A 106,473-nucleotide genomic window follows, 5' to 3' on the forward strand; every position below is an offset into this window, starting at 1 on the left:
GCTGGCTTTTGTGGGACTGGGCTGCATTCACAATTTCTTGTGGTCTTGGGCAGAGCAGTTGCCATTCCAACCTGTGATGCATAGGATGCTTTCTACGGTGCACCTATAAAAGTTGGTCAGAGTCATTGTTGCCATGTCACATTTCCTTCGCCTTCTGAGGAAGTAGAGCCATTGCTGTACCTTCTTGAATGTAGCATCAATGTGGATGGACCAGGACAGATTGTTGATGACATTTACTCCAAGGAACTTGAAGTTCCTGACCATGTCCGCCACAGCATCATTGATACAGACAGGAAAGCTTCTTCATTTCAGTTGGTCACAAGACAGGGTCTCCCATGATTTGGTAGGGATGTTTCACTTTTTCTGGGATGGTTTTGAGGGAATCATACTGCACTTTCACTGGCTTCCTTGGAGCCTGCTGTCATGAACAGAACCTTTGCTTTGGATGTCTGACATGTCCAAACTGACTGAGTGACTAGCAGCTCAATGTTGGGTATGTTCAGAGAGGATACGCATCCTTCTTGCCAATGAATGTGGAGGATCTTGTGGAAACACCACAGATGATACTTCTTCTGTGTTTTGAGGTGCCTGCTACATGACACTTAAACCTCCCAGTGAAGGGATCACTCTGGCTCATTAAACCATGACCTTAGCCTTTGGTTTGAGATCCCGGTTCTCAAATATTCTTTACCTCTGTTAGGGTTGGGTGGATGAGATGTTTGGAAGATTATTCATTCTCTCCATGCCTCAATTTTCACAACTGCATATTCCCAAGGCATCTCAATGTGTTGTTATCTTCCAGAATAACGGTTTGATTGATTTATTATGATTTGATTTATTTTTGTCACTTAACCAAAATATAGTGAAAAGTGTTCTTTTGTCTGATAACCAGACAAATCATACCTTACATAAATCTATCAGGATAATAGAACAGAGGGAGGTGATAATCAATAGTTATGAATGATCATCTTCTATATCTGGCTTCATGAAGAGAAGACTCCCTAGGTAAAGGGAGTCCATGCTTGTTGATTTTGACTATACTTAGGAAGTGAGACAAGTTGAAATGAAGTAACTACTGAGAACACTTTGTTGTCTGTCACAGAGAAGATCATCAAAAGGTTCTTCAACTGCCTCCACCCCAATAGACAGTGCTCTTTCCCAAGTTCTCATACAATTCTCAGGCATTGGGACTGACCACCTGCCAATACCTATGCTTGCGAAATACTGGTGCCCCTAGCTAAACTAATCCACTACAGCTTCAACACTGACATTACACAATAATATGGATATTTACCTATTTACTTCCTGTCAACAAATTGCAGTCCATTGGTAATTAAAGTGAAGAAAAATGTCTTCAACAATGTTACGAAGCAGTACTTAATCATCATTACTCTGCTCAGTGATGTATAATTTTGATTCTACTAGGATGACTTGGCTCCAAATTCTATTGCAGTCTTGACTGTTCTGGTCAGGAAGGGAACATTTGACCAACTGTGGAACTAAAAAGCCACAGGAACACTGAGGTCAAAAGAGAACAAGACCAAGTGCTCCACTAGCTGTAGTCATACGTCACACAAATATAAATGATTTTGATTACTTCAGCCTTGCCATTTCAGTCATCAAACATTATGAAAGGAAGTGCACAAGTCAGTGTTTTAGATCCAGTCATCTTCAGCTGCTTTATCAGTAACCTTCTCTCCATATTAAGTTCAGAACTGCAGAGATTTACTGAATACCATTTCTAATTCCTCAAACAATGAAGCAGTACCTGGACAAGTGCTAAAATACAAATGCCAGCAATTGTCATCTTCAATGAGACTTTGTAACTATCTCCCCCTGATATTCAATATTATCATCATTGAATTCTCCTAAGTCAACATTCCAGAGGTCACTATTGATCAGCCATTCAAATACTGTGACTACAAGAAAAGGTCAAAGGTTGTGTAAACTGTCGTGAGTGCCTCACCTGAATCTTCAAAGTTTTGTACAAGTCACAAGCCAGGCACATGTTCAATTTGTACACTGTGATGGAAATCCCGGATTTACAGAGTCTGAATTCTACTTTCCACTAGCCAGGTCTCCCTCGACCATTTTGAGAGACGTGAGAATTTATATTAATCTAAAACCTTTGCTCCACCATCTGAGAGACATTTTGCAAATGGAACTTCCCCAATAGGTGCAAACAATATTCATTTCTTACTTGGACTTTTGCCCAGAGCTTGAAATGTGTTCAAAGTCTGAATTAATGTTTCCATGGAAACTGATATAACTTCTGTTAAGGTCTCAGACATAAAATAAATTTCCATGTTACTTGAGATAACAGATTAAATTTCTTAATGAGGAAAGAAATAAACAAAACAAATTTATCCTTATTGCATTTTTAAAAATTTTTCTCTTTACTTTTTTAGACCATTCTCCTCTGTCACCATGCTTCCATTTGTTTTTATTTCTCCCTGGTATCCTGCCCTCTCAAAACCTTAGCATAGTCCTTCAGTATTCCTGAAATTTCCTACTCTCCAGTCATCATCCCATGTTGATACATTCAATATCAAAAGGTGTAGGTCTGGTGACAGCCATTGGCAGTGGCAGAGTTGGAATGAGTGATGGTGACATGAGTATGAACGAGCAAGAGAGAAAATGGTGACACTTGCCCTTGTTGGATACACTGCATTGACCCTGGGCACTACTTCAGGCCAGGCTGGGCTGAGTGTGGTATTCTGCTGTGTTAATCAGCTGGAAAAAGGATGGCCTTCTGCTCCACCAGCCCACCCAGCAGCACACTGTGATCCCTGTTGGCAAAGTGCAGGCTGAGCTTTCCTTTCTGGGCCATGACCTCAATAATAACAGTGGACCACCATTGTGTTTGAGGCAGTTCCTCAAGTGGTGTGCACTTGGGATTTAAACATGATGCAGCATCAGTATAAGTGTTACAAAATCTTGCCAATGCCTTGCACTAGAGTTCATGGATGTATCAATGGCTCTCACCCAATTCATCTTCCCATGCTACTAAACGTTCCTGCCCTCTGTGGTTTCTGCTCATTCAATGGTAACATTTCCCCAACTCTCCTGCCCCTGCATTACCACTAACGGCTCTTCCATTCACTCAATTGTCCTTTTGTCACATTGCAAGAAAAAACAAATCTCACAATTAGCCCAAGAGGGTGAAGATTTGGGAGGTGTGGAGATGGCAGACACTGGTTCCTTACCTTACAGGAAGAGAAAATGTTAGATTTGAATGAACAAGACTCCAGATCTGCAGCAATGTAGTTGATTTTTCACTGATCTCCCAGGGATGGACAGTAAAGATGGACTAGCCAGCGATGCCCACATCCCCTGAACGAATAAAAGACATGCTGCTGGAAATCAGGGTCCACGTTTACCTTTCCTCTACATGATTCTATGCAATGGGTGCAGTAGAGGCCAGTTGCATGATTAATGAGAGGAGGCATGGAAGGGTATGTGTGAAATGTTATATGGGCCTTTATTGACAGGGAACTATTATTATCATTCAAAAAAATCACTTTGCCAAAAAATGAGAAAATTCACACTGTGTTGATGCCTTGCAAGATAATTTGTAATCTCAGAATTACAGAATCCTTACAGTATGGAAGCTGGCCATTTGGCCCACTGAGTCCACACCAACCCTCCGAAGTGCACCCTAGCATCCCATCAAATCCCTGTAACTCTGCAGTTCCCATGGCTAGGCAGAAGCGGGTACTGCAGGTGCTGGAGATTAGAGTCAAGATTAGAATACTGCTGGAAAAGCACAGCAGGTCAGGCAGCATCTGGGGTGCAGGAGAATTGATGTTTCGGGCAAAAGCCCTTCATCAGGAATGAGGCTGTGAGCCTCAGGAGGTGGAGAGATAAATGGGAGGGGGTGGGGCTGGTGGGGGGAAGGTAGCTGCGAATGCAATAGGTGGATGGAGGTAGGAGTGAAGGTGATAGGTCAGAGATGAGGGTGGAGCGAATAGGGAAGGAAGATTGACAGGTAGGACAGGTCATGAGGATGGTGCTGAGTTGGAAGGTTGGAACTGGGGTAAGGTCGGGGAGGGGGAAATGAGGAAACTAGTGAAGTCCACATTGATGCCATGGGGTCGAAGGGTCCCAAGGCGGAAGATGAGGCGTGCTTCCTCCAGGCGTTGGTTGGTGAGGGAAGGGTGATGGAGGAGACCCAGGACCTGCATGTCCTCAGCACAGTGAGACAGGGAGTTGAAATTTTAACCCCTTGGCATCAATGTGGACTTCATCAGTTTCCTCATTTCCTTTCTCCCCACCTTATCCCAGTTCCAACCTTCCAGCTCAGCACCATCCTCATGACCTGTCCCACCTGTCAATCCTCCTTCCCATCGATCCGCTCCACCGTCCTCTCTGACCTATCACCTTTACCCCCACCTCCATCCACCTATTGCACTCTCAGCTACCTTCACCTCAGCCTCACCCTCCTCCCATTTATCCCAGCCTCATTCCTGATGAAGGGCTTTTGCCCAAAACGTCGATTTTCCTGCTTCTTAGATACTGCCTGACCTGCTGTGCCTTTCCTAGTTCCTATGGCTAATCCACCTAGCCTGGACATGATGGGCAATCTGGCATGGCCAATCTACCTGACTTGCACACCTTTGTGAAAACAAGTGCTTGACCAAGTGGGACTTGCCTGACCCATTTGTTCCCTACACCTCAATTCCCTGGGCAAAGAAGACAGATATAGATCAATACACATATGTGCTAAAGGAAGGGAAAATGGAATTTCCATTATGCTGCTCACCATCTATATAATCAAATGTTGCTGATTACAGGTTTCAATCTGTTACCAAACACAGACAGAAAATCTTTGCTAAAGGCCGATTCAATAGTGCTTTTAAAATGTTGTGATGCCATGTAATAGAATACAAACACCACTGGGTACCAGGATACTGTGCATTCTGTTCTAGATGGGCAAATGTTTCAATCTAAAACACTGAACTCCATCTCTTGAAGACAACTTGAAGGGATAATCTGAAGAAGTTTGAATTGGGTTTCTCTCCACAGATGCTGCTGGGCCCGCTGAGGTATTTCCAGGATTTATTTTTATTTCAACATCTGTTGTATTTTGCTCTTATACAAACGAAGCAATCAATGATTTGGCTAGCCATGGACAAAGGCAGAAATCTTGATGTTTATAATTCATCCCAAGTACTTGTGATCCAGTGGGATTTGTGTCTGTTGTATGGCAACTACAAACACTATGTTATCCAGTGCTTTTTTGGGGGTCTTCATGCAGGGCTTGCTCTTCAACGGGGCGGTGCTGTGGTTATCCTGCTGTCAGGCCAAGAGCTGGAGATGCACCATTATTTACCTGACCAACTTGCAGTAGCAGTCCTGCTCCGTGTCCTTTCTCTGCCCTTGCTGATTGTGAAGGTCAAATGGCCTTTCAGAGACTTCATCTGCAAACAAATGTGTGTCTGGTTATATGCCAGTCTGTACGGGAGCAAAATGTTCACTTGTAACAGGGTTGAATGCTGCATGGGCCTTGGTTTCCCTATGAAATCACTGAGGTGGAAAACTCAGAGACGAGGCATCATGACCAGCATCACCATCTGGTTTATACATGTGCTGGAAATGGTGCCCATGTGTACCTACAAACATGCTGGGACCCAGCCCAACCACACAGTCTGTTTGACCTGATAGCCCTGAGCAGTTCTTCATCTATTCCCCATAGGGTGACAATAACCGTGACAGGTTTTCCTATAACCTTCACCATAATAACTGCGTGCTACTTTAATCTGAAGACACTGCATACATGTGGGGACAACACACTAGTGGGGTAGCCAACAAGTAGATCGATCTGAACCATAGTGATGGGGCGTGCTCTGCCGGTGGCTTGCTTTGGCTGTTTTACACCACTCGCTTACTTTACCTCTTTGTTCAGGGACCTACATGGTTCAATACTGTGCCACACTGCAATCGGTCAGTGTACTTTACAAAGTGTGCCGAGTCATCCTCAGCTTCATCTGCAGCATCACCCCAGTTCTGTACTTCTCTGCCAGAGGGCCTACAACAGGGGGCTCGGCAACACTCAGGTCACTGCAGCTTCTCCAAGTCAATCTCCAGGGGCTCTGTGCTACCGAATGCCATTGAACAGAATCCCTGGTTAAAACTGGATCACTGTCAAGTCCATGTGGAAAGGACTGACAACTCACTGCTTCCATGAATGAAAAGATGACAAGAGTCGAGAGCTGCTGAAGCTGGTTACACAGGATGTAACTGAACCTGAGTACCTGGCAATACCACCTCATTAGCTTTTACATGGCACTGCCAAAATAATCTTTCGAGTGAATGGGAATTTATGGAAATCATGATTTTTGGCTGTTAAATGTAATAAATTTTCAAGTTTTCTATTAAGTATAATTTAATTATTAATTGATGCAAGAAAAAAGTGTAGACATTTTCATATTATAAATTCCAACAGAACACAGAGCAAGGCATTTTCTGAGACACTAATAATTATCTTACATCTGTCGTGATGATAGAAAAGTAACAGGAGCATAACTGCATTCCTGTTGCGGGTATTTCTGATGACTTGTGCACAACTCATACAGGAGCTAAATAAGAGCCGAAATAACTGTGGATGCTGTAGGTCTGAGACAAAAGTAGAAATTACTGGAAAAGCTCTGGGTTTGGCAGCGTCTGTGGAAAGAAGTCAGAGTTAACGTTTCATATTGATCGATCGAAGGATTTTCCAGCCATTTCTATTTTTATCTCACACAAGAGCTAGTCTGGTTTTGTGACTTCACACCGGTACAGAAGCCAGAGCTTCTGGCTGTTCTCTCCATGCTATTGTATGTCAATAACTCACATTTTGGACCATCCCATTATCCACTGTTTTAGTTGATAGTTGCCACACTACAGTCATCGCCAGGGCAAGAAAGAAAAAATGTAGCAGCACTTCTACACCTGATCACTCTCTGACTCCTGGTGAATATTAATTGTGTGGGGATGTCAAGCCTGAGTCAAGTTCCTAGTGCCACATTGGAAGGCTGACTATTTTGACAAACTGTGAAGGGTTCTGGAAAAGAATCAGTGCCTAGAGGACAAAAGGAATGAAGATTAAGGAACAATGGTCAGAGGAATGGTATCAAGAGCAGTAAGGTATTATTTAAGGGTTACAATAGAAGTTAATTGTAGTCAGGTATGCAGTAACACATTTTTAAAAAAGATTTTCCAGTACACAGAGGACACTTGTAGAAGTTGTTTGTTCAAGTTCTTTGAAAAAGCAGCAACTTTATTATACAAATGTTTTCTGAGTGCCTTTTTATGAGATAATTCAAAGACAGATACTGTCAATGTCTCCAATAATTTTCTGACTTACCAAAGATTCGATTCAAGAAAATGAATTATCAGTGATGAAAATTAATGTAATTTGTTTTACTCTTCTGCAAAATATCACACAAGATTTCCAGTTGCTCTGTCTAACTTTTCCAAAAGCTAAAAGACATAATTTTCATTCTCTATGCTAGTCTTCTGATGGGATAGGAAATTGATCTAAGTCTTGATGATTAAAAGTGCCTGCATAGTAAGTTTTCAGTATAACTGCAATGAACGCTGTTCATCAATATGCTTACACTAGTTTCAAATATCAATGCCACCACTTGCCCAAACTTGTAATTCGCCATTTCTCCAAACCACACTCCCACACCCCACATCTTCTGGCAGGTCAGCTGGGAATTGAAGCCAATTGCGATTGGTCAGAATGGGTGTATGTTTAAATGAGAAAGATGGAGACATTGAGGGTTCAAACGAGAGAACAGGTTATTATACAGGCATGCACACAGGACAGAATCTTGTGAGGAGGCTGTCCCCGATTGCATTTTGTTTCATGCATTTATACACATGTCCATCATATGTACAAACTAATCCATATTTCTATGTTGAATTCTCAGGCATTTAATTATTATATAATTACAAGTTACCCGAAACTATTATAATACTTTGGAACTCTGTGTGAAACTGAACAAGTCTCCTGTTCATTCATTGTAGAGTGATCATGCTCTCATAAGGTCAATCAGATCCTCAAAGTTGCCCATTCCATAATGATCATGCCTCTAGCCTTCAAAATAGTTCTCTATTTTGTTTACACTGATTATTACTTTCCAAGTTTTCAAACTTCCATCCTAAATGCATTAAAGCAATCAGGTCCACTTGTAATTTTAAACAGTTTTTGGTTTTGAGTCAAATGCATCTCAACACCTTTCAATGCCTGTAGCCATATGTCAAGCCTTCCATAAAGTTGGTTATCATCTGTATTTTTTATTTCAATCCCCCCATTTTGGCCTTTGATTGTGCTCAAAGAAGTAAAAAATGAGGTCTGCAGATGCTGGAGATCACAGCTGCAAATGTGTTGCTGGTCAAAGCACAGCAGGTTAGGCAGCATCTCAGGAATAGAGAATTCGACGTTTCGAGCATAAGCCCTTCATCAGGAATAAGAGAGAGAGAGCCAAGCCGGCTGAGATAAAAGGTAGGGAGGAGGGACTAGGGGGAGGGGCGATGGAGGTGGGATAGGTGGAAGGAGGTCAAGGTGAGGGTGATAGGCCGGAGTGGGGTGGGGGTGGAGAGGTCAGGAAGAGGATTGCAGGTTAGGAGGGCGGTGCTGAGTTGAGGGAACCGACTGAGACAAGGTGGGGGGAGGGGAAATGAGGAAGCTGGAGAAATCTGAATTCATACCTTGTGGTTGGAGGGTTCCCAGGCGGAAGATGAGGCGCTCCTCCTCCAGCCGTCGTGTAGTTGTGTTCTGCCGGTGGAGGAGTCCAAGGACCTGCATGTCCTCGGTGGAGTGGGAGGGGGAGTTAAAGTGTTGAGCCACGGGGTGATTGGGTTGGTTGGTTCGGGCGGCCCAGAGGTGTTCTCTGAAGCGTTCCGCAAGTAAGCGGCCTGTCTCACCAATATAGAGGAGGCCACATCGGGTGCAGCGGATGCAATAGATGATGTGTGTGGAGGTACAGGTGAACTTGTGGCGGATATGGAAGGATCCCTTGGGGCCTTGGAGGGAAGTGAGTGTGGAGGTGTGGGCGCAAGTTTTACATTTCCTGCGGTTGCAGGGGAAGGTGCCGGGGGTGGAGGTTGGGTTGGTGGGGGGTGTGGATCTGACAAGGGAGTCACGAAGGGAGTGGTCCTTGCGGAACGCTGATAGGGGAGGGGAGGGAAATATATCCTTGGTGGTGGGGTCCGTTTGGAGGTGGCGGAAATGGCGGCGGATAGTACGTTGTATGCGCAGGTTGGTGGGGTGGTAGGTGAGAACCAGTGGGGTTCTGTCTTGGTGGCGGTTGGAGGAGCGGGGCTCAAGGGCGGAGGAGCGGGAAGTGGAGGAGATGCGGTGGAGGGCATCGTCGATCACGTCTGGGGGGAATCTGCGGTCCTTGAAGAAGGAGGCCATCTGGGTTGTGCGGTGTTGGAATTGGTCCTCCTGGGAGCAGATGCGGCGGAGACGAAGGAATTGGGAATATGGGATGGCGTTTTTACAGGGGGCAGGGTGGGAGGAGGTGTAGTCCAGGTAGCTGTGGGAGTCAGTCGGTTTATAATAGATGTCTGTGTTGAGTCGGTCGCCCGAGATAGAAATGGAAAGGTCTAGGAAGGGGAGGGAGGAGTCTGAGACAGTCCAGGTGAATTTCAGGTCGGGATGGAAGGTGTTAGTAAAGTTGATGAACTGTTCAACCTCCTCGTGGGAGCACGAGGCAGCGCCGATACAGTCATCGATGTAGCGGAGGAAAAGGTGGGGGGTGGTGCCAGTGTAGTTGCGGAAGATGGACTGTTCCACATATCCTACAAAGAGGCAGGCATAGCTGGGGCCCATGCGGGTGCCCATGGCAACTCCTTTAGTTTGGAGGAAGTGGGAGGATTGAAAAGAGAAGTTATTCAGGGTGAGGACCAGTTCAGTCAGTGAAGCCAACACCATATGTGGCTCTCACATCAGATCAGAATAGCCTGTCAGTGGGTTAGATTCGCAAGTTCTAATCATTTCCGAGGGTAGTCAAGGAAGGGCAATTAATGTTGGCCAAGACAGCAACAGTCATACCTTGAGATTGAATATATATACTTTAAAAAGTCTCCATTGTTATGTCTCCCCAGAACCTTATGTCTATCTGCCCAGATCAAATGTTTTCACTAGTGAACATTTGATCATGAGCCAGACACAAACAATTAACTGCCCCACCACCAGTACCAGACAATCAACTCTAAGCCGGGGTGAATGTCCACTTTGATAATATTGCATAAAATCACCTCCCAAATTTGTGTATCTTCTAGTTCAGGTTCCACATCCTCCACAAGTTTCTTCGCTTCTTGGTGATTTCTCCAATATTGCCCCATTGTAGCCTTAGCTTCCTTCCTCACTCTTCCATAGACATTCTGGCTTGGTGATGAAATGTCTGAAAACGAACCTTCCAGCTCAGTGAGCAAATCTACGTCCAGAACCTCAGCCTGAGCTACAAACCTTCTGAAAACTTGCTAACATTCTGGCAGTTTTGGGATTCGCTTCATCTTAGGATGCTGGTATGATAACAAGTCTTCCATTAGATCGTTGGCCCACATGGATGGAGACACCAGATATCAGTTATCATCGACAGCCCAATTATTGTTTGGGCCTGAGGATGAAAGCAGAAACTCAAGTTACTTGCTGATATGGGATATTACTGTATAGGTATAGAGGTTTGCTGGTAGTTATAGTGTTCCCCATCTCCATGGTACAACACTTGCATTGGTTTGTTGCAGGCACTGGAAACTTCAAGGGTACAGTTGAAGGTGCTCCCAAAATCATATATAGCCCCTTTCCTTAACTCAACAGGATGTGGATACACATTATTTTCTGCACCCAACCACACAGTGCGCATACAGAGAAAATCCCTCTGGGTCATGTTTTTGGTCAGCGGAAGTCTTCTTGCTAATTGTTATTTTCCATTCTCACTGTATTTGAGTTTTTTTGCTATCATGTTCGTAATTAAACTTATTTTTTGTGTTTCCACGCTCTTTTGATCACTGCCCAGTGTTTCCATGAGCCTTTGCTTTACACACTCATGCATGGAAATTACCAGAACCTCATGAGGTCCTTTCCAGTAAAGCCCTAGGCCTGACTTTGCAAGTAGGACCCGATCATTCCCAGGCCCTTTACAATGATGCACCTGGAGAAAAATCAGTGAACAGTAGCTTTGCCTTCTGCAATGTCCTGTTGCCATGAGGTTCCAAATGATCATTTAACGCTGTACATGACCTCGTCCATGAAGTAAAGAAGTCATTGTAACCTTTAGATCATGTATATGTGAACTATACAAAAATATACCTACTGTCTGAGGGTATGTTGTTTCACTTTAGGGGCTTGGCTTGTGCTATAAATTTTGAGACCTGGCTTAAACCTATTTTTAAAATCACTTTTGGAGAACAAAAAATGTTCAGGGGTTATCAGTTTGGTTAAAGTGCACATTGCTTGTCCACACACAGTAACCGTTTCACATCAGGAGATCGTGTGTCTCAGGGATCCATGCGTTTGTGTTTCTTGGGAGCTGACCATTTCAAATTGCTTCTCTAACTTTGCCGCACAAAGGTTAGACTCCAAAAATGATCACCACAACTATGGGTGAAGCTTTAATGTGTTTTAATCTCAAAATTTCACTGTCATTCTTAAGCAGTAACTTGAATCGTTAAGTGTTAGTAACTTCCTGCAGCTTCATTGCAGGATTTCAGATTAATCCCCAAGTCCCCATAACTTCAGTTTTTTGGCCCTTTCATCACCTAAATGTTAATTCCGACTTTCCAATTAGCAACATCTGAAGTTAAAATAAACTCCCTCCGGTTTTTTGAGAACTGCAGCAGGAACCAGAATCCTCAAATCCTTAAACTCTGCAGCATGTTTTTAACCCATCCATCCAATCCCTCAGATTTCATTATTACTCCAAACATGTAAAATAAAATACAGACTCCTTTAATCCAAATCACAAGTTACAGTGCAAACACATCCATTAGGTGCACACTAACTGTTTCACAGTCAGAAGAGAATACACATGATCTTAATGGGAAAAAAAAACAATTATAAATAAGTACAATAGCAAGAAACAATCTCAAATCAGAAGATGCAGAATCTATACAAAAAGAGGTAATAAATAACAAGGGAAGATGACACTGGCAGTAGAAGTCCATAGCCATATGTTGGGACAGAGAACAATGAGGGCAAGTGACAAAGGCAGTACACTTATCATGGGTGACTTTAATCTTCATGTAGATTGGGATAGTCAGATTCGCAGCTGAATCCATGAAGAATAATTCATAAAATGAATTAGAGACAGTTGTGAATCCAAACAGGCATAAAACTATTTTGGATCCAACGTGTAATAAGGCAGCTTTAATAAATGATCAGAGTTAATGATCCCCTCAGAAAGAATGACCATATAGTAGAATTTAGTATTCCGTTTGAGAGGACCAGAAACCTGTGCTAATCTTAAATAAGGATAACTTCAAAGGGATGAGCGCAGTGCTGGCTCAAGTAGATTGGGACAGGAGTTCAGTAGCAAAGATAGTTGCGGAAAATGGCAGATGTTTCAGGGAAGTTTTGGCTTATACCCAAGACAAATTCCAGTGAAGGAGGAGGATTTCAGAAAGGAGATAAGAATCCAGGGTATAAAAATAAGAAGCTTCAAAGCAATCTGGACAAGCCAAAGGAACAAAACTGGAAATGTCATGCAGACATGGTAGATTGGTTAGCAAGGTTAGATAAAAGTGGATATTGCAGATGCTGGAGATTAGATTCAAGATTAGAGTGGTGCTGGAAAAGCAGAGTGAAGAGTCCCGAGGCAGAAGATCTTTCAACCCCATGGCATCAATGTGACTTCACCAGTTTCCTCATTTCCCCTCTCCTTCTCCCACCCTACCCCCTCCAACCTTACAGCTCAGTACTGTCCTCATGAACTGTCCCACCTGTCCATCTTCTGTCCCACCTATCCGCTCCACCCTCCTCTCTGACCTGCACCTTTACCCCCACCTCCATCCGCCTATTGCACTCTCAGCTACCTTCTCCCCAGCCCCACCACCATTTATCTCTCCACCCCGGAGGCTCCCAGCCTCATTCCTAATGAAGGACTTTTGCCTGAAATGTCGATTTACCTGCTGCTCAGATGCTGTTCAACCTGCTGTGCTTTTCCAGCACCATTCTAAGCTTGGTTAACAAGGAGAACTAACCATTTAGATATAAACTTGGCTTGAAGGTAGAAAACAAAAGTGGTGGAGAGTTGCTTTTAAGACTTGTGACCAGCTATGCACAAGGATCTGTGCTGGGTCCACTGCTGTTTATCATTTATACAAATGACTTGGATGCAAATATAAGGAGGTATGGTTAGTAAGTTTGCAGACGACACCAAAATAGGTATTGTAGTGGACAGTGAAAATTATCTCAGAGTACAAAGGAACCTGGATCAGATGGGCCAAGTGTTTGGTAAAATTTGCCTTTGTTGGTCAGTGTATTGAGTATAGGAGCTGGAAGATCATGTTGCAATTGTACAGGACATTGGTTAGGCCACTTTTGGAATTCTAAGTTCAATTCTGGTTTCCCGGTTATAGGAAAGATGTTGTGAAATTTCAAGGTGCTCAGAAAACATTGAAAAGGATGTTGCCAGGGCTGGAGGGCTTGAGCTATAGGGGCAGGCTGCATAGATTGGCACTCTTTTCCCTGAAGCATCAGAGGCTGAGGGGGTGACTTCACAGAAGTTGATGGAATCACGTGGGGCAAGGAAAGGTGAATAGTCAAGGTCTTCTCCCAGGGTAGGGGAGTCCAAAACTAGAGGCCACAGGTTTAAGGTGAGAGGGGTAAGGTAATAAAAGGGACCTAAGAGGCAACCTTTTCATGCAGAGGATAGTACATGTTTGGAATGAACTGCCAGAGGAAGTGGAGACTGGTACAATTATAACATTCAAGAGATTTTTTTATAATTAAGTGTCAAAAGATACATTCAAATAGTGTAAGCGAAGCGTCAGTAGGCTGAATGACAAGTCTTTGCTGGTGATCAAAAGTATCAGATGGTGTGAGTGTCAACAAAATAGGATGATGCTCGAAACAAACCATATGGCTGGAATAACACGATAGATGTAAGAGTCACATGTCAAGGGCCTAACCAAAGTAACAAGTAATCAAAACTGTACAAACCAATTAAGGTAGAGAGATAAGTTATCAAGGCAGGGTCAAAACAGAACAGTATAGAAGATTTTGCAAAGAACAGTATGGTGGAGTTACATGTACATGACATGAACTTAAAATCATGCTTGAGGCTGTCTTCATGAGTATCAGCTTCTGCTTGGTGATTCCACACTGTTGTGCAACTCAAAGTCAATTCTGTACCCGTGACACTCCACTCACTATTTGAAATTACTTTTTGATACTCTCAATTACCTGGAACTATCTTGCTACTATCTGTCTGCACATAATTCTGTTCCTGTCTGCTTCTCTCTACTTCACCTGACGAAGGAGGAGCACTCCAAAAGCTGGTGATTTCAAATAAATCTGTTGGACTATAACCTGGTGTTGTGACTTCTGACCTTGTCCACACCAGTCCAGCACTGGCACCTTCCCATAACATTTAAAAGGCATCAGGGTGGGTATATGATTAGAAAGCGTAGGGTTATGGGCCAAATACTGGCAAATGGGACAAGATTAATTTAGGTACCTGGTTGGCATGGACAAAAGGGTCTGTTTCCAGCTGTACATCTATGATTCTATAAACCAACCGCAGTTAACCAGGGAAGTTAAGGATAGTATCAGATTGAAAGAAAACAAACACAAATGTGGCAAACATCAATGGTAAACCAGAGGATTAGGAGAGTTTTTAAAACTAAACTCTAAAACAGAAAATAAAGTTTGATGGTAAGCTTGTCTGCAATATCAGGATGAACAGCAAAAGCTCCTTTAAAACATGTAGAAAGGAAGAAGGAAGCCAAAGTGAACACAGGCCCCTTAGTGAATGAGGCTGAGGAAATATAATGGAGAAATCAGAAAATGATAGGAAAGTTAATACTTCGCATCAGTCTTCATAGTAGAAGACATTAATAGCATCCCAAAATTACTAAATACAGTATTCAGGGGCAAAGGGAGGAGAGGAAATAATTACAAACTATTAGAGAAAAATGCTAGGGAAACCACTGTCAAAAGACCAATAATTCCCCTGGACCTGATGGGATGCATCCTCAGATATTAAAGGAACTAGTCACAGAGATAGTGGATGCACTGATCTTCCAGGAATCCTCAGAGTCTGAGCAAGTCCCAGAGGATGGTAAAACTGCTAAGTAACACTTTAAAAAAGGAACTAAAAGCAACTAATGAGAGGCAAGTTAGCTTAACAGCTATTACTAGGAAAACATTAGCATCTATTTTAAAGGATATAACATATCAAGCAGAGTCATCATGGCTTCATGAAGGGGACATGTCTGATAAATTGACTAGAATTCTTTGAGGTGACAACAAGGAGGATAAAGGGAAAAGCAGTGAATATAACGTAGTTGGATTTTCAGAAAGTGTTTGATAAAGTGCCATACATTAAGCTACTTCAGGTAAAAGCCATGGTGTTGGAGGTAGTGTACTAGCATGGATGGAAGATTGGTTAACTAATAGAAGACAGTTAGGACAAAGCAAATATTTTCAGAATGGCAACCTGTAACTAGTGGGTGTGCCATGGGAGTCAATGCAGGAGTCACAATTTTTTTAAAAATTGTAATGACTTGGATGGAGAAAGTGAATGAACCAGAGAATGCTCACTTGGCAGACACCAGGTATGGAGGGACACTCTAATGAGGAGAGGTTGAGTAAATTGGGCCGATAGTCAATGCAATTTAGGAGAATGAGGGGTGATCTTATTGAAACATACAAGATTATTTGCGAAAGTTATAAAGTAGATAAGGAAAGGTTGTTTCCCTTTGTATGAGTGTCTGGGATCAGAGGGTATAATCTCAGAATAATCACATTTAAGACAGAAATGTGGAATTTCTTCTGAGGTTGGTGAACCCACAGAATTCTTTACCAGAGGGGTGATGTGACTGGGTCATTAAATATATTCAAGACTGAGATAGAGTTTTAATTACTAAGGGAATCAAGGGTTATGGAGAAAAGGCAGGAAGCTGGAGTTGAGATTATCAGATCGGCTATGATCTCATTGAATGGTGGAGTAAATTCGATGAGCTGAATGGCCTTCTTCTGCTGTGTCATATGGTCACGTTACAATTATCTGCTTTGAAACTACATATAAACAGATCACGGTCTGTTTAAACCACTGAAGTTACAGAGACACCAGCCTGCAACCTACACAATTGCAGGAGCTGCTTGCCCACTGTGCTCTTCTCACTCCAGAAAGAAAAAAAAAGTTGTTTCAACACAGATTCATCAGCAGCCTTTCACAGTTGATCTTTGACAAGTACTCTGAACTAATTGATGTGTCCTCTCTGGAGACACCAATAGGCCATGATGCCCAGGTCTCTATTTCATCCCAAATCTAACTAACTGGCCACAGTTTTCATCCTCATGTTTGCCCTTAGTGTGAAGCCAACAGTCAGATTGCTTTCACCTGCCTGTCTTCAGCATCTGTCCTTCCAAAATTTGTACAATCCAGACAGATAGTACTAGCACGGAGAGTAGTAAGCCAATCAGTGAAGTCAGAGTAAGGGAGAAAGTACATCTGACCTACATGTAGGCTAATAATACCATGTCTACATCTCAACAACTCCTCTAAATCCCTTAATTTTTGTGCTGATAAATTGATTGTTTGATGTAGTCATCGATGAGTAATACCCTCTGCAAAGTGAATATCAGAAAGGTAAAGCCATAATCTTGCGATCTTACTCCCTCCCAAAGAATTCTGACACTTAAGCTGTCTGAAATTTAGAATTAAAAACTTAAATCCTCTCTTTGACCATGCCTATTTATCACGTTGCCATTTCTATAACAGGCTGTCTTGAATCCTACCACAACATGTCTACTAAATAGCTTAAAGCTCTACACTGTACTTAAATGCCATATTTGCTCCATCTTTCAAAAACTAGGTAAAGTCATCTTAGTCTCAGAGGACCTTAGGGGTGCTGTCATTAGAGAAATGGATGACTGGTAGTGTGTTTAACCAGAGGGTCACCATATCTCAGGCAAAGGGCAAGATTGAGAAGGTGGAATCTTCACGGTAATCTCAAGTGTGGCAATTGAGCAGCACTGTTGGCATTACTCTGCTATTACAAACCAGCTATTCAACCACCTGAGCAGACCAATCCCTCCAAAAACTACAACCTTGTCCAAAACTGACATCTGTATCCTGCCCCATACTTGGTCACGATCATATGCTTGCTGATTGACAAATGCAGCATTAAAATTTAAAATCCACAACTTTTGAGTCCCTTACTCCAGCATTCTATGGTTTGAGCTTGGAAGGTAAATGCATCTAATGTGCTCCATTGAGCTTCACAATTAATTACAAATAATCATCCCTAATCTAGCATTAAAGAAACCATGTTTAAAAGATTTAATTTTACAAAAACTTTATTCAATTAAAAACGGTCATTTACAATGAATGTGCAATTTCTGGGCATGTTGATAAAACACGCTGGAAGACTGAACAAAATTTGCATATTCGCTCAAAGAACTGAGTTCAACTGCAGTTTTAATGATAATTACAGTTCAAATTGTAAAGTGAAAATTTATGGGCAGTGTAAACTATCCAAAAACTTTGGAATTTTCCACACCTTCGAGTTTGTTGATACATGGACATTTTTGGTTGTTCAAATTTCTGAATTTCATGTTCGAATTCAAGTAAAACATTAGCATTTATACAGTTAAAATACAAATTTTAAATATTTTGAAACCTTGATCTTTACCCAAGTGAAAAACATGTACAAAATAAAATTTATGATAGTGTCAATGATTCTTCCAATATAAAAAGTACAGTAAGAGATTTGTTCCAGTTTCTTTTTATCAGCTTCATAACTCTGAAAATTTAAAATGGTAGTAATTTTCTGAGCGTATCATCCAAGTCATTTGAGTACACTCCTATATGCCAGTGCAGATACATGGACGCTGTAATTCTCTGGTAGCTGCAAGAGGAACAGAAGGAATATTTGGAATGATCCCTCTACATCATTCAAGCAACATACTGAATAGCAGCTTCACAACCAAAAAAAAATCTAGCTTTCAGCACTAGCATTGACAGCAAATCAGCAATAGTATGAAGCAAAACAGTATTCAACAGCAAGGCAGGGCATTGCCAATTCTGGATGTCAAATTCTTGCTCGGGGAACCAATTTATTCTAGGGTCAAAACTTTTCATTTCGCACTCATCAGAACTAGGTCATAAGAAGCTGAATGGTGACCTAGTCCTAATGATTACAAACTAAAAGGTTCAACATCTTGTCTCTTTTTATACATGTTTGAAGTTCTGTATTACATCCTTCATTTTTTACTCAGGGTACTAAGTCCCTAACTGCCAGTTTATTCATGAGTTTGTGGTAAATATTGAAGATACCACGATTGAAGATAATTATAATAAAGGTGAACATTGAGAAGCGTTCACTATTCCTTTACATTTGGTTTGATGTCAATGCTATTTTATAGAAGAGAACCTATTTTGCTTAGTTTATTTGATAGCACCATATGGTTCCCTTACTTGTGCACCAAGTCTGGAAAGGTATCTATTCCTTACTGCAAAAGAACTCATTGGTTGAATTTTAGCTAAGTCCTCCACTTGTTGTTGACGAATGCGTTCTGCTTTCTCAGCCCTGCGGGAAAAAAGCAAATTAAGAAAAACATTTTGGTTATTAGCGTGTTAGGTTTTGAACCAAACAAAAATGTCATGTATTTATCATTAAATGTATTAAGTGATCAGCTGAGATCACTAGTTCTTTGTATTTTCTTTTTACATGTTGTGCAGATACTAAGTACATATTTCCAACCCACATTTCCTAGGACCATAAGTGGTACCTAAAGTTCAGATAACTCTAGTCTATTTGCACTTATTTCTTTTTCAATGATCTAGCCTTTAAATTGTGTGCATGCACGTTTGAAAGATACTTCCTGTGCTCTTGATTAATTTGTAAATTAATCCAAGAGTTGCCCAATCCTCAAGATATATAATTTAATGAGAACGTGAATTAAAACTGATGCAATCCACAAAAATTTGGACACTCCTGTGTTAGGAATAAGTTTAAGGAAGAGACATGCAGTATTTTTAGCATATTTTTGTTTACAAAGGAAAAGAGATACAGGTAAACGAATACATATTTCCATTTATTTGAGAGAGAACTTAGTTAAGCATACAAAAGGTTTCACATGGACTTAAATACATCTGATTTTGATTTAAGTTTCATTTTCAGTTGAAAGAAAAATTCTTTAATGATCCAAAAATCAATTCTACTTGCATATCAAAATAATAAATTTGCAGTTAACAGTAAATATAAAAATGTACTGGCCAACAGTCTTGCATTAGTTCACTGGAATATGAGATTGTTTAAAACAACGTATCTCACACTCAACCATTCCAATTATTTCACAGACAGCATCTATTTTTTAAGAATAAAGTGTTATTCATTTGTTTTAGGAAACAATGCATGGTTTTAGTAGTAAGCATCAATCAGTTCCCAATATAAAATTCTACCTTCATCAGTATTAGCACACAAGCCTAAAATTATTGCTACACAAGGGGTTACACGTATGACATAGAAATCGAAAAACTTACCCACTCGTGGAATACTAGCTCAAAAAGAACTAGATATCACAGGATGTGCTCCAGATGTAACATTTCACAACTATTAAAATTATTCTAAATTTGAGCTCATAGTTCCCATTTAAATGTGAGAAAATACACTATAAACATTTGAATCCCAAAATATTGAAAATACATATTTTAATGCTGTCTTTGCTACCCATTTGGCAATGTTACAATTGATTACAAATAAATTAATTGAAGACCACTAATAAGTGCTTTCCACCCCCTCTTCCAAAATCTGAAAGTATATTTATATATTCTTCAAGATGATGTTTTGATGATAGGTTGTGTAGTTCTGGCCGAGAGCTGCTAGTCCTAATTCTCATCTGTAAAAAATTGTGGTGACAGTTATTGTTATGAATTCAGCAACATGGAATAATGAACACTAAAATGACCATTCATGGGTTTCCATTCCAGTGAAACTGCTTTTCTGTGCCACTAATCCTGTGCTACAACTGAATACAGCTAATCACAGTGTTAAACTTTGCTAAAGCAGTATAATTTATAGATCATTTTTATCTGAGTTTTGATTTGTTAAAAAGTTTGTATGCACACATCCAAAAGCCGTCCAACAAAAACAAGAGGTTGAAGAAATCACTGAAGGTGGTACGACATAACAGTCTCCTGTGCAGAGTGATTGATTCTGACTGGATTTGTAGTAAACATGCAGCAATATTTATCTTTGTGAAAGACAGAGGAGGAACTATTCAGTTTCAAAAGGGCTGACAAGTTTCTACAAAAACCACATTACATTGTGATCATGATTTAAAGACGGGTCTATTTAAAGTGATTGTAGGTATTAAAAATAGGTAGGTCTGGATGATTACACAGGTGATTATGCAGTCTTTCCACTTATGTTACAAGCCCAGTTCCAAATAAATGTATATCTACAACAGCAGTCAATTGCATCCATGAAGATGCAAAGTTTGGAGGTATTTAGAAAGAATGAAGGAATAGCATAGGAAAATACCATCACAGAAAATAAAAATGAAATCTACGAAGAAAAAATAACTTAAGATAATCTAGTTAAGAGACTGTATCCTAAGTCTTGATTATAAATATTAGAAATGTAGAGAGGTAAAACACCATATGGCAAGGAAAGAGAATTTCAACTTTGGCCACACTGTTTTGTGCCCACTAAATGGATGTTAGGTGTCCAAATTTCATGCTTCAATTTGTTGCAGCCAATCTCAACCAGAGAAGCACTCTGGGCAATCCCCAATCAGGGCGTCCAAATGAAGCAGGAGCATTCTTCAAAAGGCTGGCACAATAATTGCAGTTTCCTGTCTGAGTATTTGTCTGGATCCAATCTGCTGGCTAATTCTATCCAGGAGTCATTTGATATCTCAACTTTCAAATATACACCTGTGTGCCTACATCATATGCAGAGCAGAGCCTGTTGGTAGTATTTAAATGTATTAAGCCAAATTTGGTTCTGGCTCAGATTTGCACTAAACGGTAAATACAGCTGTCAGTCTGCCAACTTCAGAATCATTTTGGATTAAATTAATATCACAGCCAAAGTTTTTGTAGCTTATTATGAACTCAGGGGACACGGCAAAAAGAACCAAGAAATATCATAGGAAAGAGGGGAGACTGTTCTTTTCATGCATCCAAACCAGAGGTGCAAAATCAGACAGGCAGAAAAGTAGTATTTCTTTTTGAAAATCTTGAAAAAGAATGGTATCTCTCAAACTCCCAAGTCAAACTTTTTAACAACAAGTGGCAATGGAAAATAAAAATAGTGCCAAAAAGGTTGGTTGAAGCTAACCTGGAAATGGGACCAAACACCCTTGGCATATCCATCTTTACCAGTTCCATAAAGGAATTTGAAAACTCACTTTAAACTTTCCATGTTTCAGGAAGGGATTCATTAAACAAGCCACACATTGAAAGATTTATGGGGCTCAAGACTAGGTTATAAAAGATTTCAATTAAATCAGTTTAGTAGGACAATTACGGATTACCCCTAATGGGACAATTGTTGGCAAGTTTCACATGTAATTGAATTTTGTATTTTTATTTTTACCATTAGAACTGGCAGGCTTATAAAAGAATTGGTGGTTTCTCTTTCCTCTTGAAGGCAAAATCTGAGAACACTGAGGAGAAAGCTTTCCCTGCATCCAAATCACACTACAGACCAAGATCATCAACATTGAGGGGAAAAGGAGAAAAATAATAACATTGACATCACTCTTTAGAGGGGAAAATTTGAAAACTCAAATCTGATGTTTCCTTGCAAATCAGAAACTGAATAAACTATCAAATGGGAACCTTCAAACGCAGTAGAATCACCAATGATTTCCAAAGAGCACAAGCATCAACGTCAATTGAGTTCTAGAATACCTGCAACTATATCGGTTGTTAACTGACTGCTTGGTGTCATACCAAGTTAGTCAACAACACAAGAACACAATGAAGGGAGATGAATTGAAAACTGTCAAAAGGACAGAAAACAATAGGAATAAATAGGTCATTATCAGAATGGGATGTTGTAATTAGCTGGGGGAAAGTGAGGACTGCAAATGCTGAAGATCAGAGTTGAACAGTGCAGTGCCAGAAAGCAGTCGTCAGGCAGCGTCCGAGTAGGAGAATCGACGTTTCGAGCAACATGCAAGATCAGTGCTCGGGCCCCAGTTATTCATCATAACCACCCCCTGCAGACAAGATTTATGGATTTGAATGTGGGAAACAAGTGCAATATTTTCAAACTCATTAATGACGAAACTAGGTGAGAATATGTGGGCTGTGTAAAGAGGCTTCAAGCTGATTTAGAATATAGTGTGGATAAGTGTACGGTTATTTTTGTTTTAAGTTTTTTAAAAAAAGGCAATTGGGCCAACATTCTCTAATGAATGAGGAGGGAATCGCATTGAAACATGTTAACTTTAATAGGATTAACAGGGGAGATCCAGGAAGGAAGGTTCCCAAGGCATGGGATTGGTGGTCTCAAACCAGGTGACAGTCTCAAAATAGAGCTAAGTTTACAACAGAGATGAGGAGAAATTTCTTTAAACTCTTGGGCAATGAATCTCATACATTAAGCATATTTAAGACAGGTGAGATAGTTTGCTTGACACTGAATCCATGAAGGATATGGACATTATGCAGGAAACCTTAATGAAGCAGAACGTATGTCATGATACAGTTGAATTGTGGCACAGGCTCAAGGGACCAAGTGGCCTCCTTCCTGTTTGTCCTGAGTCTCTGTTCCATAATGAGGGACTGTTATAATTTGTAAATTCATTTTTTGTGGTCTCCAAGGCATGGCACTTGCCCAGCTCAAGAGGTTAAACTGATGGAAAAACCTATTCTATAGAGGGAAACTGCAGCTATTAAGGATGTTAACTTTATAACAGAGCAGAACTCTCAAAATTTAATAGTGACAAGCTAACAAATGTCACAATTTGAGGTGTGCATAATAAAATATCTGGACATTCAAATTTTCCACCTTTAATCTCTTTCATGAAAGAAACACTGTTTACTTTTAATGGCTCTTTTGCATTCTTCTGGTCTTTGGGACCCTCCATTACTTTACAAAGAAAACATATCTGAAGAAAGGCATAGTCTGACACGTATGAAATTAGGGCCCATAATCTGTGTAGTACCAAATACCTCTAATTGTTTCTTAACAATGGGAGTCAATCAAATTGGCTAATGACTGGGAAGTGAGGCTAAGAGCTCTGAATGAACCGGAGACAAATCTTCCACTTGACACTTCTAGCTGAAGATCGTTGTAAATGCTCTGGCCTGGTCTTTTGCACTGATGTGCTAGACTACCTCAGCAAGGATGGGGATATTTGAGGAGTTGTATAATTGTCCATTACAATTCACAACTGGATGTAGTACAACTGCAGAACTTAGATCTGATCCTTTGATTGTATAATATCTTAGCCTTGTCTATCACTTCTTGCTTTTACTGTTTGGCATGGAAGTAGTCCTAATTTGTACCTTCACCTGACTGATACCTCAGTTTACAGGTATGTCTGGTTCTGCTCCGAGCATTGCTATCCTTCAATCATTAAACCAGGATTGACCATCGAACAATGATCTCAGTCATCATTAAACTTTTAATTCCAGATTTTGCTGACTTTGAATCCCACCGTCTGGTGTGATATGATTCAAACTCAGGCCCCCAAAATATTACCCGGCTCTCCAGATTAATAGTTGTGACAGTACTCTTATGCCATTACCCCCTCAAATATATGAAATATAATTAGTAATGAAATATTTAAGAAGTGTAATCTGCTCATCGCAAGTGCTCCCTAGGTTGAGGGAGAGGACAATGGTGCAGGACAAAGGTTCCCATTTTGTCTCAAATGCCTTGAAGAGGAATAAACAAACTTCCCAAATGCTTCAATATTTGACTAGCTCCTTATCAGAAAGGAAAACAATTGTCTTATTTTATAGGATAGCATTAAAACTTGAGAAATTAATAACCTACATTACATTTGATGCAATTCCGTAAATTTATACTGTTGGTATTGTGTTTATTATTTTGCCTAAATTGACATGCTAATTGGCTATAATCATTTACAAGGAAGGGGATGACCGACTTTGTGCTGCTCAGCAACATCAGGACAACAACATCTTAATAAGAGTCATAACTGTCAAACAGCTCTACAACTCAGATTTTTTTCAACTGTTTACAAAGTCTGTTCAAACACGAACCAATTTCAGCAGATTAAGTTTCTGAACAGTCTTACAGAAAACCAGCTGCGGTGCGTCTAGACAGCTAAAAACAGCTGGAAGTTTTTCTGAAATCAAAGCACTCCGTCAAATGGTTTGGCTAGAGTGCAGTTTGGAAAAGCTGCATGATATCACAATCCAAAACCTGACCAGAATCAAGCAACTGCTTCAGACCTAAAGCAAAGAAAATCATCTCTGAACCAGGAGAATGATCCATAGCATTTGATTCCTTTCAACTAAATTAATTGCTAAGAATGATCAATTAGCTTTTATGCAGTAATCCTTGCATTCAGATGCAGAAGGAACTGGAGGAAAACACCAAGCAGAAAAAGCAATGCTTACCTATTTTTAAAAAAGCACCCGAGTGAAAAGTATGAGAAACAGTACATAAATAAGACTACTTGCCACTATTTCTCAGTGGCTAGCGCAGTCAATCTTCAAACTGTGGCCTCTGTTAAACAAGTCTAAACTTGTGTGGGTGTTGAGATACTTGGCACCACAGAGAAAAGCATATCAGCAGCTCCTATTTGCCATCCTACGTTGGGTTTATTTGCAGATTAATCACTTATTATACCTGTCAATTACTCCAAGTTTGAACAGGGATGGACTGGCAGCAGAAAGAATCTTAAAACAATTCATCAGATTATAGATCAAACATTCTTAGCCACTGGCATTTGAAGAGGAAAGGACCACACTATCAGCTCACAGTTGATCTATCAGATTGGATTCATGGTGGCTCAGTGGTTAGCACTGCTGTCTCAAAGCACCAGGGACCCAGGTTCGAATTCAGCCTCCAGCGACTATGTGGAATTTGCACATTCTTCCTGTGTCTACGTGGGTTTCCTCTGGGTGCTCCAGTTTCCTCCCACAATCCAAAGGTGTGCAGGTTAGGTGAATTGGCCATGCTAAACTGCCCATATAGTGTTAGGTGCATTGGACCGGGGTAAATATAGGGTAGAGGAATCGGTCTGGGGGAGTTACTCTTCAGAGGTTCGGTGTGGACTTGTTTCCATACACAGGGAAACAAATCTTAAAAAAAAAAGTAGAGGAAGAATACGTGGAAGCTCTAGCTAAATTTCTGTTCAGATATTGAACAAATCTTCTTAGATACATACTTCATTACTTTTTTTGTAATGAAAATTTCTAACCAAACCTATATCGCTGATTGAAGAACTACAACATTCTTTTACTCTCATTGCCAATATAGGGGTTCTCCCAGGCACTTTGCTGCAATCACAGGATTTATACAATTCAAAACAGGGTTGTGTGATAGAACAAATGTGCAGGTTAGGTGAATTGGCCATGCTAAACTGCCTGTAGTGTTAGGTGAAGGCGCAAATGTTGGGGAATGGGTCTGGGTGGATTGCTCTTCGGAGGGTCGGTGTGGACTTGTTGGGCCAAAGGGCCTGTTTCCACACTAAGTAATCTAATCTATACCTATTTGTTTCATTGCAGTAATACACAAATAGGAAGTAAATATTATGAACAGCCAATTCGCCTAAAAGAATAACATTCTTAATAGTCTTTCCCAATTCCAGTAACCACAGACTGCACCACTATTTAAAGAGTGGGATCAGTTAGCTCAGTTGGCCAGCGTGTGGTTCACAATAACTTTAATACAGCATGGATTTGGTCTCGTAGAGATAGGCTTGAGACGTACTTTTTGCCGTGCCTCAAAATGGAAGGCAATGGCAAATCGTCATTAAGGGCAGACAAGAAACAGGTTGTCAACAGATAATGGAACTAGGGACCTGCTTTGGGGCAGGGCGCACAAGTAATGCCATTGATGTGCAGCAGCCAGGATAGAAAAAAAGTCCAATATAAAACATTAGATTTAATCTAAACAGGTAACAAGCTCATTCAATTTTAGAAAAGCATTGGAAGCCAAGTTGACATAAATTAAATGCATACAATACATCCAGAGTATAGTAGTTTGCTACTTAATCTTTTAACCAGGACAGTTCAAGCAAAAAGCTTAACAAGATGGCATAGCTCAAGTTACACATAAGAACAGACAAAAAGTAAGCAAAGTTAATACTGCTTTCACAATGAAAATTAGTTTCTACAGAATGAGATTTTCAAATTTCTGCAGCATTTTTATTCTGACGTTTAAAGTTCTGAACATTTCACTCTGAAGAAAACAGAGGAAAATTGTTGTTCTGAGGATTGATACCGGTGAAATTCATTAATTTTGTTGCACAGAAATGAGGCCAATGTTTACGTGCAGTATCATTAAGAACAAATCATGAACCAACTTTCATGGATTTTAAATGAAAAACAAATCTTCATTGTAATTGTTTTGTGGTCTTGCAAAATCTTTGTGCTACTTCCACAGCAAGTTCAATGTTATAATACTGGATTGAATCCCATCAAGGAGGTCATTAAAATAATAAAAAATATGAAGAATCAAAACAAAGACATCTTCCCAAATTGTCAACATTGTATTTTTCACTATAAAAATATTTAAATATTAATTAACTAGTTCCCCAACAAAACAATATGGTAACCATATAATTTCAATGAACAATCTCCTTACATAAGTTATGTAACAGCATCAGAAGTAGTTCAGAAGAGGGTCATTCAACTGATTCCTGGGATAAGGGGTCATTGGAATATTAGAACAATTGAGCCTCCACAAATTGTAGTTTACAAGATTGAGGAGTGATCTTATTGAATGATACATGATCATAGGGAAAATTGACAGGATGCTGACAGCAGTTTCTCTTTTGTGTTCCCTTTTGAGGAATTCTAGAAATGGGAAAATATCTTAAAAATTAGGGGTCCATTTAAGATGCAGATAAGAATTCTTTCTCCCTTCCCCGCACAGAGGTCTGTGGAATTCTTTTCCTCAGAGTGCAGTTTAGGCAGGGCCATTGAATACTTTTTGGGCTGAGGTAGATAAGATCCTTAATTGAGAAGGGAGACAAAGGGTTTAGGAATTAGATAAGAAAATGAAATTGAAGCCATAATTAGATCAAATGACAAAGGAGGCTCAAACAGACAAATGGCCTACCCCTGTTTCTGTTGCACATATGTAAAACTTGAGAGTGGAATACTCTGAATAATAGACTTTCCCAAGATCATTGTTTATGTGGAACAACCAAAAGGGCCAATTTGATGAGTTGGAGATACCAATGTTGGGACTGAGGTGTACAAAGTTAAAAATTACAACACCAAGTTATAGTCCAACAGGTTTAATTGGAAGTACTAGCTTTCAGAGCTCAATTCCTTCATCAGGTGGTAGTGAAGGAGTGGACTATAACCTGGTGTTGTGAGATTTTCAATTTGATGAGTGCACACTACTATTGTGCGAGAATAGTACCCATCACCTTACTATACCGAGGATTTCAACAATAGTTTTTCCAAAAAAAATCATGCATTGTTCTAAACGGAATCAAAAGAGGTCATTAGTTGCCCCTTCCATTTCAGATATCCCTTTATATAGGCTTTTGGTTGCCAAAATTGACAAATATGGGAGAATTCACTTATACACAATAGAATTCAGATTTTCTAATGCATCAGCCTATAGCTGAGATTGCTACCATTGACATGAAGAAGTTTGAAACTGTAAAAAACTGAACTGCACATTTACAGCCAACAAGAATAGAGTACGAAGTGCAAAGTTCTCAATGGGTTACTGTTTCTTGTTGATTCTACCTACATTCATTTTTATGTGAGTAGTGACAACCAATAAAGTGAAACAATGATGCTAGCATTTTTCTTCATCCAAACATACCTGCTTGGTCTCTAATCATGTATTAAAATTTAAGGCTTTTTATAAAATCACAGCTTATGCAAATAAAGTTCTACATCCAATCTTGTTCACATTAAAAGTTATTAAACATATGCCAGAAGGATGACTGAGTAGTGACCACAGATTTGGTAACAGCCAAGATTTGATTTGGGAATAGTGTTTATTTTATCCCTACAAATCAAGATTTCCAACAACTACACTAATTACATTGGAAATTAGAAATTTCCATTCCACAGGCTTTTAAAATTAGATCACTGTTCAAAGCACTTCTTATAAATGCTACACAAACTGGTACTTCAGCAGCATTAGAATTATTTACATGTTGAGTTTCATTGGAATGAAGTTTAACTGAATGCCTTACTGAAGATTTCTCTGTTCAAAAAAAATCTAAGCTAAGAGCCACGATCCATCAGGTAGGGCAAAACAAAACTAATTCAGCATGTGGATAAGCAAATACAGAAAACTGTTTTCTTTACTGAATCTTACATTTTAAAAATTACTTTCATGAGATGTGGGTACCATCAGCAAGGTCAGTTTTGATTGCCCATCCCTGGTTTGCTGTTGAAATGAGCTGCTGCTAGACGACATTAAAAAGCATTTAAGCCTCCACTTAAGATGTGGATCTGAACTGTCATGTAGAAAAGACCAAGTAAAGATAACGGCTTTCTTTCCAAAAGATGATGATCAGTGTATTGGCTGAGATGTTACTGACTATGGTTTTCTCCTATGAGAAGAGATTTCATTTCCAGAATGTTTAATTTAAATTCCACCAGCTGTCATGATGGGATTCTTAACCCAGGATCCGAAGGAATAGCCTTCGCCTCTGGATTACGAAAACAGTGACATTACCGCTGTGTCACAGGTATCCCATGTTGAACACCATTTCCTGAATTAATAGGAAGCTTTGGATATTATGATTGATAAAAGATTGTATCAGTCTGCAATGATTTATTTTTCTTGCCTTCCTCCACATCACAAAAAAATATTTATCTTAGAATTCACAGTAGTTATGATCACTTAAAAAGTTAATTGAATCACAACTCCATTTGTAACATTCACTAAATTTCCTACTAATAAACTCCTGGTGTTATATGCCCAGATCTGATTTTTAAGACCTCATCCAAAATATGAGTACTTATTGTGGTTCTGCTCGCCGAGCTGGAAGTTTTTGCTGCAAACGTTTCGTTCCCTGGCTAGGGAACATCAGTGCTGTTGGAGCCTCGTGTGAAGCGCTGCTTTGATGTTTCTTCCGGTATTTATATTGGTTTGTTCTTGCCGCTTCCGGGTGTCAGTTTCAGCTGCAGTGATTTGTATGTGGGGTCCAGGTCGATGCGTCTGTTGATGGATGTTCTTGCCGTTTCCGGGTGTCAGTTTCAGCTGTAGTGGTTTGTATATGGTGTCCAGGTCAATGTGTCTGTTGATGGAGTTTGTGGATGAATGCCATGCTTCTAGGAATTCTCTGGCTGGCTTGTCCTATGATAGTGGTGTTTTCCCAGTCAAATTCATGTTGCTGGTTGTCTGAGTGTATGGCTACTAGAGATAGCTGGTCGTGTCGTTTTGTGGCTAGCTGATGTTCATGGATGCGGATTGTTAGCTGTCTTCCTGTTTGTCCTATATAGTGTTTTGTGCAGTCCTTGCATGGTATTTTGTAAACTACGTTAGTTTGGCTCATGCTGGGTATTGGGTCCTTTGTTCTAGTGAGTTGTTGTCTGAGCGTGGATGTTGGCTTGTGTGCTGTTGAGTCCTAAGGGTCGCAGTAGTCTGGCTGTCAGTTCTGAGACGCTCCTGACGTATGGTAGAGTGGCTAGTCCTTTTGGTTGTATAGGACAAACAGGAAGACAGCTAACAATCCGCATCCATGAACATCAGCTCTAGTAGCCATACACTCAGACAACCAGCAACATGAATTTGACTGGGAAAACACCACGATCATAGGACAAGCCAGACAGAGAACAGCCAGAGAATTCCTAGAAGCATGGCATTCATCCCCAAACTCCATCAGACACATTGACCCAGACACCATATACAAACCACTACAGCTGAAACTGACACCCGGAAACGGCAAGAACATCCATCAACAGACGCATCGACCTGGACCCCACACACAAATCACTGCAGCTGAAACTGACACCCGGAAGCGGCAAGAACAAACCAATATAAATACCGGAAGAAACATCAAAGCAGCGCTTCACACGAGGCTCCAACAGCACTGATGATGTTCCCTAGCCAGGGAACGAAACGTTTGCAGCAAAAACTTCCAGCTCGGCGAGCAGAACCACAACAACGGATACCCGAGCTACAAATCTTCAATCAGATTTTAAATATGAGTACTTACTCTGCTGCAGCAACAGCTTGGAGTTTTGAACGCTTCCATGCAGTCACATTGAGATCACCTTCTAAAAAGTTAAAAGCAAAGTGTATTATAAACAATTTTGGCAGCACTTTGAATTAGGAGGTAAAAAAAAAATTTATATTCATACCAGTCAATAAGTCCACAAAGTAGAGCATTACAACAGATATCAGTGCCCCTAGAAGATAAAAACAACCTATAATTAAAGACTGACAATTATGTGACAGCAAACTGAAATGAATCAAAACTAAAGGCAAATTTAGTTCAGGAATTCAACTTTCACTGCAGTGTGAAAAGAATAATTAGAATATAACATACTAATCTTGGTATAGGTGGAAATTAACGCAATGCATGAAATACCTTCTCAAAATACATTTTGCTTTGTTTTGTTAAAAAAAGCTACCATTTAACTACTTATGCAGGGTGGTGGAAGCAAGGTTGAAACAACTGTTCAAGCCATCATTCAAGGGGATTTAAGACACACAAGCACTGAAAAAGATGTAGTAATGTCTCAATAACACTAACAGTCTTGTCTTTGAACCTTCAAAATATAAGGAAATGAATTCAATTTGTATTAACTTGACATCAAGGACAATTTTCATAGTTTATGAAACAAAGTTCACTTTCAACAGACAAGTTGTTACAAGAATGAAATGATAAAATTTGAAATTTTAGGACTGTTATTACAATCAAGTCAGGGACCATTAGCCTTAAATAAAATAGACATCTTGGTTTAACCAACAGAATTACACAAGGTTTCACTTTTTTTTAAAGCAAACAAACTTTATCGCACAACCAAGACTTAAATACAACAAACAGAATTAACATAAAATTGTCCACAGCTATATATAATATGCACTCAACCCTCCTCCTTATTTCAAGGATTCTCTTATAATTTATTGTATCTTAAACATTTATTCGTGCTAGGACCAGCTTAAAAGTATGCAACAGTCCCCTGGGGAAATTTTACTCATTTCCAGTCACACTCAGTTGCAAGTTTTATTTACCATCCTTTGACTGTGCTTGTCTCAGTTCCTCATTCAGGTTACTTTTTTTCAGTACTTCCCAGCTAGTATTTTCTTTTCACTCGACTCTGTAAAGGACCACTGAAAACTGCCCAAGTAATTTTAAACGAGGCAGCCTTGCATCTTCTGCAACACTCAAACTGAGATTGAGCTTCACACCTTTTACTGTCATTAATCACACCCTTACATTTTTGCTGTTTAAGCATTTACTTAAGACTATTCCTTAGTGAGCTACAAACCACATGAGGTCAAATCTGCAACTGTGAAACCAGAATACCTTCCCCTAGGCTCCAACCATCTTTGTGGGGAAACTCTGGAATGCCCTCAAACTGATTTTAAAGGTTATTTACAAATTCCTCTTTGAGCTGAAGTTTACAATCATCCAGTTTTCATACACTTTTGAAGCTATTCAGCTCTAACATCCAGAACAAAATAATCTCAACAGACCGTCACACTATAAGGATTGTAAACATCTCATCTTCAGCTCTCCAGTTATGTGAGTCCACCTGATGTTAGATGAATTTACCTTTCTAACTGTTATCCTCAAGTCCCAAATATTTAAGTGGATGTAGTTCCAAGTTTGCTTTAACTGCATTTAACTATTTACAGTTAAGCTTTAACTCAAACTAAAAGCTATACTATAAAAATCCATAAACTCAGAGCTAGACATTCACAATACTATATTTATGGTGAAATGGAGAAAGAGATCATACCAACTTTTGAATTTTACCTGACAAGCAGCTTAGGATGAATGTTAAAGGGGTTCCTCTCCCAAGTTGTTTTACAAGGAAGGGAGGCACAAGATAATCAAATCAGTAAATAATGACGTGAACAATTACACTGGCAGCAGATAAACTATTAGACTCAAGTCCAAGGGAGCTTTTAGGAAGATCAAGCTTTGAAATTATAATAATCTAAATGTAGAGATGGGATCTGCAGGATAACTAATCAACATTTCTTAATAAAAGTGAACTGCAGATGCTGTAAATCAGAACAAAAACAAGCTGCTGTAAAAGCTCAGCTGGTCTGGCAGCATCTGTGAAGAGAAATCAGTTAACATTTTGGATCCGGTGATCCTACCTCAGGATTTTCCAGCAATTTGTTTTTGTTTGCAATTAATACTTTTACCTGGATGAAAAATGGGAAGCCTTCAGAAATGAGATAACATTTGGCGGCACGGTGGCACAGTGGTTAGCACTGCTGCCTCACAGCGCCAGAGACCCAGCTTCAATTCCCGCCTCAGGCAACTGTGTGTGGAGTTTGCACATTCTCCCCGTGTATGCATGGGTTTCCTCCCACCATCCAAAAATGTGCAGGTTAGGTGAATTGGCCATGCTAAATTGCCCATAGTGTTAGGTGAAGGGGTAAATGTAGGGGAATGGGTCTGGGTGGGTTGCACTTCGGCGGGTCAGTGTGGACTTGTTGGGCCGAAGGGCCTGTTTCCGCACTTAAAAAAAACAAGAATCCAGAGAAAGTATATTCCTGTCAGGGTGAAAGGGAAGGCTGGTAGGATAGGGAATGCTGGATAACTAAGGAAATTGAGGATTTGGTTAAGAAAAAGAAGGAAGCATATGTCAGGTATAGACAGGATAGATTGAGTGAATCCTTATTCTGGATTAGTGGTGCTGGAAAAGCACAGCAGTTCAGGCAGCATCCGAGGAGCAGTAAAATCAATGTTTCAGGCAAAAGCCCTTCATCAGGAATACAGGAATATTCTTGATGAAGGGCTTTTGTCCGAATTGTCGATTTTACTGCTCCTCGGATGCTGCCTGAACTGCAGTGCTTTTCCAGCACCACTAATCCAGAATCTGGTTTCCAGCATCTGCAGTCATTGTTTTTACCAAGTGAATCCTTAGAAGAGTATAAAGAAAGTAGGAGTAGACTTAAGAGGGAAATCAGGAGGGCAAAACGGGGACGTGAGATAGCTTTGGCAAATAGCATTAAGGAGAATCCAAAGGGTTTTTACAAATATTTTAGAGACAAAAGGGTAGCTAGGGAGAGAATAAGGCCCCTCAAAGATCAGCAAGGCAGCCTTTGTGTGGAGCCACAGAAAATGGGGGAAGACACTAAATGAATATTTTGCATCAGTATTTACTGTGGAAAAGGATATGGAAGATATAGACTGTAGGGAAATAGATGGTGACATCTTGCAAAATGTCCAGATTACAGAGGAGGAAGTGCTGGATGTCTTGAAACGGTTAAAGGTGGATAAATCCCCAGGATCTGATCAGGTGTACCAGATAACTCTGTGGGAAGCTAGAGAAGCGATTGCTGGATCTCCTGCTGAGATACTTGTATCATCAATAGTCACAGGTGAGGTGCCGGAAAACTGGAGGTTGGCAAATGTGGTGTCACTGTTTAAGAAGGGTGGTAAAGACAAGCCAGTTCGGAGGGACAGGATGCACATGTATTTAGAAAGGCAAGGACTGATTTGGGATAGTCAACATGGCTTTGAGAGTGGGAAATCATGTTTCACAAACTTGATTGAGTTTTTTGAAGAAATAACAAAGAATACTGATGAGGGCAGAGCAGTAGGTGTGATCTATATGGACTTCAGTAAGGCGTTCAACAAGGTTCCCCATGGGAGACTGATTAGCAAGGTTAGATCTCATGGAATACAAGGAGAACTAGCCATTTGGATACAAAACTGGCTCAAAGGTAGAAGACAGAGGGTGGTGGTGGAGGGCTGTTTTTCAGACTGGAGGCCTGTGACCAGTGGAGTGTCACAACGATTGGTGGTGGGTCCTGTACTTTTTGTCATTTACATAAATGATTTGGAAGCGAGCATAAGAGGTGCAGTTAGTAAGTTTGCAGATGACACCAAAATTGGAGGTGTAGTGGACAGCGAAGAGGGTTTCCTCAGATTACGACGGGATATGGACCAGATGGACCAATGGGCTGAGAAGTGGCAGATGGGAGTTTAACTCAAATGCGAGGTACTGCATTTTGGGAAAGCAAATCTTAGCAGGACTTATACACTTAATGGTAAGGTCCTAGGGAGTGTTGCTGAACAAAGAGACCTTGGAGTGCAGGTTCATAGCTCCTTGAAAGTGGAGTTGCAGGTAGATAGGATAGTGAAGGCGGCGTTTGGTATGCTTTATTGGTCAGAGTATTGAGTACAGGAGTTGGGAGGTCATCTTGCGGCTGTACAGGACATTGGTTAGGCCACTGTTGGAATATTGCGTGCAATTCTGGTTTCCTTCCTATCGGAAAGATGTTGTGAAGCTGGAACGGGTTCAGAAAAGATTTACAAGGCTGTTGCCAGGGTTGGAGGATCTGAGCTACAGGGAGAGGCTGAACAGGCTGGGGCTGTTTTCTCTAGAGCGTCAGAGGCTGAGGGGTGACCTTATAGAGGTTTACAAAATTATGAGGGGCATGAATAGGATAAATAGACAAAGTCTTTTCCCTGGGATGGGGGAGTCCAGAACTAGAGGGCATAAGTTTAGGGTGATAGGGGAAAGCTATAGGATAGACCTAAGGGGCAACTTTTTCCACAGAGGGTGGTACTGTATGGAATGAGCTGCCAGAGGATGTGGTGGAGGCTGGTACAATTGCAACATTTAAAAGGCATTTGGATGGGTACATGAATAGGAAGGGTTTGGAGAGATATGGGCTGGGTGCTGGCAGGTGGGACTAGATTGGGTTGGGATAACTGGTTGGCATGGACGGATTGGACCGAAGGGTCTGTTTCCATGCTGTAATCTCTATGACTCTGTAATCACACTGCCATTTGAGGGAGCAGGAGTCTAAAGGAAACCACTGCCATATATTGTCAGGTCGAAGGCTGTTCTGAACATATTCTGACACGAAACTGGAACAGGATGTTGATGGCTATTCTGGCTACTGTAACATGCCTGGCTTCTTTCACTGCTGACATCACAATGTATCATTTGAATGTCCATCACCCAATTCTCTTCCAACGCCCTCAAACCCTCAGTCTCACTTACCTTCTCTCCCCTTCTCAGTTTTTACCCAAGTTTCCCTCTGGAGCAATCAAATGCAGCAATAGACAAGCCAATAGATAGCAGGGCAGACAGCAAGACAGAGGAAGTGAGGGATTGGGAACAGATGGAGAGACATTGCAGACTGTGTTAGGAAACAGTGTAATTTTTGTTTTGCAAAAAACAAAAAAGTCATTTATTTTTGTCCTGCAGCACCATTTGTTTGCTGAAAAGAAAGCATTTTTAATTGAAAAGGGAACAGTGTGCCCAGTGAAGGTGATGGTCAACATGTGGGACCGCAGATCTAATTCAAGTGGAGCAATGAGCAAATGGAAATGTTAAATCACAATTGCAAATTCAGATTTTTATTTGGTGTTTTAGGATAAATATTCAATGAAAATTGCATTTCAAAAAACATTAATTCTGCCCTTCATAAACATAGTTCATTATGGATGGTCCTATTCTTTAATGCAGACATCTTCTGCGACATGCTGCCTGTGATTTCACAAACACTGCTACTGAAATGTCTGGTGAGTGTAACCTCTGAAGCTGTAGCAAACAGTCTTTCCGAATTAATACTGAACTTGACAGAAATAAATAGTCTGGGTTCGGTGGGGTGGAGGGGTGAAGCAGGGTGCAGAGAGAAGATTGGAGGGAGTGGTATGCAGAAATGCGGCAAGTGCACCCTCTGCAGGTGTAGCAAACACACAGTCTTTCTTAAATTGTTAATGAACCTGACAAAGATTGTCTGAAGGGAAAGGGGCATTGGGGGAGGGTGGGGGGGACACGGTTTAGGTGTGGAGAAGGGCAGAAGCACGGGTGTCGAGGAGGAGTGAAAGATGTGGAGATGATGAGTGAAAGTATGAGTGTCTCTCCATGTGTGGAAGCTTGAACTGAAGATATCAACTTTGAGGGGGCTTAGATTACACTGGAATACGTGCATGAAAGTTAATCTAGGGATTAAGACATGCTGTCTGAAAGCAGAAAGAAAATGGAAGCAAATCCTAATCAGCAGAGAGTCACTTTGGTATGGTTCCTACACAAGTATCTAAGGGACAATCTTAAATATAAATCATGGAAAGGAATTTTCAGTCATTTTTAAAAAGTTAACAGGAAAGGTTTCTGTAACTTAAAATACAAAGTTGCTGACTGAAATAGTGATTAGTCAAAGTAGTTTGGTTATTGCAGTAAAAATCTTAAAATATGGTTGCATGATCCTTTCAAATCAGAAGCTTGAATTCCATTTTTTAAAAAAAGCCATTGGTCTCTGGAGGAACGTTATAGAGGTCCTTTTCAACAGCTTTTATTTTTATAAAATCGCTCTTTCAAAGATAATATTAAATTCCATACATATTGATTATTATAAAAATTGAGGACTAATAGGGAACCCATATGCAAACTTTCGAAGCAATCAAAACTTAACCTTTCCGGATATCTGTTGGTTAGACTGGTCTGTGCACACTTTAGATATCTTTCACTAAAAGTCAACAGTACCAGGCATCCAACTGGTATATAAAATGATTTTTAAAACTGCTGAAATTACAATACTTACCACAGAGACAAGCACAGAAAAACACTTCAAGAAATAGATATCCTTTGGAATCCAATATGGAACCTGCAGCAATTGCAATCACTGCAAGACCCAAGTTCTGTATGGACTGCATGCTGAAACGACATTTGTAAACATTAAACTGGGGAAAATTGTAGGCTGCATTATTTATCTGTTGTAGACTTATGCTATGTAAAACAAAAGTATGTGTCTATATTAAATAAATTAAATATTCAGTTTCTCAAAACGTGAAACAGGAAAGTGCTCAAGGAAACATTCAATGAGAACAATGAGAGTGTGTGGTGCGATAAAAGCACAGGTCAGGAAGCATCTGACGAGCAGGAGAACTGACTTTTCAGGCATAAGCCCTTCTTAATGAAGGGCTTAAGCCCAAAATGTCGATTCTCTTGCCCCTCAGATGCTGCCTGACCTGCTGTGTTTTTCCAGCAGCACACTCTCGACTCGTTTCCAGCATCTGCAGTCCTCACTTTCTCAAAGAACGACAGTTAGGTAAATATATGAAATGCCTTCAACAAAACACGGACAATTTAAAGCCATTTAAAAAATGTGGTCACAGTAATGTATGAAATACAAAAGGAAATTTGTGGATAGTAATATACACATTTGTTTTAGTAATTTTTTTGGTTATACATGATTAAATCTAATGAGGCAATTATATTGCATACACTCATCTTACAGCATGGACATTTTTAGAGTGCAGTAAGCAGGCAACACACATTGAATTCTGGAATGATTTAAGAAAAGGTCATTCATGCTCATCCTTTGCAAAGCCTACTTCTCTTTTCACCCAGTCTCAAAATATTATTTTAGAATACATAATGAGGATTGTCCCAAACTTCGGTCATCACAAATTGGCCTGAAGTCAAAGATCCTAAGCATGCAAGTCTGGAGGAAGACACCACATTTTTCATTTTGCAAGACCTACAGTGAGAACGTTAAATAAATTCTTAAAGGAAGAGCCTCAGCTACTATATCTCTTATGCTCACTCAGTGCACAAATCCATGTGTGAATGCACAAGCTGAATTTGTCTCACTGGCATACCCAGTTCATCTCCCATTTTCCCTGTTAAGTCTTCCCTCATGTAATCCCCTTCAAGAGAAAACTAACAAAGGAACATGCTATTTTGAATCTAGTGTTGTGCAAAGAGAAAATTAATCAATAACTGTGTAATAAAAGAATCCCCATAGAAGAGTGACCATTGAGACAGAATTTAAAACTGATTAAGTTACATTAGATCCCACGGGTTTTAAATCCGAAGGCAAACTATTGAGATACTCCTTCCAGTTTGCATTCTTGAAGCATTCAAATGAAACTGACATAATTCTGCCAAGTGCCTTTCCTGGTTATGAGGTTTTTTTCTGACAACTGATTTAAGGATGCTTTGGAAATGAAAGCAAGATAGCAGAAAGGGTAATTAGAAAGTAACTGCAAGAATTAGGTTCCAGCCCATTGAGCTGAAAAACTCAGAAGTCTGCACAGGAGAAGGAGGCGGGGCTTTGTATGAAAAAAGGTCTGCGTTCGTGAGTGAAGTAATGTGCAAGCTAGGTAAAAGGGGCTAAAATAAGCAGAGTGAATAGTTCAGGCACACTAAAGAACTGAGTGTCTGTCCCAGAAGTGGCCAGATGATTACTAAAGGGGTTGCCACAGATAATGCACCCATTAATATTGAATGACTTAACAACTAAACTTGGTTTAATTTTTAAATCTGGCAAGTTGTCTTTGCTTGGATAGGATATTGCCTTGATAAATGAACCAATATTGGCACCTATTTTGTTCAGTTGAAACAGGAGTCATGCCTGTATGTGTTCTGTGTGAAAAGGACATGCAAAGTAATTCATGACCATACCCAATACATGTGTGCAAAACTCTGTCTAACATCAAATGTGATATTCTATTGAACAACAATTGCTGAATAATCTTGAATGTGCCAGGAATTACACTAGAACCAATTTAGATTTGTCAGTCAGGCTTGTAGCCTATGCACATGCATGTACAAGAAGCAATGTTAATTCACAGGGCCCAATTCCTTGCAAGCTCAACCAAATAGTTGACAAAACTGGCAAAGTCCTAATCAAAGTTTTAGATTAGATTACTTAGTGTGGAAACAGGCCTTTCGGCCCAACAGTCCACACCAACCCACCAAAGCGCATCCCACCCAGACCCATTCCCCTACATTTATCCCTTCATTTAACACTACGGGCAATTTAGCATGGCCAATTCACCTAGCCTGCACAGTTTTGGACTGAGGGAGGAGACCAGTGCTCCCGGAAGAAACAGATGCTGACACGGGGAGAATGTGCAAACTCCACAGAGTCAGTCACCTGAGGCAGGAATTGAACCCGGGTCTCTTGCGTGGTGAGACAGCAGTGCTAACCACTGTGCCACCTGCCTGATTTAACATTTAAGTCGAGCTATTATGCTTTCCAACCCACTGGAAATCAAGCACTGGTATCCCTAAGCTCAAAACGAAATCCTTTTTCATAAAAGTTTGCAGAATTCCCTAATTTACCTGTGTATTTAGACCCAGGTTGACAAATATGGACCTGGTTTCTGTAGTCAACAAGAATGATGATATATTACAAGTAATATTACAATCCTATAGCTCAGCGAGCAAACCTACACCCGAAACCTCAACCTGAGCTACAAACCTTGCAAAAATTCCAAGTAACAATTTCTGGCTGCAGATAAACAATTATGAACCATCATCGTAACTCCAATGGTTAAAACTAACTTCTTCGCCACGCACACACAGACAGACACAAAAATTGGATATTACGGGCACAGGGAAAGACTGGGAAGGCAGTTCAATAGCTCCTGTGTCCAGGATTTACTGGGGTGATTATTTGGCCTGTCAGGACTTTGTTCCCTGATCTGCTTTCTCTAGGTGCTTTCATTTGTCGCAGACTCAGTGCACACTTACAAATTTTTTTCTCTCATTGGTTGAAGCCCAGAGCTGAGGTGAAGTAACAGAACTTCTTTAGGCTTGAGGTTTTTTAAACTGCAGAGATTAGGTCAGTAACTTCCTTTCCAGAGATCCAATAACATTTGGCAAAACTCGAGTTATTCAGTGAATCTCAGTTGTTGGCAGGCAGAAGGTGTTTCTCCCTGATAATTAGTCATGACTCGGCTACTTGTTGTCAGCCACATTTCACTTTTTACCATGCTCCAACCTGACAGTTCCCCATGCACCACAATTATATGGAAAACAAGGAAAGGTTCATTTTATCAATGAAGAAGCCACAACTCTTCATTTGAAGGTAAAGTGCATTACCAACTAGAACACATAACATAACATTTTTCCAAACATCACGGACACTACACTATTTTCCTTCCTTCCACGGTAACCAAAAAGTATGGTGCCATCTTGCAGTAATCATACAAAATCTGCAATTGCATTCAAGTAATTTTGAAGCACTATTACTTACAAGCCATAAGCTGTGCCCAGCTGGTGTTCAGGAACAACAAAGGCCACCATAGGCCACAATGCACAGGCAAGTAAAGAATAAGACACTCCCAACAGACACTGAAATTTAAAATGTTTATATTAAAATACCCTCTTGAACACAAAATCTTTATTCATTTTGAGGCCAATACTTTAAAAAGGCAAGGAAATTACAATTATGTAAGAAAACAAGTGTAGCATAAATCATTAGAGAAAAATACAGTAAATTTATGTTAAAAGATAAACAAAAATTTGAAGGTTTAAAGTCTTAATTTTACACGGAAAGCAGTAGCTTCCCAATTTCCACAACACACTAATTCTATAATTCTAATCAAAGCTTTAGAGCCTTCAAGTATCAATGCAATTCCAAAAGATTTCATGGACAAGTGATACATTTATATTGAACTTGATGCAAAAGGGAATTGTGTAGAAACAGGACCAATCCATCTCAGAATTGAATTGGATTCCAGTTCAGAGTGATGAAATAAACCACTCATTCACTAACTTTGATTTCAATGCAAAATGAATTAAACAGTCAATTAAACAGCTCTTGCTGAATGATAGTTGAAGTCATAATTGATTGCAGTTTATTACACTTCTTCTCAATCTATTTAAAGTTTTATTACCATAGCAATCCAAGGGTTCCAGAAGGTGAATGCCAACATCATATGAGCAGCCAATGTGATTAGCACAGCAGACATAACCCAAAATACATTCTTTCCTACTTTATCCACCAGAAATCCTAATACTGGTGAAGCTGGAGCAGAGATAATATACACAATGCTGGAAAGAAAAACAACTATGAGACAAATATTCAACATCATATTAGCATTCAAATGTTTTGTCAGTCCAAGCTGTCAGGATTCCTGGGGTGACTGAAAAATAAATCTCAATTCTGAGTGCCCATATTCAAGACATTGCACAAGATTTCAAGTTTTAATATTGTTACCGAACAAGCTACAAGCAACATTAATATTTTAATGCAACCAAAAATCTCTGTCTATTCTTCAATTTATGCCTTTTGCACATGTTCACCTCATCATTCCATAGTAATTCTTAGCACAAGGGCCTGATTTCTTTGTTTTTTCCAGTCAGATAATTTCAAGTCCCAAATTGTCTTTAATGTTGAGTATTACCTTGATGATCCCTCCCTCTTGCCAAAGCTAGATAAATCTTCCAATGTTGTTTTAGGTTTACACAAAGAAAGGTATTTGAAATCAATGCAAGCTTCCACCTGTTTTGAGTTGAACCACAAAAACATGGCGCCTTGCTCGCGCTCTCTCTCTCTGCATGCTCTCTATGTTACAGATGGACTCTGATGTTTTTAGGAAAACCTATAACCAAATCTTACAATTGCTTGTGTCTCGGTAGAAATACAAATTGATCTAACCAATAGACCCTCAACTTGATTTTGTCCTGAAATTAGCTAGATAGATTAAAGTATATCCATTTACAAATCCTGTCAAGCCCAACAGTTCCCTGAGACTTGGAGATTAAAATGTAAATACAAAACAGCTGCTCAGACTATTCTCTTACAGGTGTAAATATCTTGCCCTTTATTCCCAATAAAACAACCTGGAAGCCTGAATATTCAACAACCAAGCAACTCAGACATGTTGGTGGAGAATTCAGAATAGGTCACAAAACTCCCTTCAGGTCCTCCATTTCACCCAATTTAAAGCAAGAATCTTGCAAATCTCATTTCTAACCAAACAGTATTTCTGATTTGCAAGTATCTCCAAAGTTAGTTCTGAACATATCCTACTAAATCCCTGCAGCTTGAAAAGCAGTCCAGATGTGCAGCATATAACCTCATTAGATACCACACATCATGAATCTATTCAAATGCTGACAAAACTCTTTAAACAAATTGTTTCAGAAGGTAGCAACTTAAGAGTGTGTTTGGTGGCAGAATTATCAAAAAATAATGCAATTTGCAGAGCAATAGGATATCTGCTTCCCTCATAATTGCCTGTGTTGTTCCCAAACAGAAACAGAAACAGAACATACAAGAGCAGCCAAACATTTACTCAAAGGCAGAATAAACCAAAGCAGCTTTTTTCATCAAGTATTCATATGCTTTCAAGGGTGAAGTTTCAGAATAACATGAACAACGATCCAAGAACATCTAAACAACCATTGTGATCCACACAGAACAAATCCAAAATGTATTCATTTTACTTCATCCACCAAAATTCCCAGAACTGGTAAATCTCAAGCAAAGAAACTCTACATGATACACAGAGCCAGAGTTGTACAGCATGGAAATATATCCTTCAGTCCAACTCGTCCATGCTTACCATGTTCCCAGAATAAATTAGCCCCACCTACCTATGTTTGGCTCCAAACCTTTCCTATTATGTATTTATCCAAATTTTTTTTTTCAAAAGATCATAGCTATCTGCATCCACCACTTCATCTGGTATAGAACAGAGAGTGTCTGAAATGAACTATGTAAAAGAAACTGCCCCTCATGTCCTTTTTAAATCTTTCTATTTGCACCATAATAATATAGCTTTGAACACCACACCTTAGGGAAAAGACTGTTGCTTTTAACCTTATCCGACCCCCTCACGATTTTACATACTTGTGAGGTCACCTCTCAACCCCCTACATTCCAGTGGTATTTTTATAACTCAAACTCTCTATTCCTGGCAACATCATGGTAAATCTTTTCTGAACCTTGTCCAGTTTAATAGTATCCTTCTTAGCAGGATGACAGAACTGCACCTAGTACTGCCTCTCAAATGTCTTGTACAACCTCAAAAACACACTAACTCCAATACTCAAGTGTCTGAGCAATGAAGGCAAGCACGCTAAACACCATAAAGCACTGTCTACCTGTGATGCAAATTTCAAATAATTACATATCTGAACCCCAGGGCCCTATCATTAATTGTAATACCTCAAAATTTATCCAAATTAGAGACTGCCACTCAGCCAATTGATCAATTTGACCAAGATTTCTTTGTGATCTTAGACTATCGTCTTCACTGTCCACTATACCAGCAATTTTAGTCATGTGCAAAAAACTTGCTAACCATGCCTCCTACATCGTAATTTATTTAAGTGATCTAGATGAGAAACAGAAGTGGACCTAGTACCAATCCCTGTGGAACATTGCAGATCATAGGCCTCCAGGCCACAAAATAACCCCCCACCATCACCCTGTCTCTCTGACCACAAAGCCAATTTTGTATTCAATTAGCAACGAAGTGTATAAAAAGTCTCAAATATCATGAATCTGATAGCTGGATCATAGATGTTTTGGGTAGGATTTAAGAAAAATTAGGAAATTAAACAGATGCAGAGGATCTTGGTTTCCAGGTTTCTTAAAAGCATATTTCCGAAATTAGCCCTCATCTTCTATGCCTCCTATTACATGGGTACTGAATATATTCACAATCTCAAGTGTTTATAAATGACACAACATAGCATCACCTGCTCTCCAAACTAGTACTGTGATATATTGCCATTCTGGATTAGTGGTGCTGGAAGAGCACAGCAGTTCAGGCAGCATCCAAAGTGCAGCGAAATCGACGTTTCGGGCAAAAGCCCTTCATCAGGAATAAAGGCAGTAAGCCTGAAATGTGGAGAGATAAGCTAGAGGAGGGTGGGGGTGGGGAGAAAGTAGCATAGAGTACAATGGGTGAGTGGGGGAGGGGACGAATGTAATAGGTCAGGGAGGAGAGGGTGGAGTGGATAGGTGGAAAAGAAGATAGGCAGGTAGGACAAGTCTGGACAAGTCATGGGGACAGTGCTGAGCTGGAAGTTTGGAACGAGGGTGAGGTGGGGGAAGGGGAAATGAGGAAACTGTTGAAGTCCACATTGATGCCCTGGGGTTGAAGTGTTCCGAGGTGGAAGATGAGGTGTTCTTCCTCCAGGCGCCTGGTGGTGAGGGAGCGGCGGTGAAGGAGGCCCAGGACCTCCATGTCCTCGGTAGAGTGGGAGGGGGAATTGAAATGTTGGGCCACAGGGCGGTGGGGTTGACTGGTGCCGGTGTCCCAGAGATGTTCCCTAAAGCGCCCTGCTAGGAGATGCCCAGTCTCCCCTATGTAGAGGAGACCGCATCAGGAGCAACAGATACAATAAATGATATTAGTGGATGTGCAGGTAAAACTTTGATGGATGTGGAAGGCTCCTTTAGGGCCTTGGATAGAGGTGAGGGAGGTGGTGTGGGCACAGGTTTTACAGTTCCTGCAGTGGTAGGGGAAAGTGCCAGGATGGGAGGGTGGGTTGTGGGGGGTGGGGGCGGGGGGCGGCGTGGACCTGACCAGGTAGTCATGGAGCGAACGGTCTTTGCGGAAGGCGGAAAGGGAAATATATCCCTGGTGATGGGTAGGTTTGTAGGGTGGAAGGTGAGCACCAGGGGCGTTCTGTCCTTGCTACGGTTGGAGGGGTGGGGTCTGAGGGCAGAGGTGCGGGATGTGGACGAGATGAGTCTTCACCATGGATATCCAATCCCTCTACACCTCCACCCGCCATGATCAGGACCTCCAAGCCCTCCGTTTTTTCCTCTCCAGGCGTCCCCAACAGTACCCTTCCACTGACACACTCATTCGTTTGGCCGAACTGGTCCTCACCCTTAATTTCTCCTTTGAATCCTTCCACTTCCTCCAGACTAAAGGGGTAGCCATGGGCACATGTATGGGCCCCAGCTATGCCTGTCTGTTTGTTGGCTACGTAGCAGTTGATCTTCCGTAATTACACCGGCATCACTCCACATCTCCGTTGCTTCCATTGTGGTGTCCTCTACATTGGGGAGACTGGGTGTCTCCTAGCAGAGCACTTTAGGGAACATCTCCGGGACGGCCGCGCCAATCAACCACACCACCCTGTGGCCCAACATTTCAACTCCCTCTCCCACTCTGCTGAGGACATGGAGGTCCTGGGCCTCCTTCACCGCCGCTCCCTCACCACCAGACGCCTGGAGGAAGAACATCTCATCCCCAGGGCATCAATGTGGACTTCAACAGTTTCCTCATTTCCCCTTCCCCCACCTCACCCTAGTTCCAAACTTCCAGCTCAGCACTGTCCCCATGACTTGTCCTACCTATCATCTTTTCCACCTATCCACTCCACCCTCTCCTCCCTGACCTATCACATTCATCCCCTCCCCCACTCACCCATTGTACTCTATGCTACTTTCTCCCCACCCCCACCCTCCTCTAGCTTATCTCTCCTTGCTTCAGGCTCACTGCCTTTATTCCTGATGAAGGGCTTTTGCCCGAAACGTCGATTTCGCTGCTCATTGGATGCTGCCTGAACTGCTGTGCTCTTCCAGCACCATTAATCCAGAATCTGGTTTCCAGCATCTGCAGTCGTTGGCAATATGAGGTAAAAACATTCCCCTATCCTTTCCCCATAACCCTGCACATTATTTCCATTTAAGCAATCATCTATTTCCCTCCTATATGCCTTCCTTAAACCTGCCTCCAATAAACAGTGCATTCCCAAGCAAACTATTCACTGAAAAAGGTTTTTTCTCAAGTGACATGAAATTTTTCAAGTCACTTTAAATCCCTGCTCTCTCTGGATCCTTTATAAGCAGAGATATTTTCTTACTGGCTACTTTGGCCAGTGTACTTGTGATTTTGAAAACATTAAAATTTTCACTTTGCTTTCTCCTCTTCAAGGAACATAGCCCCAACTTCTCAAATCTATTACGAAAATTTATATTTTTCATTCCTGGAACCCTTCTCAAACATTTTCTGCATTCTCTCCATTGCATGCCCATCTTTCCTAAACTGTGTAACTAAGTACACCTTACTCCATCTCTCGCTCTCTGAAGTCTAATTAACATCTCAAACAGGTTCAGCAATTACCGCCCTGTTCTTGTATTGTATCATTTATGAAGCTCGTCCTATACATATCCTGCCACCTTTAGTGACGTATGCACAGATACAGCCAGGTCTTTCTATTCCGGTACATTCTTTACAACAGCATTGTTTTATACTGTCTATGTTCCTTCTACCAAAATGGATCACCTCAAACCTTTCTACATTAGACTTCTTCATTTACCTACCTACCCACTCCACCAACTTGCCTACCTTTTTGTTAACTGAAAAAGAGGAATTTCAAAACTGCCAAGTTTTATATCACCTGCAAACTCAAATTATTCTCTGCGTGCCAAAATCTAGATCCAAAGTTCAAATCTAGGAAAGTAAGGGCAACTAGGGAGCTCCAATGTAAACGTCCTCCAGCTTCCAGTTGTAAAAGTAATCATTTTTTTGAAAGGAAAATCTTAATTTGTGTGTAATGTTTATGGGAAAGCAAACACTCCTTGCTAAGACAAGAATATGCTGAAAAATCCATTCTAATAAACAGCAAGACATATTTTTACAATTATTGACTTCTGATTTTTTAACAAAAGACTTATTTAAGTGCTTTACACACCATGAACTTTCACAATCTTCAGAATAGCTTTTAAAGACAAGCAAATCAGGTTCAGCTGCTGGATTTAGTTACCTGTTGATTAAACTGGCTTGTTTCAGAGAAAATTTGAATTTTTCTATGAAGAACACCCTGTATGAGTAAAGAGAACAACTTGGTCAAATATTTGGCTTAAGAACAGTAGACAAATTGTCGACACACAAATTAATTCTAATATTAAACTTTTAGTTTTATACCAGATGGTAAACAATTTCATGCAGAGTTCCAATTTTTTCTTTGGGATGGGTGATAGGAAGGGAACAAAGTAGGAGGATATGTCAAACAAATTCGATAAATTTGGTCAATAACAGTATAGAATCACTACAGCGTGGTAGCAGACCATTCAGTCCACACCAATCCTGTAGATAACATCCCACCCAGACATCTTTCCTGCCCTGTCCCTGTAACCCTGTATTTCCCATGGCTAATCCACCTAGCTGACACATCCCTGGACACTACAGGCAATTTCACAGTCAATCCACTTAACCTAACATCTCTGGGCTGTGGGAGGAAACCTATGCAGACAGGGAGAATGTGCACAGTCTTCTGAGGCTGCAATTGAACCCCGGTCTCTGGCTGTGAGGCAGAAGCGCCAACCACTGAGCCATCCCAGTAGATGTGCGTTCAGCTTATGGACCAGAGCAAATGCTGAGTTCAGAGAAGCTTTATAAAACAATAAAGTTACAAGTAGTTTAAAGTCAATACAATAATTCGCAAATATCACATAGATCAAACACTCTTCAAATAAAGAATAATGCCCTGGGCAAACCATGTTCAGTTAGAATACAATGATAACATTGCATACCACTCTAATGAGCGTTATCAGTAGCTTGGAACACAGACACTGTCAGGGTAATCCAACATTAAAATATGATTTAAAAACAAAGCAGGAGGTTTTTTAAAACCATTACCTTTAACAACACAAAAACCAGGTGGTCCAAGTGTACACTTTCTATTCCATGGAATTGGAATGAATTTCCTCAGTTGTGAGCAAACATTAGCTTGTAACTACATTAAAATATTGCATTTTGCTTAGTTTAAAATTTTTCCTAAATAAACCAACTGACATTTAATGAACAAGTGGCAGCAGCAAACAAAATATTCATATTAAATACTGTCTTGTTAAGGACAAAGTTAAAAATTACTGCACATTGCTATTTCTACTCATGTATGGAAATATGGTTAAGATAATCAGAACAAACAAGCACTGGTCATGAAAGTCACAATGGCATGGCATTGTGTAGTGATTGCCATTAGATGGAAAGCCTCAATAGTTTTTGCTAATATTAGAAAGGGGAGGTTTGGTCCTAGGTTGTCAAAACCATCAGATGTAAATTTAATAGTTTTTTGGCAGCTAAGTGCTTGGTTTAAATTGATTGGCTAAACTTAGAAAGACTTGTTGTCTCAGTAAAAACGCTGCTTCACTGTTCAATACAAAATGTTTCAAATTGGGCTCTCTCTGTGCACCTGTACTTTAAGACTACTGTTCAATATCCATTTTAACTTTAAGCACCATCTTTAAAAGGGACCACACAAAATATTCATATTAAATACGGTTTGGTAAGGACAAAGTTAAAAATTACTTCACATTGCTATTTCTACTCATGTATGGAAATATTTTAAAAGGGACCACACAATGCTTTCCCCATTTTACAGTTTTACACACACCAACTTCACAACAGTAATTTACCACCCCTTAGTACAGCTTGAGGAGCTCATGATTTGAGAATTTCTTCAACAACTAAGACTACTGAGTGATGATTCCAAGTTTTAAAAAAGCAGTTTGCTTCCAATAAATTGTGACCATACTGTCTGGGAAACAAACAATAGAGGATACAAGATCTGCATGTTAATTATAGGGTATTTAGCTTTCTGGGAGCATTCCTGTTAAAACAGCCTGTTCGGCCAAACAGACTGCAGTGGATAAAATTTCCTCCTCAGACGGAGTTCAGTTGAAAGCTTGAGACAACGAGAAAGATACATAGGGAGGGCTGGGCCTCCAGGCGGGGGTGACCAGACTTGACTGATAGGTCGGGTCAGGGGGAAAGAGGCAGACAGACACAGGGGGAAGGACAGGGAGAAGACGAAATAGGAGAACCAGTAGAGTTTTGACCAAAGATAGTTACAATTAAGGCCTCGAATGGAAGTTTATCATCTCAATCATCCATATTTGTAAAAAAAATGTTGCCTCAACTAAATGGAAGGCCAAAGAAACTCACCTTTTATATGAATCCTTGAAGCAGTATTTGGTTCATTTTCCAATTTTTTGAAGTATAAACATTTGCATTAAGTTTTGGGGGCATTAAGCCAAATGGGCATGCAAGGCAAGTATGGAATAGTTGGCTTGGCTCATAAGTAACAGTTCATAGCATTTTTAATATCCTTTATGCAACTGACCATGTAAAATAAGAATTTTGTTATTCAGATTCATATACTTTGATTTTGGTCACGGTAAAGTACTTTTGATTTAAATCCTGAACTTTCTATCCTCATTTATTTAGTCAATACTTGGACATCCAAATTCTGAAAGAAAGCTAGGCATGTCACTGGTCTCTACTAAAATTACTGCTGGAAAACCTATGGTCAAGTTAAAGCATCTTTTGAAATGTTGCAATTAGGCTAACTAATTTTTGCTACTCCTGCAATGATCTAGCTATCACTGACATTCCAGGATATAGATACAACATCTTTATCAAGTCATCCAGAACTTTTTTACATTCTGGTTAAATTGCGAGCACTGTTTTTAATACTGTAATGGTTGAGCTTTCATGTCCTTTCCTTGATTTGCAAAGTTCTCTCATTTCAGAACTGATTTCTCAATCTGAGAGAAAAAGTGAGGGCTGCAGATGCTGGAGCTAAGAATTAAAAAGAAGTGTGTCACTGGAAAAGCACAGCCAGTCAGGCAACATCCAAGGAGCAGGAGTGTTGACGTTTTGAGCATAGGCTCTTCAGCATTTCTGATGCTCAAAACGTCGACTTTCCTGCATCTTGGATGATGCCTGACTGGCTATGCTTATCCAGCAACACACTTTTTGCCTCCGATTCTAAATCTGCACTGGGGTAAGGCATTCAAACCTTTGCAATGAACGACTAAAATATACATTGCTGAAGGTTCTCGCTTTTCAGGTTATTCTTCAATTTAAAAGCATGTTTACAGCTTCAATAATCAGATTCTTACACTTCAGCAGCTGCACTCTTGTGGCCTGACTTTCTAACAATCCAATTCAGTTCTGCTCTGTCAACTGCACAGCAGAACTAAGTATCACCTCTTTTATGCTGAAAAAAAGACTTGGTGATACAACTCATTGCAAAGAGAATCAGATTTCAATTTCACATCCTCAACTTTATGATTCTAAATATAATTGTGAATGGAAACAATGAGTTCCACACCAAGGTCAATTCTGAAACTTAATGTCATCTGAGCCCCTATCTTTAAACAGTCACTTTAGTTGCCCATTGAACTCAAATAAATAACAGCACAAGTTCGTTTTTAAATATTGTGATCATTGTTAATACAGCAACAATCTCTGCTTCAAAAGTGAGGTATTTTAACTTGACAACTTTTTCCAGAGGTAAATTCGTAGATATTAAAGTCAATTTTTATTTTTCCTTTACCTCTTTTCTTTCTCCTTGCAATCTAATTTTATTTGGCTTTCACTGCTTTGACTAATTCAACATCCTTTTTAGCCAGTGTCTTGTTGCTTTCACAATCTTTAAAGCTCACTGGATCAGGAGATATACAGTACTTCCAATATTCACGAGACTCACACATCCTGTTGCCCTCACTATCTCACCAATACACTCAAAGTTATCACTCAAAATATCTGAGCTGAAGCATGCAAGTGGTTGGGTATACATACCACAATGTGCTCCGTTCCAGCAATGATGCCCTCCTATCTAACATGATCAATCTTTCTTGTGTTGGGGTTGGCTTTAGCAGTTGAAATTTTGGGCACTCCTCTTCCTGGCCATTACAATGAGACACAGTCGAAGGGATCTTTACACTTACTGTCGATCTTTATGCTTGGACAACAAAACTACTGTTGTGATAGCTTTTGTTTACATTGGGCAATGATCACTTGGTCTCTTCGTAAAATCAGCATTCTTTTGTTCATCAGTCAGTACAGCAGCACTTCACAGGAGGCTCCATCGCATTAAAAACGTCAGCTAGAAAGGGGACGAAACGTATGCAAACCAACTTGCCAGCTCGGCGAAAATGCCCACAACAACTGCAACTGGCACCCGAGCTACAAGTCTTTACACAACCCTCGAGCTAGATACTGTATTGTATAATAAGACATGATGCCACTGTATGGGTTCTTGGTCTGAGGTTAGAGATAGTTCAAAGGTTCACTGGGCTGATACCTCGACTAAGTGGGTTTTCTTGGGTGATAAATTGTTGACTGGGCTTGATTTCACGGAATTTTAAGCGGAGAGGGATGAAATTTACTGTGGAAAAGAATATGGAAGATATAGAAAGTAGCAAAATAGATGGTGACAAGTTGCAAAATGTCCAGATTACAGAGGAGGAAGTGCTAGATGTCTTGAAACGGTTAAAGGTGGATAAATCCCCAGGACCTGATCAGGTGTACCCTAGCACTTTGTGGGAAGCTAGGGAAGTGATTGCTGGGCCTCTTGCTGAGATATTTGTATCATCGATAGTCACAGGTGAGGCGCCGGAAGACTGGAGGCTGGCTAACGTGGTGCTACTGTTTAAGAAGGGTGGTAAGGACAAGCCAGGGAACTATAGACCGGCGAGTCTGATGTTGATGGTGGGCAAGTTGTTGGAGGGAATCCTGAGGGACAGGATGTATATGTATTTGAAAAGACAAGGACTGATTCGGGATAGTCAACATGGCTTGGTGTGTAGGAAATCATGTCTCACAAACTTGACTGAGTTTTTTGATGAAGTAACAAAGATGATTGATGAGGGCAGAGCAGTAGATGTGATCTATGCAGACTTAGACTGCATTCGACAAGATTCCCCATGGGAGACTGGTTAGCAAGGTTAGATCTTACAGAATAAAGGGAGAACCAGCCATTTGGATACAAAACTGGCTCAAGGCTCAAAGGTAGAAGACAGAGGGTGGTGGTGGAGGGTTGTTTTTCAACAACCTGTGACCAGTGGAGTGCCACAAGGATTGGTGCTGGGTCCTCTACTTTTCATCATTTACATAAATGATTTGGATATGAGCACAAGAGGCACAGTTAGCAAGTTTGCAGATGATATCAAAATTGGAAGTACAGTGGACAGCGAGGAGGGTTACCTCAGATTACAACAGGATCTTGATCAGATGGGCCAGTGGCCCAAGATGTGGCAGATGGGAGTTTGATTTAGATAAATGTGAGGTGCTGCATTTTGGGAAAGCAAATCTTAGCAGGACTTGTACACTTAATGGTAAGGTCCTAGGGAGTGTTGCTGAACAAAAAGACCTTGGAGTGCAGGTTCATAGCTCCTTGAAAGTGGAGTCATAGGTAGATAGTATAGTGAAGGCGGCGTCTGGTATGCTTTTGTTCATTTGTCAGCATATTGAGTACAGGAGTTGGGAGGTCATGTTGCAGCTGTACTGGACATTGGTTAGGCCACTGTTGGAATATTCCGCGCAATTCTGATCTCCTTCCTATCGGAAGGACGTTGCGAAACTTGAAGGGGTTCAGAAAAAATCTAAAGGATATTGCCAGAGTTGGAGGATGTGAGCTATGGGGAGAGGCTGAACAGGCTGGAACTGTTTTCCCTGGAGCGTCAGAGGCTGAGGGGTGACCTTATAGAAGTTTACAAAATTATGAAGGGCATGGACAGGATAAATAGACAAAGTCTTTTTCCTGGGATGGGGGAGTCCAGAACAAGAGGGCATAGGTTTAGGGTGAGAGGGGAAAGATATAAAAGGGACCTAAGGGGCAACTTTTTCATGCAGAGGGTGGTACGTGTATGGATGAGTTGCTGGAGGAAGTGGTGGAGGCTGGTACAATTGCAACATTTAAAAGGCATTTGGATGGGTATATGAATAGGAAGGGTTTGGAGGGATATGGGCCAGGTGCTGGCAGGTGGGACTAGATTGAGCTGGGACATCTGGTTGGCATGGACAGGTTGGACTGAAGGGTCTGTTTCCATGCTGGACATCATTATGACTCTATGACATCCTGAATGGTCTTTAAAAGATGTGTAAGGATGCTTCCTTCTAGAGTCATAGAGATGTACAGCATGGAAACAGACCCTTCTGCCCAGTGGGCAAGTCTAGAGCTGGACACTTCATTTTAAAATTAGGGACTGACCTTTTAAGACAGATGACTATTTTTCACTCTGGGTTATGTGGTTTTGGAATCCAGCTTCAGAAGGCAATGGAAACAGGGTTAGTACATGTTTGTTAATAAAGACATATATGGATCCTTGTTAAAAAAGGAATCAAAGGTTAATAGGCGCATATGGAATTCAAAACACAGATCAGTCATGATCTTACTGAAACGTGGAGCAGCTTGAGGGGCCGAATGACCTCTGTTCTTAATTCATATGCTCATTTGTACCTTTCAAGTGTGTTCTCAAGCTTAGTTTAAGGTTTATAATGGGTTTACCACACATATCAATGTATAACAGGCTGCATTATGTGCACTTTATCTGCATAACGCCATTAATTAACAATACCAAATTAATTTAATTGCTGCAAAGCCTATAAATACAAAGTGGCATGGATTACAGTTTAGGTTGAAGAATAACCATATACTCACTTTCCAAGTCCGATAAATGGGAAAATGGCCACATAATAACAAACACAGATGATGAATATCAGCCAGAGGGATAAAGGGAAATCTTTTACATCTGTTAGTTTCACAACATCACCTGGAAAGATTTTTGAAAAATCTGATGTTATACAGTAATTTACCATGTCAATTTTAAAACAGTCCTGTTAACTTTAAGGTGATGTGCAGTCAGTTATCATGTTACAGACTCTGACAAGATTGCTGAAAGAGCAATTTTTCAAGCCTATCTTCATATTGTTACAAGATTAATCATTTGGTGGTGTTGTGTCTTAACTGAGTACCAGTTTGTTCCATATATTTCAGTGAACAGCAGATACCTCAGTGCAGTCAGGCAGCTGGGATGGCATATTTGAATAGGCACTGGGACCCAGTCTGGTCAACCCTGCCGAATTCAATCTCAGTAAATGTAATTGAATGGCTGGGTGGCCAGCAGGTGGGATCCTGTTGCTTGACATTTCATTGCAGGCAGAAGGAAGAGGACCTCAAAGCAGAGTTGTAGCTGCTGAAGGGCAAACGCCTTACAAACTAGGAGATAAAGTTTCACATGTGGTAGACATGTGAATTAACAAACAATGTAAATGCATTAGAGACAGTTCAAAGGTTTACTGGACTGATACTTGGACTAAGTGGGTTTTTTATGGGGATAAATTATCGACTGGGCTTGCTTTCATTGGAGTTTTAAGAAGTGAGGGATGACACGATTGGAGTCGGAGATTCTGACTGGTCTTTAAAAGACTTGTAAAGGATGCTTCGCCTTGTGGGCAAGTTTAGAACTAGCTTCATTTTAGAATTAGGGACGGACTTTTTAAAGGCAATGACATGTTTTTAACTCTAAGTTATGTGGCTTTGGAATCCAGTCTCAGAAGGCAAAGGAACCAGGACTTTGAGTTCGTGTCACACTACAGGTGACCCCACTATACACACACCGATAGACCCCCTCTCATACGCTCACACAACTTGCCACACTCTCCCGCACCCCTCTCACAGACTTATACCCCTTTACACACTCTCACAGACACTCATAACATCCCCCAACACAAACACACCTACATGCATGCATGCAGGTATAAGTGCGTGCGGTGAATTTGTACTTGCAGAACTACATTTTATTTTGCTCAAAAGCTGCATGAATCCATGTAAGATTCTGTAAATCTGTTTTTTAGACTAGAATCAGTCTGACCAAATAAACCTGTTGGACAATAACCTGTTGTTGTGTAATTTTTAAACTTTGTGCAACCCATAAAAGTGAATTGTTTTAAAACGGTGTTTACAAAAACAGTACAGATAGAAATCCAAATTCAATATGCAAAAAAACTGAGCACTTTATTATTCACGCAACATTTAAATAAACATACACTGTGGGATAAGGCATGCTAAAAGAAGAACATGCTAAAAGCCTTGGTCAAGTATTTCGATATTGCAAATTCTACTGCATATGCCTACTAACGAACTGGAAGATAGAACCTGAGTTTAGACTTCAACTTCAAAAGTAACTTCCAACCTTGTTGGAAGACTATTTTTCTTCCCTGTAAAAATTCCAATAAAAAAGGAAAAACCTACTAATGAGCAGTTACTGCAGGCCACAAAAAGCTAAGTTACATTATGGATCTAATTCTCTTGAATGCGATGCCAGCACTCGAAAAACAGCAGTAGTATTCTATAGAAGAATGATATTTTATTCACACAGCACTAAGTGTTGGGTCAAAGTGCAAAGCATTGTCTGAATACTGCTTTATCAATTTATCAAAGAAATATTGGGAATATTTTTAGACATGTTGTCTACAATTAAATGCTCAGATATCTCCGTTCTGGTTAATAAGGGGGCACTATCAAGTTCAACTGTGGATTTTCTGAATATTTAAAATGAGCAGCTTTTCAGTTATTAAACAGTCAACACAACAATAGTAACACGATTACTTTATCAAAATTAGAATATCATTGATAGCTGTAAAGTATAAAAAGGTCCAAAGATGTGCAGATTAGATAAATTGGCTGTGCAAAATTGCCCATAGCGTTAGGTGCATTCTTCAGAGGGAAATGTGTCTGGGTGGGTTACTCTTCAGTGGGTCAGCATGGACTTGTTGGGCCAAATGGCCTGTTTCCATACTGTGGGGAATCTAATCTAATGAATTATATTTCACTATCATTGCTATTGTTGACTTTTAACTATGTTCTGATGTCAATTTCAGTTTATTTTTCCAAGAGAGGAAGAAATAACACCTTTGAACCAACCTGTTTTTCCTTGGTCTTTCTTTAAAATCCTCTTAGCTCTTTTGTCTAAGTAAGCAATGGCAAACGCACACAACAAGGAAAACACACATGTAGCCGCAGCTGTATGGAGAAAAGTTGAAAGCACTGATTAAGAATATAAAAACCATACACCAATAGGAAACAGGAACAAATATAAAACATAAAATGGACTGAAAAGTCTGAGAAATGAATTAAATTTAACTTCTAACTAATCAAATATGATTAATCCTCTCTCTCATTTAAGGAACTTTACCATGCACAAAATGACTGATACATTTTGCACCTTCATGATAGTTTGCTGCACATGAAAAATATATTGGAGTACTGGAGAGCATGTCCTCCACAACTAATGTGTGGGATATTTAATACTCACTTGAGCTGACAAATTAAAAAGACTATTTATTTAATGTCTAATTTGAATATCAGATCCTCTAAAAGGTGCAGTGAAACATCTCCTGACCATCCACCTGAATGCTTCACATAGATCCTGAATGGAGCTTGCAGTCAGACGTTTTGAGTTGAAACTAGTGCTGACAGACAAGTGAATGAAGGGGATGGCACGTAACATGCCACTATTTTGAAACAATTCACTATATCTGAAGAATTTTCTATACCTGAAGGGTTAATAATGTACTAAAATTCAAACCTTGTTGTAGGTACCTTTTGACAGCCAGTGGGTGGCACGTTGGCAGTGGTTAGCACTTCTGCCTCACAGCACCAGAGACCAGGGTTCAATTCCCGCCTCAGGCAACTGTCTGTGTGGAGTTTGCACATTCTTCCCTGTGTCTGTGTGGGTTTCCTCCGGGTGCTCCAGTTTCCTCCCACAATCCAAAAATGTGCAGATTAGGTGAATTGGCCATGCTAAATTGCCCGTAGTGTTAGGTGAAGGGGTAAATGTAGGGGAATGGGTCTGGTGGGTTGCTCTTCGGAGGGTCGCTGTGGACTTGTTGGGCGGAAGGGCCTGTTTCCACGCTGTAAGTTATCTAATCTAAACTCTTCCTATTTAAAAAAAGAAAGGCAAGAAGGCACAAAAATTTACCTAATAGATTTTCTACTTATAGTCTATTGAGCATAGATCAAAATGCCACTAAACCTCCAAATTTGTTGCCTTATCAAATCTGATTTTAAAAATAGATGTAATGATCAGACTAAGTATTAAGCTGTTCAATTAGATTGCAAAAGAAACAGGATGAGGAAAATAACCTTCTTGACCCTTCCTAATCTTACAAAAGGAAAATTATACTGATAAAAAACAAATGAAGATCTTGCAAGTCAATGGAATCATCTATCTGCAATTCTTCTTTAAGCTAAAGACTATATTCAGTTTCTAAACTGCTATGCTTAGGCACAGTCAAACTTACTAAGCTTCACTGACCCTCTGACATCCAAATAAATTTAAACCTCTATGCCTGTTAATCAAAGTAATTTGACAAAGTAGATCTTCCAGGAGTTGATTATTTGAGTACAAGCGAGCCAAAGTAGCAAAGACAAAATAATGGTGAGCAAAGTAAATTCCAGTTGTAGCCATGCTGGCAATATTATGATCAAAATGGGGGACATGCACTCTTTCAAGTACCATTACTTCACAGGCCACAAAAAATCTAATTGTCTTCCCAGTTTGCATTATGGTTCATTATATGCCTTCTCTATATCAAATTTAGAATAAGTAGATCCAACCAAGATTCTTTAAAAATATTACTAATTTATTACAAAACAATTTATTCAGTATGACTGAAAACTAGATAACAGTTTGCACAAAGTACAAATGCTTGCCGCCTCTAAATAACACATGTACACACACATACCAGGTTAAAGGGAAAATAGCTTTTGCGTTACCAAGGTTCACTCTGGGGGAGTATTATAGGTCAATAAGTACTAGTTATCAGTACTGGATACAGTATTGAAGTATAAAACACTCAGATGGCTGTTGGTCTGGTGTTCAGGTACACAAAGGACACGACACACCTAGGGAAGAACTTTTCTTCCTTGATGTGGTGTGGACATAGCATGCCAGTGCCTCCTGTACTAAAAGCAATCGGGAGCAATGAACAATGAAGGCAATGGAGCTGTCATTTTATGCCACCAGGCTACATCAATGCCACACCTGCAGGTTATGCAGCAAACAGATTGCACATGCTTAAAGTATAGGTTATGTCAAGTCATAAGGGGAGTGATCCATTGTGGTGTCAAGGGACACAATCAGACAGTCAAAAGGTTCATGCAACTCCAATCCAGGGTGTCAGCCATGCTCAGTCAGGCACTTTGACCTCCCAGGGAGAGCCACTAGAGTGGTGGTCAACTGTAAGCCGTCAGCAATTACAGGTAGTCAGCTAGGATGCTGAGAATATTTTCTGTGATGAGGAAAGTGGAAGGAAGAGCAGTTAGTGGTGACACAGGAGCAGGAGAGGTGATGAGATGTTCCTAGAGCAGAAAGTGCAGGGGGCAGAGAAGGTTAGTAGCATCAGAACCATAAAGCAGAAATGATGCACGCAATGGTGAGACTTGTGATTTGGAGTCTTGGTGAGATGAGTGTGCAATAGCAGACTCATTACAATAAGCGGTAATCTCCTGAAAACAAGGTATATGCAGAAGATAGTACATTCACCCTTATGGAGCGCAAAACATTAGCTGATGCTTCCTGTACTAATGGGTGATCATTTTAACATGGGATGCAGCACTGGCACAGGCCATAATCCGGGTTCAGGTTGGCTGCTTTCTGCAGTCTGTTGGAAAAAGGATTTTCCTTCCCTTCTCTGCACTTAGCTTGCTTGGTGAGGTACTCAGTGATAACATTCTCACTGCAATTTGCAGCATCCAAAAGTAGTGTGCTACTGTGCTTTAAATGCTGTGAATGCCAGAATGTCCTAGCAAGGGTGTGCACTTCATCTCTCCAGTCTCATGTTTCCATGAGAAGAATGCCAAAGAGACTGAATAACCAATGGGGTGACTAATGAAATTCCTCATGAAAATAGTCCCTCTGAACAATGGTGGACCAGGCACCACAAATCTCACCTGACAAAATACTTCAAGTGAAAATACAGAAAATGTAGTTTGGGCAGCAGCTTCTGGCATCATGTCAGATACTCAGAACCTCAGAGTTACAGTACAGGAGGCCATTTAGCCCATTGTGCCTGTATGAGTTCAGTTACCTCATGCCAATCTCCTGCATTCTCAAATTCAGGCATGCCATTGTTAACCAAAAAACCTAGCCAAAAATCTTCTGGTCATGTTTAACAAAAACATTAAAATTTCACACCGGACACATAGCGAAAATGTTTCAGAACAGAGTCTGAGGAGATGGACAGCCTTTCTCTCCAGCTAAAAACCAAATAAAACAAGCCAACGGAACCTTGTCAAACAAAATAGTCATAAAACACAGACAGGTGATTTTTGAGAAATGAGTCCCAGATGTATTTTTTTTAAAAAGTTCCAATGTCCTTTCACTGTTCCCTTTAAAAATCACAATACAGGTATTCCCACACAATCTAAAAAACACAATTCTCACAATCTTTCAAATTTCAAGTCTTCAAAAAAAAAAGTCTTCATAACAGTACTAAAATAAAAATACAAACCTATCATGAGACTTATACCAAGCGTGCTGTGACCTACAGAGCCCACCATCTTCACTGCTCTTCCATAGATCCACCCCATAATGTTCATGTTCACAGTGCTACCCTGTAGAAGAGAGTAGTTTAAACTTTGCAGATCTACTTCAATGAAAAATATTTTGAGCACGTTGCTTGCCATGTTTACTTTTCCTTTAATTTACAGTTGTCAAAATGTTACCCTTTGTTAAACTTGTACCCTTCAGTAAAGTAGTTTGGTTAATTGTTTTACACAGCAATTCACTTTTGTATCACCAATAATGTAAGGTAGGTAAAAATAATATATTGCTGCAGTCCAACTCGAGAAACACTTTTGGAAAAGTTAGCTTTCTGCCTTTTTTACTTGCACAGGATGATCTATAGAAATGCTGCTTATTTCACAAGATTGGAATAAGATTGATAGAACAATGATAAAACAAAAATTGAAAGTTTATCTTAGGATCTCAAATGCACTACTCATACCAGTCTGGCCATGCTTAGTTGCAGCCCAAATACAAGGTTTAGCTCTTTGCCTTTAAACCAGCTAACTGCATACGTGTTTTGTGCAACAGCAAGTGATTCCCCACCAATTCTGCAAAAGAAAAAAAATGAACTGTGATTACAATTGCAAATCCATTTTACACTCAATTATGAAATAATATTGAGCAGAGGGCCTTTTTGATGGCACGTCAGTAATGGCATTGTATAACAGAGCCATCTCACATCAGTTAGGAAAAGTAAAAAAATGAAATGCTATATTCTATATTAACCAGTATCCAATTGTTAAATGTCAGTTGCATTCGTTTGGTAGCTCTCAGAAGACCCAGCCCACTCCCAAAACTTGAAGTCACTTTAAGTTTAGACTTTAATATTAGCTTTGCTATGAAGTTAATCTTATTATCTTGGGCCTTCAATTGTAAGATGGACTTTTCATGTGTGTACACATTCCCGGGGACAAGCAGAAAGCCATATGATTGAGGGTCAAAAGGGAGAAGAGGTGTGGAACAACGTAGTTCAGATTGAAACACTGGCAGGGAAGGAGACTGGAACTCACTTCACTCAACTGGATGTCAAAGACACAGTGGAGGTGCAGGAAGAGAAATTCTATGGCAATGAGCGCGCGCGAGAACGGATTACTTTTGACAGGCAATAATGGAACCAAGAAACAACAAATTGACTCACCTGGTAGAGGAAATATATGTTGAAAGTAGGAGAAGGAATACTGTACTATGGTCATTGTCACAAAATGACATTTGCAACTTTGTTTCGAGCCCATTTGCAGTTGTGACATGACAGAAATATAATTGGAAAACTTCAAATACAATTGCAGGAGAGATGGGCACACATTTGGGAGGTGACAAAGTTCAAGAGCTTGAGAGAATTAGCTTGGAAATGCAATGATCGTTTGCAATTTGAGAGCATCGTCTAGCAAAAAGGGATCAAGTTTCAAGATATGGGGTCAGCCACTTTGGACCAGATGAGGAGAAAACTTCATCTGTATAATTCTCTGTAGAGATCTGTGGGTGCACTGATGCTGATTTTATTTAAGGTAAGACCAATAAACCTTTGAGCCATCAAGAGGTATGGATGAGAAAGTGAAACTGACAAGCAGACTCACGGTGCTGTGTGACCTAGTCACACTCCTGTTTTATTTATGTTCTTCATAGAATACAGTGCATCCTTATCCAGAAATCTTACAGTTCCAATCAGTTGTATTGCAGATGCTAATCAGAAATAATGGACCAGATTTTCCAGGATCTGTAATCTCACATACAGATTGCCATTCCATGCTTCTTTTTTGAAGAAAAAGAAAAGTAGCTCTGCGTTTCCGAGAGGAGGTTCCAACCAAGGCTTGCTATGAAATGCAGAGCCATACTTCCATTCTGACAGTTCTTTTGTAACACAGAACTGTCACTGGAAAGAAAACTACACTCTTTTCACAGCAGTCAGCTGCCATATTCTGACAGTTAAAGGTCTTGACAGCTGCTGTCAAACTAAGTATAAGTGAGATTTCAGTTGCTAGGAAGGCAGGGTGCCTATGAAGTAAAATGTAGAGTGCAAGGTGTCAATGTGAATGATGCAGTTCCAGAGGGATGTCAGAGTCGAGAATGTGTGAATGACCTGAGGATGGTATAGCCGAGGGTGAGGAGCAGTATGGAGTCAATTTTGTACTAAATGATTTAAACTTTGCTGATATTTGATTTCATTGGAACCCTCCAAAGTTTCCAATTTAGATGAAGACTTTTGAGAGGTTCCCAGGCACAAAGGAATGGATCGGCAGAAAATTCAATTGCCAGGCAATTACTTAAGGTTGTCCTACAATGAGAATGCCACAGGTTCCCATGCACAACTCCCATCTACACTGGCATAACGACTGACTGGTCAGAGGAAATCCAGGCTAATATCACACAATGTAAGGACTTGGGGCTATATAGCTGTGATCTTTCATATGTTCAAGAAACAAAATATCAACAATGCCATTTCATTACTTTACGATCTCTTAATTAGCAACTTGAAATAACCTAATCTGTACTAGTTTATTAATACCAGTTTTGAATAAATGGATTGATACTAACATCAAAATACAATGACAGGTTTTGTTATTTGCTAACCAATGTGGACAATGTAAGCTAAAGTATATTTAACTGGTTTTGCAGTTCTTATTTGTAGAAAACAATCAACTCACCCAAAGACAAATCGCCCCAGCTCCATTAGCCAAAATGCATTCAACAGTGCTCCAGCAGCAACGATAACCTTAAAAAAAAACAAATTTAAATTGCTGACCATATGTATTTCTTCTTCTTCTTCTTCTTCATGTGTTTCTATACATTGGAAAACATGACAAAAATCCACAGAGTACTATCAACATACTCAACCTTTTCAATATCAATCTAAATACCTCCTAAAATAGGTAGGTGGTGATCTCTGCACTGAGTTGTTTGTCATTTTGTTTCAAATTCTGGCACCCAGGAAATCAGAGCAATTATGTGCACATAATCAGAAACATTACAATCTTCAGGACAACGTGCACATTTAAAGAATCCAAAGGACTGGTAAATTTCCTTTTACAGGTACACACAAGTACCAATTTGCCATTTTGGCAAACAACCTCCTTCTGTACTAAAAAATAGAGATTCTCACATAATTTCTTACAATTAAGCAAACAATGAAAAGTGTCACTAGTGAGGTGGTTTTATGCCATTTTGACTCGAAGATGTGGATAGCTGCAAATACGTGCTAAAAAATGTGTTGCTGGAAAAGCGCAGCTGGTCAGGCAGCATCCAAGGAGCAGGAGAAAGCTGCAAATACATGTTTAGGCTCTACACTGTTGGTCATTTAAAATGATGGGAGAAAACTCTAGGAAATCTAGGGTCAATGCTCTTTTTTGCATAACAGAGCTGAAGGAAATGTAAAATGGGACACTGGCTGAAATCCAAGACTGACAATTGTATTTTGCATATACAAACAGATACCAGTATCAAAACAATCTGATTATGTTACACTGGAGATCAGTCTCAGGAATGCAATACTTCCAGTACCATTGAGCATTTTATGAACAATTTCAGGCACACAGCAAATTTTTACTCACTTGTCCAACACAGACAAACAAACTGAAGATTATTGTTCCCAAGCTGCAAGAAATATTTAAAACGTTACAGGTGTAGCTTTCACATCATAATTCAGCTTGCATTAAACAAAAATTAGTTGAATAATTTATGAAAAACAAAAAGATGCAATTTTTTTTGATGAGCTTACCGCACTCCAAATACTTTGTCTAGTAAAAACCCACCAAAAAAGCAGAGGATAACATTCGGCCAAGAATACCACGCATACAGTTGCATGAATTTGAAAGTATCAACTTTCATATCCTATTGAAAAAGAAAAGTATACAATGTCAAATTTTCAAATACTGTAGCCAATTCTGAAATCTTACAGAACATGGCCAATTACAATGAATTAAAAATGACTAACATTTTTATGATCTCTGATTTTAAATTGGTACGTCACAAAACACAAGTCATGTGTCACAGTAAGGGGACATAGACTTTAATGAGGATTAGAATATTGTATAAAGTTTATTTCTAATAAAGGAGTTGCTTTTGATTTTCCTGAAGAAAGCTAATAAAAGTCTCTTGTGCTAAACAGCAGTAAAGAAAAGGAATTGACTAAAAAAAATTAAAGAACTGCAGATGCTAGAAATTAGAAACGAAACAAATTGCTGGAAAAGCTCAACAGATCTGGCAGCATCTGTGGAGAGAAATCAGTGTTAACATTTCAGGTCCAGTGACCCCTTCCTCAGGAATGAATTAACTACTTTGCTGATTAACAAAGATATTTATACTTTTGCATGGCTCATGGAGTAGTGGGGTTTGATTTCCAGCACATTGTTCGCAGTTTTAAACAGCAAAATAATTATTTTTCAACCAATTTACAGCCTGGAAACTTCCACTAATACTTCAAGTATAAGAAATGTAGCAAATTTCAAAAAGAAATTAAACTATCACCAAAAACAGATTTATAGACAAATATTTCTTCCAACAGTCCAACAATACAATGTCACTGTGCACCACAACAGACTTTCAATTATCAAAGAATTAATTTCTCACATCAACTTGCATCTCTTAACATAAAGATGCACTAGCAAGATGCATTTGTTGCATATTCACCTTCAATTTTTGTACATCTCCTATCACAGTTATTCTGATATGCGTGGTCTCAGCACTTCAAAAACTAAAGTTATTTTCTTACTTTGCAAATTGTGGCTGGTGTTTTGTCATCATGTAACTTGTATCCATACTAAGCTTAAGTCCTGTATTTGCCTACCTCACTAAAGGTTTGAGTGTTGAATATCAAATATTGAACGTGTGCTCACCTCTTCACTGCAAAAGCATTCATAAAACAATAATTAAGATGTATATTGCAATTTTTCATAAGATTCCTATTTTCAATTCAAACATTCTTTAATATCATGCCAATTATTTTAACTGGAACGTTAAGTTAAAAAGCACAATCCAATCAGGAAAACAACTATTTTGCACTTAAGGACTGTGTTCTGGTATTCTATGGCTAGGTTACACAGAAACAAACTTATTAACTAATACTGCACACTGAAAAACAGAAAAAAGATATTAGCTATCTTATCTTCAAAGAGGTAAGAGACAGAAAGAACAAACCTACTGATTAAGAAAATGAAACAATGGAAGTCTGAATTTGCCTTTGTCATTGCTTACTTTATTCACATGTATCAAAAATGCCTGTTTCATAATATTTTTACTTTGGTGAACAATCAACCTACTTACTAGGTATTTCAAAGGGCATTAATACTCAGATATATGAGAGATTGAATTCGACTATACATCAGAATGGCAAGTTGCAGCATGCTCCCTTACTCAAACTAGTTATGATTTTATTACAATCCAGAAACTTTCAGGATCCTTCATTTATTATGTATACTGAATTACAGAATGCCCCTCAATGTTTTACACCTCTTGGATTCCTCCCTCAACCTTCTCTGCTTCAAAAGGTGGTAACAAGCTTATCCAACCTATTTAGCTAAATCGCTCCAACCGCAAACAACATTCTGGTGAATCTCCTTTACACCCCCTGGACTGTACTACCTCTTTCCTATAACATTGTGATCAGGACTGCACACAATACTCCAACTGTGGCCTAACCAAAAAGTTATGTACAGCTCCAATACGACCTCCCTTCTCTTTTAATCTATCCACAATTGACAAAGGCAGTTGTCCTGTATGGCTTAACCACCCTATTAACCGCCCTGCCACTTTCAGGGATTTGCAGGCAAGTTGCCCAAGATTCCTCTATTCCTTTGAGTTTCTACTGCCTTGCCATTCATTGAGTACCCCTTGTCTTGTTCCCTCTGCCAAAATCCATCGCCTCACATTTATCAGGTTTAAAGCTCAACAGCTACTAATCTGCCCTTTTGACCAATTCATTCTTATCTTCCTGGAACCTAACACCTTTCTCCTTACTTCAACCACTTCACCAGTATCATCCCCTCCACATTATTTATGAATGTTACAAACGGTTTAGATCCTTTTTGTACATCACTGCCCACCAGGTGTCAGTCACACAAATAGCCTTTAACAACATCTTTTGTCTCCTTTCATCAAGGACAATTTTGTATTGGTGTTGCCAAGATACCCAGGATCCCAAGAACTTTCACCTTTTATCAGTTTCCCATGTACGACCTTGTCAAAAGACCTTGCTGTAATCCATATACACTACAACTGATCTACCCTCATCTAAACACTTGGCCACCTCCACAAAAAGTTCCACTAGATTTGTTAGGCATGATTTCCCTCCGATTAGGGATAATCTGCATGACTTTGTCAAACAGTGCCTCTCTAAATGCAGATTAATTGGCTCTTATTATTTTCTAAGTTCCCTACAACTGTGGTTTATACTTACTGGTCTGTAGTTCCCTAATCTATCTCTACCAGCCTTCTTGTAAAAGTGGAACCACATTAACTATCCTCCAATACCCCAGCACCTCCTCTGCAGCCAGATACAATTTAAAAATTTAGACCACCACCACTGAATTCCTCCCTCATCTCCCACCAAAGCCTGGGATACAACTCATCTGGACCTGGGAATAGTCAACTGTTAAATCTGCCAAAACTTCCATTACTTTCTCGTATCTTGCATCAATCAGCTCAGGAAATCTTCAGTCCATCTCCTCAAACTTTGTACTTGCATCTTCCTTCTTTCTAATGATGACAGGTATGAAGTACTCATTTAACATTACCATTTGTATGTTTACATAAAAATTGCTTCTGTATATATTTCAAGAAAGCTGCCCCCCCCCCCTTTTCAACTTATCACAATTAATGCTGGGACAGTTGAAACTGCCTCATAATTAAACTACATTATTGCTACACACCTAAGTGAATTCACTACGCATCTGCTCAATTGTCCGCTGACTATTTGGTCATTTATAATACATTCCAAACAGTGTAACTGCACCTTTTTTATTTCTAAGTTTATCCACAAACCCTCATTTAACAAGCTTTCCAAGATAACATCTCTCCTTAGCACAGTTCCTAACTGAATGCAATATCACCTCCACTTGTGCTCCCATCATGAGTAAAGATCCAATACCCCTGGAATGAGCTGCCAGTTTTGTCCTTTCTTCAATTTCAGAACTGATTGGTGGGACTAGATACAATCTTCAGGTTGCTAAGCCAGTACCATAATTCATAACCACAACAATAATGTATACCTCTTAATTCAATTGCATTTCAGTTATGCTTTTTCTTTCACTTGCCGTTATATAATGGTGTTAAATGCACTATAGCATGTGGAACTTTGAAGGAGCACCATAAGTGGCTATGTCAGGTCACAAGTTATGAATTAGTCCAATTACAGAAGAACCTTGATTATCCAAACGAGACAGGCGGGGTGCATTTTGTTTGGATAACAGTTCGGATAATGGATCGTTTGAATAATGGGTAACGTTTTTAAACGGACCTTGAGATCTTATTTGGATAATCTGAAATTCAGATAATTAATGTTCGGATAATCGAGGTTGTTCTGTATTTAATTTGTTTGTCCACCAACATTTTTTGTTCACTACTTGATAAAAACAAGTAACTGCTGCAGTCATGACATCATTTACTGAAGAAAGACAAAAAAAAAATTGACAATTATTTTGTAACCAAAAACTAGAGAAGGCAAAAGTCGAGTTGCTCATATGTACCATTCCTAAACTTCAACAACCCATGGCCCAGCTTGATCATAACTAAATTAGTTAGCGGTACTCAATGGTATCATGATTCTACAATATGCCTCAATAAATGAGTAAATTACATAAACATGGAGGCCAAGACTTTCCGTATCTTAAACATAAAATCCACTGTGGGGTGGAAAAATGAGCACTCCAGCAGCATTAAGAAACAGGTTTTCAAGAAAAGAAATTTAAAAATCACTGAGGTGTTTAAGAGTAGTATCCTCCTGCTGCTGCTTGAGCAATATATCTGAACACAGGTTCATTGGTAATTTTTAAATTCAGAATACATAATCTACCAATTGAGTGTAACATGATTTCAATCAAAAACAGAATAATTTACTTGTTTCTTAGGCACATAAATTTCACAGTAAGTTGGAAAAAACTTAAACACTTAAAATGAGTCAAGTCAGAAACTATTTTCAGAACCTTCTTGAAGGCTCATGAGCAGGCAGTTAGTGTAAACTCATATTGGTGAGTTGATCCATGAGCACGGCCTACTGTCTGTAGGGCCATTAACTCGTCTTTAAGTTTGAGACAGTTTTGTGTTTAAACCCTTCCAAACTGTTAGCAAAATTGCAAACCTGTCCAAAAAATTTAAGATCAAAGAAATAAAATCAAGCAATTTCATTAACTTTTTTTGAATTTGAGATATGAAGTGACTCCATTCTGTAAGAAGTGTTCTATACAGAATCAGCTGTCCTGTATTCAGACAGCAGATATACGGAGCTATCCTATTAGGTAAATTCTGTGCCCTATGATTCAGCCCCACTAGCCATCTGATGAAGCAGTGCTCTGAAAGCTAGGACTTCCAAATAAACCTATTGGACCATAACCTAGTGTTGAGATTTTCAACTGTTGGGACAAGTTGAATTGAAGTTAACATTTAACTTAAAATGGTGGCAAAACACGAAGTACTTCAACATTCATGAGCATCACAATTTTCAAGATATAGCTAACATAGCAATCACGCAAAATTCATTGTACCAAGTACACTCCACTAATTTTGTTCAAAAGTCAGTCAGGTGCTGTACGCTTAAGATTTTCAACTTACACTCAGAACTTGAGTCTGCAAAGCAGCTGGATTATCATAGCAAAAGTAACTACCTGGAAAAGAGAAAAAAACTAGTTACTAATGCCCAATGTTAAAATTTGAAGTTTAACTTGGTCAGATGTGTACTTTACAAAATTGAATTTTAAATGCATGTTCAATGGGAAAGACATTTTAGGCAATACTCTAGTTAATTACTGTGTGCGCTCTTGGCAAAAATCAGAAAAAGGATGAGAGCCGTAATTTTATTAGGCAAAAAGAATGGAGTCTTAACATCAGCCATGATTCCTGTTAAAAAAAATTGTGGGAAACCATATTAATAAGGAAAACTTTGGAATTCCAAGACAGTTAACCTGCATTTCAGTCTGTGAACAGGTCACTTACATCATATTGCCAAACAGATGAGTGGATTAAATTAAATTCCCTACTGCATGGAAACAAACCATTTAGGCCCAACAAGCCCACACCGACCCTCCAAAGAGGAACCGATTCAGATCCATTTCCCTACTCTATATTTAACTCCGACTAATGCACATAACACTATGGGCAATTTAACATGGCCAATTCATCTGACCTGCACATCTTTGGATTGTGGAAGGACACCGGAACAGCCAGACGGAACCCTACTCCCATGCAGACACGGGGAGAATATGCAAACTCCACATGAACAGTCACCCAAGGCACGAATTGATCCCAAGTCCCTGGCGCTGTCAGGCAGCAGTTCTAATCACCGAGTCACCATGCCACCCCAAAGTGTGATTCATTATTTTTGAGTTTAACTTTGTGAATTCAGTTAGGATATGGCTAGCAGACTACACGTGTTTTTGTGAAAAGCAGCTAACATTACCAAATTTGGATTTGATGTAGCTTCCAGTCTAAAAAATAACCTTCCACCACCACCCTCTGTCTTCTAGAGGGTAGTGGTATATCCAAATGGCGAGTTTTCCATGAGATCTAACCTTGCTAACCAGTCTCCCATGGGGAACCTTGTCGAACGTCTTACTGAAGTCCATATGGATGACATCTACAGCTCCAACCTCATCAGTCCTCTTTGTTACTTCTTCAAAAAGCTCAATCAAGTTTGAGAGACATGATTTCCCACATACAGGGCCATGTTGACTATCCCTAATCAGTCCTTGCCTTTCCAAATACATGTATATCTTGTCCCTCAGGACTCCCTCCAACAATTTGCCCACCACCGATGTCAGGCTCACCGGTCTATAGTTCCCTGGCTTGTCCTTACCAGCCTTCTTAAACAAAGGCACCATGTTAGCCAACCTCCAGTCTTCTGACACCTCACCTGTGACTATCAATGATACAAATATTTCAGCAATGGGCCCAGCAATTGCTTCCCAAGCTTCCCACAAAGTTCTAGGGCACACCTGATCAGGTCCTGGGGATTGATCCACTTTTATGCATTTCAAGACATCCAGCACTTCCTCCCCTGTAATATGGACATTTTTCCAAGATGCCACCATCTATTTTCCTACATTCTATATCTTCCATGTCCTTTTCCACAGTATACACTCTTGCAAAATACTCATTTAGTATCTCCCCAATCTCCTGTAGCTCCACACAAAGGCCGCCTTGCTGATCTTTGAGGGGTCCTATTCTCTCCTTCGTTATTACCCTTTTGTCCATAATGCATTTGTAAAAACCCTTTGGATTCTCCTTCATTCTTTTTGCCAAAGCTATCTGGTCCCCTTTTGCCCTCCTGATTTCCCTCTTAAGTATACTCCTACTGTCTTTATACTCTTCTCAGGATACACTTGAACTGCCTATAGCTGACATATGCTTCCTTCTTTTTAGGCAAACCCTCAATTTCTTTAGTCATCCAGCATTCCCTGTTGGGGCCTTTCTGAAGGTTTCTCATTTTCCAGCTGAACAGTTACCTGCAAACATCTGCCCCCAATCAGCTTTTGAACGTTCTTGCCTAATACAATCAAAATTAGCCTTCCTCCAAATTAGAACTTCAACTTTTAGATCTGTTCTATCTTTTCCATCACTATTTTAAATCTAATAGAATTATGGACACTGGCCCGAAAGTGCTCTCCCACTGACACCTCAGTCACCTGCCCTCCCTTAATTCCCAAGAGTAGATCAAGTTTTGCACCTTCTCTTAGTTTCACCCACATATTCAATCAGAATTTTCTTGCACACACAGATTCCTTTCCACCTAAACTCTTCACACTATGGCAGTCCCAGTCTACGTTTGGAAAGTTAAAATCCCCTACCATAAACCACCCTATTATTCTTAGAGATAACTAAGATCTCCTTACAAATTTGTTTCTCAATTTTCTTCTGATTATTAGGGGGTCTATAATACAATCCCAATAAGGTGATCATCCTTGTCTTATTTCTCAGTTCAATCCAAATAACTTCCCTGGATGTATTTCTGGGAATATTAGTACTGCTGTAATGCTATCCCTTATCAAAAACGCCAATCCCCCTCCTCCCTTTCCATCCTTCCTGTAACATTTGTATCCTGGAATATTAAGCTGTCAGTCCTGTCCGTCCCTGAGCCATGTTTCAGTAATTGCTGCGATATCCCAGTCCCATGTTCCTAACCATCTGCCTTTTCAGTTAGACCTCTTGCATTGAAATAAATGCAGTTTAATTTGTCAGTCCTACCTTGTTCTTTCCTTTGTCCCTACCTGTTTGACTCGCTTCTGTTCTTAACTGTAGCAGTCTCAGATTGATCTCCTTCCTCACTATCTCCCTGGGTCCTATTCCCCCCCTCCCCAACCTTACTAGTTTAAATCCTCCTGAGCAGCTCTAGGGAATCTAATTTAGTCTATGTCATTGGTTCCAATGTGGGCAATGACCTTCTGCTGGTCCTCTCCCCTGTGAGAACATTCTGCACCCTCTGAGACATCCTTGATCCTGGAACCCGGGAAGCAACACACCATTCCGATTTTTCACTGCTGGCCACAGAAACATCTGTCTGGGCCTCGGACGAGAGAGTCCCCTAACATAATTGATCTCAGAGCCCAACGTACCTCATTGTGTTGGAGCCAGTCTCGGTACCAGAATCTTGGCTGTGCGTGCTTCGTTCCCTGAGAAGCCATCATCCCCTACATTTTCCAAAACTTCATACTTGTTTGAAATGGGGATAACCACAGAAGACTCCTGCACTATCTGCCTACCTCTCTTACCTTTCCTGGAGTTAACCCATCTATGTGATATCCCCCTCTTCCTATAACTATCATAAATCACATCTCCTTGCTCTTGTAAATTCCTCATTGCCTCTAACTGCCTCTCCAACCAATCCATTCGATCTGATAGGATTCGCAACCAACGGCGTTTATAGCAGATATAATCCTCAGTAACCCGTAAACTCTCCCTAAACTCCCAGATCTGACAAGAGCATATCACTCCACTGAGGGTCATTTTTGCTTCTTTCAATCTACAGATTCAAAATTGCATTGTCTCATTCCTCGACAAAAACTGTTCCAGGCTAACTCAGTACTAAAGGCTTATATTTTTAAGTTTATTCAAGAGATGTATCTCAATATAATGTATGATCAAGAAAGAACCCACTCTACTCAATACTACAGACTTATTGTCAGGCCACACTTAAAATTATTTGCTAATCTATTTCTGTGCTGTGACCTCTCCCAAACAGGTTCCTCCAAGATTAGTTGGAATTTCAGTGTTTGTTAATTTTCCCAGACGCACTCCGATGTCCAGTGTTACACAAATTCAAACAGCAAAGGCAGTAAGTGCAGGTTCACTGTTGCGTCAGGGAGGAGTGTGGGTTTCCTTTGCTCTCTCTTGCACTGACCTCACCACGTGCTTCCTTTGTCTGTTCTTCTCCTTTTTAAAAGTGCTGTTGTTTTGACTTTTCTCCAAAGTTCCAAAATAATGCAATAACATATAGAACAGTAATTGCTGCTCCTGGAATTTGAGGAAATTACCTCCAACATCTAAAATACCTCAAAAAGAAAGGAAAAGCCTGTTACAGCCAGAAATTTTTCCTGTCCTCCATCTTGGATTGGTTGGAGTAGAACAGTCTTACTGCAACTGTAGAATATGCGGGCAAAACACATCTGGACTACCCTGTGCAGTTTTGGACATAATTTAGAGGTTTACTAGGATGATACTGTTAAAGAAGGATTGTCTAAAGAGCAACGGCCAAACAGATTGCTACTCTACTCATTGGAATCTAGAAGCATGAAATGTGATCTCATTGAAACATAAGATTCTTAGAGGGTTTGACAAGATAGGTGTTAAGAGGATATTTCCCCTCATGGGATAATCTAGGACCAGAGTGCAGTGTCTTGCAATAAAGGGGAGCTAATTTAACCAGATGAGTGCCTTTGGAACTCGTTATGATAAGGACTCTGCCTCAGAGTTCTCTACGTTAATTTAAGGCTGAGACAGATTCTGGATCAATAAAGGAATCAAGAGTTACAGGGGAAGGACAGAAAAGTAGTTGTGAAGAATGTCATATCAGCCACTATTCTATTGAATGGTGGAGCAGGGTCAAAGGGCCAAATGACTTACTCCTGTTGCTAAATATTGCCTTCTGGCCAGAGACATGGTTAATAAGAGTAATTTGAGCCAATTATGACTGTACTTTTCTGAATACTTGGTATCTTTACACTCCTGTTTAAGAACTCTACTCAAATTGATTGAGATTTTCACTTAATGAGATGAAAACATGTTTTCAGGCTCAGCATTAATTGCCTCATAGCTACTAATATAAATATTATTCCATAAGAAAGATTGTTAATATTCCATCCTCCATCTCTCAAATGTTGCACTGTTCACGTTAAACAAATCTCAGTTACTCACCATAGCTTCCCAGCCAGTCAATTTGCTTTCTTGCAATAATTGAAGGCATAATGGGAGAAAAGTACATCTGACCCTTACATCCCTTCATTCCAATTTTCTAATTTATCATAATTATAACCACTGTCAAAACTCTTCACAGTAAATTCTTAAAACTCTTAAAAGGTAACCTATTTGGCTGTTAGATAAATAAGTTCTAAAATATATACACAATTCCTTGCCTGAGCTACAAGAGAGTTTCGTGCAACATACATAACTGCAAATTTCAGATTCACAGGAAGCCACCTTCAAGTCACAAAGTGCCTCATCCACGTCTACAGTATTCACACTGACTATTCCACAATCACAGGTTATAAAATCCCCAGCTAACTTCGGGGATTATTGAACACCCGGAGAGTCATGATGACTAAAACGGAGGGGGGGGGGAACAGGTTACTGATATAAACAGCAAGTGGCCCCAGCAGCAACTTGCAGCTTCCCCAACATGACAGAAGCACACACCGCACATCGTCGCCGGGGCCGCTGCACCCAGCCAGGCCCAGGGAAACACCGATTCGCTCTGACACTCACCGAAACCCAGGAAACACATGAAGACCAGCACCACAAAGCGGTGCGGCCACCGCCGGGGGTCACACAAGGCCGCGGCACAACCCGGACTCGGACCATCGTCACCCGACTGGCGGCTTCGATCGCCGGCCTCCCCGGGCAACAGCACGTCCGTCTCCGCCATAGCCCACCGGCAGCCGCTCACGTGACACCGCGGTCACGTGATAACACAACCCTGACCCCGGAGACAATTCGTGAGGGTCAGGGGGCGGGGGGAGGAGAGTAATGACGCGAGAGGACGGTTAATGGCGTGTGCGGGGGTAGGGTGTGGTCATGAGGGGAGATTGCATGGGAGGGGTTGGAGGTAACGAGAGGGCAGGTAATGGCCTGGGAGGAGAAGGGAGTGTACAGGGGTAATGACATGGGAGGCAAACTGAGGGGAGGGGATGATGACATGGGAGTTGATGGGTAATGACAGATAATGATGTTGGTAGTGAGAGGGGAGGGGAGTGGAAGGGGCTAACAACAAGGGAGGAGAGGGTAGGGAAAGGGGCTAATGAAATGGGTGGGGAGGGGGTTAATGACGGGAGGGTGAATGAAATTGGGGGGGGAAACACAGGATGAGGGAGGGACAGAGAGCAAGGGGTGGAGTGGTGGGGGGAAGGGGTTACTGACAGAAGGCCTGGGTGACTGGTGAAGGTTATGTGATCTAATGTTTGGTGGGAGGGGGCATGACTGACAGGCCTGGGAATGGGAGGGTTGACAGAAGGCTCAGGAGGGTGTGGGTTGGTAGAAGGACTTGAGGGGGGTTTGTGACTGAAGGCCATAGGGAGTGGGCCAGATGTGGCAGAAGGCCTGGGGGGGGGGGGGGGGAGTTGTGACAGAATGCCATAGGGAGCAGGGCAGAGGTAATAGAAGGCCTGGGGTGTGGTGAGTGACAGAAGACCTGGAAGAGCTGGGGGGGGGAGGGTGGTGGGGTGGATGCGGTGCAGTGACAGAAGGAGTTTGGGACACAGAGGAAAGGGTGGAATACAGGAAGTAGGGAGAGATGGATGAGGATGGGGGAGGGGACGTTGGCAGAAAGTGTTGAACTGATGGGTAGGATGGAAATGGGAAGGAGTGAATGATAGGGAGAAATGGGAACTTGTAGTTTACCAACACCAGGGGAGATACCTGATGGATGATAGTCCTTAAGCTAATAGAGTCTCATGAGTGGGCGGAATGGTGGCACAGTGGTTGGTACTGTTGCCTTACAGCGCCAGAGACCCAGGTTCAATTCCCGCCTCAGGCGACTGTGTGGAGTTTGCACATTCTCCCCATGACTGCGTGGGTTTCCTCCCACAATCCAAAAATGTGCAGGTTAAGTGAATTGGCTCGTAGTGTTAGGTGAAGGGGTAAATGTAGGGGAATGGGTCTGGGTCGTTTACGCTTCGGCGGGTCAGTATGGACTTGTTGTGCCGAAGGGCCTGTTTCCACACTATAAGCAATCTAATCTAATCTAAATTACTGACCACTTACCCACCATTTTGTGTACTTGAACAGGGGCTAGATTCATTACCATATCATTATTTTTGAGGATTTGTGTCCCTTCTGTTTGGGTGTACTCAGTCATCTTGGGATTTCCTTTGAATTTTATACTGAGTGGCCATCCTACCAGCTCTGTAATAAAACCGCACAAAGAACATGGGATGACCCATTATTACAGAAAGTGCTGTATATGCAATCCATTTCATCTAAATGGGGTGAGAATTGATAAAACTAATCCACTCAGTCAGGTTAGCATACAGGTGACAAAGTTGAAAATTTACCTCCAGGTTTCCCCATTTGGAATATCTTGATTTTTACTGTAGCCTTTGATCTTATTCCGAACAGGTACATCATTAAGAACATTGATACATGTTTCTTGCTCACACATTTACTATTTAAAATTAGTTTGCTTCATTTAAGGTCACCTGATTGATTGTAATTCCTTTCAGGTTATTTTGACAGCTATTACCAACATTATAAATAGTGATGTTTCATTTGCTGTTGTATGTGCACGATTGTAGTCTAATCTAGTTAAGAAAAGGAAACATTTCTTCGTACCATTCAAGCCCTCGGAACATTTAAATGATCATATTTTGACTGCAGTCATTGTTGATACTTAGACATACTAGTTAAGATAAATGATTGGTTATGTTGATTAAAAGATATTGGCTAAGTACCTCTACCCTTTGGGTGCCATGAGATTTTTTTTGTCTACCTGAAAGGCAAATATGTTTACGGTTTTGTCCAAAGCATGTCATCTCACACAAAGTAGACATTTCCATCACCTACAGTCGAACCCCACCACCAGGGATATATTTCCTTCCCCACACCTACCAATATTCCACAGAGACCATTCCCTCCATGACGCCCACATTAGGATCATGCCACCCCCACTCCCAGCACCTTCCCTTGCCACCACAAAAGGTGTAAAACCTCCCTCCTCATCTCCATCCAAGGCACCAAAGGATCCTTCTGCCTCCAGCAGAGATTTTCCTGCACATCCAAACACCTCTACTGTCAAGAGTGTGGTGTTGGAAAGCACAGCAGGTTAGATAGCATCTGAGGAGTAGGAAAATCGACACTTCGGGCAAAAGCCCTTAATCAGGAATGAGGCTGGGAGCGTTGGGGGTGAAGAGATAAATGGAAGTGGGGTCGGGCTGGAGGGAAGGGAGTTGAGTGCAATAGGTGGATGGAGGTGGGGGTAAAGGTGATAAGTCAGAGAGGAAAGTGGAGCGGATAGGTGGGAAGAAAGATAGACAGATGGGATGGGTCATGAGGACAGTGCTGAGCTGGAAGGTTGGGACTGGGGTAAGGTGGGCGAAAGGGAAATGAGGAAACTGGTGAAATCCAAATTGACGCCATGGGGTTGGAGGGCTCCGAGGTGGAAGATGACACGTTCTTCCTCCAGGCATCGGGTGGTAAGGGAGTGGCGATAGAGGAGACCCAGGACCTGCGTGTCCTCTGCAGAGTGGGAGGGGGAGTTGAAGTGTTCAACCACGGGGCAGTGGGGTTGATTGGTGCGGGTGTCCCAGAGATGTTCCCTAAAGCGCTCTGCAAGTAGGTATCCTGCCTCCCCAATATAGAGGAGACCGCATCGAGAGCAATGGATATAGTAAATGATTTGGAAGTGCAGGTAAAACTTCGATGGATGTGGAAGGCTCCTTTGGGACCTTAGGTGGAGGTGTGGGCACAGGTTTTGCAGTTCCTGCAGGGGCAGGGGAAGGTGCTGGGAGGGGAAAATGGATTATTACGGGACCTGACAAGGTAGTCACAGAGGGAACAGTCTTTACGGAAAGTGGACAGGGTTGGGGAGGGAAATATATTTCTGGTGGTGGGGTCCGTTTGTAGCTGGTGGAAATGGCAGAGGATGATGGGATGTATATGGAGGTTGGTGGGGTGGAAGGTGAGAACCAGAGGGGGACTCTGTCCTTGTTGCAGTTGGAGGGGTGGAGTTCGAGGACGGAGGTGTGGGATGTGCATGAGATATGCTGGAGGGCATCACCAACCACGTGGGAGGGGAAATTGCGGTCTTTAAACAAGGAGGACATCTGGTGTATTCGGTGGTGGAACTGGTCCTCCTGGGAACAGATGCGGCGGAGGAATTGGGAATGAGGAATAGCATTTTTACAGGAGGCAGGGTGGGAGGGGGGTGTTATCCAGGTAGCTTTGGGAGTCAGTGGGTTTGTAGAAAATGTCAGTGTTGAGTTGGTCACCATTGATGGAGATGAAGAGGTCCCGGAAGGGGGGAGAGGTGTCAGAGATGGTTGAGATGAATTTAAGGTCAGGGTGAAATGTGTTGGTGAAGTTGATGAACTGTTCAACCTCCTTGTGGGAGGAAAAGGTGGGGAGTGATGCTGGTGTAACTGCGGAAGATAGACTGTTCCACACCTCCTCCTACCTCCCCCTCGACCACGACCTCACCTCCCATCACCAAACCATCATCTCCAGATCATGCACAGCCTCATCACTTCAGGGGATCACCCATCCCCAACTTCCAATCTCATAGTTTGGGAACTCTGCACTGCCGGATTCTACCTCCTACCCAAGATCCACAAGCCTGACTACCCCGGCTGACCTATCGTCTCAGCCTGCTTCTGCCCCACCGAATATGTCTCCACATACCTCAGTACTGTCCTATACCCCCTGTCCAGGAACTCCCCACATATGTTGGGACAGCACCCACACCCTCCACCTTCTCCAAGACTTCCATTTCCCTGGCCCCCAATGCCTTATCTTCACCATGGACATCCAGTCCCTCTACACATCCATCGACCATGACCAGGGCCTCTCCCTCCATTTCTTCCTCTCCTGACATTCCCACCAGTACCCTTCCACTGACACTCTCATTCGTTTGGCTGAATTGGTCCTCACCCTCAACAATTTTTCCTTTGAATCCTCCCACCTCCTCCAGATGAAAGGGGTAGCCATGGGCACCTGCATAGGCCCCAGCTGTGCCTGTCTCTTTGTCGGCTACGTGGACAATCTATCTTCCGCAGTTACACCGGCACCACTCCCCACATTTTTCTTCACTACTTTGGAAGGAAAAGCATCCTTCCACCGCTACCCTCTGTCTCCTATGTCTAAGCTGGTTCTTTATCCGTCTTGTCAGCACACCCCAATACCATGTGACTTCACCTTTTGTACCAGTGCATGAAGGACCTTTAGTAAAGGCTTTACTGAAGTCCATGTAGACAACATCATTGCTTTTCCCTCAATCATCTTCATCACCTCCTGAAAACAATCAAGTTAGTGAGGCACAACCTTCCCTGCACAAAACCATTTTGTCATTGTTAATAAATCTATTTGCCTCTAAGTGTGTATAGATCTTGTCCCTTAGAATCTTTTCCAATAATTTCCTGAACACCGATGTGAGACTCAAGGGTCAGTAATTTCCAGGATTACTCCTGCTACCTTAAACAATGGAACAATATTGGCTATTCAAATAGGGAGGAGGAATAGATCCAACAGTGGCATGAACCATGGAAATTCAAGAGATTTCTAAGTTCATGAGAGATTTATTATCATTCCATTCAGAAAATAGCTAGCCTTCAGCACTGGGTGGCAGTGCTACATAGAAATCACTGCAGAATGGCTATTGGATGAAGTTAGCTGCCTCTTGAAAAAGGCTTTTGCAGGGAGGAAGGTGTTAGGGTGGAATCTTGGAGATAACAGAAAACAAAGAGCTTTTTGAGAAACAGCATATTAAAACAGCAAATGCAGAACTGAATGGAGTGAAAGAATTCCAAAATCATATTTGGCAAAGAAAACCACTACATGTTGCCAACCAGTGATCAAGGTGAAATAAATCATGTTAAACAGTCAGCATCAAATATAATTGTCTTAAACACAGTGGAAGAAACTGGAGGCGCACAAAGATACAAATTGTGATCCTGATGAGACTAAGCAGAGTAAAATGCAAATCTAAATACTGGCAGAAGAGTCAAAAGAGCATGAATTGAGTATGTTGACCATGAAAATGTGGAAAAAGTCAAGGAAGCAGATAAGGGTTGCCTTTCACCACTGCCACCAATTCTGTGCTTGAGTTAGGGACTTTGTCAATAAGCGATATGTGTTGAAGTCAGACTCAAAGTGGCAGTGAGCTGAAAACGGGTTGCTGGAAAAGCGCAGCATGTCAGGCAGCATCCAAAGAGCAGGAGAATCGACGTTTCGGGCATGAGCCCTTCTTCAGGAGCCCTTCCAGCAACACATTTGCAGCTCTGATCTCCAGCATCTACAGTCCTCACTTTCTCCTCAAAGTGGCAGTGACTCACAGGATGCTGTCATTACAAAGCCTAAATCTGACTTCACAGATAAGGAAGCACAGATTAAAATTTGGAAACTCAGAGAGTGAGGTAGAATTAAAGGCCAAAGATCCTGAAATTAAAGGGGAGATGTTTGGAGAATCCTTCTCCAAAGGAATCACAGAATTATACATATAAAGAAAATCTACCATTCACACAAGCACTCTAGAATCTTCGGAGCGGAATCAGCAAATCAAGAGCTCTGCAATCAGAGGTCAACATTAAAGCAGAGGTCAGTGCAGAACTTCTGATAGTAGGCGAAGAAAGGGCAAGTGATTACAAAGAAAAAACTGGAAATGAAAACATCAGAAATACTGGAAGTTAGCAGGAAAGTTGAAGTCGTCACTGTGATTACAGAAACATTGTGTCAGGTAATGGAGGAGTAAGATATAGAGAAAAGTGAAGAGAAGTCCAAATCAGCATTTCAACTGATTGATTGTAATCTGGATACTTCAAAGAACTGTGGAGAGCTGCAGATTGCTATTATCAAATTCTTCTTGGAGAAAACGCTATCGGTCACTTCTGTCAGCATCAAAAAGTCCTGAAAACATAACTAAGTAACCATCCTCTCTGAAAATAACCCAAGTTACTGGACACCGACTATAATTACGCAGTCTACAGGAGTGCATAGATTTGTGGCAGCTGTCCAGGGCAAGAAATGAAAGCTTAAATAATTTGACTGGGACTGCACGATTTGTCTCCAGCAAAGAGACAACAGTTTGCAAAGCTTCAGTTTTAAATAAGTTAAAGAATGGAAGCTGCAACTCCCCCAAAGAAAATAACTATACTAAACTGGAGCAGGACCTTCTGTACAATGAACTAGTTCATAGCCCCTGGGTGTCCATACCTCCACTACAAGAACGTATGCAAGTAAGATAGGATGAGGGTAGACAGTGACACTTGCAGGACAATTGCTCAGGCCAGTAGAGACCATCTTTTTGGAAGAAGCAAACAGAAACAAAAAATTCATTTGGCTGAAAAGACAGTTTCGAGAAATCAGAAACCACCTTAGCAAACTCCTCTGCAGTAAATTTGACTGTCAGAGACCTCCATACAAAGGAATCTCTGTGTCTATGCCACACCACACTATGCTTAACAGTGACAATGTAAATTTCAGAACTTTAATAACTTCATGGATTGAAACAATCAGCAACAACTCTACAATAAACAGTTTCTTGAGATGAAAGTGACAAGGAGAAACTGTTATAAAGGAATCAAACACAACATGCTCATTAGCCATCGCTAGAAAGTAGGAGTTAAAGGAACGTAAACACACTGTTCCCTGCAAGAGAGTAAATAACACTGCTCGATATCCTATCTCATAACAAAAAGGTAATTAAGAAGGAATGTTCTGAAGTAAAGTGTTTAATTGTAGGAAAAGATGTGTTTTAAACAGACAGTTAACCCCAAATGTAACAAAGAACAGGGGAGCAACTTCTGAAAAGAAGACAAGCTACAGACTTGAGGTCTTCAGAAGTGTAATCAATGTCGGGGATGAAAAAATCTATTGAATCATCATTAATGTCACACCACAAACTTGAAAGAGTGAAATTTGTTAAAGAATCCAATATGATAACAATTCAGTAGCAGAACTTTGAAGAGCAATGCTGTACAAGAATTGAGCCCTAGGCCAGATTCCACTATTAATTGGGTAATAGCCAATTGAGTTGTGAGGCTTACCTTGCCTACTTGAGGGGTCTTATTTAGTTGCTACATGCAATAAAGTTTAAATCATAAACAATATTTAATTGTGAGATTTCTGAATAAGTTGCCAAATTAAAGGCAGCTTGTGGTTATTTACCCACAACAAGGGAACTGACCATCACACAGCAAGCCATTATGTTCTGAGATGAAAGGCTGCCACTGGTCATTTAGCTAAAGGCTATTAGTTTAATAGTAAATTTGTTTGCAGTCTCTAAATCTGTATATTTTGAAATCCAAATTAGGTTGCTTGTTTTGAATGCTACAGTATTTTATGTCAAGATGTCAGTTTCTAAAAAGAGCTGCTAGCATGCTTCCAGTCTATAAGGTATATTTGAGGTCTCCATTCTCCCACATCAAAGTGTGAATTAAATTTGTCAAATAAATTTATTCAATCATAAAGAGTTACCTGAATTAGTTAGGCAATTCTCACCATGGTTAAATCGAGAGTAGATATCCAGGACGACTCATGATTCAGTTATCTGGCAAATAGAAATCAGTTATCCCCTCTGACCTTTATACTTCCAACAATATACTTCTGTAATGAAATGATTGTATCAATGTTATTTTTTAATGGAAGCAAAAAAGCTAATGTAAATTAAAACAAAACAGTTTCTGCAGTTAAAAATAACTTGAGTCACTAGTAAATAATCTTATTATCAGGAACGAGATTATGTTCTTTAGCTTTGTTATGGTCAACTGCAAAAAGTCACTGTTTTATAACATTTTCCGAAGTATTAAACTAATATAGCCTCATTAAAATTCACCTGGAAACAATGTACTTAAATACAATTGAATACATACTGCAGTTGCTGGAAATCTGAAACAGACATGGAAATGCTAGAGAAACTCAGCAGATCTGACAGCATCTGTGGAGAGAGAAGTGGATTAACATTTTGAGTCTAGAATGACATCTTCGTAGAATCATAGAAATATACTGCACAGAAATACACACTTCAGTCTAACTCGTCCATGCTGACCAGATATCCTAACCTAATCTAGTCCCATTTGCCAGTACTTGTTTCATATCCCTCTAAATACTTCCTATTCATATCCCCACCCAAATGTCTTTTAGGTGCATGAAAAGGTTGCCTTTTAAATGTTTCCCCTCTCACCCTAAACCTCTGCTGTCTAATTCTGGACTCCCCTACCTCAAGGAAAAGACCTTGTCTATTTACCCTATCCATGCTCCTCATGATTTTAAAAATCTCTATAAAGTCACCCCCTTACCCTCCAATGCTCCAGGGAAAACAGCCCCAGTCTGTTCAGCCTCTCCCTATAGCTCAAATCCTCCAACCCTGGCAACATCCTTGTAAATCTTTTCTGAACCCTTTCAAGTTGCATAACATTCTTCCAATAGGAGGAAGACTAGAATTGCACACAGTATTCCAAAAGTGGCCAACCAATGTCCTGTACAGCCATAACATGACCTCTCAACTCCTATACTCAATGCTCTGACCAGTAAAAGAAAGCATACCAATGTCTTCTTCACTATCCTATCTACCTGCAACTCCACTTTCAAGGAGCTATGAACCTGCATTTCAAGGTCTCTTTGTCCAGCGACACTCCCCAGGATCTTACCATTAAGAGTATAAGTCCTGCTCTGATGTACCTTTTCAAAATACAGCACCTCACATTTGTCTAAATTAATCTCCATCTGCCATTCTTCAGCCATTGGCCCATCTGATCAAGATCTAGTTGTACTCTAACGTAACCTTCTTTGATGTCCATTACACCTCTAATTTTGGTGTCATCTGCCAACTTGCAGATCAAACGTCCTATGTTCACATCCAAATCATTTATACAAATGAAAAGCAGTGAACCCAGCACCGATTCTCATGGCGCACCGATTCTCATGGCACACCACTGGTCACAGACCTCCAGTCTGAAAGGCAACCCTCCACTCACTCACTCTGTATTCTACCTTCGAGCCAGTTCTGTATCTAAATGGCTAGCTCTCCTTGTATTCCATGAGATCTAACCTTGCTAACCAGTCTACCATGAGGAACCTTGTTGAATGCCTTATTGAAGTCCACATAGATCACACCCACCGCTCATTATTCATAGAATTCATAGAATCTTGACAGTGTGGAAACAAGCCATTAGTAAGCTGCAAATGTGTTGCTGGTCAAAGCACAGCAGGCCAGGCAGCATCTCAGGAATAGAGAATTCGACGTTTCGAGCATAAGCCCTTCATCAGGAATAAGAGAGAGAGAGCCAAGCAGGCTAAGATAAAAGGTAGGGGGGAGGGACTAGGGGGAGGGGCGATGGAGGTGGGATAGGTGGAAGGAGGTCAAGGTGAGGGTGATAGGCCGGAGTGGGGTGGGGGCGGAGAGGTCAGGAAGAGGATTGCAGGTTAGGAGGGCGGTGCTGAGTTGAGGGAACCGACTGAGACAAGGTGGGGGGAGGGGAAATGAGGAAGCTGGAGAAATCTGAATTCATACCTTGTGGTTGGAGGGACAAGCCATTAGGCCCAACAAGTCCAAACCCACCCTCTGAAGAGTAACGCAGCCCGACCCATTCCCCTAATCTATTTCTCTACATTTATTAATGCACCTAATCCACACATCCCCGAACGCTATGGGTGATTCAGCATGGCCAATTCACCTAACCTGCACATCTTTAGACTGTGAGAAGAAACTGGAGCAACCAGAGAAAACCGAAGCAGATAAGGGGAGAATATGCAAACTCCACACAGACAGTCACCCAAGCCTGAACTCAAACCCCGGTCCCTGGTGCTGTAAGGCAGCAGTGCTAACCAGAGTTACCATGCCACCACTTCGTTACTTCTTCAAAAAACTCAAATCAAGTTTGTCAGATATGATTTCCCACGCACAAAGCCATGTTGACTATACCTAATCAGTCCTTGCCTCTAGAAATACATGTAAATCCTGTCCCTCAGGATTCCCTCCAACAACTTGCCCACCGCCGATGTCAGGCTCACTGGTCTATCGTTCCCTGGCTTTTCCTTACCACCCCAGTTGTGCCACTTATTTTCAGCTCCAAGCCAGACATAGAACCATCTGCACAACCATTGAATTGAAAAGAAACTTAAGACTATTCTTCCAAGAAAAATACAACCTCCAAATAACCAGGAGGAAGGGAGTCAATCACTTACTGAAGCACAGGAAAGGGTTAGCTAGTACAGTCGGTTTTGATAAAACTCGGTAATTCCATTTTTGTGTGATCTCAGGTTATAGGAAATTCACACAATAACCATGCCATTTAAACTAATGAGGCCTGAATAGCGAATGCAGTAAGGAAACTTTGCGTTTTATAAATAATGGTCTAAATTCTTCAATTGTGTTAATGCCAATTTACGTTAGAGTGACAGGTGTTATAGCAGAATCAACTGTACTTCAACAAACATGCTAAAACATTATCTGCAGATATATAGGATTCAATCATGAAAACCTGGAACCTGGCAATTGTCGATGATTCTGAGACCTCTAGTGTTGATGTCTGCTTTGTTCCACAAATCCAGATGACACAAGTTTCAGTCCAATGGTAGATGCTTTATTATCAGACAGCCGGCGAGAGATTCTCAATATCCCCAAAAAGTAGTGTGTCTCTACTTGTGGTGACACTTCTTCACGAATCTCTGCCCTACTCATAAAGACAGTTTTTTAAATAGGGATTAAACAAAAGGTTTATCAGTCACACGGTCAATTGCCATTACATAATTTAAAGTAGGAGCCACACATGTGGATTCCCCTGATGTGGAAAGCCCGATGAATGTCAATGTCCTATGATAATGTGTGAATGGATTACAGGAACTGATTATCGTATTCTTCCTGATTATATGTTGATGTGAAGAGATTAAGACAGAAAGGTTTTGCCTACTCTAAATGGAGGATTCGCAATCCTATGCTAATATGGAGGGGAAGTAAGACAATGGGAGCAGCTGGCAGTTTAACAAAGTTGTGGCCAAGGCTATCAGTCTTGCTTGGGAAGGACAAATCCTTCTGAGGCTACAGGGGAATCCACATGTGTGGCTCCACTAGGCTCCTCTTCTGGGATACAGTCAGCCTCCCCCCTACTGAGATGTTCTGTCAATATTGTAAGAGGACAGGCTTCCAATTGATACTGCAGTGAGTCTTTTTGGCAGTGGAATATTTAACCCTTGAGTCCCCAATGTGCCTTAAAGGAGAAGTAAAACATGGAACAGATCCCTTGTGGCTTTCTAACTTCCTCACTAGGTCATACATAATTGTGACTAAAACTGCCTACAACTCAGTTAATAACATTGTTAATTGATAACAAATCTGCTTCCCTGTCAAAATGTATGTTCGGGGTGTAATTACAGATATATACTAATTCTTCAAGCAAACCACAAATCTGAGTTAATTCTGCGCGTAAGAATTGTAGTATTTGCCTGGATCATCAGTCACCAATACAGAAAAGAGCTGAGCATAAAAATTATGATGAAAAATATGCTGCTATATCTGGAACCAAAATTAGCTAAATTGAAATGTACTAATACAGGGGTATTTAGATAATGAGAAGTAATACTGATTTGCTACATTTGGGGAAAACAACATTGCCTAGCAACTATAGTGTTAATACTTTAACTTCCTGGACCAGGGGAGTATCTTAAGGTATTTTCTGAGGAAGGGTCACTGACCTGAAATGTTAACTCAAATTTCTCTCCAAATATACTTCCAAATCTGCTTATTTTTCCAGCAATTTCTGTTTTTGTTTCTGATTTCCAGCATCTGCAGTTCTTTTGAACTTTTGTAGCGTATTTTAAGGAATCATATATTTTTTAAAAATCTGCTGCTGCAATCCATTGAAAATAAACAATGTAATTAAATTCATGAATATATGTCTTTTCACAATTACTATATCTAATGGAAGGTAAATATTGACCTACAAGAAATTAATATGATTTTTCTTTCTATTGCTTTTCTAAACAGCATTATGCCACTTTGAAGAGACAATTCAACATAGAAGGTACCAATTTTAAAAAAGATAAACATTACGCAATGCTTAATCTTTGCTTAGTTAAAGTTCAGTAAGTTGCTCAATATAAAAATCAATGATGCTCATGGTTCCAAAAGTTTTCCCAAATATTATTTCAATGTCGACATGTAAAACTAATGACTGGAACCCAATTTACAGCAAAATGCACAATCAGTGCTGAGATATCCTGCTGTTCTATGAATAAAAAACCCTACATTTACTGCACTTATCTAGATGTTTAACTTAATTTGTGAATAGACTTGTAATATACACAAAGTAAAAACAAAAAGTGATTTCCATTTGAATGGAATGCTGAATGTGCAAAAAGTTATAATGGAAGCGACTAAAATGGCAAATTAATATGCAGGTTAATATCATTGTGAACAAGGTGATGAAATTTGTTGGAACAGTCCCCTTTTTTAGTCAATGATAGAGGTTTCAAACTAACTTAAAAAGAAAGTCCAAACTTGAAGCAAACCTTGAAACAAGGGGAGGGCTGGCCAGGGATAACGGAAGGAACTTGCGCGTGAAGTCTGAGCAGATAGGGGAAGCCCTAAATGAGCTTTTTGCTTCGGTTTTCACCACGAAAAGGGAATTAGTTGTAAATGAAACCTTAGAGGAGCTGGATACAGTCTTGACTTGATGAAGATGATGTGCTAGAAAATTTGGAAAACATTAAGATTGATAAATCCCCAGGGCCAGACCACATTTATCCTAGGCTGCTCCGGGAAGCGAGAAAGGAGGTTGCTAAACCACTGGCAAGGATCTTTGCCTCCACACTCTCCACGGGAGCCGTACTGGAGGATTGGAAGGAGGCGAATGTTGTTCCACTTTTCAAGAAGGGTAATAGGGAAATCCCCAGCAATTGCAGACCAGTCAGTCTCACATCTGTGGTCAGTAAAGTTGTGGAAAGAATTCCGAGGGATAGGATTTATGACTATTTGGCAAAGCATAGTGTGATTAAAGGCAGTCAGCATGGCTTTGTGAGGGGCAGGTCATGCCTCACAAACCTTATTGAGTTCTTTGAGGAGATGTCAAGACAGGTCAACGACGGTCAAGCAGTGGATGTAGTGTATATGGATGTCAGCAAGGCATTTGATAGGGTTCTCCATGGTAAACTCATTCATAAAGTCAGGAAGTATGGGATACAGGGAGATTTGGCTATCTGGATTCAGAATTGGCTGGCTGATAGAAGGCAGAGAGTGGTTGTAGATGGGAAGTATTCTGCCTGGAGGTCAGTGTTGAGTGGGGTCCCGCAGGGCTCTGTTCTTGAGCTTCTGCTCTTTGTAGTTTTTATAAATGACTTGGATGAGGAGGTTGAGGGGTGGGTTAGTAAATTTGCAGATGACACAAAGGTTGGAGGTGTCGTCGATAGTATAGAGGCTACTGCAGGCTGCAGCGCGATATTGACAGGATGTAGAGCTGGACTGAGAAATAGCAGATGGAGTTCAACCTGGATAAATGCGAAGTGATGCATTTTCGAAGGTCGAACTCAAATGCTGAATATAGGATCAAAGACAGGATTCTTGGCAGTGTGGAGGAACAGAGGGATCTCGGTGTGCAAGTACATAGATCCCTCAAAGTTGCTACCCAAGTGGATAGGGTTGTTAAGAAAGCATATGGTGTTTTGGCTTTCATTAACAGGGGTACCGAGTTTAAGAGACATGGGGTTTTGCTACAGCTCTACAAGTCCCTTGTGAGACCACACTTGGAATATTGTGTCCAGTTCTGGTTGCCCTACTATAAGAAAGTTACAGAGGCTTTGGAGAGGGTGCGAAGATTTACCAGCATGTTGCCTGGACTAGAGGGCTTGCCTTATGAAGAAAGGTTGAAGGAGGAAAGAGGAGACCTGATCGAGGTGTACAAAATAATTAGAGGAATAGATAGAGTCAATAGCCAGAGACAATTCCCCAAGGCAGGATTGACTGGTAGGAGAAGTCATAGTTTGATGATATTAGGAGGAAGATATAAAGGAGACATCAGAGGTAGGTTCTTTATGCAGAAAGTTGTGAATGCATGGAATGCGTTGCCAATTGAGGTGGTGGAAGCGAAGTCATTGGGGACATTTAAGCGACTGCTGGACATGCACATGGATGGCAGTGAGTTGAGGGGTACATAGGTTAAGTTACTTTATTTTACATTAGGATGAAGTCTTGACACAACATCGTGGGCCTAAGGGCCTGTTCTGTGCTGTGCTTTTCTATGTTCTATTTAACTCACTGCAAAAGAAATTTCTCAGAATTTGTCAATCAGTTTTCAGTTGCAGCTTTTGGAAATGCAAGTACTCGGTTTTTATTTTCAGGTCCCCCTGCGCTTTTACTTCTGGATTGGAAGTGGGATGTGAATTGTTGTAAGAAGCTATTGATGAAAACAAAATCAGGAAAGCTGGTTGAACAAATGCTTAAAAGTGTTGGTTGAGAGTTTCCGAACATTAGGCAGGGAGACTAAGTAGGAGAAGTTCTCAATAGTGTATCATATTAGATTCAAGGGATCGGAGTGGTGTGTTGGAACAGAAATAGTAAAGATTCTATTGGGAGGAAGATTTGAAAACAATTTTGAAATGAATACAGTCCTTCAAGACAGGGATGTTAGGAGCGAGATAGAATCTGAACTGTAGAAGTTGGAACTTGCTGGAGAACTTGGTAGGGTGGCCAAAAGGACTGTTCAAAGTTCCTATTGCTGCTATATTAGGACACCGTCATGCCTTATTTACATAGTAGCCACCAGTCTGGAGGTTCCTTTCTCAATTGGAAAACCACGCAAAATACTAAAACGGGGCTACATTGTGTGTGAAAAAAATCATTTATGTATTGCATTCACACATTCTTGTGTGAAAAAAAGTGGAATACTTGGCCATTTCCTAGTGCTGACCACAAAGTAATACAGTGCATTCTCTGAATTTTATTGTCTCTGGCAAACTGCTGTACTTTCACACATATCTCACTCATGACATAGAAATTAGAACAATAAGTGTCAGCTATTGAGACAATCTGAACTCTTCCAAATTAACTTCAAAACAATGAGGCATGGGCTGCGAGCTGGGAAATGGGAATGAGGATCCTCATATTTCTTTCTCACCGTCAAACCTAATGTGCAAACAAATTCTACTGTAGATCACCTCTGCATATTCATTGTAATTTCCAAGTTTCACAAATAAATGCCTCAACAAAGTTTAAAGGGAGACTGGTTCCAGAGATGAAAAACTTCAGTTATGTGGATAGAATGTAGAAGTTGGGACTGACTTCCCTGGAGAAGGGAGAGTTGAGAAAAGATTTGATGGAGATAGCGAAATGATGACGAGTCTGGACAGAATCTGTGAGGAAATACTGCTCCTAATGGTGGGAGGATTGAGAATGGGAGAGAACAGATTTAAAGTAAATGGCAAAAGGAACAGTAGAGACATGGAATCTGGAACACACAGATACAGACATTAATGAGACAAGTTTGATATATGGAAAGGCAGAGCGTGTACAGCAGGCTGGGAGCGTGATAGTGGGATGACACGTGGCTGAAGTGTTTAAGGGTTTAAAACTAACCATTTTCAGGTTTAATTCAGAACTGCTGTGATGGAGAAAAGACATTAACCATTTAGCTACAGTAGCCATAATACATGTTGATTAGAAACTTTGTTAAATGTTACAAAAAGATCATTGCTGTGAATGGGAACCTGTTTTCATTTTCACTAGATATCAATTCTGTCATTGCAATTGTACTGTTTATGATCATGGGACAAACTGCATTCCCAAGTAACATGTGTAACTATAAAGTCTATAAGTATGTAAAGAAAGTATGTTAAGAAAACTTTGTTGATTGAACAGTATCTTAAAGTAAGTCACCGAATGCATACTGGTGGCGTCAGGGAAAGGTTAGTAGAACTTACATTGGAAGTACGACAATAATCTGGAATGCTGTTGAAAAGATAAAAGAACTCAGTCTAGTGTTATGTGTAAATCTATGTTGACATTGAGTTTCTTTGTTCAGAAATTCAAAAGAAATATTTCGTATTTTTTCTTTAATTGATATTGAGAAAATAGATCTGTCCACACCGGAGCAGAGGCTGTCGCAGATCCAGAATGTTATCATGTTAAAATAGAGTTCTGTTGAAGAAGTGGAGACATCCTCACAGACCTACAAATGAGGAATTGAGGAGTAAATGGTTGTTTGTCAGATAATGGCGCCACCCAGACTTTATAAGGAGATATTGCAAGTAGTATATGCAGTTCCTATTGCAGGTCATTTAGGAATATGGAAAACTTAAGCATGATTTGGCCCAAACTATATCAGAATGTCGTGCAGTTCTATAAAACGTGCCATACATATCAGGGAAGGGGAAAACCTCAGCATGTAATCAAACCATTATATTTAATATCCACACCAGGTTTTAAAGGAACATTTAGGAGAATGTTATTTGTTGACGTGGTACCATTACCAAAATTGAAAGTGGAACTGAAGGGATTGAAGGGATATAAGCCCTTCAAATGAAGGGCGTATATCTGAAGCATCTATTCCCCTGCCCCTCGGATGCTGCCTGAACTGCTGTGTTTTTCCAGCACCACACTCTCGACTCTGATACTCCAGCATCCACAAAATCAGGGAAATTTGAAGAGATACCATCAGCCTCTCACGACTCTAAATGATTAAAATGTATCTTCACAAATACTCATGGATTGGGACAAAGGATTGTAATATTTTGTCTTTGTTACCAGAAATTCCCCAAATGAATATGCTCGACTTAGTCATTTGAAATGATTTATAGTCATGAGACAAGAGTCCATTTAAATTGATCAAGGAAAAAGCTTTTACCATAAAAAGATAAGTCCATTGATGTTGCATTTATTATGTGTCCATGTGTTTTAAGGAAAACTTATAAGTACATGCAGAGGAGCATTTAAAAACTTCGTGGACAAATATGAAAGAATGGACAAACATGCCTCAACAAGCAAATTTCTCTTGTTTAAGAGACAATGTGCTATTGTTATGACCTTTACAAGATGGAGCTCTGAAAATGAGATTCAGTGGTCCATGCAAGCTAATTCAGAGGGTTAGTAAAATAATTTATCTGGTTGATACTCCAGACTGCAGAAAGAAGGCTGGTTATGACATATAAGCATGTTAAAGCAATATCATCAAAGAGTCAAAGAGATGTACAGCATGGAAACAGACGCTTTGATCCAACTCATCCATGCCAGCCACATATCCTAAATTAATCTATTCCATTTGCCATCAGTTGGCCCACATCCCGCTAAACCCTTCCCACTCATGTACTTATCCAGATGCCTTTATCATGGAGAAGATAAAAAAAGAACAACCATGTCAGGTGGTATGAGTCGTGGAATTTAACAGAGATATAAGAGTGAGGTAGCTGAGATATAGTGCACAAAACAAACGTCCTGTTGTCTGATTAGCCAATACTGTAATACTGGGACAGGTAGACACTTATACTTAAAGAAAGGACAACAGGAAAATCTGTAAGGTTACTTAGAAAATTCAAAAAAAATCTGTAGAGCTACATCAGGATACGCAGGCATGATGTAAACATCAGGGAATTAGTTCCCAAATGAGACAAGATTCTGCATCCGAGGTTGATCTTGCCACCTGTTTGAAATGCATTGGTTGTGGCATGTTTATTTGCCAATTCTTTCATCCTTGTCTTTTACAGAAAAATGACTGCACTAATAAAAACAGGTTAATATCCAATTCCTTACTCAGAAGGTTGTATCGATAGGTTGGTAGTGCCTCATTCCTTACTAAGATTGATTTATTGAAAGGTTACTGGAAAGTACCAATAATATCAAGAACTAAACAGGTATCTCAAATAAGAAATTTTTTTGTCACACCAAATAAGTTGTTTCAATATTAAGTCACACCATTTGAGCTTTAAAATTCCCAGCAACATTCCAAAAATCTATGCACCAAGTTATAATTGGCATGCCTATAATTAGTGGGTCTCTTTTAGACAATTAGAAAACTTGCTTACTCAGTTATTTAACAATGAATCTTGTGTGAGTTCACAAAATTGTGGTTAACAAACTGAGGACTCATCACAAGGCAAGGGCAAATGTTACCAAGAACAGGAAAAATGTATGCTCTAAAGAAATTCCCATTCCTAAAACTAAATGAGACTCCTGGAGATATGTTATTTTTATTGAAAATTCATGCCAAATTCAGCACTGTAGCAACATGTCTAATAGATTTATTTGAAAATCATGCAATAACAATATGGTCAAAAGAAAAGCTGAAGTTAAATCTAATGAATTCGCTAGTGTTCATTGTCCCTGACTTTACTAGACATTTTAAAATGGCAATTGAGGGGGAATCCAAGATGGCGACAATGTAGGAGGGTCATGTTGCAGAGGTCCACACCGTAGCACATGCAGGACGCACTTCTAACCTGCCCAACCCAGACCATTGCGATATCCTGGGAATCTGGAACGGTCGTGGAATCCTAGGAAACTGTGAAAAATCAACTTACCTGCGTTTTCGCCATCCAGACATGCCGAAGAGGGGAGGAGGAGCATCCAAGGCCAGGCCGGGGCACAGCCTGCAGGATCCTCGGACTCAATTACCTACCAGGCCCTGGTGAATGAACTTGTGAAATCTCGCGAGATGTTGGCTAAGCAGATAGTGGAGAAGCTGGCCCTGATCCCTGTCATGCTACAGAAGCATGAACAGCAGCTTGTAGACCTGGAAAAGAGGACAGATGAGGTTGAACACAGAGTCACAGTGGTGGAAGCTGATACCAGTTCTTCCAAGGATAAGATCCAAGCCCTGGAGACGCAGGTCTATAATTTGCGTTACCAAGTGGATAATCTTGAGAACAGGGCAGGAGAAAAAATATTCAGATTGTTGGTCTGCTGGAAGGTAAGGAAAATGAGCAGCCGACGGAATTAATTGAGGACTGGTTACCAAAATTCCTTAACTTGGAAGCTGGAATGAGAATTCGACGTTTCGAGCATAAGCCCTTCATCAGGAATAAGAGAGAGAGAGCCAAGCAGGCTAAGATAAAAGGTAGGGAGGGGCGATGGAGGTGGGATAGGTGGAAGGAGGTCAAGGTGAGGGTGATAGGCCGGAGTGGGGTGGGGGTGGAGAGGTCAGGAAGAGGATTGCAGATTAGGAGGGCGGCCTCCTCACTACCTTTTATAACTCTAACTCAGCACCGCCCTCCTAATCTGCAATCCTCTTCCTGACCTCTCCGCCCCCACCCCACTCCGGCCTATCACCCTCACCTTGACCTCCTTCCACCTATCCCACCTCCATCGCCCCTCCCCCTAGTCCCTCCTCCCTACCTTTTATCTTAGCCTGCTTGGCTCTCTCTCTCTTATTCCTGATGAAGGGCTTATGCTCGAAACGTCGAATTCTCTATTCCTGAGATGCTGCCTGGCCTGCTGTGCTTTGACCAGCAACACATTTGCAGCTGTGATCTCCAGCATCTGCAGACCTCATTTTTTACTTACAGCTGGAATGAGAGGCTTGAAGATTGAGAGAGCTCACAGGGTCATGTCGTGGAGATCAGATCTGGATCAACGTCCTCATCCTCTCTTGGTGCTGTTACCTCAATATAAAGATAAGGAGAGAATCGTGGAAGCTTCCAGAATCCAGGGGAAGGATCCAAAGGCCTTAATTTTAAAACATTCTAAGATCATGTTCTTCCAGCACTTCTCAGCCATGGTGATCCAGAAAAAAATATCCTATGATGGTGTCAAGAGAAGACTGAGGGAGCTTGGGATCCTGGACTCTCTGAGGTATCCAGCGGTGCTTCGGTTCAGTTTAGATGGATCCATACATCTTTTTGACACGTCGGAAAAGACAAGGGACTTTGTGGGCAAATTAACCTAGTCTGGACAATTTAGTATGTACAAACTTGTTTGGATATCTCTTTTTCTTTCTCCTTAAAAATAGAGGAAGTCCAGTTGAGGCTTTTTTTAAATTATTGGTAATAATTTGGTTTAAACAATGTTTGGCGGCAGTTGAGATGTGTACTTTCAATTTCTAAGTTAAGTTATACCAAAGGATAGGTGGGGTATTTACCCCTTTTTTCTTTAAATGAAAATTTTCCTTATTCACATTGCTATTCCATAGTGTATTTTCTTTCTTTTCTGCTTGTGTTTGCAGTGCAACTCCAGCTAGGAGGAGGGAAAATGGTTGGGATGGCTAGATGCCTGCTTACGGGCAGTTTATACCAGGTTCAGGTATTAAATGCCCAGGCTGCAGTCTTGGCAGCGGGATGGGAAATTGGGTTTTGGGATGGATGGTTGCAGGGGGAAAGTTCCCCTATTTCAGCACCATTGGTGCTTTATATGTTGTTTTTATAATCTTCGATAGCTTTGTAGGTTTGTTAAATGTAGTGGTTTTAGTTTATGTAATTTTTATGTTCGATGGATCATGTGACACTAAGGCTCAGCAATTTGCTGTTCGAGTTGGTCCGCTCTGGAGTTTAAATTTTACTGCAGAAGGTTATGGCTAATGACTTGATTAAATGGCATACCTGGAATATCAAGGGAAGTCACTCTCAATTAAGAGGAAGAAGGTAGTTTTGAGTCTTAGAAAGGAGAAGGTGGATATTGCTTTGCTACAGGAGACACACTTGGATGATAGGGAGCATTTAAAACTACAGCGGAATGGCTTTGATCAGGCAAAAGTGAGTACTACAAATGCTGGAGATGAGAGTCAAGAGTGTGGTGCTGGAAAAGCACAGCAGGTCAGGCAGCATCCGAGGAGCAAGAAAATCAATGTTTCGGGCAGAACTACTTCATCAGGAATCAGCCCTGATAAAGGGCTTTTGTCCGAAACATCGATTTTCCTGACCTTTGGATGCTGCCTGACCTGCTGTGCTTTTCCAGCACCACACTCTTGGCTTTGATTGGGTTTACTTTTCATCTTTTAATACGAGAAGTAGGGGAGTGGCTATATTGGTTAGGAGGAATTTCCTATTTAAGTTACTAGAGTGTGTTAAAGACAAAGAAACATTTATACACATGGACAATAATCCCTCTAACCTTTTAGAAATGTAAAAATTCAATTGTGAGATTATTCCATTGTTAATTCAACTTATAATGTAATAACTGTCATATCATTGGGAAACATGATGCAGTTGTGGAGTCATTATCAAGAATGTAATAATAGAACTTGTAATAGCTTGATAATTTGACAGGATAAAAAGTCAGGAATTCCTGCATAAAGAGTGAGTGAGGGTGAATGAATGTAATTTTCTTGTGTTTCATTGTAAATATGTCAAGTTTACCTTGTGAGGTATTTAGACCATCTCTTTAAGGTGGAAGTATGTTGCCACCATAAACCGGAAAAAAATGGAAGTTTGAACATTACTGAATTCAGAGAATGTACCAGACGTTATTTTTTTAAAACTTGTTTGTCAACTCAAATGGCAAAAGTGAAGTTTCATCGTGTTCATTTATTGGATACATGATTGCCTTTGGATTGAAAAACTATCAACAACAGCCTTAGGATTTTTCAGTTGGAGGTAAGCATAGACCTCAGAAGGGACAGTTGAGGTCAGACTTCTAGAAAGCCGATGCTTTCAGATCTCTCTTTCTCACCCTCCGAGTGAAAATACAACATTTATAGACTGTAAATAAGAAAATCTAAATCAAGCAAAGATCTTGGTTCAACCGATTAGTTACCGAATTAAGGATGTTTAATCACTCTACAGCCAACAACATGATATCATCACCAAAATCTAAGCAGCTGTGTGAAAATTACCGAGTCCATTCTCGAGGTTCGGAGGTTTGATCCACAGAAACTTCCTTTTGGCCTTTGTTTTCCATTTTTGGTATTTCTGGAGTTGTCCATCCTATTTGTAAATGAATGTACGTGTCCGGGTTCAAAGGGAGAGTGTTCAAGTTTGCATAATAGTAGATAATAATCTTTTGTCACTTGTTAAACTATGAGTTTGTTTATTGATGAAAACTGATGTGAGTTTATTTGTCCTAGATAACATACAATTTAGGCAAATTAATCATCTTGGTGATTCAGATGGTTGTTTATACATTTATGATAGCTCATGGAAAAGTGGGGCTTGAGTACCAGCACCTTCTTCCCATTGTAGTGGTGACAATTGTGACTGAAAGCTCACATTTTGTGGTGATCTGTTCCGTGTTTGTAGCCTAAATGAGAGAAGCTGCTAATCTCCATTAAGGATACATGAGCACATTCGGCTAGCTGCATAACTGCACTGAGCTACCAGAGTCAGCAATTAAATTGTAACCCCAATTTAAAAGGAAGAACTTTTGAATTGTCAGAATAATTGTCTCGACTCAATTGGTATTTATTCATGAATTACAGCCAATACCTAGAACAAGCTTGTTGACTTCTAAAATGATTGAGTTGATAAAGTGTGGAGCTGGAAAACACACAGCAGGTCAAGCAGCATTGGATGAGCAGGGGAGTCGACGTTTCAGGTCGGAATCTTTCATCAGAATGAGAGCCAGCAAAGCAAAGCTCAAATGGAAATTTAAATTTGATTTGTATTAAACCAACATGATAGCAAACCGTTTAAGAAGACAGGCATCATGGGCAATAACAATGAGGCAAAGGACTTCCCTATACCCAAATATGTGATTCAGAGGGAGTCTTTCCTTGTGGACTCTCACTGATTAAGTATGGAGAATATCCATATCATGTTGTATATCCATATCTTATTGGGATAAGATTGAGAGCAGCAGATGGTGTTAATACAATTTTAAATTGTCCCCATGAAATTTCCTTTGCCCGCTAGTGGCACATCATAAAGAAGGGGATTACTGTGTGACAAGCGGCTAGCCTCACTACCAGAAGTATTCACTGCAGTGAGCAACTCAAGTTTTTTGTTTCCATTGAAGTCAAAACAACAATCAGTCACCAGCACCTGAAACATCGTTTCCACGGACCGATGAGGTCACAGCTTCTATGTTTACATTGCAATTGCTGAATGCTGGAATATTTCAACCAGGCAGTTAGTATTCTTTTATTCGCTGTCTTTACGTTTCCTGTATTATAGCTTCTAAATTATGCAAACTTAAACAAGAGATTCCATATTAATTTTCAAGGAGTTCATTACTTTAGTGATTGAAGATATTTTCTGGCTATCAGTTAGCCAAACATTCCCTTGTTAACTAGTTTAAAATTGTTTTTCTCTCATTTGCAGAATCCATTCCCCATCCCTCCTTCAGCCATCTTCTATCCTACCCTGTCATATGAAGCCTTCTTCTTCCCCCTCACTCTTGGAGCCTCTTCCTTTCCTGCCACTCACCCCTTTTGCAATCTCCTTCACCAATCCCCTTCACTCTCTTTGAATCTCCTTCCTTCCTATCCTTCTTGTAGTTATCTCCTTACCCTCAGTGGACACCTCTCCTTCACCAGTAGATGGAAGACTTCTACATCTAGCAAAAGTTCCCACCACTGACCTCATCAAACAGCCATCCCAGTAGAAAGGCCACCCTGCCCTGTCAACAGATCATCTTCTAAAAGGCACCGTCCCAGACCCTGCAGAAGGTCCCCACTGGCTGCCTTGGCACAATACAATCCCTCATCCTGCCCAAATGCTGCTCCCTTACCATCAAAACCTGGCAAAAACTTCTGGAAAGTCAACTGCTGCCCCTCCTCTGGCCCTGTCCCAATCGCTCCCTTGTTGCCACCAATTGCTTTCTTAGCTAATTGTTGTTCCACCAATTACCGACTAGTCTTCTCCAACATTTCCTAGTCAATCTATCAACAGGATGTACATGAAAGTACCTGCTTGTGAATGGAGGAACAGCTCCTCACCAATTCTCTCAATACTACTAACGGGCTGGGGAGGGGGGAGGTCTTTTCCCCAGTTAATAAGTGACATCATTGTATTTATCCAGGCATTTGGGGACTTTCAGTGCAAATTTACCTGCTGTTTCCATGTGCTCTGGGTCCTATGATCAAATAAGCAAAAGACATGAAGCATTCAATGTGGCTGCGTGCAGGCACTATCAATGAAAATTTAAGGGAAGGCCAGGCATTAGTGGACTTTGATATCTCGATCATGTATCTGCTAAATGGTACAATAGAAAATATGCTTCATTATCCGCTTTGCTCTATTCCACTTCATCACCACATTATCTAAAATAATGTCTTAAAATAAAGTGCATTGAATGAACATTAAAACCAACCACACAGGGCACATTAACCCAATAAAACCAGTGGTCCCTATCTAAGTACAATGGAGCTAGACAAAATAAGTGTACAATCTCTTGCTCCAAATAAAACTATAAGGTTAACTGACCTACAACTAAACCTTACAGCTCATTATTCCTTTGAGCAAACTAATGTTACCAATAATGCTGTCTTCCAAGAAAGACATTTTAAATCACTCGCTTGACAATTTCAGCACAGTGGACCATGGCATTATGAGTTGAATAAAGAAACTCATTAAGACAAATGGAGGTTTATGTGGATATAATTTCCATGAAGCTAAAACTAAAATGACACAAAAGAGCAAAGAATTTACCAGCTTAAATCTTGGGAACTATCGCAAGGAATCGCACTCTCCTTTCTCCGTCATCCTACTGAATCAGTTAGAAGAGAAAAAGAAATTGGCATTGAGGACCTGAAGTAATTAAAAATGATTTCTTTCTGTGGAAACTATTGTAAATTAGAAAGCCAAGAGTGCAGCACCTCTGAAAGGAATCTCGGGCCTATGTGAACAGGAGAAAGTGAGGACTGCAGATGCTGGAGATCAGAGCTGAAAAATGTGTTGCTGGAAAAGCGCAGCAGGTCAGGCAGCATCCAAAGAACAGGAGAATCAACGTTTCGGGCCTTCCTGAAGAAGGGCTCATGCCCGAAACATCGATTCTCCTGCTCTTTGGATGCTGCCTGACCTGCTGCGCTTTTCCAGCAACACATTTTTCAGCTCTATGTGAACAGGAGAAAGCAATTCAACTGAAGAACCTTTCATGAGCAGTGTAGAGTCTGATTCTGAAACTCAACTGAACCAAGACATTCAATGGCCAATCAGAAACAAAAAGAAAAAATAGGTGAGAGATGAGTAATAGAGAGATTTTCTCTCTATTACTCATCTCTCACCTATTTTTTCTTTTTAGTAAATGCCTATAAATTTAAAGAAAAACTCCACTGGAATATGACTCCCATTGTAAAAGTTATTTTTCAGTGACAGACAGGTGTATTAAAATAAGATTGAGAATTAAAATAGTTGTGGTTCTGCTCGCCGAGCTGGAAGTTTTTGCTGCAAACGTTTCGTTCCCTGGCTAGGGAACATCATCAGTGCTGTTGGAGCCTCGTGTGAAGCGCTGCTTTGATGTTTCTTCCGGTATTTATATTGGTTTGTTCTTGCCGCTTCCGGGTGTCAGTTTCAGCTGCAGTGATTTGTATGTGGGGTCCAGGTCGATGTGTCTGTTGATGGATGTTCTTGCCGCTTCCGGGTGTCAGTTTCAGCTGTAGTGGTTTGTATATGGTGTCCAGGTCAATGTGTCTGTTGATGGAGTTTGGGGATGAATGCCATGCTTCTAGGAATTCTCTGGCTGTTCTCTATCTGGCTTGTCCTATGATAGTGGTGTTTTCCCAGTCAAATTCATGTTGCTGGTTGTCTGAGTGTATGGCTACTAGAGATAGCTGGTCGTGTCGTTTTGTGGCTAGCTGATTAAAATAGACTAATCCTAACTTTTACTGGCAAATTTGGTAGGTATATATATCACAGTTTACAATTTAAAACTGGATCCACAAATTTAGTTATGGCCTATTTTGTGTTAAGCTGGTAAAATCTGAAATATCAGTTCAAGAAAATGAAGCTTTTAGATTACATGGTTTAAAACAAAAGAAATTTTACCATGTATAAGGCTACAGAGCATAGAGTAAATGATATGGGCAGGATTTTTCTATTTGTATTTAAAGAATGACAGATTGGGTGGATTTTATCTACCATGGCTCAGGTGAGATATACTGCCTGATTGTGTACTTCTCATTATCTACCAAGCGAGATGTTGTGCGACTTACTCAGTCAATCATGAGACAAGTGAGTTAGTTCTAGGTTCAAACGCTCTGACAGCATAAGTAATGGATAGAGTCACTGAGTTATACAGCTAGAAACAGACCTCTGGTTCAACTCCTCCATGCCAACCATATAAACTAATCTGACCTAGTCCTATCCATCAGCATTTGGTCCCTATCCCTCTAAACCACTTCTATTCATATACCCATCCAGATGCCTTTTATATGTTGTAATTGTACCAACCTCCACCACTTCTGGCAGCTTGTTCTATACATGCATCACCCTCTGTGTGAAAAAGTTATCCCTCAGGTCCCTTTAATACCTTTTCCCCTCTCACCTTAAACCTAGACCACGTAGTTTTGGACTCCCCTACCCTGGAAAAAGGATCTTGGCTATTTACCCTATCTTTGCCTCTCATTTTATAAAACTCTATAAGGTCACCCCTCTGCCTCTGACACACCATGGAAAAACGCCCAAACCTATTCAGCCTCTTCCTATAACTCAAAACTGCCAGTCCCAGCAACATCCTTGTACATCATTTTAGCACCCTCTTAAGTTTCATAACACCTTTCCTTTGGAAGGGCAACTAGAATTATACACAGTGTAAAAGTGGCCTCACCAATGTTCTAATCAGCCACAGCATGATATCGCAATTTCTTTATTGTGTTCTGACCGATGAAAGCAAATGTTTCAAATGCCTTCTTCACCAACCTGTCTACCTGCAATTCCATTTTCAAGGAGCTATGCACTTCACCCTTAGATCTCTTTGTTTGGCAACACTCCCCAGGGCCCTACCATTAACTGAATAAGTCCTGCCCTAGTTTGCCTTACCAAATTGCAACACTTCACAATTATCTAAATTAAACTTCATGTCCCATAGTACTCTGAGATAATCTTCACTGTCATCTACAAACTTACTAATCATACCTCCTATATCTAAATCACTTATATAAACGACAAAAAGCAATTCCACTAGAGTAGTAAAGCCATAACAGGTTTACTGTTGTTTGTTAGAATGTGTCAGCTGTAACACGGAGCCTTCAAATTCTTAGGACTGTGTACCTTGGCCAATTAGATGAAGCTCTTTTAACTAGTGTATTATGTTCCATATTGTGGAACTTATGGATCAAAGAGTGGCAATCAGTGGGTACAAAGTACTCCTAATGAATCCTCAAGTACATATCCAAATTAGAGCTTTATAAAGAACTGAAAAATGGCAGAGAAGCTAAATAAGTACTGGTGTGGCTTTATCTTCACAGAGTGAAATACAAGTCATTTCCCTGAATTAAGACTCAATGGTCTAGTGAGTGAATGGAACTGAATTAGAGAAATTCTGTAACTGCATTGGAGAAATTAATGGTAGTGAAAGATGACAACCCCCAGGAGTTGATAACATTTATGTTAAGTGTTGAATGGGATGGCTGAAGAGATACTGGAGATACATTGATTATCTTTCAAAATATGATTAATTCAGCAAATGGTGCCTGCAAATGAGGTTACATTTGGAGAGTGAAAACAGTAACTGCAGACCTGTTAGTCTGACATCAGTGGGAGGAAAAACAATAGAATCTTTATTAAAGGATTTAAATTACTGGATACTTAGAAAAATAATTGTCTATCTGAGTGTGGATTGACAAACCTGAAAAATCTTTCAAAATGTTACTGGACAGAATCGATATCAATGATTTTGACTTAGGCACCAAATGTAATATTTTTAAGTTTGCAAATGACAAAATTGCGGTAAGGAGAATGCAAAGAAATTTAAACTAATTGGGCAAGAGTGCGACAATGGAACATAATGTGGATAAGTGTGAGGTTATCGAGTTGAGTAGGGGGAAATGAAGCTGCAAAGTATTTATTGGATCATGAGAGATTGTGAAGTGTCAATGTCCAAAGGGGTTCATGAGTCACAGAGAGAAAGCATATATGTGCAAAAAGCAATATAAAAGGCAAATGATAAGTTCACCTCGATAGCAAGAAGATTTGAATAAAGGAGCCAAATGTCTTGAATAACGTGCATAAAATACTGGTGAGACTGTACTTTGAGTATTATGTGCAATTCTCGTCCCCTTGCTGAAGGAAGGATAGATTTGCCATATGCGGAGTACAGAGAATGTTCACCAAGATTCCTGGCATAGCAGAACTATCCGAGAAACAGAGGCTGAGGAAACTGTGTGTGTTCTCTGGAGTTTAGAAGAATTAGAAGTGATTTCCTAGGCGTATACAAAACTCCTACAGGTAGATAGAGTCATAGAAATATACAGCATGGAAACAGACCCTTCGGTCCAACCCGTCCATGCCGACCAGATATCCCAACCCAATCTACTCCCACCAGCCAGAACCTGGCCCATATCACTCCAAACCCTTCCTGTTCATATACCCATCCAGATGTCTTTTAAATGTTGCAATTGTACTCGCCTCCATCACTTCCTCTGGCAGCTCATTCCATACAAACATCACCCTCTGAGTGAAAAAGTTGCCCCTTAGGTCTCTTTTATACCTTTCCCCTATCACCCTAAACCTCTGCCCCCCAGTTCTGGACTCCCCAACCCCAGGGAAAAGACTTTGCCTATTTACCCTATCCATGCCCCTCATAATTTTGTAAACCTCTATAAGGTCACCCCTCAGCCTCCGACGCTCCAGGGAAAACATCCCCAGCCTGTTCAACCTCTCCCTGTAGCTCAAATCCTCCAACTCTGGCAACATCCTTGTAAATCTTTTCTAAACCCTTTCAAGTTTCACAACAACTTTCCAATAGGAAGGAGACCAGAATTGCATGCAATATTCCAACAGTGGCCTAACCAATGTCCTGTACAGCCACTACATGACCTCCCAACTCCTATACTCAATACTCTGACCAATAAAGAAAAGTAGACCAAACACCTTCACTATCCTATCTACCTGCCACTCCACCTTCAAAGAGCTATGAAAATGCACTCCTAGGTCCCCTAGGGAGTGTACCATTAAGTGTATAAGTCCTGCTAAGATTTGCTTTCCCAAAATGCAGCACCTCACATTTATCTAAATCAAACTCCATCTGCCTTTGGCCCATCAAGTCCACACTGACCCTCCGAAGAGTAACCCACCCAGACCCATTTCCCTCTGACTAATGCACCTAATACTACGGGCAGAGCACCTGGAGGAAACCCATGCAGACACAGGGAGAATGTGCAAACTCCACATAGACGATGGCCCGAGGCTGGAATCGAACCTGGGACCCTGGTGCTGTGAGGCAGCAGTGCTAACCATTGAGCCAACGTGCCGCCCCAAGGATTCTACTAAGGATTCAACCGATCTATCCTGTCTATACCTGATATGCTTCCTTCTTTTTCTTAACCAAAACCTCAATTTCTTTAGTCATCCAGCATTTCCTGTACCTACCAGCCTTTCCTTTCACCCTGACAGGAATATACTTTCTGTGGACTCTCATTAACTCATTTCTGAAGGCTTCTCATTTTCCAGCTGTCCCTTTACCTGCGAGCATCTGACCCCAATCAGTTTTTGAAAGTTCTTGCCTAATACTGTCAAAATTGGCCTTCCTCCAATTTAGAATTTCACCTTTTAGATCTGGTCTATCCTTTTCCATCACGATCTTAAAACTAATAGAATTATGGTCGCTGGCCCCAAAGTGCTCCCCCACTGACACCTCAGTCACCTGCCCTACCTTATTTCCCAATAAACATCTCTTGTAGGTACATCCACATACTGAATCAGAAACTTGTCTTGTACGCACTTAACAAATTCATCTCCATCTAAATCTTTAACATTATGGTAGTCCCAGTCTATGCTTGTAATCTTAAAATCCCCGACCTTAACCACCCTATTATTCCTATAGATAACTGAGATCTCCTTACAAATTTGTTTCTCAATTTCCCTCTATTAGGCAGTCTATAATACAATCCCAATAAGGTGATCATCCCTTATTTCTCAGTTCCACCCAAATAACTTCCCTGGATGTATTTCTAGAAATATCCTTCCTTAGTACAGTTGTAATGCTATCCCTTATCAAAAACACCACTCTCTTGCCTCTTTCTATTCTTCCTGTAGCAGTTGTATCTTGGAACATTAAGCTGTCGGTCCTGTCCATCCCTGAGCTATGTTTCTGTAGTTGCTATGATATCCCAGTCCCATGTTCCTAACCATGCCCTGAGTTCATCTGCCTTCCCTGTTAAGCCTCTTGCATTAAAACAAGTGCAGTTTAATTTATCAGTCCTACCTTGTTCTCGGCTTTGTCCCTATGTGCCCCGACTGTTTGATTCGCCTTTGCTCTCAACTGTACCAGTCTCAGATTGAGCAGCTCTAGCAAATCTCCCTACCAGTATATCAGTGCCCTTCTAATTTAGAAGCAATCCGTCCTTCTTGTACAGGTCACTTTTACCCCAAAACAGCTTCCAATGATCCAAAAATGTGAATTGTTCTCCTCAGTCATGCATTCATCTGCTTTATCTTCCTATTCCTGTCCTCACTAGCTTGTAGCACCGAGAGTAATCCGGATATTACTACTCTCGAGAATCTCCTTTTTAAATTCCTGCCCAACACTCTGTAATCACCCTTCAAAATCTCAACCTTTTCCCTTCCACTGTCATTGGTTCCAATGACCTCCTGCTGGCCCCTCTCCCACTTGAAAACATTCTGCACCCTCTCTGAGATACCCTTGATCCTGGCACCAGGGAAGCAACACACCATTCTCATTTTTTGCTGCTGGCCACAGAAACATCTGTCTGTACCTTGAACTAGAGAGCCCCCTAACACAATTGATTACTTGGAACCCGACGTACCTCTCAACACATTAGAGTCAGTCTCAATACCAGAAACTTGGCTGTTCGTGCTACGTTCTGGATAATCCATTACCCCCTACATTTTCCAAAACAGCATACTTGTTTGAAATGGGGATAGCCACAGAAGGGTCCTGCACTACCTGCCTACCTCTCTTACCTTTCCTGGAGTTAACCCATCCATGTGACTGTATCTGAGACTTCCCCCCCCCCTTCCTATAACCACCATCCATCACATCCACTTGCTCTTGTAAATTCCTCATTGCCCCTAACTGCCTCTCCAACCAATCCATTTGAGCCAATAGGATTCACAACCAATGGTATTTATTGCAGATATAATCCTCAGTAACCAGTAAACTCTCCCTAAACTCCCAGATCCGACAAGACCATATGACTCTACTAAGGACCATTTTTGCTTCTTTCAATCTACAGTCCCAGAATATAGCACCACTTACTCCTCTACAAAACACTGTTCCAGGTTAAATTAATACATATGGCTTATATTTTAAGTTTAATCAAGAGACATAGCTTAATAAACCATATAATCGAGAAAAAACCCACTCCACTCACTACTGCAGACTTATTTGAAGGCCACGCTTAAAATCCACTTATGTTTGTGTGCTATGACCTCTCCCAGACAGGTTCCTCCAAGATCAGTTGTGAATTTCACTGCTTTTTAATTATCCCATATGCACTCCGATGTCCAGCGATACATGAATTCAACAGCAAAGGCTGGTAAATGTGTAAATGTTATTGCCCTTAGCTATGGGGTGTAAAAGCAGGGGTCAATGTTAAAATAATAGGAAAACCACTTAGGTCTGAGACGAGGAGGAATTTTAATACTCAGAAGTTGGTGATTTACTTGAAATATTCACCCAAGAGCCTGTGGAAGCTGCTATCAAGTTCAAGACAGAGATTGATGGATTTCTAATTATTGATGACAGCAAGATAAATGGGAATAGTGTGGGATTATGGTGCTGTGGTAGATGATCAGCCAAGATCTTGAATGGCAGTGCAGACTCCAGTAAATAGCCCACTCCTATGTTCCTATAAAAAGTGCTATAATTACATGATCCTGTCAAAATGATTTTATAATTTTTATCTTTAGCCACACCACAATTACTGTGAATGTATAGTGAACAATTCAAAATATCATTCTACTGCAGTATATGCCTAAATGAGGATTGTTTTTTATTGTTAACAGTTCAGTGAAGCAATCAGATTTAAAAGATCTTCAGTAGTGTAGATCAACTTGATTGATAGCCACACAATAATATGGCTCTAAACTTTGGAAAAATATGTTTGCTACTGTTAAGCTTTTAACTGGACACTATTGAAGGCAAAGGATTTTAAGATTCAATGCAGTCCAGAAACAACACTGTATTGTTGACCTTAATGCAACTTTACACCAACACCGTGTCTGCTTTTCTGAATATTAAATATCCATGTCCAAATCAGCATTTTCCAGAAGCAGACAGCCTCAGCAAACACTGGGACTTTTTCTCATTTGTTTATTGGCATGCTGCTGTGCACATGCTGGCTGCCACATTTTTCTTTTCACATATCATTGCCT

General features: G+C 40.5%; 1 protein-coding gene across 4 annotated transcripts; it reads right to left on the reverse strand.

Annotated features, from left to right (window-relative positions):
• Positions 1-17,491: 17,491 nt before the first annotated feature.
• mfsd1 (major facilitator superfamily domain containing 1) lies at positions 17,492-73,890 on the reverse strand. 4 transcript variants are annotated; one of them, XM_060834204.1, is made up of 17 exons: positions 73,693-73,890; positions 68,332-68,384; positions 63,287-63,399; positions 63,120-63,162; positions 62,217-62,284; positions 60,014-60,122; positions 59,519-59,621; positions 55,929-56,027; positions 53,664-53,775; positions 46,977-47,033; positions 41,135-41,291; positions 40,492-40,589; positions 37,048-37,160; positions 30,660-30,707; positions 30,515-30,575; positions 18,639-18,750; positions 17,492-18,069 (listed from the first exon to the last, which is right to left on the reverse strand). In XM_060834204.1, the coding sequence occupies exons 1-17, from the start codon at positions 73,850-73,852 to the stop codon at positions 18,010-18,012; spliced, it is 1,566 nt and encodes a 521-aa protein (XP_060690187.1). In that variant the 5' UTR covers positions 73,853-73,890; the 3' UTR covers positions 17,492-18,009. The 4 variants fall into 4 exon arrangements, with proteins under 4 accessions (XP_060690187.1, XP_060690189.1, XP_060690190.1 ...); XM_060834206.1 differs by having other exon boundaries at positions 68,332-68,380; positions 73,693-73,714; XM_060834205.1 differs by lacking the exons at positions 17,492-18,069; positions 18,639-18,750 and adding an exon at positions 19,264-20,062.
• Between the last annotated feature and the right edge of the window lie 32,583 nt (positions 73,891-106,473).

The sequence above is a fragment of the Hemiscyllium ocellatum genome, chromosome 13, assembly GCF_020745735.1.
Source record: "Hemiscyllium ocellatum isolate sHemOce1 chromosome 13, sHemOce1.pat.X.cur, whole genome shotgun sequence".
Lineage (NCBI taxonomy): Eukaryota > Metazoa > Chordata > Chondrichthyes > Orectolobiformes > Hemiscylliidae > Hemiscyllium > Hemiscyllium ocellatum.

What these genes read in the sequence shown, in the direction of transcription:
- mfsd1 (XM_060834204.1), bottom strand. Translation starts at nt 73,852, where the DNA reads ATGGCGGAGACGGACGTGCTGTTGCCCGGGGAGGCCGGCGATCGAAGC. An exon ending in GACAAAGTATTTGGAGTGCG is followed by an intron (nt 63,163 to 63,286) that starts GTAAGCTCATCA and finishes TATTTCTTGCAG; the next exon opens with CTTGGGAACAATAATCTTCA. An exon ending in CTGGGCACAGCTTATGGCTT is followed by an intron (nt 37,161 to 40,491) that starts GTAAGTAATAGT and finishes ATGTCGTTTCAG; the next exon opens with CATGCAGTCCATACAGAACT.